Genomic DNA, 119,645 nt, shown 5'->3' with positions numbered 1-119,645 from the left:
TGCCGTCGCTCTGTTCTGCAGCCGTTGCAGCGACCTGTCCAGCCGGTCCGAAGCCAGCCATCTAACGCCTTCCTCGTCTATCCGGCCAACGACCGATCCAGGATCTCTGGGCCGCCGCTCTGTTCCTTGCAGGCTTGGGTGCCTTCGTCTATGCGGCCTACCTGGGCATTCCAAACACCATCGCTTCGCTCCAGAACCCAGGCAGCCCGACAAATACGGTGTTCACTGCAGGGGTCAGCTTCTGGCAGGTTATTCATCCCATGATCACCATGCTGGCGACTGCCCTTGGCGCGACGCTTCTTGCGGTCGGTCTGATTCAGGCGTATGTATCCCAATGTTCCCTTGGCCGTATGCATTCGCCCTGGCGCTCTGGTCGGTGCTCGGTTCTTGTGTGGATGACTGGCTCACAAACACCGGTCCGCTACTACAATCCAGGATCCCCCGGTTCATGATGAACCTCTTCTATGGCGTCTTCTGCGTCTTTATTATCCTGATTGGTGCCTATGTGATCTCTTACGGCGGCGTCAGGAACATAGTTTCCGGCTGCGTGGTGATCATCCTTGCGGGGCTGTACGTTTGGGGTTCCTTGAGCTTCTATGAAACTAGCGAAGGTGTCGCCAACTTGTGAGTACATCCAACCCCGGCTGATTGATGCATGGACCTCCAAAGCCCAGCGAGCGGGTATTCAGCTGCTTGGGTCTGGTACGCTGTGCTCTGCCTCCAGCCATGGCTTGTGCCGACCATCTCATCCCGCTTTGGTCTTGCTCATCATCGCAGCTACAAGGCCTCATCGTATATCACTCGACAGTTCCCGGCCACGATCTTTGCTTCCTTCCTCGGCATGATCATCTCCCTGTTCTTCATTGTGACATGGCTGGCCACATCGTACGGCATCACGAACATTGTTCTGAACAAATACTTCACCGTCGACCCAAGCTCTGGCCAAATCGTGCAGTCCAACAACACCATGCTGATCTCCGTGCTGGTTGGCCTTGGTAAGGCTGCGACATACTGATTTGTGCAAATGGAAGGGGTACAGACCTGCAGACACTAACATGCGGCGTACCCATCCATCACACAACCGAATCAACACTGGACAATCCACGCCATCCCCATGCCTCCCCCGCTCACGAACAGCCCTGATACTCTTCTGGACCCTCCAAGTGATCCAGAACGTTGTCTATGTGACTTGCTCGGGGCTCCTGGCTCTCGTTTTCTACCAGGGAACCCTCGATGCCTCTGGGAAAATCCACATCCCGACACAACTCCCCACCCTCAGAGCCGCCGGCCGAGCCCTAACCAGCAGCTTTGGCTCGATCTGCTTTGGCTCTCTCCTGATCTCAATCATCCAGACCCTCCGCTATCTGGCAAACATTGCACAAAACATGGGTGACGATAACGGCGACAACTTCATCCTGGCCCTGATCCGGTGTTGCCTGATATGTATTCTGGTGATTCTGCAGGATATCCTCTACTACTTCAACCACGTGAGTAGCTCCGCACGAACGACTCTCTGTCTCAGCATGTCCATCGGCATTGGAGGCAGCCGTGCATCCAACTGTCGGGCGAGCTCGTCAAGCTTTGAGCATGTCCGAACCGCCACAAAAAACAGCAAGTCGACTGACGCTTTCGCTTCCTCCCCTGCTGCACTCGTTGCAAAGTTTGCCTTTGCCCATGTGGCCGTCTACGGAGACAGCTTCTGTCAGGCTGCCAAGTCAACATGGCGTCTCCTCGAGAGCGAGGGACTTGGACCGGTGAGTCTTGCTCTGCGAACGCTCGGCGCACCAGAGCCAATGTAGTCGCAGCCACTGCCAGCGATGATGCAACCATCCGTCGCTTCGGCTACAGCGACCTTCCCTCCAGGTCTGCACTTTCCCACTGACGCTTCACGTTCCTGCTCCTTCTCTTCCATCCTTTCTGAAATACCAAACAACATTTCACTGCCAGGTCATCGTCGATAACCTGGTTGACTCTGTCGTCGTTCTCGGTGGAGTGACCGTCGGCCTCATCACGGGCCTGGCCGCGATTGCTAGCATCGAGAGCGACAAGTCCATTCCCCAGACCAACGTCCACTACATCACCTACTGCTCAATCGGCTTTGCCCTCGGCGCCTACTGCTTCTTCTCCATGATGACCTTCATGCTCTCTGCCGTCTCAACGACGATCGTGTGCTATGCGGATTCGTCGACCGCAGTCTCCAGGATTCTTCCCCGAATCTCCACCAGTTGGCTGTAGATCTCTCTCCCAAAAATGACACGATGCACCTCATGGGCGGAGGGTTTGATTTACCTTAATTATTGTATCTTATAAATATCCATTGCTTTGACCCTCCCTCCTCGGTTATTTTCCCCGGATACTGTTGTAAACTGCCATTGGATCACCATGGCCTTTGATACACGACCCCGCAGCCTTCACTTCGGAGGCTGTCGAGGTGATCAGCATTTGCTGCAGCCGGGTTTATCGGACCCACACTATCTTGCATGTTCGATGATAATTGCGCAGCATCTCATCTTGTTCTTGGAACGCTGTAAGTACGTCTTGATCTCAAAGTCACGAATACGAATGCCAGCACCGCCAAGGGCCGAACAAACTCCCTCGCCCGATCTCATACGCTCGCCGACATGCTGCACCCAGTCATTCTCCCATACGCACGGAGAGCACCCACGATCAGGCGGCTCTCATCCCTCTACCACCGTCGCCTCGTGAGCCGAGAAATCTCCCGCTGGACCTTTTGAACAGCCGGATGCAAGTCGTTATGATACAGGCGCTTGTAGATCGAATACGCCTCCCGGAAGTTGCGAAGGGCCTCGTTATGGTTGCCGCGCCTGTCGTTCAAGACAGCGATAGTTTCGACCGTCCGAGCGACCTCGTAGTGCTCCCAAGTGTCATAGACTCTGACAAAGATGTCGAGACACTCCTGTAAGCAGTCCAGGGCGTCGTCCAGGAAGCCCTGCTTCCACAGCACAGTTCCGATGCTGGCAAGCGATTTTGCAATGTCGAGGTGGTCGCGGGTTTCATGGATGGTCTCAAATATGCCAACGGCCACTCGGAAGTGCTCCAGAGCGACATCAAGGTCACCTTGTGACTTGGAAACGAGTCCGAGCGACACATGCGCTTTGGCAACGGACAGATGCTCGACCGTGCCGTTGAGCTCGGTGTGGATCGCAAGCTCCTCGCTGAAGAATCTATGTGCGTCAGCAAACTGCTCTTGGTTCCTGGCTTTGTGGCCCATGGTGGCAAGCAGACGGGCAACATCGACGTGAACCCGAGTTCCGAGCGCCTTGGCTTTCAGATCCAGTTCCTCCTGCAGCTGCTCGAGCGAGTGCCCGTCCACGCTTTGGTCGCGACCAAGCTTGCTGAGCTCGATACGGATCGATGCAACCGTCGGATGGTCGGGAGTTTCGTAGAGCTTCAGGGCCACATCGAGTGCCTGCTGGAAATAGCCATGGGCGGCGTTGTCGCGGCCTTGTCGCTTGGCAATCTTCCCCATCTTCACCAAGGTCGTGGACACCTCAGGGAGCTTGTCGGAGCCAGAGACTTTGCGAAATATGTCGACTTCCTCCTGGAAGTATTGGAGTGCGTCGTCGTGATGATCTTGGCGCTCGGCGTTGTTGCCCATAGCCATGAGGGTCCTGGCCACTTGGAGGTGCTGGCGGGTGCCAAAGAGCTTGATCTGGATCCGGAGAGCATCGGCATAGTACTTTGATGCCTCGTCAAAGCGCCGCTGTATACTCAGTAGGTTGCCGAGCCCCACCATCGAGAGCGCAACATCGGGCTGCTCGTGCGTTCCGTAGAGCTTGGTGTAGATATCAAGCTGCGCGTGGATGTGACCGTAGGCCTCGTCGATCCGGCCCTGGCTCTTGGCGACGTTGCCCAAGCCCATGAGGGCGACAGCGACATTTGGATGCTCACGGGTGCCATAGATGGACATGAAGATGTCATATGCCTCCTGGTAGTAGGCTCTGGCATCGTCCAGCTGTCGCTGGGCTCTCTTGGTTTCGCCGAGGCTGTAGAGCACATGGGCCACATCCGAGTGCATTCTGGTGCCAAAGGTTTGGATGTTGATTCGGAGTGCCTCCTGGTAGTATCGAAGAGAATCGTCCAGGCGACCCTGGCGATACGAGACAAAGCCGAGAGAAAATAGCACGGTCGCGATCTGCGGATGGTCTCGCGTTCCAAAGATTCTGGTTTTGACGGCTACGGCTTCTTCGTAGAGAGCCACGGCCTCGTCGTAGCGCCCCTGGTCTTTGGCCAGGATGCCCATCCAATAGAGGATCTCGGAGACGCTGGGGTGGTCGCGCGTGCCATATATCTTGGTGTTGATGTCGAGCGACCCCTGGTAGTACCGGCGGGCATCTTCGTATTGACCCAGCTTGGCGGCTGCAAAGCCCATGTTTTGGAGGATCATGGCAGTAAGAGGGGAAGCGTGGGCTGCGTGGTCGTTTCGGACTATTCCAAGTGCCTCTTGGTAGCGGCGGAAGGCCTCGTCAAAGCGATTTTGGGTGCTGAGGGTCGAACCGATGTGATAGATGATGTCGGCTACAACCTGGGTCTGCCGAGTCTTGCGAACCTTGGTTTCGATTTCGATGGCTTCTTCGTAATGCTGTATGGCGGCATCGAAACGGAATTCCATTTCATCGAGGGTTGCCTTCTCCAATAATATTTCCGAAACGTCAGAGTGCTCGCGGGTTCCATGGACTTTGATAGTGATGTCTAATGCTTCTTGAAGCAGCGCGTTGGCGGCATCGTATCGACTCTGGGCGCTCTCGAGATTGGCAAGCTCGACGATTGTGGCTGCAACACCGAGATCTTCTCGTGTGCCGCAGAGCCTGACCTGGATATCCAAAGCCTCTTGATGGTACTGGATTGCCTCCTCGTAGCGGCCCTGGCTCGCTGCGGTCTTACCAATGCCGCCAAGAATATGGGCGACAAAGAGTTGATCTCTAGTCCCATAGTATTGTATGGACCGCTCCAGGTTTTGCTGGTGGGTTCGCATGGCCTTGGAGTACAGGGCACGCTTTTGTGCCAGGAGGGCTATCTGAAGTTTGATGGAGCCGTGCAGCTCCTTTGTATGCACTTCCGGAATCGCCATGCAGGCATACTGCTCCAAGTGATCCGAGAGCGGGAGGGACTGCAGGTCCAGCGACTCCGTGAGCGCCAAGAGGGATTTGCCGGTGGCTTCTTCGATATCGTCAATATTGAAATCACTGCGATGCTTGATCAAATCATGAGCAACCTTCTGGATCAAGGCGTGGGTGTGGAACATATCGTTGGCACCACCTCGAAGGAAGCCGCTCTCGCAAAGGACGTGCGTCAGGGTTGACGCTGGGAGGAAAGGCTGCAGTTAGACGGGTTGTCGATAGGCAAGTACATCTCGCAGCAAGGAACGCTTCCACACTTACGGGCTGTAGAGAGCTTCATTTCCTCGGCAATGGATTTGAGAAGCTCAGAGGAAATGGCATCCGGACCCAGCAGAGTGACGGCCCCAAACATCTTGCACGCCTCGGCGCCATCTTCTCCTCGCCTCATCAGAGCCTCAATTGCAAGATGGACGACAGCGCCGAGGGAAGATCGGTTGCTGTCTTCACCATTCTTGTCCCGGAGAATGTCTTCAAAGTTCGTCTCAATGTCGTCGAGCAGACTGCCGCCACACTCGGCATAGCTGCGGAGCGCTTGAATGACCAAGGGATAGCCATCGACTTTGGCGATGAGACTCTGCAGCTTTGTTTTGGCTTCGTCAGAGTCGAGCTTTGCAGCAAGCGTGGGTGTGGTCGAGACCAGGTACTCGAGAGCCACATGGCTGGGCCATGACGAAAGCCTGAGCGGATCCTGCTGGAACTCGGGGAGGTTTGCACTCATGGCATTGAGCAAGGCGCCGTCGGGAAGAAGCGGAAGCCGAGTCGTCACGATCACATCGCCGCCGAACCCGACCGACTTGGAGTGCTCAAACACAGAATCGGCCACGCTGATGTCATCGACATTGTCGATGATGAGAAGATAGTTGCGGTTGCTGGCGAGGAACCTCGAGGCGTGTTCTTTGATGTCGCTAGATTGCATGTCTGGGAAGATACCCATGAGGCTGTCGATGGCCGTAGATTCGCTGGCACAGTTGATCCAGAAGACTTGGCTGTACTGCGGTTTGGTGCCGATGGTCTCGGCTTGGATGGCGAGAAGGTCGTCCTTGTTGCTCACATTGAGAGTACCCATCATGAAATGAACGATCTGGCTGGCCAGGACGGACTTGCCCATACCACCCATGCCGGAGATGACGGCGCGGCCAGTCAGGGTGAGCTGCTTGAGCAAGGTGTCCAAGTGAGTGGGATCGACTCGGAAGTTGGAGTCGCAGAAGACAGTGTCGAGGACCCGGCTGGTGCTATCATCCACTTGAACCGGATGGACGAGATTGAGGAGATGGTAAACTCGTTTGTGCATCTGGTCGGGACGAAAGCCATATGGCTGCAGCTGGTTCATTCTGGTGAGGGTCTGTTTGAGAGGGGCAAAGGCAGGGTCGTCGGGGAGGGACACCATGTTCGGCAAGACGGGAGTGAAGCCATCGACACCATCCTTGGTTTCCTTGGTGGCGATTCCGAGGGGAAGGACAGGCAGAGCGGGATTGGCATCCTTGAGATCGAGGGCGGTCTTGATTTCGAGGACGGCGCTGTCCTCTTGGCTTGAGAGGACCTTGTCCTTCATCAGGTCCATCGAGGCTTTGCTGAGGAGCAGGAAGACGGCCTTGCTGGTGGGGAGGGCACTGATAGAACTGGCTGGAGGGTCGTTGGGATTGTTGAGGCAGTCGACATCGTGGAAGACGGAAAGGGGTTTGCCATATCGACGAAGGGCGACTGAGGTGAGCACCTCCTTCAGAGCCTGGACAGTGTCGGCATCAGTCTGGGCTTGGTATGAGAGGAACAGGTCGTGGTCCGTACCGTGGATATGACAGGAATGAGGCTGGCTGGGTGCGGTGGAGAGCATCGGTGGCAGCCGCAGCAGCAACAAAACACTGGTTGAGCAAGGATCGATCAATGAGAGAGACCCGAGATCGAAGGGAAAGCGATCTGAATCTTGATATAATGTCTCGACAGAGGAGGACGAGGCCAGAGCGCTTGGAGCTCCGCCCAGTCGGAGTGAAGGCGCGCATGACACAACCCGCGCTGGCGGTGCATTGCGCTGGGGTGCATCGGGGATGATGCAGGCGGATGCAGTCCGCTGTGTGCCGGCGGGTCTGGGGATGGGTGGTTTGAACGAAGGTTCAAGTTTGGGATATCACGATGACAATGCGATCCACAGACTCCCGCCGCCCGTGGGTTGCGGATCACTTGGTCATGGTTTGGAGCATAGCGGATACTAGCGGCAGCCAAGATATGAGGATTGGGACACCCTGTTTCCATGAAAGTTCACCGTTTGTGAGGAATTCATCGACAAAAGCGATTATTGATGGGCTTGAGGAACCCCAGACAGCTAGTGCTGGTGGTGTATCCCATGATCTGCTGCTCATCCACTCCTGGAGCATACTTCGCGATCCAGGACCGGAGACGGAGATGGCTCGGCTGCTGCATCCATGGCTGCCGCTGTGGGTGGTTGATGGGTGAATGTGATCGGTCAGAGCGAGCAGCCAGCACCGTCCGTGGATATCTCGCAGGCAAGGCGTCGTTTGCTGACCGCTCTGGAACCTTGAGTGTGGAGTGGAGCTTCGTTGATCGTCCGTTGACGCTGTGCACTTGGAGCCGGTGGATCTCGAAGGATGGCCATCACAGATGAGAGCTGTATGTTGCCATCAGAGAGTCGCAGCCAGAAGCACACCAGGTTGCTGGTTGATTGTGTGCACAGTGTTGACGACAAGTGGATGGCGAGTGAGTCGACGGAATGGGTGGCGTTCGGGCGAGAGATGAAATGGCCTCTGTCCTCCTCTTTCCCTCCAAATCTCCTCAGCCTCCATCGCCCCAAGCGACAGGACAGCATCCTCGTCCACGATACCAGGCCGATCTCGCTCATACACCCACCCCGCGAGGCGTTATTGACATGGATCCAGGGGGCGCCTTCGACGAGTTCCTCCAGCAAAGCGACCTTGTTCGATACAAGAATGTCATCCTGGAGAACGAATACGACACGGTCGAGCTGGTGAGCAGAGGCAACATGGATGTCGCTCTGCGCCCCTGCCGATCAGCCAACTGCTCCTGACAATCGGCCATGTGTTCCAGCTTCTCGCCCTCAGTGTGGATGACATGAAGGAGATCGGAATGAAGCCAGGGGCTATCAAGAAGCTGCAAAGGGCCCAAGCGGCACATGCCTCCAACCCGCCGACTGTTGCCATCCAGCCTGACCCTCACCTTGCAGCAGCAAATACACCACCGACCATCATCATGCAGCCTCGAGACTACACTCCAGCGACTCCGACTGCAGAGTGGAAGTGCCAGTTGGAATATGACATTCACGATGTGTTCATCAGGTGGGCGAGCCATCGCATTTCTCATCGGACCCACTCGCCACCAACTGACTCCTCACACCCGTCGCAGCTATCGAGTCAGCAGTGACACCGTTAATGCCATGGCCCTGCATGGAGCCCTGTCGGCCAACAGTCGGGGCGAGACAGCAGCCCATATATATCTCGACAGCCTCTGCCTTTGTGACGGCGCTGACTGGGAGCAGGGTTTCATCAACGGGCTGTATCGATCGAATGTGATTGTCTTGTTGCTGTCGGAGGAGGGTCTGAAACGCACCTTCGAGGCCCACCTCAAGCCAGACAACCAGTTGCTCGAGGTAACGAGCGAGCCGACAGCATCGACGCTGGAGGGTGGGCCAGTCCAATCTCACTCACTCTCGCCCTCACTCCCTCCACAGATCCAGCACGCTCTCAAGAGAATGAAGGATGAGGACACCACCGGCCAGCATGTTGTCATCCAGCCAATCTTCATGTGGTCGAAGCGACATGTTGATGGCGAGGATCTATCCAAGAAATACTTTCCCAATACGAGCGTCTTTCCTCGTTATCCTCCGATCCACAACAAGAGCCCACTGGTCGACGGACTTCCGATGACCATCCAGCAGACGTTCAGCGACTTGATGAAGCTCCAGGCTCTCGATGCTGCTGATGAAAATGCTCTCAAGAGGTAACAGTCACTCGCCATGCCGACTGATCATCATATCCAAACCTGAACAACCTGAACGCTCACTCACTCACTCACTCACTCACTCACTCACTCACTCACTCACTCACTCATTCACTCACTCACTCACTCACTCATCCACTCACTCATTCACCCATCCACCAAACTCAGGCTTGTCCCCAATATCCGAAACCTGATCACCAAGACCAAGACGGCAGCAGTCCAAGGAGCAACATACCACAAGGATAGTCCCATCCAACTCACCAAAGAACAGAACTCGCTCCTGCGATCCCTCCTCGATCCCATCGACTCGACTCTGGACAGACGTGCACTCGAGGATCTGTATGTCGAGGGAACCCGCCAGTGGCTCTTCGACCAAACCACCAACTGGGTCAACCAGGACACCACCGACACTGTCCTGTGGGTCAATGCCGTTGCTGGAGTGGGCAAATCTGTCGCTGCTGCCCAGATCGCCAACATCCTCACAGCCACCAACCAGCTGGTGTCGGCGCTGTTCCTCAAATACAATGACATCCGCAAGAGCGATCCACGAGTGGTGTTGAACACCATCGCATACGGTCTGTGCAAGTGGCACTCGCCGATCGGCCGCAAGCTCCTCGATGCTGGCCACACCAAGGACGACCTCGACAAGATGAGCATCCCTGATCTGTTCAAGGCCGTGATTGCTGATCCACTCGAAGCCATCGGCGACTACAGACCCAAGGGATCGGTGATGATCCTGGTGGATGCACTCGACGAGTGCTCTCCGCGCGATCAGCTGCTCAGTCTGCTTGCCGTGCGGTTTATCGAACTGAACAAGACCCGTCCGTGGCTCAAGTTGCTGATGACATCCCGACCCGAGGAGGACATCAAGGCAGCATTCGATGGAGTCCCGACCAAGACGATCGAACCCTCGAGCGAGGAAAACATCCGTGATCTCGAGGTGTTCATCCACCACCGACTGCGAGTGTATGGCACTCTCACTGACTCGGACCGCACCGAGGCAGTCGCCATCCTGCTGGACCAGTCCAAGACATTCGTGTGGATCAACCTGATCCTCAACACCGTCGATTCAGCATCCAGAGACGGCCCAGTGACACTCGCCACGATCAAGGACATCAACGACAGCGCCGCCGATGTCGGGCAGTTGTACAACAAGACATTCGCCAAGATCCACTCGCAATCGAGCCACCCGGCCGAGCTGGTCACGGTGGTGTCGGCGATCGCCACGGCCCAGTCGATCCTGACCCCGCAGATCATCGCCGATGTGTTTGGACTCGAGATCGGCGTCGTTCGCGAGTGTCTCACGAGCCTCACTCTGGTCCTCGATCCTGGCGCCAATGGACTGGGTCCCCGAGACAGCCAGTCCACCAACACCGAGGTCAAGTTCAACCACAAGTCGGTGGCGGACTATCTCCTCGGCGATGCATCGACTGGCCATCCGTGGCATGTATCGAAAGAGTTCCACACGGTGTTTGCCAATAGATGTCTCGGTGTGATCCTCTCGCACAAGCCAGTGATCAATATTTGCGAGATCTTCGACTTTCACGACAATATCGCCGACCTCGAGGACAAGGTCGCAGCCAAGATCACACCGTCGCAGCGATACAGCGTCGCCCACTGGATCACACACTTTGTGTGGTGTGTGGAAGGAGTGGCCGAGTCGAGTCCGGTGTGGCAGTCGGTCGAGATGGTCGATGTGGCTGTGGTGCTCACTCGGTTCGTCAAAACTCATGTGTTCTTCTGGCTCGAGTGTGGGTCGCTCACACATGTGGTCAAGCCGATCATCGAGCAACTGGCTGTGCTGCGAGGAGTGATCGCCAAGGCACCCAGCACCATCGTCGACGACACCACGAAGGAACTGGTCAAGGACATGTATCGATTCATCCGCGAGTTTGCCGACCCGATCATTGCGAGTGCACCACAGGTGTACAACTCGGGGTATGCATTCACACCAAAGGAGACGGCGATCTACAAGACATATGCCGACCAGCTCGAGGACAAGATCCCGTTCCTGGTCACGGCTGGTCCAGCACCCACCTGGGATCCGTGTGAGATGACACTCACTGGTCACTCGAGCCAAGTGAACTCTGTGGCGATCTCACCCAATGGCAAGTGGTTCATATCAGGCTCGAACGACAAGACCATCAAGGTGTGGGATGCCATCACAGGCCAAGCAGTCCTCACCATCGATGGCCACAACGACGAGGTTGCGTGTGTTGCACTCTCGTCCGACGGCAAGCTGATTGCCTCTGGCTCGTGGGACAACATGATCAAGATCTGGGATGCCACCACTGGCGAGCTGAAGCGGACGATCAAAGGATACAGCGACGCTGTGCGATCGATCTCGTTCTTTCCTGACAGTGCCTCGATTGTGTCTGGATCCAACGACAAGTCAGTCCGTGTTTGGGACGTTTCCACTGGCCGACTGTGTCTGTCGATGGACAAGCACGGCGATGAAGTTCACTCTGTGGCTGTTTCAGCGGACGGGTCCACGATTGTGTCTGGTTCGAGCGACAAACGCATCATGGTCTGGGATGCCACCACGGGTCGGTTGAAGCAGACCATTGCGAGAGGCAGTGACTGCGACGATGATTTTGACGATGATTTTGACGATGACGATGAGATGGATGATGACGATGACGATGATTTTGATTATGAGGACGACGAGATGGATGACGGCGGCAACGTGGTCAACAGTGTTGCTGTGTCGGCCAATGGTCAAGTGATTGTGTCTGGCTTCGGCGATGGCTCGATCGAGATCCGGGAGTCATCCACAGGCGAGCGAATCACACTCGATGGACACAGCAGAGATGTGACCTCTGTTCAGATCTCATCCGATGGCAGGACCATTGTCTCTGGCTCGTGGGACAACACCATCAAGATCTGGGACGCAGAATCGGGCCGGCTGAAGCAGACTCTCGAGGGCCACAGCAACTGGGTGAACTGTGTGGCGATATCGGTGGATGGCGCAATGGTTGTGTCGGCCTCCAGCGACGAGTCGATCAAGCTGTGGGATGTCGACACAAGCGGCATTCTGCCAAACAAAGCCACCAGCCAAACCACCAACTCAACCACCAGCCAAACCACCAACTCAACCACCAGCCAAACCACCATCGAGCACACTGCCGATGTGAGTGCTGTGGCGGTTTCTGGTGACGGCCAGTTGATCGCATCAGGGTCCAGCGACAAGACCATCAAGATCTGGGACGGACACAGTGGCCAGTTGATCCAGACTCTCGAGGGCCATGACACCGGTGTCAAGTCGATCAACCTGTCCTTGGACGGTGACTTGCTCGAGTCCACTGACTGGCAAGACAACCGCACACTGTGGATCAGACACAACGGATGCTTTGTCCAGTCAGAAGTCTCGGGCGAGGAACTCCTGAAAGTCTCCACAGATCCACTGGCACTCTCGAGTGTGTGGGAGAAGGTTGACATCCCGCAGTGGATACGGCAAGGAGATCAGATGTGCAAGGTTCCACATGGAATGTACGAGTGGAGTTGTCGCCAAACCAGCACTCACGGGACACTGATCATGATGAATCGACGACCACTGGTGATCCAGGTGAGTCATGGCTTTGGGTCGCACTCGATTGATCACCTTGATGGCAAACTGATCGGGTCGACTCTGCACACAGACACACTTCAGTCATGGTTGCTTCCTTGAGGCTCGGGGAAACGACGGAGATCTGAGCAAGGCGCTTGAGTGTTTCAGGATCTCTGCAGATTGGGGTGAATCGGAGGCACAGATGCGGGTTGGATTGTGGTTTGAACAAGGTCGTGGGGCCGACAGCGATCAAGTTGCAGCAAGACATTGGTTCAATCGAGCAGCACAGAAGGGGCATCCCGACGGACAATTCCATCTCGGACGCTGCTTGGAGAATGGGATCGGTGGATCGATCGATCTCAGTGGAGCCGTCACTTGGTATCAGAAGGCTGTTGATCAAGGTCATGCAATCGCTGCAACGAGCTATTTCGAATTATCACAGCGACAATCTAATGCTGGAAATGTCGATGCTCAGTATCACCTTGGTCGATGTCATGAACATGGAATCGGAACATCGGTTGATACTACTCAAGCACTGAGTTGGTACCAGAAGTCTGTTGATCAAGGCCATGCAAGCGCCTCAAAGAACTATTTCGAATTATCGCAACTGCAATCCAACAAATGGGATCGTGAAGCCCAGCTCCACCTTGGTCGATGTTTTGAACATGGAATCGGAACATCGGTTGATACTACTCAAGCACTGAGTTGGTATCAGAAGTCTGCTGATCATGGTCATCCTGGTGCTCAGTATCACCTTGGTCGATGTCATGAACATGGAATCGGAACATCAGTTGATACTTCTCAAGCACTGGGTTGGTATCAGAAGTCTGTTGATCAAGGCCACGCAAGCGCCTCAAAGAACTATTTCGAATTATCGCAACTGCAATCCAACAAATGGGATCGTGAAGCCCAGTTCCACCTTGGTCGATGTTATGAACATGGAATCGGAACATCAGTTGATACTTCTCAAGCACTGGGTTGGTACCAGAAGGCTGTTGATCAAGGCCACGCAAGCGCCTCAAAGAACTATTTCGAATTATCGCAACTGCAATCCAACAAATGGGATCGTGAAGCCCAGCTCCACCTTGGTCGATGTTTTGAACATGGAATCGGAACATCGGTTGATACTACTCAAGCACTGAGTTGGTATCAGAAGTCTGCTGATCATGGTCATCCTGGTGCTCAGTATCACCTTGGTCGATGTTTTGAACATGGAATCGGAACATCAGTTGATACTTCTCAAGCACTGGGTTGGTACCAGAAGGCTGTTGATCAAGGCCATGCAAGTGCAGCAAAGAACTATTTCGAATTATTACAGCGACAATCTGACGAGAGAAATGTCGATGCTCAGTATCACCTTGGTCGGTGTTTTGAATATGCAATCGGAACACCAATTGATCCTGTGCAAGCTTTGACTTGGTATCAGAAGGCTGCCGATCGAGGTCATGCCAACGCCGCAACGAGTTATTTCGAATTATCACAGCGACAATCTAATGCTGGAAATGTCGATGCACAGCTCCACCTTGGTCGTTGTCATGAACATGGAATCGGAACATCGGTTGATACTACTCGAGCACTGGGTTGGTACCAGAAGTCTGCTGATCATGGCCATCCTGGTGCTCAATTCCACCTTGGTCGATGTCATGAACATGGAATCGGAACATCGGTTGATACTACTCGAGCACTGGGTTGGTATCAGAAGTCTGCTGATCAAGGCCATGCAAGTGCAGGGAAGAACTATTTCGAATTATCGCAACTGCAATCAAACAAAGGGGATCGTGAAGCCCAGTTCCACCTCGGTCGATGTCATGAATATGGAATCGGAACATCGATTGATACTGCTCGAGCCATGACTTACTACAAGTGGGCTGCTGACCAGGGACACGATGAATCCAGCCTCAGCCAAACATTCCTTCACGCCTGGGCTTGCTTCCTTGGTCTTGGTTTACCACAGAGTGACTCCGATGCTTTCAACTCCTGGCAAGATATCCACGACCACTCCAATGATCCAATCCACAAACCCATCGCCACTCACATGCTTGGCTGGATGTTCTATCTTGGCCGAGGTACCGAACGAGATCAGCGGAAGGGAATCCAACTCATTCGCGACAATCAGTCGAATATCTTCCCACTTGGAGAGAACAATGGTCTCGCGGTACGACGTGCTTCATTCACAACACCTTACTCTCCTGCTGTGCGGAAGTTTGCCGAGTTATGCCAACTTGGATCCACACACGATTGGCTCTGCAATCATCTGTTTGCCGTCTCCCTTGCCCAAGGCTTCGGAATCGCCAAGGATGTTTCAATGGCAGCAAGTATCTTCGAGCAACTCGCCAAAGATGGTCACAGTGACAGCCAGGTTTGGATTGGAGCGTGTTATTATTATGGCTGTGGTGTTCCCAAAAATGACCCAAAGGCTTTCGAGTGGTTCTCGAAGTCAGCCGATCAAAACAACTCATATGGACAGTGGATGATGGGTCGATGCTCTTTATGGGGATATGGAGTCCGAAGTGACCCCGCTGCAGCCATATCATGGTTCCAGAGATCGGCCGATCAAGGCAATAGATACGGACAGACATTTTTGGGACAATGCTACGAAAATTCTTTGGGTGTCACCAGGGACATTGACAAAGCCATTGAATGGTACCGCAAAGCTGCTGAGCAGGGATATCAAATTGCTCAGGGTCGGCTGGAAGTGCTCCTCAGATAGTATCGTCCCGTACCCAGCTTCAAAACCCTTCATCGCCTTGAACCCTGTTGTCCTCGAATAGGTTGCGCTGCATATCGATATTCACGTTCTCATACTAGTAACTCACTGGATCACGGCTCTATTTTGCGTTCTCTGCTGACCAGTAATGATAATATGATGGGTGCTGGTCGCTCTGCCGTGTTACACTTTGGCCAATCCAGACTCATCAAGAGATTCGATTGACTCGGATCGTCGTTGTGAGTGGTGGTGGTTGATAGTCGTCTAGTCTTGAGACGGTAGTGCTTTCCTCGTGCGTTCTTCGTTCTTGCATGAATCTATCATGGAGTAGTGACTCCAGAACGACATGCACCAGCATCATCATTTGCACTGCTGACTCGATACAATTGATTATAGAATCCGTGAACAAATGGACAGCTGGCTATCATGCAAGGCAGGAGGTAATCCATGCTTCAGAGCAGGCATCGATTTATTCTGCTCACGTTGTGAAACGGCAGCGTTGGCGGTGTCACAACAGGTATCTTGAATCGCAATACCAAGAAGCGTTACAAGCAATGAGCGCAACTGAAATTCGATGGTCGCTGATGCGGCTAAAGTATCAGTCCAGCCGACGCTGGCTACAACCCAGGAACAAAACAGGATACCAGCCCCTTCTGGCACTCAGTTCTTCCAGGCCTGTTCGATCATGCTCTCGTCGTACCAAGCTGGGACGCAGAGACGAGCAAGGCCCTGGTGCACCTGGATCAGGATTGGCGCCAGGTCGACTTCTTCGCCGCTGACATCGACGATACCCCTGCGACCATCGTTTGACTTCCATCGGCGGCGTTCCCCAGGCTCCAGCACAATTGCGCTGCATTTGCGCGAGATAAACTCCTTCTGATGGAGATACTTGCCGCTCTCGCCCTCGAGCAGGGCCGAGAGATAGGCGCTCTTGTTGCGGCTGTGGCAGATATTGACATCCAAAAGTCCGTCGCTGAGCTTGGCACGCGGACCGGCCATGAAGTCGCAGGCAATGAAGGGATAGTTGACGGCGGAGACGTTGGTGATGTCTTCGTCAATGTACTCTGTCCAGACGGTCGTGGCTTCAATCGTGACCCGGGGCCCGTGCTGGCTGTGATCCGAGAGCACCGAGGATGGAACAGGCGGGATGTTGGAGGTCCTCTTGTCGCCGTCGGGGGACAGCAGCCAGAGCTTGCATCCGGTGCTGCGGAGGTACAGCAGTCGCACGATGGCGCCGACATAGTTGCGGAGGATGCCCATCCAGCGATACTGCTCCGACTCAATATCCAGGTCTGCAAGTAGACCAAAGAGCAGCTCCAGATGACTGTAGCGGGTTTTGTTGTTTTGGGTGTACGAGATGATGTCGAGGCTTCGGATGCTGTTCTGGATGATATTGAGGGACTGGATCTCGGGGCTGTGGGCACCGATGTTGGAGCTCATCCCATTAGAGGTGCCTAGATGTCCAACAGGAGATGAGTCGATGAGACGGCAATCTGGCAAGAAGCGAGGCACAGCTCTGCAACCGGGCTGGAATTGGTGTCCCCGTCCCTCATCCGGTGATTGATGGTGTAGAACGGTTCGGGTAAACTGCAAGGCCTCATCGGCTATGGGTATGACACTCACCGGCTCCAATGTAGCCCAGGGGCAGCTTGGTGGCAACCTCCTGCCAGTCGGGGCGATCAAATAGGCCCTCCACGACCTCATGGAAGAGGCCATCGCCGCTCACAGTCACCATGGCGCGGTACTTTGTATAGTCGATCGTTCGGGCGCTGGTGGTGGCGCTTCCCTTGGCCGTGGTCGCTGGAGAAGCACAGAGACCGTCGAGCAGAGGGGAGCAAGCGAAGAGCTTGGTGAGTGAAGGGATACAGGGAACAAACCGACAAAGTAGGGTGCTGGTGATCAAGCCGGGCACACTGGCAGAGGCACACATCCTGCTCGATAGATGCGGCCGTCGGAGAGTTTGAATCAAGCAGCGAAACATGAACAGGTCTGGTACGCGAATGGACTTACTTTGGACTTCGTAAGGCACGCCGGCGAGCTGAAAGATGGGCTGGCAGCGAGCATTCCAAACAGTAAGAGCACTCTTTGTTCCTCCGAACGGGTTGATCAGAACAAAGATGGGTCTGGGGTCTGTGCAGAACCGGGTTAGAAGACATCACGGAGCGACCAAGGGCTGCAGCGAGGGCATCTCAACGCTGTCCCGTTTGCGAGAAGTAGAGGCGGCGTGGGTGTCGAGGAGCCGCGCGGGCTGCTTTCGTACCTCGAAGGATCCTTTCGTCGACGATGAGGCGCTTGAGGGTCTGGAAGGTTTCCTGGGTGTGCGCCTTGTCGGAGCTCTTCATCGACAGAGCCACATAGGAAAACGAGTCGCTGCGCTTCTGCCCATGCGGGAACAGAAAATGGATCGAGAACGAGTCGGTGGGCTCTGTGGCGATGTTCTGGAGGCTCTGGGCGATGGTCGGGTTGTGGACAGGCGGGGCCTGGTCGTAGGTGATGCCGAGGGAGCAGTTGAGCGGCAGATAGGTCACGGCCAGGGCTGCGAGTTGCGGATGGCAAAGTTCGAGATGCCAGTACGGTTACGACCCGGAGAGAGAGCGAGAGATCCAGACCGTTCGAGAGGTCAGAAGGAGAAGCATGGATGGAATGGCAGACACAGGAGCATGTTAGTTAGCGTGACCAACACGATCCGAGAGTCAAGGCCAAGGGCGATACTGAAAAAGGGAGAATGCCAGCCCGAGTTGCCGGACAACGCTGGAAGGTTCAGTGAGGCACGGCTCGAGACGCAGCACGGCGATGCTGGATGAGAGGCCCCGTATCCAACGGCACAGGACAAACGAATCGATATGCCGACACGGTGCACGATCCCCGGGCACGCAAGGAGCCAGGCAGCCGGCCGACCGGAGATGCGGAGATGCGGGATGCATACCAGCAGCCGACTCTTCGTCGCCGCCCTTGTAGACAGCGCTCAGCTCGTCGGGGTGAATGTCCTGGGCATACAGGAACGACGGAACGGCATAGAGCGGCTTGGCCAGAACCGGCGTTTGCAGCCTGAGCTGGGTGTTGTTGTGAGAAACGGACACACGGACATCCGGGACTAGCGAGCCGGCGACTTGGAGGGAGAAAGTGGCAGACATGGCGAAGCTGGGAGGGGAAAGCGGGCGGACGGGCGAGAGAGAGAGAGTCGGCAGCGGCCGATGGAAACCCGGCGAGGAGAAGCCTGGGCCGCGCGGTGATGGAAGGAGGCACGTCGGGCTGGTCCCTCGGCCGCGTGATACGGGTGGTTTGCCGAAACAAGAATATCGTGCGAGGACGGCGGGCAGATCGCCGGGAGCAATGGAGGATGCGCCTGTGGTGCGCTGGCGGGGCAGCGCGGACGCCAGCAACCAACATGGACAGGAATCCACCGCATGGGCAGCACACCGGGGTCATGAGATCGCAAACATATCATCCCATTCCATCGACGACACCCGCTTGCGATTCAAACAAGGGCCACCCACCGCGCCGGGCATGTGCCGAAACGCCTGGATGGTGTCGCAACACAGCCCCGTAAGACACTGCGCGGCGCCCCTCTCTGGCAGGATGTGGATGCGGCTCTGATACAATAATCCTCTCGTCTCAAGACAACATCCCTTTCTTTGGTTCCGCCGTGTTCCATGCATTAAATACAAAGGAAAAGAGTCGGCTTAAGCACGAACGACTTGCCAGACACGGATAAGGTTGTCAGTGTAGCCAGAGAAGAGAGTCTGGCCATCAGCAGACCAAGCAAGGGAGACACACTGGGGGATGGAGGCCTTCTTGGAGGTGGTGGTGAACTCGGGCTGGAGGTCGCAGACAACGGACTTGTTCTCGAGGTCCCAGATCTTGATGCCAGAGGCGGTAGCAGCGCAGAGCCAGTAGCGGTTGGGCGAGAAGACAAGGGCGTTGATGGTGTCTCCGGCATCGAGGGAGTAGAGGTGCTTGCCCTCGTTGAGATCCCAGAGCATGGTAACACCGTCGCGGCCACCGGAGGCGCAGAGGGAGCCATCGGGGGAGATGGTGATCTGGCTGATGTAGCCGGTGTGGCCGTAGTGGTTGGTCTTGACCTGGCACTTCTGGAGATCCCAGACCTGCGTTCGCGCATATGCGCATTCGGAAAGGGAGAAGCACATATCATCCGTTAGCAGCCGTCCTAGTGGCAGTCGATGCGGACACAGCTCCCGACATTTGGGCGGCGCGCGGGCGATTGCATCAGTGGTTTGGTGATTGTTTGTCTCATAGCACGTATGTACTCTGAAGTAGCAAATATTAATGAAGCATCATTTGAATGCCCGCGCGATTGCGTGACCGTCGCTGCGGTCGCCGTATCTCGGCCATTACCTTGACGAGCTTGTCCCAGCCAGCGGAAACGATGACGGGGTTGGCGGGGTTGGGAGAGAAGCGGACGCAAGAGACCCACTCAGAGTGGCCTTCGGTGGGGCTAAGGTTGAGCTTGCATTCACCGAGGGTGTTCCAGAGCTTGATGGTCTTGTCGCGGGAGCCAGAGACGATCTGGCGGTTGTCAGGGGAGAACGAGACGGAGAGGACATCGTTCTCGTGGCCGACGAAGCGGCGGGTGGTCTTGCCGCTGTTCAGGTCCCAGAGACGGAGGGTCTTGTCTGTGCACAGGCGGTGTCAGGGAACGGCAATTGATCTCTGCATCAGATGTCTTGTTGTGGCTTGGTTGTTGGCACGCCAGCAATCTCGGCTCGCTGTACACCAGGAGGACATCTCGAGCGAATACCTACCCCAGGAGGCAGAGAGGGCGAACTGGCCATCAGAGGAGATGACAACGTCCTGGACGAAGTGGTTGTGGCCAGTGAGGGCCTTGCGGGGGACACCGAACTGGGTCTCATCACGGGTCAGGTGCCAGACGATGATGGTCTTGTCTGCGGGGGGGAGAGAATTACGGTCGCATCAGCTCCCTGCACGGCCGCTGCGATGAACCTGGATCCGCCAGATGTGGGATGGACGGAGGGAGTGGCGGCATCGATATACGGCCGTGATGCGGTGTTGGATCGGGTAGATGGGCGGCGTCGTGCGATGTCGTAGATTGAACAGCATCGGGTGGTCGGATCGCAGGTGTGCGGGCGCACTTTGGTCGTCGCTGATAGACGTTGCTGTGTCGAACGCAAGCGTGCTCGTCGGGCGACGTGGATGTCGGCGCTCCGAATCGTCCAGATGTGTCCCGTCCATAGTCGACACCAGATTCATCCGTCCATCCATCCATCCATCCATCCGTCCATCCGTCCATCCATCCATCCATCCATCTGTGTGCCAGCGCCGGGGCTGGGGTCGAGTGGTTGTGGTGCGCGGATGACAAGCTTTCGGAATCACCCAAGGCACTTACCGCGGGAGGCGGACAGGAGCATATCGGGGGCCTCGGGGGTGGTGGCGATGGCAGTGACCCAGCCGCTGTGTCCTGTTGCGTATCGGTTGCAGTGTCGAACGTAGAGACCCGTTGCAAGAGCGTCAGTAACAATCGCTGCTCCGATATCCAACGATCGCCAAGGCGTACAACAATCCCGCCCATCGTGTCTGATGCACCCACACGCACGATGCCTTCGCCCTCGGCCAGATCGTGCGGTGCAGACATGCGGAACGGTGGCCTAACCGACGAGAGTTCCACGGTGAATGAGAGTGTCAGCCATTGTGTTCTAGCTTCTGCGAATCGGAGCAGATCCCAAAGAGATATCAAGTGCTCTTCAAAAGGGAGGAAGGAAGGAGGAAAAAGAAATGCCGCTCTCCTGCAGTTTTCGTCCTGGTGCTCGCCTGGCAGGACACAGATGGGTCACGTGTGGCTGTGGCACGCCAGCAGCGAGAGCCGGCGAGAGCGGGTGTGCGCGCGAGAGCCTGCGAGGACGCGCGGGCGAGTCTGCGAGAGCGGCCGCAGCGAGAAGCTCGGTTCTGTGCAGATGCAGCTGCCACGGAAACACATCCGCCCCGGCACTGGATCTCTTTGGCGTTCATGGCAACGCCAGCATCCCGCCTCTGCTCTTGCTGCTGGGCCAAACCAGATCAGCGTCGGTATCGCAGCCATGCATCCTCCCGAGTCTGTCGGTCTGCCGTCTGCATGATGGACCCCTGCATACTCGACCTGCCATCCCAGTAACCCCGTTCTTCCCGTTTGTCTCTCTCCGCCAGCCGTCCTGGTCTGGAATCGAATCTTGGATAGTGTCTGCACGCCATCCCCAGTGCATCGCAGCATAGAGTCATAGCCATGGCCGATTCGTTTGACCTTTTTGGCGATACCTCGCCCGACGACCAGGCCCTGCTGGCATCGAGGAGTCAGTCCCTTGGCCAGGCTCGCCAGGCAATCCTCGCCAAGCCCATTCGATCCGCCGAGGAACGTCGGCGCCGCTATGTCAATTGGGAGGGCCGCAAGACCAACTGGACAGTGCTCCCGGCTGTCTGGTCCAGTGCAGAGTGCGACCACATCCTCGAAGCCATCCAGGACATTGCCGACCGCGAAGGCTGGGAGAGCGACCGGCACTCGGCCTTCCCGACGACGGACCTGCCGCTCACGAGATTCCCAGAAGCGCTCCAGGAGTTTGTGCGGTCTTCCCTGACCGAACGTGTGCTACATACCAGCGGATCGACCCTGGGGTTTGAGCACGGCGACTTGGCCTTTGTCGACTTGTTTTTCGGTGAGTCTGGCCAACAGTGGGAATGACGGTATTGAGTCGGGCTGGTGCCGAGAGCGATGCTGAGAGCGACTCCGAGAGCGACTCCGAGGACGCGATGGTGAAAATCACCAAGAATCATATTGGTCGTGGCCGCAACAATCCGCAACGTTCTGTAACGATCTGTAACGATCTGCAACGGTGGGCATGTTCCTGAACTAACATTATGACTGCCGCGGCATCCTCCATCCTGCCAGTCCGCTACGAAGCCAGCGGCCAGAGAATGCTGTCCCCGCACACCGATGGCTGTCTGCTCTCTTTCAACGTTCTGCTCAACTCGCCGAATGAGTTCGAAGGAGGCGGCACGACAGTCTTCCCAAGCACCGCCTCGACATCGGATGCAGTCCCGCAGCCACAAACGATCCACATCCGGCGCGGCGACTGTCTCCTACACGACTCCAAGATCATGCATTCTGGCAACGAGGTCACCCACGGCCAGCGCATCATATGTGTTGGCTTTGTCGATACCCAGCGAGATGGCCATGCAAGAAAAGTGCCGGGGCAGACGCACTCTGGCCGGATGTCCGGCATGTTGGAGCATTCATCATCATCACCTGCCCGGCCAGGAACGACGGGTTGAAACCGTTTCCGTGGGTTGATATCGTATCGGCCGTGCCCGTCACAGCCATGCGAGCTCCGATCGATTCCTCCCTTCAGCCAGGCGATCGATCGACGGCATTGTCAATTTGCATGGGGGTGCTTCGATCCAAGCAGACTCTGTATCGCTGGCCGCACTGTGGCTGGCCGGGCCGATCCGGCAGCTGCGCACACACAATAGAGCGTGGCTGCAACCAGCCGCCTGGATCCAGCCACCGGATCCAGCCGAGCCACACACACACACCACATGTCTCTGGAGAGAAAATTTTCTGCATCCAACATTCGGATTGCCTCCGTCGCTCAGATCGCCACGGCGCCCACAACACCCATCGAGCGAGACCGCTTGCCGACACCATCGCCGCCGACTCCACCGCATAGCCGATCCACCACCATGAGCGCCACGTCATCAGTGATCCGCGGCCTGCTGCGAGGCAACCGAAGGAAGCCCCTGACGAGCAAGGAGGGCAACAAGAACTACTACAAAGGAAGCGGCTCCGGCAACATGGGCCGACACACCACCCAAGGTAGACCTGCCGCCAACAACAGCGGCTCGCAGGCCTGGCGGGAGGAGGCCTCGGGAGAGAGAGAGAGAGAGAGAGAGGGATAATCGCCGGTGCACCCAGACGAACTGCTCGATGCAGAGCCAAACCTCAAGCCGGTTGTCCATGGTCGGCTGGCTTCCTCGACGACTGTGAGGGTGCCGACGCCTCCTCCGTCGCAGGATCCGTCGCAGGATCCATTGCAGGATCTATGGCAGGGTCTATGGCAGGATCCATCTTAGAATGTATTGCAGGATCCGTCGCAGGATCCGCCGTGGAGCAACACTGCCCGCTTTTGGCCATTCCAGTTGACGATTGAGCCGCAATGCTGCCCAACTCCGGCTGGCACAGACCCAGTCTCGCCGCCGAATACCGCCGCTCACCAGCCTGCGTCTCTGTTTCTCTGGAAACACATCTACCAGGTGGATTCATTGTCGAGTCGTGGAAGCGCCGCACGTTCGCTGTCCCCGAGGGTCTGGCAACCAGCGAGGTAGGATCGCGCATGGGATAGGATCGATCGGATCCTCATCGGCATATGCCAGAAGCCCAGCCTTTCCATCGGCCGTCACCATCAATGTGCGATTCTCACCAGTCCCCTTGCCTCGCTGCTGTAGCTCAAGCCCTATGTCGCCCCCTCGGTAGACCGATATCCCCAGCGACGCACCCTGCGCGTCAAGGACTACTTTGACCCTGATCTGGCTCCCGAAGGCATCGACCCGGAGGTTCTCGAGCGATGCCGACAAACCGTTGCCCGGATGGACCTGTACAAGGCCAAGCGATCGCCCGAGTCGCATTCTGAATAAAGTATTTAATGATGCACTGTCGCCTCGCCCGACGCCCGACCGTCTCCAGGAGGCCTGGTCATCCAAACACCCGTCTGCAATGATGCCCCTGCCGTCTTGGTCAAGTTGCTTCCAAGGGAGTGCATATCGGCCATGGCGAGAAAGGTTGTGGGTCCAAGCGACGCTATATCGGCCAAAGCAGGCCGTTCTGGTGAGGCTTCTGTCGAGCAAGTTGTGTCCTCGGTCATCTGGTCGATCGGCCTCGGTGGCTCGCCGCCGGCACATTCGCCGACGGCGTGCAGACCTCCGAATCACAACCCCGGTCGGCAAATGTCCCGGCCGATGGAGTTCTGGCTCCAACAGAGGCCTCTCTTCCTGCATCCGACGCAAACCGACTTATCGCCGATGCCGTCTCGCGCATATCCATGCACCCTGGCTGCCCTCTGACCGATGTACTGTATCGCCGGTGCTCACCTTGGCCCGGCTCGTCTATTGCTGCGAGCGGGTGGTATTGTGTGGCTGTCCATCTGGGGCGCACTGGCCGATTCAGCTCCCACCGTGCATCGCTCCTGGTGCTCACCGGCACTAAATCGCTGTCTGTCGCCTCATCGACCGTCGATGTCAGAACACCGCCATCCCCAGCAAGACCACCGAAATAGTGCCACCATCTCAGCCGCCGCCGCCGCACTCTCTCCGGAGACCCAAGCAGAAGAACAGCCAAAAGGCCCGGTCCTACTCACTCCCAACACTCTCGTCGGTAGCGTCGGTGAAGGAAGGGCCCCTGTCGTTCACCTCCAAGTTCCCTCGCGACGTGAGCACCAACTGCTCTCTCGCCATTGCAGGTCCTCGCGTCTGGAAGCCAACGACCGACCAACCGCCTGTCTCGCCTCCGTCGCCATCGCCGTCACCACTGCCGTTGTTATCGGCAGCAGCGCTCGCGACCACATCGACACATCTACAAACACAATCGTTCCTGTCCAAGCTGTCGAACCAGGGCACTCGGCGGGATCTCGGCGCTCGGGATACCATGCGCTCCGAGTCAGAGAAGATCAAGACTTCCAAGCTGATCGCACAGGTTTCTTCGCACCACGATGCGTTCCTCGAAAAGGTGGGTCCAGCAGCATTCCCACGGTCCGACGAGAGCCATCGCTGTGAGCGAGGCCATCCACAATACCCCTGGACATCCTCGCCCGAGCCACATCGCTCATTAACTGCAGCTCGATTATCTTTCACATCTGAGCGCACCACGCACACACATCGCATCCCACCCACACTGCATCCCACCCACACTGCATCCCACCCACATCGCATCGCATCGCATCTCACATATTCACATTGCTCGTCCATGCTGAACTAATGCTCATATTGTACTACAAATCGACACCATCCAAATCGACGAAACCCTCAAATCACCGATCCCAATCGCGTCGTCTCCATTGCATGTACTCGCACCCACCCCCCACGGACTCACCCGCTGCCCGCCTCAGCTCGCCGCCAAGGTTGGAACGGTAACCAGGGACGGCAGCGTCATTCCGCTGGCCACCGTGGCCTCTCTCCCTCCCACCATAAAGCTGAAGCATCGGCTGCCGCAGTCCAACAGCATGCCCCTGATCGAATCCAACCCGGGCGCAGTTGCAGAAGCGGATCCCTCTGGGAACCTCGCCTCCGCGTCCAAGAAGAGCACTCAGCACGTTGCAGATGATCGCACCCGTGCTCCGACAAATGCGCCTGTGCTGCAGAGCAAGCCCGGGCGGCCATACATCAGCCCTCGGTACTTGGTCCTCCAGAAAATCAAGCCCCTCAGTCGCAAGCGTGCGCGCTACAAAAAGGCAAACTCGATGGGGACGCTTGCAGTCGACGCCGTGGTCGACTTCAGTCCAAATGAAGATGCCAAGAATGGCGACGGCGTCGAAGTATGTGTGCTTGAGACTGGCCATGTCGTCGATCTGGTGGATAGCGACCCCGGAGTGAGTCGGCTCAACAAAGATGCCCAGCAGCCGTCCCAGGGCGGTGTTGGACGCAAGGGCACGGACTTGGCTGTACAGGGTACTTCAGGCGTGCTCGACGTCCAGCCAAAGAAGACCAAGCAGCACGGCAAGCCCAGCCCAGCGCCAAATGGATCAACCGAGGCGCTCAACGGATCCGACGCCTGCGATCTTGCCGCCCAATCGACTAGCGAGACCGGCAGTCTTATCACGATGCAGCAACTCGATCCGGAGCTGGAGGCAGGCTTTGGTGACGGGGATCCGGATCTGGACGACTCGTTTGAGATGGGCTCGCCTTACCGCGACTCCAGCCCGGAAGCTGGGCTTGGCTCCCGGGTCAGCTCGCATCCTGTCATCCTGGCAGCCGACCCTGTATCGGAGAGGTTGCTGGACCTTGATCTGCAGCCCGACAGCTCAGCACACGATGCAGATGTTTCCGGATCAGCTCTTGACGCTGTAGACAGCGGCGACCGCGAGGACATGTCACTTGGAGCATCATCCGCCGACACCAATGGCCTTTACACCGGATCCAAGACGAGAACAGACGCCAGCGCAAGCCAAGACAATAACGGAGACAGCGACCACTCCGATGCAAGCACAAGGCTCATTGGCACGTTGGACGTAGCCTCGATGGAGACACTTGTCAACGGATCGAGCGACGACCTGCTGAAGCCATCCCCAGATGAAAGCCGTACGGGGCAAGCCGAGGAACGCAGGATGCAGGAGGATAAGCAACCGGCATCGGATCTTCCGGTCGACCTCGATACTTTGGCTCGCGGCGACGGGCCGGGCGAGGGCTTGGTTGCTGTCCAAAGTGCATCTGCGAATCCTGTCAAGATCAAGCAACTACTCTCAAACAAGAAGCGAGACGAAGTCTCGGCAGGTCTCCCGTCAGTCAGCTCGTCCCCAATATTGACCACGACACAAGTCAGTGACCGCTTCAACAAGAAGCGAGGTTTTATTCAGCCCACACTCAAGGAAATCAGCTTGGTGCAGCAGATTCAGGTCATCAAGACCTGGGACGCGCTGATCATGCGTGGGATTGCCGATACCGTCTCTACCATTCTACTAGACCGCACCTCCGCCTCGGGCACCAGGAAAAGTACCCCTGTGGTCGCCCCACCAAAGCACCTGGAGGATGCCAGCTCCAGCAGGATGGCTGCCCATTACAGCTGGGCGGACATCCTCGACCAGTCCGGCCCAGCACCGGTCGCCCCGTTTCAGCTCAGCGAGTACGATCTCGTCACGACCGACTGCTTCAGCGTTCGTTTCCCGGCTCTCACTCACCGATCCTTGGATCAGTCCAGCTGCGAAAGAACCAACCAGACGCTCGCCGCTGCGGCCGCCAAGCTACTGCAGACCACCCAGGAGCCCCAAGGTCCCGGCTTGGGATCGCTCCCCCGGTCCCACAGCAGCGCCAAGCCCAGTTACTTTGGCCCATACTCTCCGCATCTGGGCGGCGCTGCAGCCGCACAAGCAAGTATCCTCAGAAGCGGCGAGAACTGGAAGCCGCCATTCGGGCCGCTCGTGCCTCCGTCGTCGATGCACTACCCGTACATGCGAAACCTGCCTCCATCCATACCCGCCTCCAAGGCATCGATCGCCCTCGGGATACAAAAACTGCGATGCGAGCAGCAGCGCCACAGCGAAGAAGAGACTCTTCGGAAGCTCCAGCTCTACCGGTTCCAGCTCCAGCAGCTCAAGCAGCTCCAGAAGATGCAGCAGCTCCAGAAGGCCCGGGAAGGCGCATCGCAAATGCAAGACGCCCAGCAGCTCAGCAAGATCTATGCATCCATAGGACTGACCGGGCCGGCACTGGACCAGCCCCAGAACACAAGCATCTCGAACGAGATTGAGAATCTGGAGGAAAAGTACGTGGTTGAGATGCAGCGGCAGGAGATCCAGCGCCGCAAGCAACAGCAGGATACTCGCATCCAGCTCCGGGGACTACAACTCCAGCACGAGACTCCGTCAAGCGCCCATCGTCGAGATGGTGCGCCGCTCTACCAAGACCTTCAGCAGCTCCAGCAGCACTTTAGTAGCCCCGAGCTGTCGAGGATGCCACACGCCGAGTCCCTCCATCGCCGCTCCAAGCCTCGGATGGCGACCTATACCATCTCGGCCCCGTCGCTGGGTCTAGGGAGTGGCGGCGATTCCCCATCGCATTCTGGACCGATGAGGACTCACGATGGCGACCACCGCCGGCTCTTACCGCCAATCGAACTATCAGCACAGTCGCCCCATCGACAGGCTTCGCCGCCATCGATCCCAGGCAGTACGGCGGCCCAAGGATGGTCCGCCTCGGACTCGCCTCTGGACGACTCGCCAGGATACAGTCATCTGGCTGCGTCAAAGAAGATTCTGAACCTCGAGGTCAAGCTGGGCGGACTCGGGCCGGACCGTGAGAGCGACGAGTATGTGGCCAAGGTGAGTGCCGGCGCAAGAAAGCCTGGGCATGTGGTCCAAGGGACACCGCTTTACTTGAATCGCTGGGCAGGAGAGAATGTGCTTCGCTACCCAGTTTGATGATACCCACATCGAATCTCTCTCTGAATCTCGCTTTCCGCTCCCCTGGCCCAACGCACAGCTCGAAAAATGGAATCGGCAGAAGCAGTATGCCGCCTCGGTGAGAGCCCTGGCAATGTCTCAGCTGCGCAAGAACATGATCAAGCAGCACCAGCCCTTCCATCCCACCATGATCGAGCAAACACACCCGGCCCACGGATCTCCGAACGGCAGCATCGAGCTTGTCACCCAAGGAAACCAGTCTGTCGCAGAGGCCCTTGATGAGGCTGGAGAGCCAGGGCCGGGTGTGGGTCCCAAGCCGGCGATTGGGAGTGCCACACCAAAGAAGCCGCACCCGATGTATGTCGGCAAGCACCCGTCGGTGGACGAAATCGAAGGCGCCGCACAACGGCGAGAGAAGGTGGGTGCTCGGTGTCGTTGTATCTGAGGCCGAGGTCATCGGCATGATGCATGTGGATGTGGATGTGGATGTCGTGCCCGGACCACCCCGCTCTCATGTGTCTGCGCTGTCTGGATGACAGGCCTGTCGACAATACTTTGATACAATCTCTGTCCATCCTTTGATGCAATCTCTGTCCGTCCTTTGATGCAATCTCTGGCTGCTACTGATCGTCGCGCGATCGACAGATGCTTCAGTATGCGTCAACCATCAAGAAGCCTGCCATGTCGATCAACTCCTCAACCGCAACGCTGGTGGCGAACGACACCTCTCGCAGCGACAGTCGGCCCAGCCCCAAGAGTCTTGAGGCTCTCGAGCAGGAACACTTGAACGACATGCAATCGGCCGAGAGCATCCGGCGGCAGCTGAACCTGTAATGCCGTGCTTGGGTGGCGGACATCCAGCCCTGAATATATGGCAGTCAAGACGGAAAGAGGCGAGGACGGCATCTGGAAGCCCGCAACCAGCCGGAGCACTCCTGGAGGCTGTCGCAGCTGGTCCCCCTGTCGACCGAATCTTCGACGATATCCCGGTCGTGGCCGAGCAGAGGGCTCACCCGAAACTGGCTCAGCACAACTCACCCAGATGACCGCACACCCTTTCCTGTTCGAGTGAAGGGTCGCATGGGTCGTATTGGATTCGAGTGAAGGTGTCGGTGCGCCTACAGCTTTCACAAACATGCAAGAGATACAGGTGGAGGCAGAGGCAAAATACGACTGCTTGGAAGCGCACAATGGTCTGGACCGGAAGCGAGTAATCATGATGACTTGCTCCACCCTATCGCATGGTACAGAAACAGAAACACAGACATTGATGCCGGGGTCAGCGAGCAATAGAAGCCAGGAGCAGCAGGATGGAAGGCAACGCCAGAAAGCAAGCCAGCCGAGTCCAAAGCCTGCCGTCATCGTCGATCGGTCGTCCCGCTGCTGAAGGGAAGGACGGGAAAGGCGCTTGTTTAACTCGGGTCGTCAGCATAGTCAGGGCTTGCAGGCTTGGGCGGCACAACGATCCAAAAGGTATAGTATGCCGAGTAGAACGAAACACACGAAAAGATGGAAAAGAACGAAAAGATGGAGAAAACGGATGCAAACGAGCAGATGGAGAACATCGAGTAGATGGAGCAGATGGAGCCCTGCGAGACAAGCGAAAAGTAGCTAAACTGGCTCACAACAGATACCCGCGAAAACTGTGAAAAGACGGCAAAGTCGGCCATCTGGGCTGCAAACTGGAAGCTTGGGGCCGGCACCGCCGACAGGTAGACGCCGATGCTGATCGAGGTCAACAGGAAGACGGGCAGGACAATGTACTTGAGCGCCAGCTCGAGGCGGCTGGAGGTCGCTGGAGCCTCGAATCCTGACACAAACTCAGACCGGGACTCGGATAGAACCGAGGCGATGGTCTGATCGTCCGAGCCGGTTATTTTGGATTTGAGGCGGTGCGGACAAACACCCCACCGCAGCTGGTCCAGGGTGTGGTCGTTGGGGCTGTCGCAGTAGGCACAAGACTTTGGCAACAGCGCTGAGTACTGCTCACGGGTGGCCAGGTCTTGATCGGCGTCCTGCAGGGACGGAGTTGCGACCATCAAAACCTCATCGTAACTGGGCGGCAGCTGGTTGTTCATGGGTCAGGATGCTGTGTGAACTGGTGTGGATTGGGTTGGTTGATGGGTTGGTTGATGAGTCGGCACAGAATCGGCGACAGCGGGCTTTGGGCGATGCGAGGATGGGCGGACGGCCTGATGCCAGAGATGCAATCCACCAAGAGGCAGAGCGCGGCGCTGGCGGTGTGCTGGGAGCGAGGTCGTCTCGTCGGACGATGGGCGATCAAGGCGATGGGCAATCGAGACGATGGATGATCAAGGCGGTGGAAGATCAAGACCGAGAGGCATGCGCTTGGGCTTGCCAAGAGGGTGGCCGTGCAGTGGGCAGCACGAGCAATGGGGTGTATGGACCTTGGCTTGCTCGGCACGAACGGATAACGCTTTATTCGACACGACAGGATAGCATCAAGAGAATATGTATCCGATGCAGTGCATCCTAGTGCATTGCAGGGCAGGAAAGGGATACCCGATGCACGGATACATGCCCCGGATGGGGAGCGACATACAACATGTCCGAGATTCGGCAACAGGGAAGCACCGCCAAGCACAGAGACAAGCGCAACGACAAGCACAGCGACAAGCGCAACGACAAGCGCAACGGCTCTACTCCTCCTTCTTGTTGAAGCGCTTTCGCACCGACGAGATCATCTTGTAGAACCAGAACAGGTTCAGCGAGTTGAGAACCACGTTGGCGATACAGTAGAGCCCGGCGATGAAGATCGGAACCTGGCTCCAGTGGACGATGATGTCGCCTGGCGGTGGACGAGGGCCGAGAAAACGGGTTGAGCACGGCGATCTGCAGGGACATTCGGTCGATCCAACGAAGCACCATTCGGTCTATCCAGCACAGCCGAGCCGCACTGAGCCGAGCCCGGCACAGGCAGGCCAAGGCAGAATGCTTACCCCAGAACAGATACGACATGGACAGGCCAAAGACGATCCGGGCAAAGAAAAACACCGCAAGCAGGACGATGCCGTTGATCCACTGGAGCCGGCTGCCCGTGAGGCCAACCTTGTCGCAGAACCAGTGGACGTTCAGGAACGGGGTGCTGTTGGCCAGGCCATCGACACGGCCAACCCACCGACACGGCCAACCCATCGACACACCACAAGGAAGAGCGCAGGTTGTCAGTGTCGTGGTCGTCGATATCGCCGTTGTGCATATGTGCCCAGAACGTACCTCAGCTCAAACATCAAGAATACGCCGCCGTAAAAGTTGAGGACAGGTCTCTGCGTGGGGCAAGCACACCGGGATCAGCACTGGGCCGCAGCGGCAGAGCAGTCGACAAGCGTTGCCTCGGATTGCTGAATGAGACGTCGACCGAGCTGTATCGCAGCGAGCCATCATTGCAGCGAGCCATCACCGCCTGACACTCACGAACGACACTCACGAACGACACTCACGAACGACACTCACGAACGATGCTCCATAGGCAAGCAGACAGGCCACGCCGTGCACAAGCATGGCTCCTCCGGCGTTCTGGATGTTGGCCAAGATGATCAGCGAGTCCCAAAGGAAGTATCTGCGATATCAATTCCAGAGCCATGCGACGCTGGTCAGCCAAACCAATCCAATGCAATCGGAGCAAGGGGGGATGCTCGCGGACAAGTGTTGATCTTTGCTGTCTGCTCGAGTGCTCTTGGTGGCTGCGTCAACGACTGCGTCAATGACTGCAGCAATTGATCGGCCGCGCCCAATGCCTCCAAACTCACCCGCAGGCAATCGCTAGGACGGTGCCGGAATACCAGCTGTTGGCAAACACTCGGTCTTGCTGCAGCGCAGGATCGAAGAGCATCGGGAGCGCCAGACACACGATCGTGCTTGAGAACGACAGCGTCACCCAGTGGATGCACCAGTCCTTGCGCTTGTATCCTCGCAGAGTGCGGTACGCCGACGAAAAGTGGAACGAGAGCGGGAAGGCCGAGAGGTAGATCAAATGGCAGACCACGGTCGTCGTCAGGAAGGTGGCAACATGCTCGGACGCCTTCGGCAGGCCCAGGGCCTCGAAGAAGGCCGGGAAGAGCGGCGTGTGATAGATCTGGGTCCACGAGAGCGCCGACATGGCTGAATGGAGCAGAGCCGTTGGATGCGATCGCAAGCCGATTGATTGATCGACAGACGGCTTTTGAGCGTCGGCAGATGAGCAGAGCGAGGGGGGCGCTGAGCACGTGTCGGGCGCGTGGCAAACCGGGTCTGGGTCGTTTTGGGGCTGTTGTCGTGCCTGGGGTGCCTGGGATGCCCGGCTCACAGACAGGCCGATGCATCCAGCTCGCACAGATGGCGATCGCCAGAGCGCAGATGGCTGCCTCGCTCTATCGGGGTGCAGTGTATAGATATTGTGCAGAGAGACAAATGGCTGTGCAGGGGCTGGCCGTTCAGTCCCACACGCCCTCCCATTCGATGTTGTCAAAGACGCCCTCATACCAGGAGAAATCCGGTGCTGGATTAGAATCCGCTCCTTCCGTCCCCCGCGTCTGAGATGCGAGCAGCCGGACTTGCTCGTTCGTGCTGAAGTACGGCCCTGTGGCACCGGTCACGGCCCAGATCCGGGCCTGAAGCCAGCTCGCAATGACAGCACGGCAGCCAAAAGCTGTTAGAGTCTCCAGGGTCGAGCAGAAGCCTTGGGCGATCTGGATGAGTCCGTCGGGTCCAATGTCGTTGCGATCGAGGCCGAGCTCCTTCAGCGGCCATGGGGACAGCGCCCGGCCGGAGTCGCTGGTGGGATAGGGCCGTCCTCGCGCATGCAAAATAGCCAGTGCTGGATCTGTGAGGCTGCAGTCCCGCAGAATCAGCCTGCGGATGCTGTTGAACCGCTGCACGATCATCTGGACAACATGGCCGTCAATGCAGTTTTGCTGCGAGAGATCGAGGTCACTGAGGGTATCGCAGCATTCCGAGTGTTGAAAGAGATCCAGGTATCCCGCCGCGGTGAACATCCGGCATCCGGCGAACGACAGCGTTGCCAGCTGCGAGAAGTGAGGGACCAAGTGCCGCAGCGACACATCCGAGAGTGTGCTGCAGTACTCGAGCACAAAACCCTCGAGATTCATTGCAGAGGGCTGCCTGCTCCAATGCTGGCCCGTCGATAGCGATGGCCCAGGCGAAGGGCTGGGCGGCTGGGACTGGCGGAGCGACGAGGCAGACTTTCCCGGATTCGAGTCGTCCCGATGGCTATGCGATTGCTCGGGCTCGAGAAGAAAGGCGCCGTCGAGCAGGCCGTTGACTCGATCGAGAGACAGCAGCCTTAATGTCGTCCGGCACTTTGTCATGAAGCTCCGGACCAGGGCGAGGCTCTCCTCCTCAGAGCTTGCTCGGACCCCGCGCAGATCCAGCTGCTCCAGCGGCCAGCAGAGCGCCTCGACAAAGTCTTCCAGAAACTGGCTGTCGAGCGTGCCGCAGTGATAGAGCGAAAGGGATCGCAGGCGATGACAGCTGCGAGCAAGGCCGGGCAAGAATGTGCCGGAGAGTCCGGGGATGCCGCTGAGGTCGAGGGTAGTCAAGTTCGGGCAGCGAGCCAACTGGCCCAGATGGGCATCGGTGATCTGGGGCGATTTGGATGCGTCGGGGTAAGTACCAGCCGCAGATAAGCAGCAGTCAGAGATCGGAGGCAGGTGCAGTTTAGGCAGACTCACCATGAGACTGTGTCGAAAGTCGGCTGTGCTCAGGTTCGGCAGAGGGACAGTCTGCAGCAGCGCCATGATTGCGTTGGATGCCTGGATATTTCGCCCATGGACAGTATACGATATAAGTATGCAGGCACAATGTGCCATATTCAAGGTGTTGGGTGAGTTTCCGGGGGGCCATCCAGGCAATGTGCAGTGCGGGCAGTGGTATGGAGAGGCCGGCATAGAGCATATTGCTCGCCCACCTCATTTGCGGGCCTGAATCGCTCAAAGGCCAGGAACCGGACATGCACCAGGGGCCCGCTGCGGGACGGCCGTGTTGAGTCGTCTGCGGACTCGCCATAGGTCTCGACCAGCAACTGGAGCAGTTCGACCGAGGTTGGGACAAAGCGGTGCCAGAGCCGAGGGCTGATCTGGTGGTAGAGCCTTTGGCATGTTTGAGCGAGCCGGGACTGCGAGCGAGGAGAGAGGCCGCCGATGATCAGGGCCAGAAGCTCGGGTGGAAGGCCGCCGAGGAGCAACTGGCTGGTCTCGGGCCCGTCGGCCGCCAGCACCGACGATGGATTGCAGTGGACAGTCATGTCTGCACGGATATTGATGGGGGTGAGAGTACACCAACCCAAGATTTGCGAAGGCGAATCGCCTTTTGAGCTGCGCCTCGCTTTTTGGGTATGAGACGGATCCCAAGTACACTTTATTCAGAAAAAAACGGGACAATATAGCCGTTTCCATGAACATGTAGTATGTGCTGTGCTTGCGTCAAGCAAAGCCACAAGGAATAAAACAGATCACTTTGGCAGCCTCCGAGTGAAGACCGCCGGTCGCTCTCCGATCTCCACAATCGACCTGCACACTGCGATCATGTTGCGCGCCGCATTGACGTCGCGATTCCACACTGTCCGGCAGCTGGGATTCTTGCAGCTCCTGACAAAGTGGGAATTCGCAACGCTGGGCGCATCGAGTCCTTCCAACCGAACTGGCTCCAGGCACCTGGAGCACACTTGCGAGGTGTTGAACTCGTTCGTTGAGGCCACCTTGACGCTTCCATGATGGTGATTGGGACGGCGTCGGTGGTGCTCGAATTGCTCAAAGTACTGAGCAAACCGCTGCCTCCGAGGGCTGGATGCATAGCCCTTGCCTTGACGCCATGACGCATTGCCAAAGGCGATCACCACATCGGTCCGTATCGGGGCGTGCTTCAGGACGGCCTTGCACATCCTGTCGACGGCCACTTGGCGCCTCTTGTGGCCCGTGAAGCGATGGTGACGGGCCTTCTTGCCAAGGTGGAAGTCGAGCTGCACTCGCAGCTCCGGTCGCAGGACATGGGTGAGATGGACCTTGAAAGCCTCCGAGGACGACACCTTGGGCGAGGGGGTGGTCGACATCCAGGTCTCGATGCTGAGTCGATACTTCATGGTGTTGTGCCACTTGGTGTTGGACGTATGGCCACACATGTGCTGGTAGTGGGCATTGGAGAACGAGACTACCTCGTCTTGGTGGCCCGGTGCTTGGATGACCGCCGTGAAGATGGAGCCGACTCCAGGATCGATGCCAATCCAAGTGGTGCCACCGGGGTCTGGGTCACCGATGTGGGCCTGGATACGCTGCTCGGCAGTCGGAGGAGACTCGGAGGTCTCGGTGCGATCGGTTCGAGGCACAAACTTGACGAGACCGATGGTGCATCCAATGCCATCGGTGCTGATCTCGTAGTTGAACAGCTTCTTGTCCCTGACCCGCTCTTGGAAGAGGGAATTACGCAGCTTGAAGCAACTGCGCCAGAGACGATCCTGGTTGTTGATGCCGTCATCACCTTCTTCCTTGAGCTTGTCCCGGGTGAGTCTAAGACGATGTTCGGTGTCAAGGAGATTCCAAAGAGTGACCGTGTCGATCTTGACATACTTGGCCCTTGCAGTGCATAGAGGAACTATCGTGCACACGGCCGGAGGAGTGTCGAGAGCGAGCTGCTTGAGGCACCACTTGATCCTGGCGGCCAGCTTGTTGATCTTGGCCTTGGTGGTGCCGAGCTCAGACTTGGCCGTGGTGAATCGCTTGTCGTCGGAGGGAATGCCTTGGGTAGTGAGCTCGTCCAGCTTGGCCTGGCGCTGCAGCTCGGTGACTCGGAGGGCGGGCATGTCACAGTCGATCCACTTGTGGACATTGTCGACCATCTTGTCTCGGGCGAGGATTCTCACATGGTGTGAGAGGCGATGGAGGGCCCGGAAGCGGTCCTGGTCGTTGCTGTACCGAAACTCGTCCAGGACGTGGCCAAAGTCTGGATAGAGGAACTCGAGATCGGCCTTGGGTGGAGTCGGCCCTGGTTTCTCGAAGAGCTCGAGACAAGCCTCGATGGCTTCGTGCTTGTGCTTGTTGGCTGGGAAGACGGCAGCGCAGAAGCGGCGAAGGAGTCGCCAGTAGGCCAGGTTGAGGTGGGTGGTGCAGTTGGTGGCATAGGCATTGACAGACAGGGTGAGAAGCTGACTGTGAGCACCATCAGGCAGACGAGGGGCCGGAGGCAGGTCTGCGTGCCGAGTGGTCTGATAGTCGCGAAAGGAAGCGACCAGATGCTCGTTGTATTTCTCATTGTCCCCGGTCGGGGAGAGGGCACCGTCCTGGACGATCTTGAAGCATTGGCGGATGAAAGCAGGGGTGGACTTGGAGATGACGGGGACGGGAAGATCCTGCTCGATGCACCGGAGGATATGGAGGTTGAGCAGCCTGGATGCCTCGAACTGGATCTGGGTCATGGCCTCGACGGTGGCCTGGATCTTGTCGCGGAGAGCGGGATTGAGACAACAGCCATCATCGTCTGCTTGAAGCAGCTGAACTGAGGGGCGGATGACCTTCCATCCACGAGTGGGACGACAGAACTCTTGAGGGGCCGGTATTTGGGACACCTGTTGGTGTTGCTTCGCTGATGATCGGTGCCATCGCACTTGGGACATCGCTTGACAGGACCAGATGAGGGACCAGGCTCGGTGGGATCGACATCCATTGGATCTGCAGAAGCAGTGGTGGTGAGCGACGGAGCAACAGACGACCAAGCATGCGTGGGGTCAGAATACGAACCAGAGACAGGCTCCGACTGTGACTTGGCTTTCTTGGGCCTGGGTGGCCGAGGCTGGCCATCACCGGCACCCTTGCGCTTCGGAGGCATGGGGGCAGAGGATGCTGGATGCCTGCCAGTGGCACTGGTCAGAACAGAGACTTTTTTTATCGTACAATAGCGCGATGATCCGATCAAGGCGAGATGAGGGAAGAAAGCAGCAGGACGAAGGTGTGGCATTTATACCCGAGAGCAGGAGCCCGTCTTTGCGGGCTGGTTGGGAAGCGACCCTGTTCAAAAATCGCCGAGAGGTTCAAGACAGGGATGTGAACGTGAGAACGGCGGCGTGATTGGAGGGAACTCAACCCCAAATCGGTGGGGACTCAACCCCAAAGAAGTTCTCGATGGGATTGAAGTCGGGCGAGGCAGGTGGGGTGAAGATCACTGACCATCCTCGGCGATCGATGCAGCACACCAGAGTGGTTGATGGCAAATGCAGCCGAGACGGACTTGTGTTTCATGTGATTGCGCTGGCGAAGCGGAGCACCCTTCGGTGAGTATCCGTAAAGAGGGAAAATGGATCTCCTGATCCCTGTCTCATCGACAAAAACGAATCGTCGTGGGTCGATGGAGCGGACCTGGTCCCTGAACTGTGCCACTCGCTCATCCAGTCGCTTGGACTTGTAGAGGTGTGTTGCCCTCTTGTGTGAGAGACCTGCTCGGTGGATGGCAGTGTGGCAGAGTGAGAGTGATACTTTCCTCTGGAGGATGGACTCGAGCTTGCATCGCAACACAGGACCAGTCTGGAACGGGTCCTGTTCAATCAGGGTGCGAATGACTGGACATGCCTGCTCAAAGAAAGTGGATCTGCGAGCTGGGACTCGGGATGGGTCATCCAGCTTGCATCCTCGGTGCCATCGATGGATGGTGCTCTTGGATACACTGAATATGGAGGCGACCTTACGCAGGCTATGGATGAGGGCGTAGCATCGCAATGCGGCGGTGCGAAAGTCGGATGTGTGGCGAATGGTCATGGCCAGCGCGCGATAACATTGGGTAACAAAATATTCGATGAATGGTCAAAAACCCGGGTGTCCCGTTTTTTATTGGATTGCCTGTAACCCCATTGCTCCCTCAACCCGAAGGAGATCTATATTGTTGCCCTGTCCAGCTTATTATATGCATCCGAATGCCAGTAGATGATTGACAGCGCTTGCTTGAGAGGCAGCGGGACTGGCCAACATGAGCTGTGCGTTGGACCGCCGACACGAAGTGCTGCTGTGGCGAACTGGTAGACTGCGAGCCGCTTGGCGATGGGCGAGATGAGACAACCGCTATATTCCAAAATGCATCTAGTTACGGTGGGCTGCAGTCATTGAGAGGCAAAGTGGGTGCCTTTGGCTGCTTCACTGGCGAGACGATCGGCGCTGCCATTGGGCTTTGGAGAAGAGGCAGTCCCGGCCTCGTCGTTTGGAGCCGACATTTCGTGGCCAGACCGGGAGCGTCTCCGCGGCGAGAGAGAGCGACGATCTGCATGGCTGCCGGAATGGTCCGACGGGCTTGCTCTGCTGTGGCTGGGAGCGACACTGGCATGGGGGTGAGTGGTTGGAGAGGTGGGCCCTTCGGCATCTTCGCCCTGCTTCTTGTCGAGCTTGTTCGACGCTCGCTTGGTGGTCCGGTCGCTCGGCGGCTTGCCGGGATATCCGTATCGACATCTGTGGCTCCGGTAGGTCCCCTCCCGCTGCAGCATGTATCCGTCGGGATGTTCAGAGCACCGAAAGCACCGGCAGATCCGATATCCTGGCGGGATAATGCCTTGAGTGAGCAGCGATTGTGCCTGCCGCCAGAGCAGATCTGGATCCGCTATCGGCGCGGCCTCAGCAGGCGGGTGCTGGGCGATTACTGGCGGAGGAGGGTCCGAGAATTGGACGGGAGAACATGAGCCGGTGTCCTGTGGCATCACGAACGGCATTGGATGCTGGAACGTGGGTTGGATGGGTTGGACGTGGATGGGGTGCGGGTTGGCCGCAATGACCGGCGAGACCAGAAACGGAAGTGGGTACGGGATGGCGAGGGACATGGGCGAGTGCTGGAGCGGCTGGATGGGCTGGAAGAAATGCGGCTGGTATATGCTTGTGGGCGGAATGTAGTTTGCAGACGACTCTGGTGGTTGGTCGTCGGCTGGGGCCAGCGGCGACGGGAGGTTGGCCGGCAAGCTGTTCATGACAGCAGGCGACGGTCCAGGGCAATCGATTTGCGGTGATGCTGGCCAGGACGACGGCTTTCGGCCCGAGGGTGGTCCAGAGCGACGGCTTCGGGGGGGGGCAGATGACAGTACAGACGGTGCAGACGACAGTGCAGACGACAGTGCAACCGATGGTGCACTGGCCAAAGCGATCGACTCCATGAAGGAAAAGAGAAATGCGGTGAGGGCGCTTCTCGGCGAGAGCAGGCGGCAGCGAGACGCGCCTCCAGGCCGGCCTCGGTGCGCTCTCGCTGCCGAGCGAGACCGCCATCACCCAGAGCCAAACCCAGAGCCAAACCCAGACTCGAGCAGCACCGCACCCAGACCCCATCTCCCCTCGCTCCTCCGTCGCAACCATGGCCCAGACCCCGTCCTGGTTCATCCCCGAAGCCAACATCACCAACTGGTCGGCCGGCCCTTTCTCAGCCGGCGGCTTCGGCGAGGTCTTCAAGGCAGACTACTTTGGCTCCCCCGTCGCAGTCAAGCAGCTCTATCGCAGCTTCAGCCAGAGCGAGCTCCTCGACTTTCGGCGCGAAATCAGCATCTGGTATGGCCTGAACCACCAGCACATCCTACCCCTGTTCGGAGCCTGTGACCGAGGCACCACAGGCGGCGCCATCCGGCCCTTCATGGTCTCGCCTTTCATGAGGAACGGAAGCCTTCACGCCTATGTCGCCAGCACGTCTCAGCCCCCCAGCTCGCTTGACTCGAGGCTTGCACTCCTCTTCCAAGTCGCCTCCGGAATGGCATATCTCCACGACAAAAACATCGTCCACGGCGACCTCAAGCCTCAGAATATCCTCCTCGACCACGGCATGCAGGCCGTAGTTGCCGACTTTGGCATGTCTCGGACAAGGCGCAGCTCCATGAGTGCTGGTCGAGGCCAGCCAAGCGGCGGCACCCTGGACTACATGGCACCCGAGATGTTGGATGACGAAAACCCGGCCGACTCGAGCAAGCATACCGACGTCTATGCCTTTGGTACCACCATGTACGAAGTCCTCAACAGCGGCAAGCCCATCTGGACCACCCAGAGCGGCCAGCCGATGAGGGATATTGTCATCGTTCTGCAAGTCACCAGTGGAAATCGACCCAGGCGGCTGCCCGACATTCCCGACAACGTCTGGTCTCTGATCGAGCGGTGCTGGCATCAAGACCCAGCGCAGAGACCGACTCTCCCAGAGATCCTTGCGTCGCTGGCGGCATACCGGGACGTGCCCGTCCCTGCCCCCGCCAGGACCTTGCCGTTGGAGTCTGAGCCGCCGAATGGTACCGCTGGTATCAGCGCGAACACAAACGGTATCAACGGCGGCACTTATGAAGCCAGCACCAGCAGCAACAGCAACGACCGCAGCAGCATACACGACACCAGGAACCACATCCCAGAGTCAAACAGACAACCTCCGTCGACGGGCAGCAGCGAGCCAACGATCCAGACCGGTCCCGCGCCGCCGCCGTTCGAGCTGAGCGCTGAGCTGTTCCCTGACGTCCCTCACGATATCCTTCAGCGGGTCCAGAGAGGCGATGCCGCTGCGGGTATACAGGCGGCCAAGTGCATTTCCGAGGGCAAGGCAGCTTCCGACCCGGCTTGGACTCAGGCCGCCCGGTTCTTCCAGTGGGCAGCCGAAGCGGGCAGTCTGGAGGCGGCATATTATCTTGGGTGGCTGTCGCTGACGGGCATCGGCATCCAACAGAGCCTTGCCGATGCGAGTGCCAACTGGAGCAAGGTCCGAGCCCAGTCGACCGACCCTATCCACAAGCCGATTGCGACACATATGCTGGGCTGGCTCCACTACCTTGGCCTTGACGTGGCCCAGGACACCAGGCGAGGGCTTGAGCTCATCCGCGAGAGCCGAACCGACGACTTTAGGCTCGGCGAACACGAATGCTTCTATCCAGTGCTGGAATCGTGCAGCAGCCAAGCCGCCGTCGAGTTCTTCAACCAGTGCCGACTTGGATCGGAGCGTTTCTGGCTCTGCAAGCATCTCGTCGCGTTCTGTTATTCGGGCGGCACCGGCACTGCCAAGGACAACCGCACGGCCGCGAAGCTCTTGGAGCCGCTCGCCCGCAGCGGCCACAGCGTCAGCCAGAACCTGCTGGGCGAGTACTTCCGCGCTGGATATGGCGTCGGCGCGAACGACGCGACGGCCGCCCGATGGTTCCGGCTGGCGGCCGACCAAGGAGATTCGTACGGACAGTGGATGCTTGGGTTCTGTTGCCTGAACGGCTACGGCGTGCCCAAGGATAGTTCGGCGGCCGTGGCACTGTTCCGCAAATCTGCCGAACAGGGCAACAGCTACGGGCAGCTCTATCTGGCCAATCGCTACTCGGACGGCAACGGAGTGGCCCGGAACACCGAGACAGCCGTCGAATGGCTTCGCAAATCAGCCAACCTGGGCAACGACTTTGCGAGGCAGAGGCTGGAAGCACTTGCGAATCTGAATGGCTGCAGATAGCAGGAAGGATGTGTACTCAACCAGCCGGAAGCTAACAGCGTTTCCATAATGAAACGGGACACCCCGTTTTGAGCCATGACAGGGTTTTTTCTGTGACCTGAATACACCCACCCACTCATTGCAATCATGGCCAAACACAGCACCCTCGATTTTCGCATCGCTGCACTGCGACCGGTGGTCTTCACTCGGAGGTTGCCAAAGTGATCTGTTCTATTTCTTATGGCATAGTTGGACGCATGCCATCGCATACCACGCTGACAAATGGGTTGCAGAGTCTACACCCCCTCAGTCTGCTTATGAAGTGATTGGTGGATCTGCAGACAGCAGCGCCATCCCGACCAGATATACACGTTCACTCTTTGCAAGCAGGACCATGAGCCTGTATCCACTCAGGGCCACTCCAAGAACAGTCCTGAAGATGGTCTCAGTCGTGAATGTACTTCATTGCCTTCGACAGCCATCGATGCGCAACATCACATATCGCACATTTGTGGCTCTGCATCATGCTTGGTCAAATACAGGGTGGCCGGTAGGGAGCCACAGCGTGTTTTATATTATCTTGAGATGGAAGAGAGATTCTGCCTTCAGCAACGAAAAGGAACAAGCGAGCGATAGGGTGAGAGAAAGAGAGAAAGAGAGAAAGAGAGAAAGAGAGAAAGAGAGAAAGAGAGAAAGAGAGCGTGCGCGACCAAGTGAAAGATGAAAAGCAGGAGGGGTGCAAAACTGCGCCGTGGCCATCGCAAGATTGTTCCACATACCAGAACAAGGACGGAAGAGTGAGATCTCAAATATGGGAGAAAGAGGAAGAACAACATGAAAAATGAAATGAAATGAAAATGGAAAAAAAAAGGGGAGGGAGCAAAAGGTTGGAAGGCATCGGTGAGAAGGTGAGTGGCTGTGGAGAAAGTGAATGAGGGGGAGGGGAGGAGTTTGTCCAGTCAGATGAAACCTCGAAGACGAGTGCAGGATTTCCGACACAGGACATGATCGGGGGGCGGGATAATGAGGGGGAGAGGCGGGGGACGACAGCATTGGCATCAGCAAAGCAAACAAAGCGCCTTCACAACAGGGCTCGCAGAAGGAGGCCTCAAACATCTACAGGGACATCTACGACATGACATTGAGTGGCAGGAGCCAGCACCGACAGTGCGGTGCCCGGCATCGAGAGCCAACGGGAAGTTCATCCAAACAGCGGCAGCAATAACAGGAACCCTCCTCAAAACCACCACCACCACCACCAGCAGCAACATTGGCGCGCCATCAGGGATCGTGCCAGAGCAAACTGGATGCTTGTGCACGACACGATCGCTGCTCCGTTCAGTGGTCGCTCTTGAGGCTCGACAGACTCGATATGCTGGCTCGGCGAGACTGCAGCACGCCTAGCGGGACGTCGTCCTCGTCCTCATCATCATCGTTGGCCGAGGATATCGGCAGCATGTTTCCCACCGGCGGCGCCGCCACTGCCATTGGCGAATAAGGATCTCCGCGGTTGGACGGATAGGGATGCTGGACGTATCCGGGTCCTGAGCGTCCGCTGTGCTGCCAGGCCATGTTGACGGCACCAGCGGCACCAGTGCTTGGTGACACTGGCGGCTGCTCAGTGGCGCTGGATGACGACGAGGGCGACTGGAACAAGAACTGGTGCATGGCAGAGTGGTCCGGGGAGCTACGTCCAGGCGTGCGGTGGCCAGGAGCCCCCGATGCGCCGTTGGCGGCGGAGGCGCCATTGCCGATGTTTGGGGACGACAACGATGATGGCGATGCCGATGCCGATGATGCCAGCTGCTGGTGGTTGAACGGCCCCATGCCCATCGAGAATTTGCTGTGCTTGGAGGACTGCAGCACCATCGACTCGTTGGCATAGTTGGCAGGCATCTGGATAGGAGGTGGCGGCGGCGCGCCGATGTGCACAGAGCCGGGGTGCATCGGTGACAGCGACGATGACAGCGACGGCGCCGATAAGGAAGAGGGGCCGCCTCGGTCGCCGACATTATTGGGGTTCATGGACGACTTGCGCGGCTGCCCTCTGGTCTTCTTGCCCTTCTTGCGAGCGCGCGGGCCACGGGGATCGCGGCTGAGGGTGACATCGGCATGGACGGCCAGGATGTACAGCATGAAGTTGGTGATGAGGACCTGGTGGACGAGCGGGCGACGCAGCTGCGCTAGTTTGCTGTGGGACATGCGGTAAATGTACTTTTCGACGTGTGGGGCGAACCGCGGCTTGCCATCGATGATGATGCCCTCGGGATCGATGTTCTCGACATTGACCCACTGCGAATCCTGCGGGTATGGGTTGTAGTCCGAGTCGGTTGGCGCACCCGAGGCAGCGACATGAGTCTCGGGCTTGGCCTTGGACTTGGCCTTGGACTTTTTGCCAGACTGCTTCCGGCTCTTGGTTTTCTTGCCTTCCTTGGAGTCCTTGGAGTCCTTGGACTCTTTGACGTCCTTGCTCTTGGAGCCCAGGATGCCGCTCAGCCACGTCCACTTGGGCTTGGCCTCTGGGGATGGCGTGGGTGCCGACGAAAGCCGCGGCGGCGCAACCACCAAGGGACTGGTGGGCTGGGTGCGACCCTCCATCAGCAGGGTGACTTTTTGCGAGGTCGAATCGGATGGACCCGGTCCGTGGAGCGACGACGATGACGATGATGACGACGATGACGATGACGCCGCCGGCGACTCGACAGTCGAGAGACTGTCTTCGTAGTAGGCAGAGTCCTCGAGCAGACTGTTGATGACGCTGAGCGAGTCCTCCTCGGGCTCCACAGACACAGTCTCGAAGGAAGGAGACGAGGGGCTGTCGGAGGGACTATCGGCAAGCATCTCAGATTTCGAGCTGATGGAGATAAAGCTGGAGGCGTCGGACTCGGGCACCCTGTCCGACTCGACGGCAACGGCGATGGTTGTGGCCACATCAGCCCTGTCGCTATCAACGGCAGGGACGGTGGAGATCGCTGTGATGCCACCGAGCTCGTCAGGCTTGGGGCTGGAAGCGACCTGGGCGGCTGCCTCGTCCGAAGATTCCATGATGACCTCGATGCTGATAACCTCATCGGCGGGCTTGGGTCGATTGAGCGACTTGCGCACCCGTTTGCCGGTCTTGCTACGGGACAGTCCGGATGACTCGGAGGAACCGTCGCCCTCGGCGGACGGCTTGCTGGCAGAGGACTTTTTCTTCTGGGAAAGCTTGCTGCGGCGAAGTGGAGCCATACCCTTGAAAGCCGGGCGGGCGGCACTGGTGGAGGACACGGTGGTGCCCTCGACGGTCTTGGCACGATGTACCTTGGGGTTCCGGGGCGACTTGGACTCTGGAACGCCGGCGGCCAGAGATGCAGCGGCATCCGGATCGGACTCGGGCGACTTTGCCCTGTCGTCGGTATCGGGGATCTCGTGGGCGTTCTCTGGGGTGATCGAGATGTGCCGCTCGACAAACGATTTTGCTCGGCGGACAGGGCCGCGGTTCTTGCTCTTGCGCAGAACAAGCGGGCCTTCGCCGACCTGGTTAGCGAGCCACGACTGGATCGCCGGGTCCTCGAGCAGCGAGTCGGAGCCCGCAAAGGGACTGGCCCCGGCCTCGGTGTTGAGGTGGCCGGGGACCCAGAGGACGTTCAGGGACGAATCAGCCTCGATCGTGCGGCTGGATCCGGAGAGCGAGAGGACGGTCTTGGTCTCGGGAGAGAGCAGCGGACTCACTCCCGCAGGAGCATCTTTGCTCTGCAGCCCCGCAGCCTCGGGAGGCGGCAGGATCAGACTCGGCAGGAAAACGTCGACGCTGGCCGACAGCTGGGCCTTGGCCCTCGAGCGGGTGGAGACTCTGCGGAGAGATGTGCCGGATCCTGACGTGGGCGACGATGACTCTGGCTTGGGGTCGTCTGCCGTCTTGCTCTGGGCTGTACTGCCCTCGGGGGTATCGACGAGCTCGGTGGGAGTGGTTTCGGACTCGCCCTCGGCTTCCTGGATGGGCGAAAGCAGCACGCTGCCGACGCTCAGATCTCCGGAAGACCGAGACGGGTGCATGCCGAGCGAGGACAGGCCCAGCTGGGTCTGGATTGGGGCGAGGCTGGGTCGGTTTCGGTGGTGCTGGTCCGAGTCGGCAAAGGTCGGGGACGAGCTGAGGCGGCGGAGGTTGGACGAGATTCTCGGGGGCTCAGCCAGAGCGGGATCAAGAGATTCTGTCAAAGGCGGGAGGTGGTTTGGGATGCAGTGTTCGTTCGAGGACGGAGGCTTCTTGTGGGAGGTGGAGAGGCGAGAGGACCGCCGCACGGGCTCGTCGAAGGCGTTGTCGGCGTTCTTGTAGCCATCGGAGACATGGGCCAGGTCATCCGGCGAGGCTGAGGTCTGGGTCGAAGCCGATGGACTGGCGCCAGGGACTTGGACCGAGGAGGTCTGCGAGCTCGGCGGATAGGGGTGGTGAGCGCCCGAAGGAGCGTGGCTGACCATCATGCGCATCTCACTTCCGGGCTCCCACGAGTAGGCCATCTGCGACGAGTCGGAGGAGCTGCCCGAGTAGACGCCGGAAAAGTCCTTCCGGTCCGAGGGCCTGAAGTGCATATGGGTGGGCGAGATGTCGATCGGGGCGGACGGCGGCGCACTGGTAGAGGCGATAGCGGGGGTCGAGGACGAAGCAGCATGAGCAGCCGACGGGTCGTGGTGCTGGGCGGCATACCCCCACTGATGAGGGTGAGACGTGGGCAGGTCCGTGCTGTCGCTCGGCGACTCGATGATGTAGTTGTTGAGGGTCGATTCGGAGACGGAACGCTTGGCGGGGTCTTTGTGGGTATAGCCGTCGGAGTGGTCCGCGAAGACGGGCTCTTGGACATGGGACGTTTTCCGGTTGAGTCCCCGAAAGGCTCGAGCCAGGCCGCTCTCGGGGCCCCACAGCTTGTCGGAGATGGTCCGGATGGAGGAAGTGGACTGTTTGGAGACGGTGGAGCCGATACTGCTCGCATCCGAGTCGCGCTTTGACCGTTTGAAGCCCAGGAACTTTCTGTCAGCCATGTCGATGGAGGCGACGGCGATGAATGAAATGAATGGGTGGATGGATTGCGTGTGATTCTGTATGAACGATTCGGATCAGTTCAGATCGGGTCGGACCCGGTTGGGGCGAGGCAGGAACGATCGGGGACGATCGGGAAAGGGTGGATGGACAGAAAAGTCAGAAATAATTGACAGGAGGTGACAGTCGCTTTGGGAGACGTGTGGACAGGGACGAGCCAGAGGAGGAGTCGGCCCAGCAGAGCGTTGGAGTGGGAGGCGTCTGGCCGTGTGGCTTTACAACAGGATACCGATGGCAGGAGGACGAGACGGCCCATCCGGGAAGAGCGAGACAAACTGACACTCACCGAGATATAAATATCGATCCGCAGTTGATCAGAGCCGAGTTGGATCTACAACTGGATGTACCAGAAGCGGGAAACTGATGGGGAAAGACGAGGAAGACACAACCGAACAGAGTGAGCGAGTGGGGGACAATCGGCCAGAGGAGCCAAGGAGCGACGGACCGGTGCCGGTGCCGGTGCCGGTGCGGATGACCCGATGAGCGAGACCAGAGGTTGGTGGCCAGGAGTGATGAAGAGGCGACATATGAGATGGCAAAGAGACGACGGGTGGCGAGCCGAGTGGCGAACCAAGTGGCGACCGACAAGCCAGTCTAACCAAGACTCTCCAGACTGGCGACGCTATCGGGAATGGCCGGCAAAGCCAGGTTGGCCAAACGGAGCAGCGACGATGGTCAAGCAAACGCACCTTGCACGATATGAAGCCTTTCTGTTGAGGACCGGAGGGGAGGAGCGAATGCAGCAATGCCGAGCCGAATAGAAAGAAGACGATGGAGGCGGCTACGGCCAAGACGACTGCATGGACCAAGAGGATGAAGACGAAGGCGGGAGGGAGATGGCGGCGACGGAGGAGAGCCAGACCAAGAGGATGGCGAGACCGATAGTCAGACCAAAGAGTCAGTGAGGGGACGAGATGAGGAAGGGAAGAGAAATAGAAGAGACCAACAGGGTGAGGAAGTTTGATCCCGAGACCGAGGCTGGACAGCAGCAACAGCAAAGACGATGAGGCAAGAGGAGGGGAGAAGAAGAGCAGCCGACGCAGCACACAGCCCGGGTGGTCGATGGGAGAGAGAGATTGCGAACGAGGGACTGGCAGACGAGCCCGTCGAGATCGGCGAAACGACGGAATGTGCACCGTTGGTGGGCACAGACGCAAAAACAAAAAACACCGTCGACCGCCCTTCAGACCGAGCACAGGCCCTTACTTTGCTCGAGGCGAGCGGGTATCGTGAACGGGAGAGCAATGGGATGGCCTGGGAGCTTGTCCAGATGCGCTTGCTTGCAGGACGAGCGATTGCCTGCAGGCCGGGTGATTGCTCGATTTGCTTGCTTGATTTGCTTGCTTGATTTGCTTGCTTGATTTGCTTTGCTTTGGCTGCTTGTCGAGCGATTGCTTGCCGAAGTGTGTGTCGGGTGATGTCGGCTGTTGTTTGGGCGTTCCCGTGGGTGGATGGGCCTGTGGGGGCCGAAACTGGCGTGCTATTTTGGTCGCACCGAGGAGCGAGGAGCGTAGCGAGGGCCGGCACAGTGTGGCGGCAGAGGCAGCGAGAGCGTTCTCGGCGAGGAGCAGATGCTGCTATTTTGGGAATGGCGCCGGTGCGGTGCAAGTTGGGATCAGAGCGAGCGAGCGATCAAGCCAGCAAGCAAGCAAGCGCTGGCGGGAATGCGGAGACCGGCGACAGATCGATCGAGCAGGGCGGGGGGCGGTGTGGCTGGAGTGAGATGGCCGTGGCGATCAGCGACAAGAGCGACGATGGAGCCTGAAAACAGCAGCAGCAGCGGTGGTGGTGGGTCGTCCTTTTGGCTGGTCGCTTTGGCTGCTCGCTTTGGCTGGTCGATCCGGGCTGGTGAACTGCCACAGCCCGCTCGGTGGCGGCGCACAGCGCCACAGCTCAGGTGTGGCTGTGGCTGTACCTGCATCGCCCCACGGTCGCGCCTCGATCCCAGATCTGTCGTTGTGGTTCGCATCGACTCTCCTCCGCGACGCCTGGCAGCATCTGGCAGAGCGCCTTGTGTTTCCCGCCTGGAATGCCGCCGCACTGCCTGGCCGTCCATCGGCCGCACTGAAGCGCCCTCGCTCTGCCGTCTCCCAGCGCCGCTCCTTGGCGCTCACCCAGGCGTCCGAGGGCACCCGCCGAAACTTGGGCTCAGGGATTTGACTTTCTTCCGCATCACACTCTCTCCTGCACACGATCGCGCCACTCCCTCTCCGCAGCGCTGCAGCAGATCGTCGAGTCGAGTCTCGGGTCTCGTGAGCTGGAGATGCGAGGTGCATCTTTATGGAGCAAATGGATCTGGGGGCTTTCGTCTCTGTTGTGCGACTTGATTTCCCGCAACAATCCGAAACTATATTCAACCCTTTGTACAGCAAGTTCACTCTACAAAACGAGGACGTCGAGAGCTTACTCCTTGACAACGTTGCCCTGCGGTGGAGGGTGGCGAGTGTGTTTGGATGAGCTCAACGATGCATTTGCCGCCACCGATGCCCCTCTCTCACCAAGCAGTGCACTGGCACAACATCATGGCCGTCCAGACGATGACCATGCTTCGTCGACACTCGCCGCGTCAGTCGCCTGCATGATCGAGTCGCGCTTCCGCAACACCAGCAGCTTGGCTCACATCATCCTTACCTTCTCAGAGACGTAGAGACCGTCCAGGAACTTACGGATATCCTTGTTCTTGACGAGAACGGAGGTGTGGATATCGGCGGCTGCACAGCATAAAGGATACATCCGTGTGGTCAGCAAAGCCCCTATTCACTCGACCAAACTACATACCAGATCATTTGGGAACGGGTTCCCCGACTGAGCCTGGCTGCGAGCCATCACACCCGCCCCGAGCCAGCCATCGACCCCTCGCTCGCTACTCACCAGACTGGGAGACGTTCTGGATGTCGTTTCCGACGAGGACGATCTCATCCTTCTGGGCGGTGGACAGAGTGACGGTAACACCATCACGCATGGCGATGCGGCGGACAATCTTCTCGCCCAGGAAGTTGCGGATCTCAACAGTCTTGCTGCTGTCAGCAATGTTGACGTTGATGGGGAAATGGGCATAGACGAAGCGCATCTTGTACTCGAAGCCCTGTGCCATTCACCCGAGGCAAAGTCAGCATCAGCAGTCTGCAGCGCAACAACCACTCTTGCTAGCTCCCTCGCAGTGTCGGCCGACTGCCACTGGCCGTGCTCCGTATCAATCCTACCTTGGTGACACCAGTGATCATGTTCTCGATGTGAGAGCAGATAGTGCGGATGCAGGCAACGTGCTTGCGGGCACCGTGCCAGACCTTGACGTTGATGGTGTTGGCGGTGGGGCGGGTGATCTCCATGTTCACGTGCTTGAACTCCTTCTGGAGAGCGCCGCGGGGGCCCTTAACGCGGACGGCGCGAGCCTTGACGTCGAGCTTAACTGTTGGGAGTGGAGCGTCGAAAGCGGCAGTTAGTTTCGTCGATGGTCGGTGGATCAATCGGCTGCGGCACAGGTCGAAGCGAGCGACGCCGGATACTGACCACCCTCGGGGATGGTGATGTCCTGTTCTTGAGAAATGAACTTCATTTTGAACTACTAGGGTTTCCAGCCTGCACGCAAGAGCACACGCATTCCAACGTTAGCCACATTGAACACGGCTGCGTGTGATACGATCGTCGCTCGAGCGGCGACCGCTGTTGCAGGAAAGCAGGCTCGATCCAGCAGGTTCGGGCAGACAGGCAGGATTCGCAGACGACGGATCGGAGGGTGTCGAGACAGAGCCGAACGATGGCCGACGAGATGTGGATTTGTTGCGGTGGAGCCTTCCGGTGACGGACAGCATGGATCGCTCATCGTAACGGAATCCGGTCGCTGCAGAGCCGATCGAGATGGAGCGATGAATACTGTCTGTGCCGGAGGATGTTGTCGACCAACTCGACTCGACTCGATCGCTGGGGATGGGGCCACAAGCCACGGCGCTGCATGTCCAATGGCGCGAAAGATTCCCCGCCGGTGGTGTCGTCAAAGGCTTCGGCGGTGACGGCCCGGAGGAGAAGTGCCGGCATTCGCTCTTGATAGGGGGACCACAAGTCCATTCCGAGAGGTCGGTCGAGTCCGTATCATCCATCCATCCATCCGTCCATCGGTTCGTTCATCCATCCATCCATCCATCCATCCATCCATCCATCCATCCATCCATCCATCTGTCATATCCTGCCTGTCTTGCGCCGTATATGTTCCGTCGTCGTATCGCGGTCTCTGGGTGCGTTTCGTCCACACAGCAGCGCCCACTAACCAATAATGCTTGTCGGCCACAGGAAAAGTCAAGAGGGAAGAAAGCAAATGGCTGCTGGCTGTGGCCTCTCTTAGTGTACGTTGTTGCTGCCCCTGTGTGGCTGCTGACACAGAACGCCACGTGACTGCGCGTCGCAAGAAAAACCAGCCTACTCGCGGACAGCCACACTGCGGCCGGCCCTGGCCACGATGTGGCTGGAACTGGCCAGAATGTGGCTGCTACTGGCCAGCTGGAGGCCAGCCAAGAGTCGAAACTGGGATCTGGAGATCGCAGAGCAGCTTTTCAATGTCGACTGCCGGGTCCAGCGTGTGTCGTGGATGCAGCAGATGCAGTGGACGCAGTGGACGCAGTGCATTTGCCTATTCATGAGCCTGCACTGCAGTCGTGGGTGACAGACGCTGGGCGATTCATGGTCGGGCCAAAGCCGATATGCGGCCGTGCCGGACAGCAGCTCAAGCACAACCACAAGCAAATGCCCATCTGTCCACAGCCATCGCACGCGAGACTCGGCTTTCAGGGGACACGGCGCGTTACAAACTTGAAGTAACATGTATTTCGATGCTGGAAGAAGCCTCGCAACAAAGAGAAAGCCAGTCCGGGCCTTCCGAGCAACCTGCTGAACGATCTCCTGCATTCACGACATAAACCAAGCCTTTCTTCTGCATCCGCGCTCCACCCGCCGCCGGATTACCACCACTCCTCCTCGGTCCGAACCAGCACATTGACGCACATGGTCTTGACAACACCAGTGGCTCCTGCTTCCGTAAATCGATGAGCGGCAATCTCCCTCAGACATACATCACAACCGTCCCCGGCATCGACATTGGCGGGGGAGTCGGGTCGACACGCCAGTCCATGTCTGGCCAGACCTGCTTCAGGGTCGCAAAGAGCTCCGGCTGCATGGCCTCGAGGGTCTGCGGGTCCTCGGCAATGCAGACCAGGGTGGCACTGGATCCGCTGCTCAAGACCATCGTCACGGAGTTGTAGCTGTAGATGCAGGTGACGACCCCGAGCGCCACGCACAGGCCAACGGCTGCAGGTGTGTTGGCAAGGCTGGGACTGACTTTGCCAATGATGTATCCCGCCGCACCTCCGAGCAGCGCCATGAAGAAGCCGCCCATGCTCATCGTCATGTCGACCAAGCAGTCGTTGATAAGCTGGGCGGTGGCAGAGGAAGAATGCGATGTCGTTGGGTGCGATGTCGTCGGATGCGATTAGATACGGCAACAGGCCCGCACAGTCAGCATCTGGGACTGTGCCTCTCGCTCCTGGGTCCTCGCTCGCCGGAACTGGACGAGGTGTTGTCAAGCCCGATCGACTACTGGCACTCACCACTTCGAGTCCACGCTGCTTGAAGAGCTGCCAGGTTGACTTTCCTGCTTCAAGATAGCTCTTGCCGTAGATGGCGATCTCGGTGAAGGCATACTGCTGTATCGTGAGCGACTGTGCGATGCACTCAACATGTCCATCGAACCATAGCCCTTCACCCGTAGCGAGACCCCCACCACGGCATCCCAGTTAGCGACTACTCACGCGGTTAAAGTAGTTCATGAGATCCTCCATGACCTTCAGGATGCAGTCCAGGCAGCACAGTATGAACCAAGCGCCAACCCCGGCATCCGACCGACTGACCGCATCCTTGGCATTGTTGATCATATATCGCAGCAACTGCATGAGCGCAATCAAGAGCGACCCAAAGCAGATCGACCCAAAGCTCGTGGTCATGGCCCGCTTGGCGGCCTTCCAAGTTGGGTTGGGCACGGCCAGGACAATGTTGGAAACTCCGGGGGCAGCCACGCCCATAAAATACACCGTGGCAAAGAGCCCGGCGCAGGTTACATGCACCACGTTGTTGATGACCTGGGAGGTCCAGTAGTAGATGAACACTAGATCGAGCGTGGAAATTCGCAAAGATCAGCAGCAGCAGCAGCAGCAGCAGCATACGCAATAGCAGCCACGGCCGAAGCAGCCTGGTGCAAAGTACTGAAGCCAAGCACAGCGTCGGTGGAAATAGCAGTGGCATCCCCAGATGCTTTCGCAAATTGCCAAACACAAAGTCGGATGAACGGGCGGCCATGTCCGCATTCGCGCAAGTCCCGGAAGAAGTCTCATCGCGTTTCTCTCGCCCAGCCTTGATCTTACCCAGGAGCAGCACCAGCAGCGAAAAGTAGGTGTTTCGAGCGCTGGCGGAGAGGGCTGCATTGTCTTCGATCATTGTCACAAATCCAGCCATGGTCAGCACCCAGACGACGCCAAAGGCCAAGGCCACTGCAGTGCCGACGATTGACACAGCGACCACGCTGGGGAACTGCTTGACGATCCTGGTGCTCGACTTGAGACTGTCGCAAGGGTTGGATATGGCAGCCACACCAAGGCAATGGAAAAATTAGTCACGGCCGTCGATAATAGGGTTACGCAGTCATGGAAACACACAATCAGCCAACTGTCCGGCACCTGTCGTCCACCAGTACCACTCCAATGCCGGGGCTTACATGGCAGCCGTGACAGGGATTTTGTTTCCCCGCAGTGCGAAAAAGACCCAGATCACCATGATGCCGTCCAGAACCACCAAGGTAATGGCGAGGCCGCCCAGCCCGGGTTGATGAGAAAGGAACAGAGCCAGCGCCATAAGCGCCATCATCGCCACGGGGAACCAAAAGGCCGCCTTGATCATCTGGATGGTGTATCTGGGACGACGGCATCGAGAGGATCAGCCACCGGCACCACATCACTCACCGGCAGCGATGCAAGCGGGCCATCTTGACTCCGCTGTACAATCAAATTCACAGTTCAACCTCCTGGGCACGGGCCCAAGAGAGCAGCGAACCCACCTATTGACCAACCAGAGCCAGAAGATTGTAAAGACAATGCTGATGGCGAGCAGCACCACAAAGGCGATGGCGATGGCAGCCAGATCAATTGGTGGGCTGGGATCGCTGGTGGTATTGAAGGAGGCATGGCGAACGTTGGAAGGAATAGAAACGGCTGCCATGACAACAAAGCCGGCGAAGGTTACGGCGTAAACCACCGCCGCCCAGACATCCTGCAGGGTGGAGTGTCGAGCGGTGTTAGCGGAGCATCTGGACCAGCCGATTCCCACACTTCGCTCTCTCTTTCTCTCACCGCCCGTTTCAGGCCCCTGAGCCGTCGTGGGAGCCACTCGGCCATCTCGGGAGCGATCGGTTCTGCAAATCATTCAAAGTATATGGGGAATCACCTGGTACTTTGGACTGGTGTTGATGACGGGCACTCGACTTGCCGCTGCCGTACCGTCCGGTAGCCCTCCACCACCACCGGCGATCCCAGGCCCGCCTTGACCGACATAGCCGAATGGCGACTCGTCCTTGAGCTTGTGGAACGACATTTGTCTGTGACGGTTGTGCTCTGGTTGATGAAGATACCGTTTCGAGTCGATGGCTTGGATAGCAAAGATCCGGTGCGCACTCCCAAGCGGATGAAGCTCTCCTGTCCACCGCCCAGCTTGACCTCGGCCTCGCTTTTTGAGGGACTGGGCCGGCCGCAGTTCCGAGTTACTCTGTATTGCAGGTACAGCTTTTGTCGGATCCTGCCGCCGACGAAACACGCAAATGTGTGTTTTCTAGACATTCCAGCGACCTATGACTGGTCGGCTACTTTGCTGTGCTTGATCAGAGTGTCCGAGGGCATACTCGAAGGGCCGGCACTCGCCGAGTCACTTTGACAACAGAAACTCGCTTGACATATCGTATTGGAGGCGAGCGAGTGATTGGATGATGCACATGTGCATCTGCTGCCCCATTCTCATTGTCTTGTCTCCATGCTTGGAGAGCCGATGTGCATGGAACTGATTTGGAGCCAGATGACTGCACTCCGTCAGCCAAGGCCTCAGTCAGTTGGCCACTCAGTAGTTCGCTTCGTCTACACCCTGCAACTAGCTCCATCGGAAGCCGGCGGAGTGCTGTCTCGACCGGATCAGATACGGTCGATTGCTGCGCGAGCAACTGATGACGGCAGGTCGGCTTTGGGTATGAGTCAGGCTACAGCCTTCTCAGAGATGAAACTCAGGGAAGCAACGGCGCTACGGGTGGTGCGCTCTGCTTCAAGATAGAATGCTTTCAAGCGATGGTTGCCGATGCCTTGCATTTCGGTGCATTCTGCTATTCTGTAGTACTCAAGACCACGCCGGATAATGACATGCCATCTTTTCTAGTTCCGAATGCACATCCATCAATCTCCATAAACGACCAACGATCGAACGCACAGCAAGTGAATCGCTCAACCAGAATAGCTGGCTGGCGAGAAAGCACGGAGCCGTCCAAATGGTCTGCTCTATCACATGACGGTGCTCACAATCAGCAACAGGCAGTGGCTACCACGCAAAGGAACGCAAACGAGCATTGTCCTGTTCCGCTGTATTGCTTTACCAAAGAATGCCAACAACACGAATGCACCATAGCCTGAAAACAGAGGCCTGGTGGAGGAAGAGGTTGAACTAGAAAGAGAAGCGAAACTGGAAATCGAGTCGAGTCCAGTCCACAAAACACACATTGCTGCTCGATCGACAAACTCCAGCAGATACCCAACACACACCCACAAACCAAGTGCCACTTCCACAGCAGACACATGAACCACTCGCCCTCTATCCATTGTATCGATGAAATCCTCACAAACTGTGGGATACCGCCAAAGCAAACATCTCATTGGACCCTGATCTCGCTCGTATCCTCGACCTCGGTCCTATGCACGGCCCTGACCTTGAGCTTATCCTTGTCCTTGCCCTTGGTCGCCAACTCTGCTGTCCCAATGTGCCAGCTTGCCCTCGTTCACATCGAAACAGGCTGATGAATGCCCCAGTTGATGCCGGGCCACGACTCTGCCATGCGCTCGAACAGTTCAGGCTTCAGGCGCTGCATCGTGCCCGGATCCTCGGCAATACACACAAAGGTGGTGGCTACACCCGAGATGATCACGCTCATCATCACGTAGAAGCAGTTGATGTTGACGACGAAACCAAGGACGCAGTACGTTGCGATCGTGGAGCTGTTGTAGGCAAAGTCGTTGCCGTCCAAGTAGATGATCAAGAAGCCCAGGGCAGCGCCGATGAGGCCGACGATGACGCCGCCGATGGTGATGACGTTGTGAATCAGGTTGTCGTTGATGACCTGAGCCCGCGGGTGGAGAATACAATCGCCCGTGAGGATCGCCAGAGTCAGCACCATGCAGCAATACCAAGTCCAATTGATGCAGGTGATGGTAAAATGCAATCTAGTATCACCGACTGACTCTCTGTCGCTGCTCTGGTCACTCACCGCCTGGAGTCCGCGGTCCTTGATCAAAGCCATCGTCGACTTTCCAGCATCGCAGTAGTCCTTGCCATACATGGCGACTTGGGTAAAGGCGTACTGTGAATGGCATCGTTAGTCGCTCGGCCAGCTGGAAGAAAACCCTGTCGAGCCGTCAAATTCCATCGGCCCAGTCCAAGCTCATGCTGCCCAATCTAGTTCCACTCTACTTCGTCGTGTTGCATCCGAAGCAAGCGCACTGAGCCCGAATCAAAAAAAATCGCTGCAACTCGCCACACTCCTTACTCCCTCTATCCACAACATGTGCACGCACGCAAGGAGCGGGGATACACGTGTCACTTACCAAGTTGAAATACTCCAGAATGTCTCGAATGCAGGTGAGCAGACACTCAAGACAGCAGCAGATCAGCATCAGCATAAAGTTGCCGTCCCGTGCGGCGCCGCTCTTCGAAGATCGTGCGAGATAGCGGAGTAGATCCAGGATGGCAATCAGGAGCGAGCCGAAGCAAATGGATCCGAAACTGGTGGTCAGGGCTCGACGAGCAGCCTTGGCCGTGGGGTTGGTGACGGGAACGATGAAGCGAAGCGAGTCGCCCTCTTGAGTGCCGGTGAAGTACACCGTTGCGTAGAGGCCAGCACAGGTGACATGAATAGTGTTTTTGATGATCTCGTGCGTCCAGAAGAGCATAAACACTGTCGATGTTTGGGGGAGAGGACAAAATCGAGCAGAATGGCGGAGTGAGCGATCTCTGTTGCGACTTGAGAGCGTTGGTGCGGCTGTACTTACAAAGCGTGACAAAGGAAGCGATCATATAGCCTGTGGCATGTGGGTTCATGACTTGGGTTCCGTCAGGCTGGTTGATGGGAGGGTAGTTCTGGAGAATGAGGATGATCAGCCCATAGAGGGTGATGAACCACACGATTTGGTAGATGATGCTGATGATCATGCCAACAAAGCCAGAGAAGATCATGGCTGGGAACTGTCGTGTGATACTGGCGGCCAGTTCCAGCCTTCGGGTTGGCGCAACGGAAGGAGCAGCAGCAGCATCAGTGTCAGTGGCCATGACGTCAGTATCGCTGCAGACTCATCCGTCCGTTCAGCGGACGGTGCGCTGGTCTCGACCGAATCAAAGCAGGAATGCAGGCAACCTCGTCCAGACTCGGTGCAGCCATCAATCCCGACCCATCCAGCGCGCAAGAAACAAGTATGCCTGGCAGGCAGCCTGCCCTCTCTGACCCGCAGTGCAAAACGTACATGACCGAGGCAAACGGGATCTTGGATCGAATCGCCACGTATGCCCAGGCATACAGGAGACCAAACACGATAAAGATAACGCCGGGGGCAATCGAGCCGCCAATCAGGAACAAGACCCCGGCCACGATTGCCAAGCCACACCAGGACCAGTACGAGAGCTTGATCATTTGGCGCGGGTAACTTGGACGGACGCATCGCGAAGAAAGTGTCGTGGGGAACAAGAGTCAGCGACGGTGGGCGAAAGTGCAGCGACATCGAGGTGGACTACCAGATAGCCAATGGTGCGAGAACGCGGCGGAGCGAGTACCGAGCTCCTCGAGTGTCGGCGGCCATATCAGGCCGTGTCCTAACCCAACATATCATGCTGAATCCAAGAATCCAATACATCACGCTTGGATCCGAGGATCCAATACATCATGCTAGGGCCCAGACGACAAAAGCTGCGCGCAGTACCTTTGCATCAACAGGAACCACAAAAGCCCCAGCAGGGTCGACGAGGCAATGAACACGAGGATTGGATAGATGGCCGCGATCAAGGTTGCCGGACCCGAGTTGTTGCTGTAGAAGTTGCTTGGCGCAAACGAGTTGTTTGACAAGAATGCTGGAAAGCCTCTGTAAATGGCGTAGATGTAGGCAAGAGAGCAGATGACGTAGAGGACGGTGGCCCAAACATCCTGCGGATATCGGGTCAGCATGGCGCAGCGTAGGCACAACAGGGGGTGAGCAGTTCTGCTTTTGAGGGCGATGCGGCCAATCTTGGCTTCCATCGAGCACCTCTGCGCGTCAGGGGGGGGGGAAGATGCTGGGAAGCCATTCGGTTCACGCAGCCCTGGTGCCCTCACCACAAAACCCGACGCGACTCGTCATCTTGGACCCTCTCGGCTGCGTTGCGTGTTGGGGGAGGAAACGCCTGCTCGGCATCTGCTTCGTCTTCCCCCCCCCTCTGGCCGCTCTGTATCCGCTCCATGAAGACCGCGCGCGTACCTTATATTCCGGAGTCGCGTTCATCTGGGGCGGCTTGGCCGGCGGCAGGATGTACTTGACGGGCTCGGGCGAGTTGAGAGCCGCGTTGGACGAATCGATGGCCATGGCCGGGGACGAGACCGCACCTGGATTCGACATCGGGTTGAGGTCTGCGGGCTGGTACATGGGAGGTGGAGGCTCGGGACCACCCATGGGTGCTTGATACGGGTTGTATCCAGTTGCGCCCCCATACTGCTGGTATCCAGCCTTCTCAGACCCGGGCTGCGCTACGGGAGGTGGAGCCGAGTAGGGGGTAGTGTACGAGTAGGTCGCCGGGGAGGGCGATGCCTGGGAGTAAGGCGCGCCATAGGGTGCCTGCGGGGGTCCTTGAGGCTGCGGGAAAGGGACGGGAGCGTTTCCGGCAGGATAGGGAGGCTGTTGGTACTGCTGCTGGTACTGCGGATGCGACGAATAAGCGGGCTGCGCGTAAGCCGACTGAGGATACTGAGGCTGGCCGCCGGCACCATACGGATCTGGGTACTGGCTGGGCGGAGGCCTGTTTGGCTGGTAGTTTTGGTTGTTGGAGTACATGGTGGCTGGCTCGCACGCACGCGCTGAAGCGAATAGCACGAAGCGATGGATGACAGCAAAGAAGGAGCAGGGGCGACGGGAAATGGGCTCGCCGGCGAGGACTGGCAGACAGGGCGGGGGCGATCCAAACTGGGCGCGATGGCGGGTTGACAGCAAGGGGCAAAATGCTCCGATCAGGGGGAGGGAACCGGATACAGTGATTGCAAGGGGGCGACCGGATCCGGCTGAAGAAAGGGAACCCTAATCGGCTATGTTTCTGAAACAACTATATTCTCAAACATGTTTTGGGGTTACTCGAAAAGAAAAAAGGTACACTTGGAGGCGTCGAGGGTGACGGTTGGCTCGCTCACACGCGCTGGATGGGCCAGGAAATGTCGGGCCAGGTGGCTCTCAGTCTCTCAAAGAGCTCGGGCTTGAGCTTCTCCATCGTCGCGGGCTCGTCGGCAATGCACACAAAGGTGGCCGAGACACCCGAGGTGACGACACTCATCATGGAGTAGAAGCACGAGGCGCCGAGGAGGAAGCCAACGACGCAGTAGGCGATGTAGTAGCCGGTGGTCTGGGGAATGGTCTTGTCAATGTCGACGATGAAGAAGGCAACGAGGGCGCTCAGGACGCCGACACAGAGGCCGCCGAGGCTAATGACGTTGTCCACCAGGTTGTCGTTGATGATCTGCAAGAGGACACAAGACCGGTCGCATAAGAACCCGCAGTCAAACAAGGCGGCAGCCAGCCATATTGTGGAATGGGAGAGAGGAGATTCAGATGCAAAACTGGCAAAGCGACACTCACCGCCTCGAAGCCACGCTCCACAAACAGGTTCCAAGTGGATTTGGCAGCTTCGCAGTAGTTCTTTCCGTAGATAGCAACTTGGGTGAACGCGTACTGAGGAAGATCAAGAAAGTAGGTGAGCGGCGAGCGGTTGCTAAACGCTGGAGGATGGACACGGCTGAGCAGACGGGCCAATGCCCGTGTTGTTGCTGGCGCTCCAGCATCAGAAACGAATGCAGCTACAAGGGAGAGGCAAACACATACGTGGTTGAAGTAGTTGAGGATGTCCTCCAGACAAGCCAGGATGCACTGGATGCAGCACATCAAAAGGCAGAGAATCCAGTTGCCGTCCTGGGCAGCGTCGCGCTCGGCCATGCGAGCAAGGTATCGGAGCGTCTGGATGATGGCAATCAGCAGCGAGCCGTAGCAGACCGAGCCAAAGCTGGTGGTGAGCGCATAGCCGGCCGCCCTCATGGTGGGATGCGGAACAGGGACGTGGATCTTCTTGGATCCGGGAATCTCGGTGCCGGTAAAGTAGACGGTTGCAAAGAGGCCCGAGCAGGTGACGTGGACGGTGTTCTGGACGACCTGGAGAGTCCAGTAGAGCATGAACACTGGACAGGGCAGAGAGCGGCGGGTAGGTCGGAGTTGTGTAAGCGCGGAGAATCGAGGGCAGATGAAATATGCGTAGAGCCCAGCCGAGTCTGGCGAACCAGCACTCCATGGCGACCTAGATGCGCCGCATATTTGGCGCAGCCTAGCAATCAGCGATCAACCTACCGAACACAATGCCGATGCCGGCGTAGGTGGCGATGCCGCCGGTGTTGACTTGGCCCGTGGATGTAGTGACGGTCGAGTTGGAGTTGGACAGAATCAAGTTGATGCCATAGACGGTGATGAACCAGACAATCATAAAGCCAATGGTGATGACCATGCCGATGAAGCCTGCCAGAATTGTGGCCGGGAACTGGCGAGAGATCGAAGTGGTGGTCTCAAGCCTGGGTGGGCGGACCAAACAAAGGACGGGTGAGCCGAGCGGCTACAGCAGCGACAGACAGATACACAAGAGCCGCACCAAGAGGAAGGACGCAGGTTGTGTCTCTCTGCTCGTCAGGTTCTGCCCGACAAGTTGCTGCATGCGATCGCTTACATGATCGAGGCGAACGGAATCTTGTATCGGATGACCACGTACGACCAGGCATACAAGGCCGCAACCAAGAGGATCACGACGCCAATGACGATGTTGGTTGTTCCGCCAAGGATGATGACGTAGACACCGGTGGCGACGAGCATCAAGCACGAGGCCCAGTACGAGATCTTGATCATCTGGCGGGGGAATCTGAAGGCAGAGAGAGAACGATTGAGGATGCAGCATCAAGAAACCAGGGGGGTGGGCTGGTGTGTTGCCATGGGGGCGAGGTTGATGGATGGATGTGGATGTGGATGTGGATGTGGATGTGGATGTGGATGTGGATGTGGATGTGGATGTGGATGTGGATGTGGATGTGGATGTGGATGTGGATGTGGATGTGGATGTGGATGTGGATGTGGATGTGGATGTGGATGTGGATGTGGATGTGGATGTGGGCCCCACAGAGTACAAAGCAACTCTGCATGGGCTGTATGGATCATGACGTTCGCCGATGCATCCGGCCACTGCGGCTGGCACAGCCGCAGTGGTGACTACCCCTCTGTCCAGCCAGCCAGTCGCTGCACAGCCACCCTCTCCAAAGGAAAGAGGCTGGATACTTACGCCTGGATCAGGATGAACCACAGGAAGGTGAGGACAACCGAAACGGCCAGCAGAATGGCGATGGGATAGGCGATTTGAGAGGCGGTGAGGGCCAGCGTGAAGCCCCGCGCCGAGGTGACTTGGCCGGGTTGGAACGACGCCAGCGTCTTGGGGACGCCCAGGTAGGCGGCATAGGCAAAGGCGGCCAGACAGAGAATGAACAGCAGGGCGGCCCACAGGTCCTACAGAGGCACACAGCAACGCAGAGGCAGACGAATCAGTCGAGAACGCAGAGCCATGGCCTGCTTGGGACAGACAAAGCCCCGGGCCGGCGACGACGCATATGCGAGCGGGATCACATACATTCCATCGGCGGGTCTCGACGATTTTGGAGGGCAACGGCGATCCGGCGGTGGTGTATTTGGGGTTGATGAGAGGTGCATGGGTGGACTCGTAGCCCGAGTGATAGACGGGCGGTGCATTCGAGCCCGGGGAGTAGCTCTGCTGCGGGGGGTATCCCTGGTTTGAGTATCCCTGGTTGGAGTATCCCTGGTTGGGGTATCCCTGGTTGGGATAGCCCTGGTTGGGCTGCTGCGAGTTGTAAAAGTTGGACATGGCGATCGGCCGTGGAGGAGCAAACAGCAGCAGCGAAGGGGCAGGCGGGCAGGCGGGCTTTTTGTAGCGCCAAGAAGACATGCGGCTGACGTGTCCGCGCAACGCCCTTTGCGCCGCCACCGAAACTCTGCGCGGCTGTCCACGTGCTGGTGGTGGTGCGGGCGCGTCTGGCCGTGTTCTGGCTGTGTTCTGGCTGTGTTCTGGCTGTGTTCAGGCCGACGAGGGGCAAATGCTGTCGGATGAATGGGGTTCGCACTGTCGGATGAATGGGGTTCGCACTGTCGGATGAATGGGGTTCGTGCGGGTTCTTGGCGGATGGAAAGAGAGAGGGGGGAGAATATCAAGCAATCCGGTGATGCCGCCTCTCTGCGACTGTCGTCTGGAACATGCTGGACCACGACCCGCATTGGACCGCAGCGCGGAAAGACGGACATTCGGAGCGAGGACAGAGTATCCGCCAACGGACATTCGTACGGATGAGATGGTGCGTGTTTGCCGACGACGTTGCCCGGCAAGGACAGCAGGGGACGGACACAGCAAGAAGAGCAAAAGAACCAAAGTCGGCCGAGGGAGTAATGAGGCCAGAATAGACCACTTATGCAATGCGAACACGGTCGATGCAACGGGGTCAGCGCAGCAGGACCAACGGACGCAGCGTTTACAACTTGGCTTGCTCGCCCATGCGCTGCTTCATGGCCTGGGCGACCGAGAATGCCATGCTGTAGACCGTGATCATCGGGCTGGAGAGAGACGAGTCGGGCTCCGTTAATCGCGGCTGATTCCGCATATGCACCCAACACACTTGAATGCACCTGGTCCACTGGATACATCATCCATACCACCATCACCCGCAGGCGGGTACTTACTTGACCCCGCTGGCCGTAGGGAACAGGCTCGTGTCGCCGACCCAGAGGTTCTGCACCTCCCAGGTCTCACCCGTCGGCTGCACAGCTCCGAGGTCTGGCCGGCCCGCCATGACACAGCTGCCCATTTGGTGGGCACTCAGCAGCGAGCCATTCAGGTTGCGGAAGCCCCTGGCATGCACCTGTCGAGTCCAGGCACGGAACCGCTCGCTACCAATCTCCGCCTGGACATCGATCGGCCCGTCGCCCTCAACCCGATACGGCGAGGTGCCAGTCTGGTCGATGAGGATCTCGCGCGCCCCGGCCGCAAGCAGGACCTCGGCCGAGGTCTGCACGCCCATTGCCAGGGTGTCCGAGTCGAAGCGGCCCAGGCGGTAGCGGATCACCGGGTTGCCATCGGTGTCGAGCGAGACACTGCCCTGCGAGTCCTTGTCGCGAGCAAGCACAATCATGCTGCTCATGTTGGGGAACCTGAGCATCCCGAGCTTCGAGTCCAGAGGCCCGTTCCAAGGACAGCCCAACGAGGCAATGCTGGTGTGCGAGGCTGGCACCTCCAGCTTGGCGCCGTAGTGCTTCCCGTCTCGGTCTGCAATCTGATTCGACAGCGCCGTCATGATCGACCCTTCGAACATCTTGACCGGCTCGGGGAACACTCCCACGACCGCGTGGACGGGATGCAGATGAAGCTTGGACCCAATGTGCCGGTTCTTGAGTCCCGACCGCAGCAGCAGCGCCGGGGTGTGGATGCTGCCGCAGGAAGAGACGACATGCTTGGCCTTGACCCGAAGCTGCGTCTGGCCCGAGTGAAGCCATCCCGAGACGCCGACCGCCTTTCCGTTCTCAATCAGTACTCGTTCGACAAAGCACGACTGTACAAAGCGGGCTCCATGGCGCTCGGCATCCCGCAGCCAACTGGCGTCGCTACTCTGCTTGGTCTCGGAGGGACAGCCAAAGAAGCACGACCCGCACGAGTGCGGCTTGTGGCCTGTGTTTTGCGGGATCGAGTCACAGTGGTATCCCAGGCGGCGGCAGCCATCGAGCAGGATTTGGTTCCCTGAGTTGTGTTGGATGGAGTCGATTCCCACGCCCATCCGCTCGAGCACAGTGTCGATGCCTTGCTGAAACTCGTTCGTGAGCAAGTGGGGTAGATGGAATCGTTCGCTCCACTCCTCGAGCAGATGCTTGGGTGGAACGAGAGAAGCCGACCTGGAACAGGAATCTGTCAGCATTGAAAGGTCTATTGCCCGATCGCCTCCCCAGATCAGATCAGGGCAGCAAGTTATTCAACGAGCAGGCTCTCTCACATACTCGACTCGACTCGACATTGCTCGTACGCTCAACCCTCCGATGCAGGCACAAATCCTCTCCCTCCTCTGGCTACTGCCTACCGCCAGCCTTGACTGCACTCACCAGTTGATCCGGCTCCCGCCGCCCCAGGTCGACCCGGCGACGATGGTGATGCTCCCGTCTTCGCTCTGGCAGAGCACCGCATTCTCGCAGAACTGCTGGAGAGATTCGCCCTCGACCAGGGACAGCTTGGTTGGGTGCACGTAGCTTCCCTTCTCGAGAACAACGACCCTGTGACCGGCCTGGGCGAGCTGAGCGGCTGTCGAGCGTGCGAGTGCCGCGATGAGCAGGATGAAGATGATGGAGGAGAACGTCAGGTGCTGCACGGACCTCGATGTGAATCTTGGATATCACATCTGCAGATCGACGGCGGCAATGGCGGAAGATCCAGCCCCGCGCTCTAACACCCTGTCGACTAACGATGCAGTAAACCAGACAAGATGCCAGAGAGGATGCGGCCAGGCTTGCTCACCGATAATGCCTCCGCCGCAACCGCTGCCGACGATCACCACGTCCGCCTCGAGCTCGACAAGGTTTTCAGGATTGCCCACATCAAACTCCAAGAACCGCGTCGGCGGCTGGAACGTGCTGGCGTCCAGCGGACGGTCAGGAATGTTGGGGCCAGGGTACCCGAGCAAGTCCCAGGTGGGGTTCCAGGCCGCAAACTGGGCCAGGCCCGAGCTGACGCCGGGATGAGGGCATGCATAGAACGGAACCATCGCGAGCTTCTTGAAGACATGAAAGATCTTGCGGGTGAGGGGCAAGACTGAGTGCTTCATTCGGAGCAGGCCCTGGGCACGTTGCGCCGACGACCACTCCGGGAAGCTGAAGAGGCACGTCCGCGGATCGGACCAGCCCATGAGGATGCCGGTGCCGGCGCTGGTGGAGAGAAGGTCCAGGGCCAGCAGCAATTCGTTGTAGACCGAGTGGGTGAGGCCCTCCTGGACCCAACGGACGACATTGTCGGTCAGGGCCGGAGTGAAGGTGAGCTGGGCAAACTGGACCAGGGCCGGAATCTGGGCATCGAACGGCACAGAGTCGGCCGGGGCGTGGGCGACGCTGGGTGCATCTGTGGGTGCATCTGTGGGTGCATCTGTGGGTGCATCTGCGGACAGTCGGGCGCGGTGTAAACGTTCGAGATCTGCCCGGTATTGCTCGATGAGCCGCTGGGTGTCCTGCTCCGACAAGGTCGCCGCAAAGGTGCCGAGGAGGGCGGAGAGAACACGGAACTGGCGCTCAGAGAGAGGCTTCTTGGGCTGGAATGTTTTTGACATGGTCGCGGGTTTCGTCGGATGGGAGTGCAAGATGGGGGGGGAGGGAGGGCTTGGGCCAAGACGGCAGGTTTCCAAGGCCTGGTCATGGGACGACACCGCACGGTGCACCAGAGCGCCAGAACGGGATTTCAGCTGATCGGAGCCACCCAAGCGAGAGTCGGCGGCTTGGGGATGGCAATGCCTGGATGGACTCGTCACCCGATGGATGCGAGTGGCTCAATGATAAAAGTGCTCAATGGAGTGGAGATATCAATTATATTGTGTCGCTGCCGGGCCGCCGACCACAACCGTGTCAGGGTCCGGGCAGATGTGTATCCAAAAAGTGAAGGTCGGCGGTGCAAGTGCTGCTGCTGCTGGTGGTGGTGGTGGTGGTGGTGGTGTGGGCGACCAGCCAACGAGGATGCTTCATTGGCTGGAGCTGTGTCGCTGTCGTCCAGAGATCGACGGGGACAATGTGTCCAGCGGGCCAGAGGAGCTTGGAGATGTTGCCTGGTTGCTGCGTCCGCACGAGCTTCGCGAGAATGAAATATGTACATGAAGTGAAGTCTGGGTGCGAGCGATCGCTGGCGATTGTACTTGGGCCTTGCTTGGACCTGCGGGGTGTCGTCAAGACCCGATCAGGATGCTGCGTGTGCCGGCTGCCTCGAGGACCCGCATGGCCCGGACCACCGTCAGCGGAGAGAGGCACGGAGGAGGCGATACGAGGATGGTCGAGAGGGCCGGCGCCGAGAGGGAGGTGTGGAGGGCGTGGATGATTCCGTCGGTCCACATCGCCAGGTCCAGGCTGCTGCCGTCGTCGGGCAGCCCGTTGCTGGGTCGCCCTTCACCGGCTGCCGCAAAGACCAGCGACAGAACCGACACCCAGATCTGCACCATCGACACCATGAGGTGCCACGGCGAGACCGAGGCTGCCAAAGACAGGGTCGCTGCTGCTGATGTTGTCGATGTTGCTGATGTCGCTGTCGGTGTTGTTGGTGTTGTTGCTGATGTTGTTGATGAGAAGGGTGCTGAGGAGGTTGTTGTTGGGAACGCTGCGGAGAGCGTCGTCGAGAGTGGTGTTGAAGGTGTTGTTGAGGATGTGGCCGAGGACGGCAAGGGTGTGGTCGCTGGCTGGGAATAGAGCCGACGACAGGAACGGGATGCCGTCACAGGCCGGGGTGCTGTCGAGTCCCCGGCCAGAGTCAACGACCGACCCACCAGCGCCGCCAAGAGCGACCCCAACGTCGCCGCCGTCCACAAGTGGAGGCGAGAGGCTGGAGGGGCACCAGGCCAGCTGCCCGGGGGCGATCGAGACATCCACGCCAGCATTGCCTCGGCGGGAGAGCAGGGTGGACTCCGCGGCAGGGACACCCCGTCAGAGCCACGACCGTCGACGCTGTGGTCGTCGTCGTCGTCGTCGTGATTGTCGTCAGTGTGGGTATCGGCGTCCGTGACATCTGCGTGCGCCGCGCCGTCGCTCAACATGCATCCATCGCCATGGACAACCACACTGGCCCTGCTCGTTCCGATGGCGCCGAGTCGGTCGCTGATACGGGCGATGCGGCCCCGGGAGGCGGCACGGCCAATACGAGCAACGTCAGCGAGACCATCGGCCCCGCACCGCCGACACTGACACAGGCGACCACATCCCTGCGCGCAGTGGCCTGCGGGACAGAGATGCGCCGCCACAACATCCACGACCGTGGTCAGTTGCTGTGAAGTCGGCGGCCGGGGCGGCACGGACCGGCGCGGTGAGCGAGGAGCTTGCGACGGACGCGGCGGACACGCAGACGGCGGACGCTGACGACACATGGACGGCCATGGCAGAGACTCGGGTGTTGGGAGCGCTGTCGGCTCGCCAAGTCCACCTGTGAGAGGAGAGAGGGGAGAGAGTGAGTGGGTCACAGCCAGAGCGGCTGTCGAGAGGGTTGTCTGTGGAGGCGTGGAGAGTGTGGCGGGCGGTTGCGGTGAGAATGAGAACGGTGCGTAGGTTGGTGCTGCAAGCGGCAGTGCTGCAAATGGCAGTGTCGTGGACGACGGGTGCGAGAACGAAGAGAACGGAGTGCACGGCAGCAAGGCGGCCGGCGACCCCGGAGTGAGCACGTCTGGGGGAGGAGTGAGCAGGTCCAGCAGTGGGCTGAAGGTCGGCGTGGTTGCGGGAGGAGTGACTGTCGATGAGAACGGCGACAGGGCCAAGCCCGAGGCCAACAGCCCCTGGGTCGGGACAGGGAGACCCGTGGGACCGAGTGCAAGTGTCGATGGCAGACGGTCGGTGCTTGCGATGGCGGTGGTGGTGCTGGTGGAGGCATGCTGGTGGGTGGGCGGGAACAGAGCGGCGGCGCTTGGCGGCGACAGCGAGGCGAGAAAGTCGGCCCCGTCAGTACTCAGGTTGTCGAGCGACAGGAACTCGGATGCAATGCTTCCGTCACTTGGCGACGACAGGTCGGCCGGGTGGAACAGATCGACCGACCACAGCGCGTGGCTCGACGGAGGAACGGAATCGTACGAGCTCGGTCCGACCGACAAGGGATGGTCCAGATCACCCAGATGCATCGGGAACAGATCGCTGGGACAGGAGCCCGCGAGCAGCGACGGAGGGACGTCCTGTGAGAACAGCGGGACATCCTGGCTGTCGGAAAGACCAAACATGTCCTGGAACTCCACGGAGGCATGTGAGGTGGCGTGGGGCGGCGTGGCCAATTCGGCATCGGCAGATGACAGAATGTCGGGGTCGTTGGTTGTGTGGTTGGTGGTTGTGGTGTGGTTGGTGGTGGTGTGGTTGGTGGTGGTGTGGTTGGTGGTGGTGTGGTTGGTGGTGGTGTCGCTGCATTCCATGCTGCTGTTGGTGGTGCTGGGGGCCGGACCTGCCTGCATCGCCGACGCCAATGCGCTGAGCTGGTCCTGCAGCGCACGGACCTGGCTGGACATGGCGCTCAGCTGGTCGTGCAGCTGCGAGTTCTGGTCCTCGAGGAGCTTGACCCGCTTGCAGACGGCCCTGTTCTCCTCGACAAGCAGCGAGTTCTGCGACTCGAGATCCTCGACGTGCTTGCGCTTCTTCTCGCGCGAGTTGTGGGCCGAGATGCGGTTGCGCTCCATGCGAGCCTTGAGGATCTCGGAGCGATCGACGGCGGAGCGGGAGCGGCTGGCCAGAACCGGGTTGGTGGGCGGATTCGTTGGTGGGTTCGCAGCTGGACGAGAGGGGCCGTGAGCCGACAGGGCATTGAGCGGCAGGGCTGGAAGGAGGTCTTGGTGCGTCGGTGGGCACGAGACCGACTGAGTGTGTGGGCTGTCGGGAAGCTCGAGGTCGGCGCTTGGAGATGAGTTGGAGCTGGATCGAGACGGCGATGAGGCTGGCGAGGCTGGCGAGTCCGAGGCCGCTGCCGTCGATGGAGACGGCGAGAGCATTGGAGGATCAAAGAGCATGAAGTCGTGCGACGACAGGAGCGACTGGACCCACGGGCCAAAGCCCGGGTGCGCTGACGGGTCGGCAGTGCCAGTTGGCGTTGGTGTTGGTGTTGGCGGCATCGCGGATGGATGACTCTGCTGTTGCGCTGGCGGTTTCGCACAGCAGCGGAAGTGTATGGGCGTGATCTAGCGTTCTGGTGAGTATATCGGGGCTCTGGATGATGCCCTCGTTGCTGCCCTCGTTGCTGGTCTCGCTGGTGAGGCAGCTCGTTGAAGCGGTGCGCTGTCGCTGCTGCCGAGATCAGGGTGAAGTCGGCACCAGAAACAGCGGAGAGCGGCCGTATTTCAGATGGGGAAGGACGTGCGCAGCTCCAACTGGAGGCCGGCGATTGGCTGGCGGATGCGCAGCACAATGCCAAGCCCTCGCTCGGCGGCGTCTCGGCGACACCTCGCTGGGCTGCGCCTCTCTCGGCTGCGCGGATGGTGGCGGGTCGTTGCAGCCACACTCGAATCACTTCGAATTGCTTCGATGCTCAACCAACAACAGCCGCAATGATATTCATACAGAATGATGGCAGTAACATTTGCACAAAATACAAGAACAATCCAATGGCAGTCCTACGGCAATCTCAACGGCAGTCCCGATGGCAGTTCCAACGGCAATCCCAATGGAAATTGCACTTTCAGCACCATCATCGGCGCTGCTCAGTCCCAGTCCGGGTCCCACCCGTGCCCCGCCACCGCCATGCCCCGCGACCGCCACCATGGACTTCCATAGGACACCACAAGCTCATCTCCGGCCCGCACCGGTTCGCCAAGCACCCAGCAGCCCATCCGCAGGTTGCCCGAGGCAGTGTCGCGATAGGCGTCGAAACATACATTGGGCCGGCACGCGATCCCGCGAAAGTCGTTGATGAATCGGGCCTCGTTGCCGGCGTCCTTGGCGTCGATCGAGTACATTCCAAACAGATGCAGATCGTAGTCCGAGTGTGGTCGGGCTGCTGCACCGCCGTCGTTGTCGCTGTCGTCGTCTTCCTCGACGTAGAGTTCTCCGACATAGTCCATCACGAAGCTGTGTGGCGGCAGATCGTGGGCCGCAAACAGTCCATATCCGTTCTGCGCATGGATTGGATGGCCAGCGTCGTCGATCTTGCGGATCTCGACTCTGGGATGGGGCCCATCCATGTCCTCGCCGGCGTACTTGATGAGCTCGCCTTCTTCTTTGGCATCGAATCCGGGCGGATCACTTTGGCCGTCGACAGATGCTGAGTAGCAGAATGGCCAGCCGGTCTTGAGGAACCCGGGGACGCTTGGGCTCCAACGCGAGCGGGCGATGAACTGGGCCCCGGCGGGCCATCCTCTGGGCACGGTGAGTCCATCAGCCGGCCCGCCTCGGCGCCGATTGCCGAAGGAAGCCATGTCGGTCTTGGCGTGTCGCTGCGATCGCAAGTGTCTGATTGCTGTCGGCGCTGCGTTTGTGCCGGGGGCGGCGATCGGAGCAGATGTCCGGTTGTGGGCCTTCCAGCCGAGAGCGGGGCTTGGCGGGTGGCGACGCGGCGGATGTGCTCCGAGTATTTGAAGCCATCGGGCCGAACATTCTCCAGACTTCATCGCCATCTCGATCTCGTCCCCTGCACCACATCGCCATCTCGATCTCCAAACACCGCTGCGACCCGCTCTCCAAGCCTCGGCCAACCACCATGAATCCATCGCCCGAATATCCCGTCAGCGACTCGCCCGACCCCTCGTCCATCACCGAAGAGGCCTCGACCAGCGCTTCCCCGAACGGCAAGCAGCTTAGCCGCGCTGCCCTGCGGATGGTCATGATCAACATCATCGCACCGATTGTCATCTATGCCGTCGCTGTCCTGTACCTCTCCGTTATCGTTTCGCTCATTCTCTCGGGCCTGCCTCCGCTGCTCGAGTCGCTCTACCACGTCATCCGGGAGCGCCAGATTGATCTGATCGCCGTCAACATGGTCCTCTCCATTGTCATCTCGGTCGTCGTTGTCGTCGTAACCTCGGACCCACGCCTGCTTCTCGTCAAGGACTCGATCAACACCGTCCTGCTGGGCATCCTCTTTGGCGCCTCCGTCTTGTTCAAGCAGAACCTGATCTGGCGCTACAACGTCCAGTGGAACAGCCACAACCCCAAGGAGCTCGAGCGGCTCAATACAATCTGGGAGACCAAGCCTGCTGTCCGCAGGGTCACCAACATCATGTCGCTGGTGTACGGCGTCAGCTTCTGCATCGAAGCCGGCATCCGCGTCGTCTTGATCTATACGATCCCGCTGAACATCATGGTCTATGTCTCCCCACTGTTGTTGCTCCTGTGCTTTGCCCTGGTCGGCCTTTGGTCGTACTTTTTCGTTCGCTGGGCTCGCGCAAAGAACCAGTCGCAGTCGGCCGAGGCTCAGCCCCTGGATCCCGGATTGAAGTGAGCTGCTCGCATCACTTCACAGCCAGGACGAGGTTTCGCGGCTGGATCCAAAAGGGTTTCCCTCCTCCGGTCCGATGTCTCATCCGATCCCCGGATTTTGGTTCTTGCTCCCCCGGTTCTTGCGACACCCCTCCGCCTCCAGAGCTCCAATGCACTGTTCATCACGCCGCAGTCCCATCATACCTTCTCCCTCCCACTACAGCTTTCGCGCTTGCTTCATTAGTGGCCTACCCATGCTCTTACCGCTGAGTTAGAGAGATGAGACACTACTCGCCTACACGAATATCCGCTCACATCTTGTCCTTGTCGATTTTGGAATCGGGGCTGGACTTTGGTGGCTTGCAATATAGTTTCTGAACTGAACCAGGTGCTGGGGTGCTCGGATGGTGTGATGGGAGCTCCCGGCCATGTTCCCTGTGGGTACGATCCTCTGGGAAGCTCCTTCTGGTACGAATCGTGGACTCTGGGACTTTGACGGTGCAGAGGCATGCACACCAAGTTCGCGAGTGAGACGGCATTCGCATCGCAAGGTGTTCTGCGTTGCAGATCTGAGTCCATCCGAGGCAGAGTGCACGAGCCATCCCCAGGACTCGAGCAGCGAACTCACTCGTCCGTATCCCATCGGCCAGCTGGTCCGGCCTCGGCACTCTCGGGTCCTCGTGCAATCCCACGAGCTCTTCATGGGCCCACCAGCACAAGGCAGGCTATGAACGAAGTATCTCACCAGACCTCCCCATCTTGCCTCTTGCCCACAGCTGCCATCGACGCCCTTTCGCCTTTTTTGCTCCTTTCGCCGCCGAGACTGCCGTCAACCACAACAGCAAACCGTCTGGTCCACATTGAACTGAGCCTCTCAGCTGCACTTGACCTGTCCGGTCTGCCCTCACCTCAAGAGACAGCACATCTTGGGCGCTCACCTCGTCCTTGTATCTGTCCCTCGTGAAAGCCAGATGGCCCCATAGCACCGGCGGCGCTCTGTACTCTGTTTTCAGCGACCGGACAGGAAGTGAGCTCCTCACAACCATTCGCTCGCCCCGGATGACAGAGGCATGACGCTGACAACCGCTTCCCGTCACCATGTGGTCATGGATTGTTTGTGACCGCAACTTGTGGGTGGTAATCTGTCGCAGACATGCGCTGTGTGGACTGGTGTTCGTCGTGAGCAGGCCCACTCCAGCTCTGGAGCATGAGAACGGACGGAGGCGTGCGGAGAAGGAGAAACTGGGCTGTGCTGTCGCCAGGAGGCGGCGAGGACAGAGCGAAATTGTCTTGACGACGTCGCTGGCAGTACTTCCGTCAGCGAAAATGGATGAGCGTGCTCGAGGACGACCTCGGGGATATATAAATGGGGTGTTGGGTCGACCCTCCAGCCAAGAGTCACATCCAGGCGAGCAGTCTCCCAGACAACAACAGCCAACCTCGACCCACTGCTCTCATCCACTCTCCACTTCAATCCCCGTGCCATGAGAATCTTTGCCAAGGTCTTTGCCTTCCTCCTTTCGGCTGGCTTCGTCTTCGGTGCCCCGATGGGAGCCAGCTCTGGCGGTATCCTCGACCTCATCCTGGACAACACCCTCGGCCCTCTGATTGCCCCCATCACGGGTCTGGAGTGTGGCATCCAGGCCATCACGGCGGTTGCCACTGTCTGCGAGGTGAGCAATCAAGCGCGCCTCGGATTCATTCGTTAGATCACCAGGGCCCAGCTTGCTAACTCGCCTCCTGTCCTGTCCCACGGCCCACCATCTACTCTGATTTGGTCCAATCTATAGCAATGCAAGTTCAACCCCTTCGACGTTGCTGGTGTGATCATCCAGGTCGTCACCACCCTGGACTTTTCCGAAGACAGCATCAAGAGCATTGAAGGCAAGATCAACAAGATCATCCTCGGCTTCACCAACGAGCTGTGTGCTGACCCCAACTGCTACAAGACTCTCGAGGCCCAAGCCCTCGCTGTCTATGACAAGGTAATAACCTCGCCCCCCCCCCATGAATCCGAAGGGCTCGAGATCATGACCTGAGAAGGCGCTTGGCTCAAGAAGTACTTGAACAGGGTCGCATGCTATCTGGCTCTGCTGATTCAGCCTTGCATGGCGGCTTCAGTCGGACCAGGATGCTCTCGTGCAATCCTTCATTCAATACTGACTCTGTCTTTGTGCTGAAACGACTACCATAAACCTCCAGTGCTCCAAGCTGGTCGAGGAGTTTGTCCCCGAGATTGTCGGTATCGATGACGCTGTCTTCAAGTCCCTCCTGCCCACTCTCTTGCTGCCCGATCACAACCCCCTCTGCATCAAGGATCCCTCCACCAACTGCTATTGCGGCATCGAAATCCTCGAGAACTTTGAAAAGGTCATGCTGCCTTCCTACTGGCAGGGCACCTTTGACCCCAACCAGCTCTCGATCTGCTCTAGGTGGGTGTCGAGACTCGATTTAGTGGTTCTGCGCCCCCTACTGTTGCTGGTGGTGGTTTTGATTTGCGAAGAGTGTGCAGGCTGAGCGACGAATCATCTTGTTGACACTTGCCTGTACCATCCAACTCCTCCAGCTGCTTCGACTCTGCCATCCTCTCGCTCGGCAACAGCACCCTCACCCAAAACTTCAACAACAAGTGCCCCAACGTCGTCCCCATCCCTATCTAAGCGGCAGAGCGTCCTCGTATCCTTCAATGTCTATCTGGATCTATATCGCTCGACCATCGACTCCCTCCATAGATATGGCCCGTCTCCAACCTTCCCGAATTTCTATGTGAACCCACCCCACTCGTCGTGTTGCAAAACCAAAGAACAGCCCGCTATGACTTTGTACGTGCCCTATGATTGAATCTAAAATGAATATACATCGTTCTCGAAGTGAAATCAGCAGGCCCTATTTGAACCACCCTCTCTGGATGGATGGATGGATGGATCAATGAATGGATGGATGGGATTCACACATCCATAATCCATAATCCATAATCCATAATCCATAATCCATAATCCATAATCCATAATCCATAATCCATAATCCATAATCCATAACCGCCCTCCATCATATCCTCGTTTTCTGCGGCAGCCACATGTCCCAAGACACGTTTCTGGTGATTCCTTGTGCCCCAATCCGATTTGGCGACCAGCGGCGTGGCACAGACCGGCCGCACGTCCTCCCTTGGCTTGCCCTGGCTGCTCGCGGACCACGTTCGCAATCAGGAGCCGGTGTGCAATCAACCATGCGGGCGGCGGCCGAGGGCATGCAGGGTCCAGAAACGACCAATCGTTTCCGAAAGCAGCGTCCGCTTGCGTTTTTGGATTGAATGCCCCTCAAAACCAAGGCCGCCCTCCTCGCTTCGTTCTGCGAACATTCCGTTTTCTCCGCGCTCTTGGCCTCTTGCTGAACTCCGTCGAACCACCCACCATCGCTCCCAAACCCTCCGGACCCGCGTCGTCCCAGCAATCCACCATGAGTACCGCATCGAACCAGCAGGCGGCCCTGTTTGGCAGCTCCAGCGCCGACAACGATCCCGAGAATCGCCAAAAGATGCGACGGGCCATCATCCAGCTCGTCGGCATCAACATCATCGCCCCCGTCGTCATCAACTTGGTCGTCATGCGCTTTGCTCCACCCATCGTGTCCATGGCGCTCTCGGGTGTGCCTTCGCTCCTGGCGGCGCTATACCGCATTGTGATCCACCGGCAGCTGGATATTATCGCTGCTTTTGTGGTCGTATCCATCGCCATCTCGATCACCGTCGTTGCGCTCAACACCGACCCGCGCTGGCTCCTCCTGAAGGACTCGATCGAGCACTTTGTCCTTGGCCTCGTCTTCATCGTCTCGATTTGGTTCAAGCAAAACCTGCTCTGGCGCTATAACGTTCAATGGCGCGGCACCGACCCGGCTGCACTCGAGCGGCTCAAGACCATGTGGGAGACCCGTCCGGCCATCCGCAAGGTCACGAACGTCATGTCGCTGGTCTATGGCATCGGGTTCTGCGTCGAGGCCGCCATCCGAGTCGGGCTCATCTTTGTTCTCCCCACAAACGTCATGTCGATTGTTTCGCCTCTCCTTGGACTGGGCTTTTTGATCCTGGCCGCTGTCTGGACCCGTCACTTCATTCGCCGGCTGAGGGAAAAGTACCACAACGGACAATTGGCTGCTCCAACCCAGGCCCAGCCCGTCGCTGCCGCTGCGGCTGTCGTTGTTCCAAGCCAGCAGCAGCCCCCAGCCGCCGGCGTTGAGGTAGCCCCGTCCCAAGGAGCTTGAGCACTCGACAAGCGGTCGCCGAGAAGCGAACTGGCTGGCAAGCCGGTGGCCCGGTGGAAATAGACCTCGATACTCTCATCATTTTGCGCCGTATGCCTGGATCTGTACCCAGCAAGGTCGATCCCAGCTATGAGCCGGGCGACTCAGACCCGCCAGTCCGAGAGAAAGTGCACAGATCTCGCTCTTCCACACCGCATCGCCGCTGGGATTGTGGCATCGCAGTGCGTCTCCAGAACCCGGAAAGGTGCCACGCAGGACCCCATGGCCAGGGTGTCTGCTTCGTTTTGGCCGTTTCATTGTCCAGGCGCCGACCTGCCAGCCAGTCCCTGCCCGGCCCCTCGATCATTCCATTGCTCCATCTCGTGGCTGCCGATCCGTTCTATCGGCCGATCTGCTCTGCCCCTGCGAGTCTGACACTGCAGCCATCTCTCTTCCCGGCACCATCCATTGGCTTTGGCGACCGCTTGTCGAGTCCACCGCGCACGATTCACTGCCATGGAGACTCTATCTGCTCTGCTCGGCCCGATCTACTCGGCTCCGCTCTGGCCCGACTTTTTCAGCTCGATCGGCCTCCCTCGGCTCGCATACCATTTCACCACGCTGCTCACAAGCGCCATCTGCTGCCATGCCATCTTCCTGGTGTCGTTTCCGATCTCCCGGACCTTCTTTGCTTCCTATCGCGCTTTGAGGGGATACTCGGTCATCAACTGGCCGATCCACTGCGTCTCGATGGCCTTTTCGACCACCATCCTGATGCTGGCGGCGCCGATGCTCCTGGACCAGGAGCTCCGCCATGATCGAGTCTTTGGCAACAACTCCTATTCGGGAACAGTCCTGGCGATAGCCTGCGGGTACAGCTCCGTCTCTGTTCTCCTCGGACATCCTCGCCGCTGCTTGGTCGCTCTTGGCTGAAGAATGCCGTGCAATTGGTCGACCGAAGTGATCAAGCTGGCGATGAATTAACAGGCCCACGGCTCCCTGCCCTTCCCTCTGGCAGATACTTTCTCTGGGACTCGCTCATCGTGCTGTCGTACGTCCACGAGGCCGGCGTCGGCTTTGTCATCCACGGCTTTTCCTGCCTTCTCACCTACGTGACGTCCTTTGTAAGTCCAGGACCATTTGCCAGCCCAGACGATCGGTTTGCTGATGCTGATGCTGATGCTGATGCTGATGCTGATGCTGATGCTGATGCTGATGCTGATGCTGATGCTGATGCTGATGCTGATGCTGATGCTGATCAAATCGCACGCTGGGGCTGTTGCTGGCATCGGGCGGATGGATGCGAGCAAGAGCCAAGATCGCGTCCGAATCCACCAAGACGCAACTGGGAGGCTCTCACCGGTGCGGGGAAGGGAGCTGTGCGCGCTGACCGATCTGTTCTCTGGTTTGCAGAGACCCGTTTTGAATTTTTACGGTGCCGTCTTTCTGATGTTTGAACTGAGGTACAATCTCTGAAGCCGGGGAGAGGCGCCTGTGCAAGCTGTGGTTGCAAATGCACCATCGGGGGCCCATGGTTCTGGCTTGATGGCAGGATTGGCAGTCAAGATCGACAGAGCGCAAGACCTCGCCATGTCTTCTGGTCAACCGATCCGCTGCTATGCTGTCCGGACGATCATCATCTGACCTCATCTGGCCTCATCTGGCCTCGCCTTGTCCCTCCTCAGCACCCCGTTCCTGAATGTGCACTGGTTCTGCGACAAGATGAACCTCAGCGGAAGCCGCATCCAGTGGATCAACGGCATCGTTCTGCTGCTGACCTTCTTTGGCGGCCGCATCGTCTTTGGCCTCACCATGTCGTACTGTTTCTGGGGTAGGTCGTTCTTCAAGCTCAGCACCGATGCATGCATGTGGGAAACGTGTGGAGAGTACTCAATATCAAGCGGCGAGGCCGCTGGGCGGCATTTACTGCAACAAAGACGGTCCTCGGGGCCGGAGACATGGTGATGGTTGTGTATCAGGATGGGTATCAGGATGGGTATCAGGATGGGTATCAGGATGGGTATCAGGATGGGTATCAGGATGTGCGCTTCGCCCGTTGTCGCTCACAATCCCCTCGTGTTCCAATCGACCGCCGGGTCTGCATTATCCACGGGCCTGCGTCATCCACGGGCCAGTCGACATGCTCGCCGAGTGGGATCGCGTGCCCTTGGTTGTCTCGGGAATCTACTGCGTCTCCAACATTGTCCTCAACATCCTGAACATCTTCTGGTTCCACAAGATGATATCTGCTGTCCGCAAGCGGTTCATCGACGACAAGCCCCACAAGGAATAGAGGACCGGGCGCCATCAAACGCGAATGGGCAGCATACTGCCGCACAAATCGGCGGCCGTGATGATGCATGGATGATGGAGGGATGGGCATGGCTTGAGCGCGAGCGACATGAACCGAGGCGCTCTGTTTGGTTCGCTCGAGAGCCTTCTTCTGGATCGTCAATGAACAGAATGCGTTTCCAAGTATGTGCAAGAACACCACTTGTCTGCCGGGTTTACCTGTCCAGTGAGTGTGGCTGTGGCATCACAGCATCGAACAGCAACGAATGGCAGCTGTGTCCTGGAATCTCCACGGACAGCAAGCATCCGGAGGAGCTGCCACGCAATTCAGAGCGATATTCAGAGCGATTCAGGACAATTGAGGGCTTGGAACGACGATCCGATTGCCCGGCATGGCAATAAGCAAGCTCATATCCAGCGACTGGCCATCCGATCATATATTGGAACAAGACGTGGGGTGTCGCTCTTGCGGCGTACTAGAAGCCCCAAGAAGCACTGTTCCGTGCTTGCATGCACAAAACTGTGGCCAATAGTCAGCGTGGGATGGACAGGAAGAGTAGATAGTCCCGACGGATGGGAAGGTGAGGGAGGGAGAGATGTGACTGCCACTGGGAGCTCAGGCCAGCCCAGTTTAGGTCAGGTCAGGTCAGGTCAGGTCAGGTCAGGTCAGGTCAGGTCAGGTCAGGTCGGTTCCGTTCAGCCAGGGTCAGCAGCTTCGACGGAAGGTATGCAGTCCCAGAGAGCCAGCTGTGCCCGGCGTGATGGTGCCCCAGTTGGACGAGATGATGAAGGGTAGATACGGATGCCAGCTGACGTCGCGCGTGCAGATGTTTGGGTCGCTGGTGGGATCGAACGATGAGTACGGGTCGTGGTGGGGCTCATGCAGCCGCCGGAATCGCTTTGGTATCGCCGAGAACACATGCACCGGCTTCGAGGTGCTGGTATCATGAGAGTCAAAGATGTGGATTCTGCCGTTGGACGAGCCCGTGTAGATGAACCTGTGGTCGCCATCGTTGGTGCCGTCGAGTTGCAGGAAGAGGCAGTGGACCGAGAGGCACCAGAGCCGACAAATCACCGACATGCAAATCGGCAGTGCATCGAGCACACCAAACCATGCATGGGTTAGTTAGTGCAAGCGGCGTCCCACTTCGGCAGGCCATCAGAAAATGCGGTCTGGCGATACCGAGTCAACAAACGCGAGTGATATTCAGCCTGAGACTACTGCTTTAGAATGAGTGCGTCGGTCCTTCACGAGCCACGGAACAACAGACAACAGTGACTGACCTTTGTCCTGTGGTGTGAAGAGGCGAAAAGTAGCACCGAATCAAGGTGTGGAGGACACGGTGGCCCATGTATGTTGCAACGGAGCAATCCATGGGATGCTTGCGGCTTCCTGGAACAAAGCGGTATCCATGCCAGCGATAGTCAAACCCGGATCTGATGGAAGGGATAGTACACGAAGTAAAATGATGGTGTCATTGAAGTGTGAGCATGCCCCCCTCCCCCCGGAAATCGACAGACATGGTCTGCGGCGACCGTCAGTCGGGGCGACTCGAATTGGTCGTATTGCTTGCCGCAGGCGATCTTACCTGGTTTCGATCTTGCAAGCTCTCACTGCAGATTCGCCTGTGTGCATTTTCCTGGAGAAGCCGTCGACAACATAGTGTTAGCTGGCGATTGGGAAATGGCGCATACCATCAGCCTATTGCTGCATTCTTCCGTTCTGGGTCGAAGACGATGGCGACTTTCAAGCAGATATACCGAATGTCCCACAGTCGGAGGGTCTAACGAGCCAATAGGCGATCGGTTAGCCGAAATCCGGATCGCAGTTGCTGAGGGGAGGGGGGATTGTGCATACGAACACCAGCCAAGACGCTCGAGACGACAGAGTGAACGTACTTGGTCCTTGCCGTTGGAGATGCAGTTACGGCCATCATTTTTGGAGGAAACGAAGGTGATGCCTTCAGAGTGTCCAGACAGAACACCACATGTATCCGACGAGAACATGCGACGGTCCCTGCACGTAGGCCAGCGGCGGGGGGGGGAGCAGTTATAGACCGGTGAAGCCAGGCCCAGCGCCACTGTGGTAAACTGGCGTCGACAGATTTAAGCATGCTGCATGAAAGGGACCTACCAAACTTTGACAAAGGTGTCGTCCGAGCCGGAGAAGATGACATTCGGCGCCGTCGCATCTGCGAAGCAAACTGGGGTGGTGGCGGCGGTGTTGCCGGAGCACGTGAGCTGTCGCAACATAACCCAGCAGAGCTTTGGCGTTATGGGCATCCGGGCCCGTGCCTCTTTACAGAAACATACCCGAATTGATATCCGAACTGTGTGCCATGTACTCGTTGACCTTCCTCTGGGACTGGAGATCGTAAACTGTTCCATGCCGATGTGCGCCGATTTTGGACAAGCATTGAGTATCCGCCTCGCCGCCTGAGCTACATCAATCGCTGGAGCGGATGCGTGCATGAGCCGAGGAGTCAACTCACCGATGATGGTGCCGGAGTTGGTGCCCACGACAATCTCTCGGCTGTCGTGCGAGAAGCGAACGGACCAGATCTATTGAACCACAGGATCGAAAAGGAAGTCAGCCAGACGACCGCAGTTCCAAGCCCAGCCCAGCACAGTCCAGCCACGATACCGATCCATTCGAGAGCACCGGCTGGGGGGCTGGGAATCCGCTGCGAGTCGAGCGGAGATGGGTTGTCTTGGGACTGCGCCGCATCGACTGGTGGAGAACACAAGACTCACACCCAGCCCAAAGTCTTCGCTGAGCTTGATTGGAATGCTCTGCTGTTCGGATCCGTCGACATGAGCCAGATAGATGACTGGGGTGATGGAGGAGTGCGCCAGAAACCGGTTGTCGGTGGTCATGGCGCAGTCTGGAAAGCGAGCACAGTTTCAGCGGAGCGGAAGGAGAGCATGTTTTGGCTTGGCCGTGTCACGAGTCGATGAGCCCCTAGTTCATGAAGGCGTACCAGTGATGGTCCAGCGAAATTGACCGCCGCGAATTGCCTTGTGTTTGGTAAAGCCCATGTTGCCATCCACTTTGTAGATATGAACCATGTTGTTGTGGGTGGCAGAGTAGAACAGCGAGCCGTCATCTGGAATGGAGAGGTGGCGCGAGGAAGGATCAGGAACACGGACGACAGGCAAGTTTGCCGATGCGGCAAGGGCAGAGTCGATGGCGATGCTGGGGCGAGTCCAAGAGCCGACGGTGCCCAGCGATGCAGGCCTAGGCCGATCAAGGCAGACAGGCGTGTGGGGCGTAATCCATGCACGCGCACGACGCTGCCAGGATTTCAAATGCAACAAGCCCGGCGGAAAAAGGGGGAGGCCAGCCGCCGGAATTGCAGAGATGCCGTACCGGAAAACTGCCCAGAGTAGACTCGGGAGCTGGACTCTTGGAGCGGACCGAGCGAGCTGGTGGGAATCAGTCTCTGTGCAGACAGCAGTTGCGGCGGTTGGTACGGGGAGGAGCAAAGGTCAGGAAAGTCCACCGAGGCAAGAATAAAGCAGCCGGTGCATGGGCAGCGGAACGGCTTTTGAGCCACGAACCTGCCCGATGGCGCTCGTCCTTGCGACGCCCAGGAGCTCACGCTGCTTGAGCAGCGACGTGAGCGAGAGCGACAGCGACTCGGAGAGGTCCAGAGTGAGAGGCCGCAGAGGGGCATCGTTGGCACGGCTGTGGTTGAGAGTGTCTTCTTCGGGCGGCTCGCCGGACAGCGGGGCGGACTGGATGCCGAGCCGCAGTCTCAGCTCGTAGAGCGCCTCCATGGTCGTCAGCCCATCCTCGACTTCGGATCCATCATCATCATCATCGTCATCGTCGCTGTCGTCGTCGTCGTCATCATCATCATATTCGCCGTCGTCGTCGTCGTCGTCGTCGTCGTCGTCGTCGTTGTCGTCGCCATCGTTGTCATCGCCATCACCATCGTTGTCGACATAAATGTCAATATACTCGATCTCGCCGACGCCATCCTCATCGAGCTCTTCTTCGTCAATGCCGTCTACGTCAATATCATCGTCGTCAACATCATCCTCGTCGATGTCCTCAACCCCATCGAACCAGTCGCCATCGTCGTCGTCATCGCTGTCGTGGGCTGGCTCGGCGCGCTCGTCGATGTGTCTGGAGTGGGCAGGAGATGATGCCGTGCTGGCCTCGCCGTTATCTGGATCGGCATCTTCACTGCCCGCATCGCTGGAGCTTCTGTTGTAGAGGACAGCTATTGGTCTGCGTTGGCTATGGGCGAGGGCTTGGGCATGGTGGCTGAGCGCCGTTAGCTGCTGCTGCTCGTCGGCGTGGAGGGACTCGGACTGAGGAGCCTGGATCTGCGCGCTCCTGAACCCAGTCGCCGCGGAATGGCCAGATCCGCTCGATCTGCAAGGGGCGATGGGCGGATCGCTGGTGGAGCCCTCTGACAGTGGGTCTTGCAGCGCATGGCCCGCGGACTCGTTGGGCGGCGTGCGGTGGTCCTTGGACATGGCGGTTGCGATGAGGGTGCCCTGTGGCAAGGCGAGCTGTGCAGCCCAGAGCGGAGGAAAGCCGGCGGGGCGGCACATGAGAGCGGCGGCTCGATCCGCACTGGAGCCGCACTGGACTCGCCCTGGATCCGCCCTGGATTGGAGAGCTGCTGCGCACGGGCCAGTGGGCCCAATGCGCGGTTGCTGTGCGCAAAAGGCGGCGCGGGACGCGATTGGGCGGGCACCGACAACGCCCTTTGCGAGCGACGGCGGCTTTCTTTTGGGCGAGGGCACGGCCGCAATGTCCTTTTGAAGAAGGCATGGGGGCCTTGCCTGCATGGGCCGTCCCGGTGTGCGACCATGGCCTCGTCGGCCTCGGATGTGATTGGGATTGCGTCGCTGCGCTGGCCGTCCCGGCCGGATCCGGTGTCTCTCGATCCCGATGCTGCGGGGGAGGGGAATCGCCGTTGTGGTCGTCCGTGTTGCCTTTAAAGGTCGGTGCATCTCGCACCGGCGACCGACGCTTGCCAGAAAACCAACCCTCCCGCACCAGCGACCGACACTTGCCAGAAAACCAACCCTCCCGCACCAGCGACCGACACTTGCCAGAAAACCAACCCTCCCGCACCAGCGACCGACACTTGCCAGAAACCCAAGCATCTCGCATCGCAAACCAACCCTCGTCTCGCTCCTCCCCGGTCGCTGGATCCTCACCCCGTCCGAGCCCCCTGCCAGCCTTCTCTGGACACAAACGCAAGCCCAGCCGCTCGTCTCCTTCTCCCGCAAGCCCCCGGCTCCCTCAACTTTCACCAACAGCATCTGGCCGTCTGCTCCCTACCGCTATGAGCTGGAGACTCGTTTCGTTCCTGCGTCCCCGCATGGTGTCCGGCCCCTCGCAGTGGCTCCTGCACTCTGCGCGGCCGCTCGCCCGCATCGGCACCACATCGCTCTCCCGAATGTCGTTCGTAACCAGCACCGGCGCTGCTGTCGGTGCCGGCGCTGTTTCCTCGTCAGCCACCCAGCCAAGCACCAGCGCCGTATCCCCATCGGGAGAGGAGGCCGAGGTCGTTCAGCACGCTGTCGTCAGTACCTTTGATCTGTTTTCGATTGGCATCGGGCCGTCGTCCTCACACACCGGTAAGCACAGGGGAGGCAGTGCCGCTGCACCGAGCAGGCGGCATCGCAGCGCTGTGTTCCAAGCGGATATGTTGTGTCAAGATCATCTGGCAATGTCCGTTGCTCGCCATATTGACCTCTCAGCCACTGTCGTTTCCGTTCAATATTTCGCAAACCATTCGATACCCAGTCGGTCCAATGAGAGCCGCCAAGATGTTTGTCGACGATCTGTCGCACTGCAGTGAGTATCGCATACGAGCCCCAGGATGCATCGCTCGGCCGATTGTCCAGACCGACGGGCGGCATCCTGATCCGGGGCTGCTCTCTTGGTGATCCAGATGCCCTGGAAACCGTCACCAAGATCAGAGTGGATCTGTACGGATCGCTGGCGCTCACCGGGGTTGGCCATGGAACCCCGCTGGCTATCTTGGTAAGCCTCGAGTGCCGACGTCTTCCACGATATGCACAGCTGGTTTTGTTGCGCCATGGTTTCTGACTCTGCGGAACCGCTCTGGGACAACTAGATGGGCTTGGAGGGCGAATCGCCGGACATGGTCGACGCCAAGTCCATCACTCGTCGGGTCAAGAACATCTACAACAAAAACACCCTGCACCTTGGCGGAACCCACCGGGTCGCCTTCCACCCGCACCAAGAGCTCGTGTTCCGTATGTGATCGATCGCCCGACAGCACTTTCATGAGTCCGAGGAAGGAAAGGAGCGTTTGTCCACCGGGCAAAGCTCACAACCAGCGAGCCACGATATCATTGCAGAGGGAAAGCAGATCTGCCGTCCAGCCGTTCTGGCAACCTGACTGTCATTCTCGCTGGATATGCACAGATTATCGTGAATCGCTGCCCCAGCATCCGAACGGCATGCGCTTCACGGCCTTTGACAAGAACGGCGACATGGTAGGGCCAAGTCGTGTGGGATTCGGGTGGCGGTTTTGCCTTGAATCCGAGTGCTGAGCTGCTGTAGCACGTATGCAGGCATTCCGAGTCTGTTGCTCCTTCATCCTGTTGACTGTGCTGATTGCGCCGATCCGATTCGGATAGGTTGCCACGAACGAGTTCTTCTCGATCGGTGGAGGCTTTGTCGTCAACGAGCGCACAAAGATTGCCGCCAACTTCTTCTACAAGGACATGAACGGCGAGGAGCACTACGCCGAAACATCGGGATCCGAGAACTCGTCGGTGCTGAGCCGAGTCCAGTCCAAGCACGTCGTCGCTGCCTTGCCCTTCCACAATGCCGAGAGCCTGCTCAAGATTTGCGAGGCTCAGAATCTCACCATCGCCCAAGTGGTCTACAAGAACGAACTCCAGGTGAGCACGATGAGACGGAGAGAGGGATGCATACGATCCGGGGGGGAGGCGGAATGTGGAGCCACACAGATTATCCTCAGTGTGCTCGGCACTGCAAGCTGGAGTGCTGACGAGACCTGCGTGTCGATCAGTGGCGCTCGTCCGAAGAAATCCAGAAGCAGACCCTGGAGATCTGGAACGTCATGAACCAGAGCATCAACAACGGTATTCTTGCTCCGGAAGAGACCCTGCCCAACCAACTCAATGTCCGCAGACGAGCTCCTGCGCTCCATCAGAAGCTCATGCGAGGGTGAGTAGTGCGAGCCTCCTCTGCCGCTCGACATTAGCGACCCGCAGAGAGCAGTTCGTAATTTGGACGTGATGGCGAGATGCAGCCCTTATTCGTGCGCTTTACCAACTCTGTTTGATCGCGTTGCTGCAGCTTTGCCGAGTATGTCGGCGTCAACAGTTCGGCCGTTCCCACCGGCAACGGCACACTTGGCTCCGCGGCTGTCGAAAACATCAGCAACCAAGTTCGCCCACGAGGACAAAACACCTTCAAGAGAAGCCTGCCGGCACTCGATTGGATCTCGCTTTACGCCATTGCTGTGAATGAAGGTTTGTGCACAATGCCGAACAGGGTCGCTGACCTCATGGACTCGGGCGTTTTGCGTGATGGCGCAGTCACTTGAATGGAGTTTTACTGACGAGAGACCTCAATTGCCGACTGACTGTCTTGCTCTGCCAACTTGCTTGATTTACTTGGCGCGACCAACTTGCCTGGTTTACTTGGCTCAACCAACCTGCTCAACCAACCTGCTCAACCAACCTGCTCAACCAACCTGCTCAACCAACCTGCTCGGTCACTTGACTCGATCGTCGATCAGAAAACGCTGCTGGCGGTGCGTATTTGTGCCTCGCTGGTGGCTTGCGAGCTCGTTACAGCCTTGGCGACTCCAGCCTCGCCGATGCATTGGAGGCAGCCCTGCATTTCATGCGTTCTCAGTCACTCACCTGCCATGATCTCTGCGATTGTCTCTGGCAGGACGAGTTGTCACCGCCCCCACCAACGGAGCCGCAGGCACCATTCCGGCGGTGCTCAAATACTACCTCGAGTTCATCTGCCCATCTCCTGCCCAGGCCGAGAAGGACATTATTGAGTTTCTCCTGACGGCTGCGGCGATCGGTATGCTCTATAAGCGCGGAGCCTCCATCTCGGCCGCGGAGATGGGATGCCAAGGAGAAGTTGGCGTTGCATGCTCGATGGCTGCCGCCGCCTTCACAGCCGTGATGGGTGGAACTGCACAGCAGGTCGAGAACGCGGCTGAAATCGGCATGGAGGTATGGGCAAAGCTGGCTGAAACGTCACGAACGACGGGTGGAGTCTGCGCCAGCGTCGTTTGAGAGAGGGCGGAGGCAAGTCTGGGGTTACAATGGGCAGCCGAGTCTCAGACAAGCGAGGTCGTGAGGCGAGCATGACAGGGCACCATCTTGTCGCAACCGGCCAGAGCCAGATATCTCGCGGTGTTGTGTTGTAGTGCCCGACACATGGGAAGCGCTGGACTAACGACGATCTCGTTCAACACGCCAGCACAACCTCGGTCTCACCTGCGACCCGCCCCAGGGACTCGTCGTCATTCCCTGCATTGAGCGCAACGCACTCGCCGCTGTCAAGGCTGTCACTGCCGCGCAGCTGGCGCTCAACGGCGACGGCCACCACCGAGTCACTCTCGACCAAGTTATCGCAACGATGCGGGAAACCGGACACGACATGATGAGCAAGTACAAGGAGACCAGTGAAGGTGGTCTTGCGGTAAGCCGACTTTGAGCTGCAGCCGTGGTCGACACCGTCACGGTGACGATACTTCTTCTAGCACCCAATGGCGCCGAACTTGGAGGAGGATCCTGCATTCAATTGCAGCATGAGGCGATAGACTGCCTCCGCTGCTTGCTGGGACTGCGCTAACGATGGACGGTGGCGTTGCAGGTCAATGTGCCCGTATGCTGAGGGCCGCAAGCAGACACCGCGGCAAGGATCGCCGCATGACCTCGTATCCCAACGACTGGGCCGTGCTTCATCTCGAGTACGTTCAAAGAGCCTCGATAGCAAGCCGGTGTGGGGCCGCCGGTCTTGCATTGGTACAGGAGCCTTGAGGCGACCACAACCGACAAGGAAGGCGCAGAGCATGCCATGTCGACGGCGACGGGCGACACCAACGACATCCACAGAGACAGGAGGCCCTGAGGCTGAATAAATGGCGCGTCTATATATGCTGGCTCCGTTGCGTTGGACAGGGACTGTTGGCAGATGGATGTGCTGGTCCAATTCCATCGCAGTCGCCGTGGCTTCGATGGTGCGAGCGGAGATGGCGGATCGGAATGCTGTGTCGGAGATGGAATCTGGCTCGATCCAGGCTGCCACGTGCTTTGCATGTGACTGCGCCGCATGGGCCTGCCGGAACGGGACTGCGCGGATGCGGCGTGGGTGTCTGGGGAACCAGCCCCTTGCTGGGCGGAGCACGCGCTGGGCGGCGTGCTGCACAGCGCGGCACTGGGACTGTGTGGCGGGGTGCTGTCTGTGCTGCGTGGCGGCACAAGCCACACAGCCGCGTGCGCAGCGGGGGGCGGGTCCCGTGGCGGGCATTGTTTGTGTTCTGTGTCTGTTGCCATCGACCCCGGCTGTGTCACCGCGGTCTCGCTCGCGCCTCTCGCCTGTCTCTCGCCCGCTCTCGCCCGCCTCTCGCCCCTCGCCTGCTTTTCTTCTCATTTGAAATCGCCTTTGCCGTCCGCCCGTCTGGCCCCGCCGTCCTTCTCTCCATCGCCGCTGCCCTCTCTTTTTGCCTCTGCTCGGCCTCGGACTGCTTTCCACCCCCGTCTCCATCTCTATCTCCATCACTTACCGATTCTCCTTTCCTCAATCTCCACGATCTCTCCACAATCTCTCCACACGCTGCCACAGCGCCCATCGCCCATCGCCAGGAATATAACAAGCTCGCAAGAGGAACTCGCTCGTCGCTCTTCGGTTTTGTTCACTTCCTCTCCCTACCGCGAATAAAAAAAAAACGCCGCTCAAGCGCTATTCACTGGTTCTCCGTCTTGCTGTGAAGTCGGTATCCAAACGAGCTGCTGGTCTTTGGTTTTGGAAAGGCGTTGTCGGTGTGGACGTATCGTTGGCTTCCACAATCACTCCTTCAAGGGCACCGCTCTCTCTCTCCTCGGCAACCCTGCCATCTGCTCTTCTGGCCCCCCCCCCATCTTTGAACGACTTCAAGCCTCCATTTCCATCGCCCTTTTGCCTGGGTCTGCCATTTTCACCCCGCCTCCTCTGTCTGCTTGTCGGCTCGTGCTGATCAGGTTTTCTATTGACCCGGCGGCCCTCCCCTTCGTTTTTTCTGCCTATTGATTCCCCGCTCGTTCACAAAACCTCGTTCCTCAGATCGCCCGCTTGGGTCTTGCTCCCCCCCATTTTCTGCTCAACCAGAACCTCGCACCGGTGCTTGCGACCGCTCTCACACCCACATACCTTCCAGCAACCACACTCGCTCACCACGCACAACCGCCATGAACGACACAATCGAACAAATCCGCCAAGAGTACCGAGCCTCGCTCGCCGACCTGACCATCAACTCCCGGCCCATCATCACCCATCTGACCATCATTGCTCGCGAAAATGCCCATGCTGCGCCTGGCATCGTCCAAGCGATCGAGGCTCAAATCCAGAATGTAAGTACTGGCTGAAGGGCTCAGCAGCAGCACGGTGACTCGTCATCGTCGCACTCGATGCCATTTAGGCTTGTACTCGATGTCATTCAGCTCTGCTCTGCTCTGCCTTGCGCCCCTCTGATCATATCGCTGTCTGCGCCAAACCTCCGCTCCCTCCTTCTCGCCACCCTATAGGCTCGACCAAGGTTCAAGCTGCCGGCGCTGTACCTGATGGACTCAATCTGCAAGAACCATCCTGAGCGCTATGCCGAGCTGTTCTCCCACAATCTCGCTCGGTCATTCATCTCATCCTACGAGGTCATGGATCTTGCCGACCGCGAGAAGATGCGTCGGCTCTTCAGCACCTGGCGCCAGCCTGCAAAGCCCATCTTCCCCCTCAACGTGCTTGCCCAGATCGACAACTACCTGCGGCACAGCAGCTCAAACGGCATGCCGCGCGGCCCTCAGCCGCCCCAAGATCCCCGCATGGTACGTGACTCAGCCGGTACCAGATTCCAGCCGCAAGGCATCCACGTCAATCCGCACTACATGGTAGGGAGCTGCTGTCACGCAGAACAAACCGAGCGGATAGAGTGTTCTGTGTCTGTGTCGGTGGACATCCCCTCTGGGTCAGCAATTAACTGCGTATATCGTCCAACCAGCCCGGACGACACGACAACGCCCCTCCCTCCCGTCACCGGTATGTATCCCGATGCTCGTTCGGAAGCAGTCGTCACACCGTGGCCGTCACCAGAGCCAAGTCCTAATCCAGAAACTCGCTATTGCTCTGTATGCAGCGATGCACGCCCGGCTCCGTACCCGAACCCTGGATTCGACGCTAGACCCAACCCGGTAAGTGGCCATCTTTGTTGTCCTTTCCTTTCTTCCCCGGTCCGGTGTGCGCCGGGTACTCCCCTTGGAGTCCCTTTCCCCCCCTTGCTATCCCGTAAATCAATAAACGACGAGAAGCAATAATTCACGAAAGGAAGAGCCTCATAAACGGGCTTGCTCTGAGTCTCGCCGATCAAAGGCAGTGCGGGTGCTCGTTGCCGATACCCATGGTTTAACTCGAATCAGACTGTATATCGTGCAATGACACCCTGCGCATACCTCTTGGACTCGAACGACCTCGCCGGCTTCGTGCCAGCCTGTTGCCGTTTTGTTTTGTTTTGACTGCTTAGCCTTCTATACTCTCAATCTTTGCCTTGACATTGATGCTTGCTTGAGTGCCTGTTTCATCTCCTTGCGCTCGTACCGCATTTGATATTGCGTTGGCCCTTCTCAGCACTTGAGCTCTCTGTGTTGGGGCAATTTCTCCTTGATCTTTGAATCACATCCCGCTTTGAGGTGTCGGTTGCTCCTGATCGGCTCCATCCGTGCCCTTCAAATGCCCCGATCGCCCATCCCCTGATTGTCTTTGAATGAGAATGCCGTCGTTATCTCAGTGTCTCCCCTGCTGCAGCCCTGCTTTGCGGCAGCTAACTGTATCACATCAAGATATTCATCATGCATCTCTGTCTTTCCGTTCACCATCCGTGTCTACTTGTCCGCGTGTCTGTCTCCCGATACACTGTCTCTCGGTCCGGGCTCGATTCGCTCGATTCGCTCGATCGGCGTTTCGCTGGTTCTTGCATCGGCATTGCGGACGGCCGAACGCACTCGCTTGCAAAAACGAATCTGCTCGATGTTCCCGGAATGAATCCTGGACTCTGCCACAAACACCAACCGGATCCGTCCAAACGGCACGCAATTCGACACCTGCCCCTCCAACCCCAACCCTGCACAAACAACTACTCCCAACTTGCAAACAGAATCCCCGCGGTGCCCCGCCAATGCCCATGCCCATGCCCGTGCCCGTGCCCTCGCCCCAGAACGGCCCCGTTGATCCCATGCAAATGGCATGGTTGCCGGGCCAAGGAGCCCTGCTCCAGGATATCAGTCGACTGCTGGAGACCAAGCAGCAGTATGCCCTCATGAATCCCATGGATTCACTGAATAATACACAGATTCAGCTTCTGACCGAGGTAGGCTATGCGTTTGCCTCCCTGGTGGATGCTCCAAGTGAACGGGCGTCCTCACACCCGACACATCCGTGGGAACCCGGACCTCAATCACTTTGCGCGGTGTCCTCCCACGATGCTCGGTCTTCTGGAGAAAGCAGAACTTTGGATTTCTTTCAACCTAGAACCCAGCACTACCCGTTTGCTTGGCGATCTCAAGTGTGGGAAAGAAAGAGCACATGTAGTAGTCTAACTGCTGTCCGTCCTGGTCCCGACTCCCTTCCCTTCCCTCCCGACAATTTAGCTTCTGCGATACGTCGAGTCTGCGCCGCTTTCGCCAATGGCAGTCGCAGACATTGCCGAGAGGCTGCGGCAACTCAACCTGATGGATGTACGGCCAGGCGCAAGCACCATGGTCCCGGCGCCCGACTCGATGCCTGTGCCGATTCCTGGCCCTGGCCCCGTTCCTGTTCCAGCCCCTGCGCCAATGCCCATACCCATGCCCGTCCCTGCCCCCGTTCCTGTCGCCATTCCCGCTCCAACTCCATCATGGGCGCCCAACTCGGCTAGAAATCGACCTGTTCTCACGTCCGACCAGCTACCGAAACTAGATCTGAGAAGCGAAGTAATCGCCCAGTAAGCGTCGCGGCATGAGTCAACGATGGTGATTGAGGGTTGATCGTCGTATCATCGCCGGTCGCATGCCGGTGGTGTACCCTCTGCCCTGTGCTCTTGTCCTGAATACTGACGGTATCTCTCACCACTCCTCCCCCACCGATCTTGCCATTCCCGAAGACGCATCCCAGGTGCCGCGGACATCATTTACGATGCACTGGAGCTTCAATGCAAGCAGTGTGGACTTCGATACCCACGCAATCCGGCCTCGAAAGAGAAAATGGATCTCCACCTCGACTGGCATTTCAGACAAAACCGCCGTGCCAAAGAAAAGGGCAAGAAGTCTGTCTCGCGGGACTGGTACCTCGGTGAACAGGACTGGCTGGACGAGCGAGATGTACCCATCAAAACCAATGGTATGACTCGACCAAGGAGCCGCGTGCGAGGGCCGAGACGGCAAAGGCAGTGGCGATGGGAGACCCGTGGCGCTTCATGATTGTCGTCCGCCGCCAGGCTTCTGGCAGCTGCAGACGAGCGGCTGCCCAATGTACTCACATTCCGTCGTTCACCGGGTTTGTTTCTTTCATCCGGCTCAATACTACAGTCCAGTCCTTCTTCTTCCCGACGGAGAAGCAGGAAGACGTCAAACCCGAAGAGATCGTCAACATCCCTGCGCTCGGCGACGACGAGTTCTGCACTGTGTGCAAAGAGAAGCTCGAAAAAGTCTGGGACGACGAGCAGGAACTGTGGATGCTCAAGGATGCCATGCGCAAGGACGACAAGGTCGGTATCGGCGGCGCTTTGTTTGTTTTTTTCGGTTGCTCTGGAGATGGGGAGCGATACGATCTGCCGAATGAGAGCGATATGATCTGCCGACTGGGAGCGATATGATCTGCTGAATGAGAGCGACTTCAGCCAACTTGACCCGTCAGCCGGCTCACACAATCTGTGTTCAACATCCATCTCCCTGTGATTCGCGGCCATCAACAGGTCTACCATCCCTCGTGTTTCCATGAGGCAGCTTCGTCATCAGGGTCCCGAACACCCCCTCCGGAACCCATAGCGACAGGAGCCTCAAGCACCACCGCCAATGCGGCCGACATCGGTCCCGCCAAGAAGCGCAAGCTCGAGGACGAGGCAGATCCGTCATCTCGCAAATCGCCGATGCTGGGCCAAGCGCCTGGTGGCGCAGCGTCCTTTTCGGGGGCCGAAAGCACGCCCCTGGTGCCAAATCTGGCGGGCCTGTCATCGCTGCTTGCTGGCCTGGAGCCCTCAAGCGCGCCAGCATCGACAGCTGTGATGACCAGCATCACAACGGACCAATGAGATTGTCCCGCATGCTCTCTCCCTCCGCACCAATCATGAGTCCCCACGTGTTTGTTTGCCCCCATGCATGAGCACGCGCCGTTGCCACCCGCGTCTACTGGTTTCCTGCCTCCCCCACCGCTCGGCACATGTCCCCGGGCTGTGCCAAGCCTCTCTCGCTTGCACACCAGCCACTCTCGCACCCCCTTCTCGCTTCTCTGTGATGCTCCACCCTTCTCGCCCACTTTTGCCCCTCGACCTTCTCCCGGTCTATAAATAGCCCTGCATGTCTGAGCCTATGTTGAACACCAGTTCGAACAAAACTTGTTCTTTGGTGTTCGGGGCTAAAAGCTAATAAAGCTCATACCAAGCACTTGGTCTTCGTCCTTGCGCTTGTTCACTCCTCACACTTTGTTCGAACTCTCTTCTACTGATACCACCTGCTTGGTATCTTCCGCTCCTAGCCCCGCCCCTTTCCTAGTCCTGTCCGAACCTCAAGCACACTTGTGTCTGAGCCCTCTTCGCTCTCCTGTTCTTGAACCTCCTCGCTTTTTTTTTTCCCAGTCCCAGTCCCAGTCCCGCCATGGATCCTGCCCTCGTGGACCGCCTCCGTGCCTTGGAGGCCGAGCTCGCCGAGCTCCGGACAGCTCGCGATGCTCCTGCCGCTGGGTACAGCGTGCAGATGCCGGACCGTTACGACGGTAACCGGCAAGGGTTCCGGGCATTCGTAAATCAGTGCAAACTGTATATACGAATGCAGCCCCACCGGTTCCCTGCTGACCCGATTAAGGTCGGATTCGTCATTAGTCTGCTCACTGGACCGGCTCTCCAGTGGGCGACTCCGATGCTTGAGATGGGTGATCCCCGACTCAACTCTTTTGGCGATTTCCTAGAACGCTTTTCCAAAGTGTTTGACGACCCTGATCGGGCCAGGACTGCCGAGTCAGTGATCACCACACTGTCTCAGGGCAACCGCCCGTGCGCAGTCTATGCATCCGAGTTCCTTCGTATTGCCGCCGATACGACTTGGAACGACGGTGCAAAGATCTCGTTCTTCCGACTTGGCTTGTCGGATGATGTCAGAGACGAACTTTCGCGAGTTCGCCCTCTGCCACGAGATCTGGAGGAGTACATCGAGCTTTGTAACGAGCTCGATGCACGAATCCGCGAGCGCCGTCAAGAGCGCCGAAGCACGCCTGCCCGCTACCGGTCTTCCCAGTTCGCCTTTGGTTCCGCCTCCGCTGCCGTTCCCGCCATCGCTCCCGCGCCCGTCCTCGCTCCGCCGCACCCCTCCTACATTGTTTCCGAGCCCATGCAAGTGGACTCTGCCGTCTCTGGACCCCTGACCGCCGAGGAGAAACAACGCCGCCGCCGCTTTGGACTCTGCCTGTACTGTGGCAAGAAGGGCCACTTGGTACGAAACTGCCCCGTCAAGTTTGGATCTACCAGAGCTACCGGACCGCCCCCTGGACCTCCCGGCCCGAGGATCATCCGCACCATCGTTTACGAGGATGGAGAAGTGCAAGACTTCAGTTCGGGAAACGACCAGGCCCGGTTCTAAGTGAAGGCCTTGAACCGGAGCCGTGCCCACCGCCTTCCGAAAGTGAAGACATTGGTAAGGTGCCTTTGGTAAGTACTGGGGAAGCAGTGATGTGCGGACAGCTTCGCCTTGCCTCTGGACCGGCGGACACTCTCAGCTCTGGCATAGTACCCGTGGCACCTCTGGTGTCACTGGGAACTGCACCTCATCCACAGGTGCAAATACCTGAGCTGTCCTGCCAACCCTCGGCAAAGTTAACTGTCTGTGCTAGCCGCAACCCTGGTGCCGAAGCTGGTACCGAACCAAAGTCTTGTGTTTCGTCTGTTCGTCGTTGCTCGTTGGTTGTTCCCGTCGCTGTTCGTCTTCCTTCTGGTGATTCTCTGTCGTGCGAAGGACTTGTCGATTCTGGTGCCTCTGGCAACTTTATCGACGAGGACTTTGTTGCTCGACACTCTGTCCCCACCTGCTCCAAGGCTTCGCCCTTGGCAGTGGAAGGCGTGGATGGTAAGCCGCTGTCGTCTGGCCCCATCCTCCGCGAGACTGCTCCACTCGAGGTGATTCTCGGGGACGTCTCGCAACGCCTTCGGTTCGATGTGATCAGGTCTCCACATCAACCACTTATCCTTGGCTTTCCTTGGTTGCGCACCGCCGAGCCCAAGATTGTCTGGTCTCGCGGTCTTCTTTGTCTCCCTCCTTCTGTTGATTCCGACCCCTCTCCATGCACCTCTTCCCTTTCGTCTTGTAAAATTCCTTCCAATGTCACTCCCCTTCTTGATGATTCCACTCCTTTGATTGATCTAAGCTCCTCTCCTACGCTCCCACCTTCGTCTTCCCCTTCTTGTCTTGTTCCTCCCGAACCCCTTCGCTCTTCCCAAACCCCTTCTCCTGCTGTCAGTTCTCTTTCCCTCCTTGATGTACCTCCTCCTGTTGTTTGTTCTTCGGACATTGTTCAGAATAAAGTAACCGTCGAACATTATTCTGACCTTGTCCACGCCCCTCCTCTCAGCTCGGACGCTCCTCTCCGCGTCTGCAGCATTGATTACCGCTCGATGCGCGAGTCTCTGGATGCATGCAGGCATGGAACGCAACCCCTGACCATCTTTCAGGTCCATGTCCTGCCCACTGACGAGCCGAGCACTGCGACTGTCGAAGTGCCTGCGGAGTACAAGGACTTCCTGTCTGTTTTCTCTAAACAGGAAGCTGACTCCTTGCCTCCGCATCGCCCTTACGACTGCCCCATTGACTTGGAGCCGGGCAAGTCGCCAAAGTTCGGGCCTCTGTACTCACTGTCCGAGCCCGAACTTCACGCTCTGCGTGACTATCTCGACGAGAATCTTGCCAAGGGATTCGTTCGTCCTTCGTCGTCCCCAGCAGGCTCGCCAATCCTCTTCGTCAAGAAGAAGGACGGCTCACTTCGTCTTTGCGTTGACTACCGCGCACTGAACGGTATCACGGTAAAGAACCGTTACCCTTTACCGCTGATCGGCGAGCTGCTGGACCGACTTCGAGGCGCGAAGGTGTTCACTAAGCTGGACCTTCGTGGAGCCTACAATCTGCTGCGCATCCGCTCCGGGGACGAGTGGAAGACAGCTTTCCGTACTCGATATGGGCACTTCGAGTACTTGGTGATGCCCTTTGGGCTCACCAACGCGCCAGCGACGTTCCAGCACTTCATCAACGACGTCCTGCGCACCGAGTTGGACCAGTTCGCAATTGCGTATCTTGACGATATCTTGATCTACAGTGCTGACCCGTCGCAGCATGTAGAGCACGTCAAGCAGGTCCTCTCGAAGCTCCGAGCTGCAAAGCTGTATTGCAAGCTGGAGAAGTGCGAGTTCTCCAAAACCTCGGTCTCGTTCCTTGGTTTCATGGTCTCGCCCGAGGGCATCGGTATGGAGCGATCCAAGCTCTCTGCGATCTTGGATTGGCCCATACCGCGCAACATCTCGGATCTTCGATCCTTTGTCGGGTTTGCGAACTTCTATCGACGCTTCATCGATGGATACGCAAAGATCGCGGGGCCCATGACTCGGCTCTTCCGGAAGACGCATGGCTTCCAGTGGTCCCGCGAAGCCGATAAAGCATTCAGATCCTTGAAGGATGCCTTCGTTTCGGAGCCCGTTCTGGTGCATCCGGACCCATCCAAGCCGTTCGTCTGTGAGGACCACGACAAGCAACGACACTGGACGACCAGGTGCTTGGCGAACAACGATAAGCTATATTACGACTTATCAGATAACAACAAGTGTTGTTCGAACTGCAGATACAAAATGGGTGCAAGAAAGGAGGGGCTTTATAGCCAAGAGGGAAACCGAAGGGCGAAAGTGGGCGAGAGGGGTGGAGCGACAAACGAGGGACGAGATGGGGGTGCGAGGGAGGCGGAGCTGCTAGAGAGAGGGGCGAAGCACAGCGCAGTCGGAGGCGAAGTAAGAGTCATCGGCGCCAGCCAATCAGGGAATACACGCCAAGACAAACAAACATGACTCACGGTGCATCACGCGCAGCAGTCCACACGTGTTCCCAACGTGCATGATCATCACATCATCCCCTCCCCAAACTACGGCCACTCCTGCGAACAATAAGTCCAGGCTTGTCGGGGTACCGGCGGTGGAAGTCGGCTATCTTGTCGGGAGCGTTAACGTAGTTGGCGGGCTCCCAGCTGCGATGATCAGTCGAGTAGCCCTTCCAATCAACGAAATAGCTCAACTTACCGCGGACCAGCTTGGAGTCGAGGATCTCCTGGACTTCATACTCCAAGTGGTCGTCGACGCGGACTGGCGGAGGAGGGTCTTGGATGCGGCCGGGGAGGGTGTTCGACTTGTGGGGCTCAAGGAGGGAGACATGGAACACCGGATGGATCTTGAGATCCTTGGGAAGGTCGAGGCGGAAGGCGAGGGAACCGATGGCTTCGACGATCTTGTAGGGTCCGATGCGCTGGTAGTCCAACTTCTTGCTTGGACGGGTGGTCTTGATGTTGCGTGTTAGGACCCAGACTTGATCGCCAGGAGCGAACTTGGGAGCGTCGGACTTGTGGGCATCCGCAAAGCGCTTGTAGTCCGCCTTGGCCTTCTCGAGGTTCTCCTTCAGCAACGCCAAGTTGTGCTGAAGGTGTTCGACTCGGTCGGTCGCGGAGGGGACATCGAGGCTGGAAGGAAGGACCGGAGACTCGAATCGAGGGTTGAAGCCGTAAGTCGCCAGGAACGGGGAGGCCTTGGTCGAGGTGTGCTCGAGGTTGTTGTATGAGAACTCGGCGAGCGGGAGCAGCATCGCCCAGTCATCCTGCTGGTACGAGGTGTAGCAGCGGAGATGCTGGTTGATGACTTGGTTGACCCGCTCAGTCTGTCCATCGGTTTGGGGGTGGAACGCCGTGGACAGACTGGTCTTGATGCCGAGTTCTGAGCACAGGGCCTGCCAGAACCGCGAGGTGAACTGGCTTCCTCGGTCCGAGACGATGTTGTCCGGGAGACCGTGGAGACGGAAGATGTTGTCGAGGAACAGCGACGCTGTTTCCTCGGCACTTGGGAGGGACCGACAGGGAAGGAAGTGGGCCATCTTGGTCAGGCTATCGACGACGACAAAGATGCAAGTCTTGCCGTTGGACTCGGGGAGGTCGGTGATAAAGTCCATCGTCACCAGAGACCAGGGTCGCGATGCCGTCGGGAGGGGCTGCAAGTATCCAAACGGCTTATGTCGAGGGACTTTCGAGCGTGCACAAGTGTCGCACGTCGAGACATAAGCCTGGACATCCTTGCGGATTGAGGGCCACCAGAACTGCCTCGAGATCAGTGCCCGAGTCCGCCGAATGCCAGGATGTCCAACAGCGACAGGATCGTGGCATGACTTGAGGACGGGGACTCGACACGACTCGGGCACAACGATCTTGTCCATGAAGGTGAGGAGACCATCCTTCAGGACATACTTGGGATCGTTGCGGAGCTGGTCCAGGGACGGGTCCTTGGGTTGCTCCTCGGCAATGAGCTTGAGCAAGTCCACAGGGCGAGTGGAACTTGCATCCGAGGAGCGACGGACGGCACAGGCGAACGACGAAGGTGGCAGCAACGGGGGAGGCTCCTTGGACACAGGTGCGGACGGAGGGACGTAGTCCGGGCGGCGGGAGAGAGCGTCGGCCTTGCCGTTCTTTGGACCGGGGAGGTACTGGATCCGGAGGTCGAACCGAGACAGGAACTGCGACCACCGGGCGTGTCGCTGGTTGAGGATGCGGGCCGACGCCAGGTATTCCAAGTTCTTGTGGTCGGTAAGGACTTGGACTGGGTGTTGGGCACCTTCGAGGTAGTGTCGCCAGACCTCGAAAGCCTCCTTGATGGCCAAGAGCTCCTTCTCATAGATGCTGTAGTTGCGTTCAGCATCCATGAGCGTGCGGGAGTGGAAGGAGCACGGGTGCAGGTGGCCATCGGAGCCGCGCTGGGACAGGACGCATCCGATCGCAAAGTCTGAGGCATCAGACTCCACGACAAAGGGCTTGGATGGGTCGGGGTGCGCAAGGACGGGCTCGGAGACGAAGGCTTCCTTGAGGGACTGGAAAGCCTTGTGGGCGTCGGGGGACCAGCGGAAGACCTGGGACTTCTTGAACAGGAGCGTGAGCGGACCGGCGATCTTGGCATATCCGTCAATGAAGCGACGGTAAAAGTTCGAGAACCCAATGAAGGAGCGAAGGTCGGAGACATTGCGGGGGACGGGCCAGTCGACAATGGCGGAGAGCTTTGCTCGTTCCATCTCGATACCCTTGGGCGAGATGACGTAGCCGAGGAATGAGACCTTGTCCTTGGAGAACTCGCACTTCTCCAGCTTGCAGTACAACTTTGCAGCCTGGAGCTTGGCCAGGACCTGCTTGACGTGATTTGCATGCTGAGTGGGGTCAGCGCTGTAAATCAAAATGTCGTCAAGGTAGGCAATCGCAAAGTTGTCCAGTTCATCACGAAGGACATCGTTGATGAAGTGCTGGAAGGTGGCCGGAGCATTGGTGAGTCCAAAGGGCATCACCAAGTACTCGAACTGGCCGTAACGAGTGCGAAAGGCCGTCTTCCACTCGTCGCCTGCGCGGATACGCAGCAGGTTGTAGGCCCCGCGGAGGTCCAGCTTCGTGAACACCTTCGCGTCCCGGACTCGGTCCAGCATCTCATTGATCAACGGTAAGGGGTAACGATTCTTGACCGTGATCGTGTTCAATGCGCGATAGTCCACGCAGAGACGCAGAGAGCCGTCCTTCTTCTTGACGAAAAGGATCGGAGAACCGGCGGGAGAGGACGAAGGACGGATGAACCCTTTGACGAGGTTGTCGTCGAGGTATTCACGAAGGGCCTTGAGTTCGGGCTCTGACAGGGAGTAGAGCGGTCCGAACTTGGGGGTCTTGCCGGGCTCCAGGTCGATCGGGCAGTCGTACGTCCGGTGCGGGGGCAACGAATCGGCTTCCTGCTTCGAGAAGACTGAGCCAAACGACTTGTACTCCTCGGGGATCGACGTCGAGAGGGGCGTCGGATCCGGATCGGTGGCAGGAAGGACGAGGACTTGGAACACAGTCAGGGGGTCGGGGCTAGACTGTGTGTCGAGGACGGACTGCTCCAACGACTTGTACCTGATCGCTTGGACACGGACAGGAGCGGGGCTGGGAGCAACGGGACCGGGGAGACCAGGACGGACGGAGACGAGACCGGAGGGACCAGGACGAGCAGCACAGGAACAGGGCACCTCACTCGGAACACAATCAGAATAACGTTGAGCGATCACTTTATTCTGATCATCTTCGCGAGTACAAACGGTGCGAGGCGAAGAAGCGAGCACCACAGTGGTGTCGGTAGAGGCACGAGGGAAAACATTGGGTGTGTCGCCAACAAGAGGAAGGGGAGAAGGAGAAACGGAAGAAACGGAAGGGAGGGAAGAGGCATCCACAACCTTGAGGATGTGGTTTGCAGGACGGGGAAGGCAAAGGAGTCCACGAGCCCAGTGGAACCTAGGTTCGATGGACTGCAGCCAGGGATAGCCAAGGATAACAGGTTGGTGGGGAGACTTAATGACATCAAAGGAAAGGTGTTGAGTGTAGTCCCCAAGAACAATCTTGAGGGGTTCCGTCTCAAAAGTGATGGGGCCGGAAGAAAGTGGCTGGCCATCGACACCTTGGACAGGGAGGGGAGTGGATTTGGAAACGAGGGGGACCGAGAAGCGGTCAACAAAGCTCTCGTCGATGAAGTTGCCGGAGGCACCAGAATCGACGAGAAGTTGGCAAGAGAGGGAGCGACCAGAAGGGAGAACAAGAGAAGCGGAGAAAACGGGAGAAGACGAAGAATTCGACGAGACGCACGAAGAAGGCTCGGAGCAGAGATCAGTGTCGGCAGCATGGTTCGAGCAGATGACCAAGTTCGCAGGTGGTGTGGAGATCGGGAGCTCTGTCAAAGACATCTGGGAGCCAGATGTGCCCTTAGAAGAGGCGGGTTTGACAGAGTGCGATCCACCACCGACTACATTGATCATTCCACACATAGCCATGCGTTCGACACTTACCTCATGCTCCTTACCATCGACGCTTGCTTCTGGAGGAAGGGGAGACGGCTCCAGATCTAAGCCTCCACTTAGATCTGGGCCTGGTCGTTTCCCGACTCGAAGTGTTCCTCCTCACCATCATCGTAGACGATGGTTCGGACAACCTTCGAACGGGGACGGGAGCCGGGAGCCTGAGGACGGGAGCCGGGGAAGCGGGAACCAGAGGCGGGAGCACGGGAGCCGGACTTGAGGGGGCAGGACTTGGCGACGTGGCCGGGCTTGCCACAGCGGAAGCAGAGGCGCTCCTGGAAGCGGCGGTTCTTCTCCTCGGGGGTCAGGCGGCTGACGACGGCGGCGTCGATCTGCATCGGCTCGGAGTAGAGAACCGGAGGCTCCTGGGCGGGCGGCTGGAAGGACGGGGTGCGGGAGTTGAAGGCCTGGGTGCCGAAGGAAACAGGGCCAGTGTTTCGGAGCTCGTTGTTGAGCTCGATGATGCGTGCATCGATCTTGAGGCAACGCTCGACGAACGGGACCAAGCGGAGAGGGAGAGGGTCGATGAAGGAGAGGCGCTGCTTGATCTCCCTCGACAGGCCACGGCGGAAGGCGGAGATCTTGGCTTCGTCGTTCCAGGGAAGGTCGGCGGCAACGCGGAGGAACTCTGAGGCATAATCCATGCACGAGCGGTTGCCCTGTGCCATGGAGGAAAGGAGCAGCTCGGCAGTGTGGGTGCGGTCGGGATCGTCAAACGCTTGGCGAAAGCGTTCCATGAACGAGTCGAACGAGTGCAGGATTTGATCGTTCGACTCGATCAAGGGAGTCGCCCACTGGAGGGCCGGACCAGTGAGCAAACTCAAGACGTAACCCACCTTGACTTGCTCGGACGGGAACCTGGATGCCTGGAGCATCATGAGCAGGCGGCACTGGTTGACGAAGGGGCGGAACTTTGACCTGGTGCCGTCGAACTTGTCCGGGGTCGGCATGTGCGGGAGCTGTGGGGCGGCGGAAGAATGTGTGGTCCGGAGGAGAACCAGTTCCTCCTGGAGGGCAACGATTTGGGCCTGGAGTTGGTCCATGTGGGCTTTGAAAGTGGGGAGCGAGGATGCAGGGAAGACAACAGAGAATAGAAGGATGAGGGCAGCAACGAAGCCTCAGCCAAGCAGGTGGTCAGACAGAGAGAGGGAGTTCGAACAATATGTGAGGACCACGACAAGCAACGACACTGGACGACCAGGTGCTTGGCGAACAACGATAAGCTATATTACGACTTATCAGATAACAACAAGTGTTGTTCGAACTGCAGATACAAAATGGGTGCAAGAAAGGAGGGGCTTTATAGCCAAGAGGGAAACCGAAGGGCGAAAGTGGGCGAGAGGGGTGGAGCGACAAACGAGGGACGAGATGGGGGTGCGAGGGAGGCGGAGCTGCTAGAGAGAGGGGCGAAGCACAGCGCAGTCGGAGGCGAAGTAAGAGTCATCGGCGCCAGCCAATCAGGGAATACACGCCAAGACAAACAAACATGACTCACGGTGCATCACGCGCAGCAGTCCACACGTGTTCCCAACGTGCATGATCATCACATCGTCGTAGAGTCAGATGCGTCGGACTTTGCGCTTGGATGCGTGCTCTCCCAGCGGGGTGCTGATGATCGCCTTCATCCTTGCTCGTTCCATTCGCGGACACTCTCGAATGCTGAACGTAACTACAGCATATACGAGAAAGAGCTGTTGGCGATCAAGGAGGCTTTCGAGGCGTGGCGACACTACCTCGAAGGCGCCCAGCATCCCGTTGCCGTTCTGACCGACCACAAGAACTTGGAGTACCTGGCGACGGCTCGCATCCTAAACCAGCGCCATGCACGGTGGTCCCAGTTCTTGTCTCGGTTCGACATCCGCATCCAGTACCGTCCTGGTGCGAGGAACGGCAAGGCCGATGCCCTGTCTCGTCGCTCGGACTACATCCCTTCGTCGGCCTCCGTGTCGAGGGATCCGCCTCTGCTTCTCGATCCTGCCGCGGTGATACGCGTGCTCCGAAGCAGAGACGCCCGCTCTTCGGTTGCAAGTCGCAGTGACCCTGTGGACTTGCTGCAGCTCATAGCCGAAGAGCAGGCTCGGGATCCCGGTCTAGACAAATACCGTCGTGACCCGAAGTTCGTCTGGAATGGCCAGTACCTCACCTTCCAGAACAGGATTGTGGTCCCAGAGTCGTGCCGAGTTCCGGCGCTCAAGTCGTGCCATGACCCAGTCGCTGTGGGTCATCCAGGCATCCGACGGACTCTGGCTCTGGTATCGCGACAGTTTTGGTGGCAAACCTATCGGAAAGATGTCAAAGAGTACGTCTCGACGTGCGACACCTGTGCACGCTCGAAAGCTCCGCGACACAAGCCGTTTGGGTTCCTGTTGCCACTCCAGACAGCCGATCGACCCTGGGGGACACTGACCATGGACTTTATCACTGATCTGCCAAAGTCCAAGGGTCACACCTGCATCTTTGTGGTGGTATGCAGCCTCACAAAGATGGCACACTTTATGTCCTGGCGTTCACTGCCGTCGGCGGAGGAGACTGCGTCACTGTTCCTCGACAATGTCTTTCGTCTCCATGGCCTCCCCGACACAGTGGTTTCAGACCGAGGAAGTCAGTTCACCTCTCGGTTCTGGAAGGCACTCTGCACGCAGCTCGGGATCCAAACCAGTCTGTCCACGGCCTTCCATCCCCAGACCGATGGACAGACTGAGAGGGTCAACCAGGTCATCAACCAATACCTGCGCTGTTACACGTCGTATCAGCAAGATGACTGGGCCGAGCTGCTGCCGTTGGCCGAGTTCTCTTACAATAACCTCGAGAACTCGTCAACACATGCCTCGCCATTCTTGGCAACCTATGGGTTCCACCCAAGGTTCGAAGTCCCCGTTATCGCTGGCGGCCCTGATGTTCCCTCTGCCACGGAGAGGGTTGAACATCTCCAGCGGAACCTGGCACTGTTGAAGGAGAATCTTGAGAAGGCAAAGTCTGACTACAAGCACTTCTCAGATCTCCGGAGGTCCCAGGCTCCCGACTTGCGTCCGGGCGATCAAGTCTGGGTGCTGACTCGTAACATCAGCACCACTCGCCCAAGCAAGAAGCTGGATTACCAGAGGATTGGACCATTCACCATCCTCGAGGCCGTCGGGACATTGGCTTTCCGCCTGGACTTGCCAAAGGACATAAAGGTGCACCCGGTGTTCCATGTGTCTCTTCTTGAGCCCTACAAGAAGAACTCGCTTCCGGGTCGGGTGCAAGCGCCGCCCCCTGCGGTGGTCATCGATGGGAACTTGGAGTGGGAGGTCGAAGAGATCTTAGACTCCAAGTTCGTGCGCGGAAAGCTGCACTATCTCATCGATTGGAAAGGCTACCCGGTCACCGATCGAAGTTGGGAGCCCGCCGACATTGTCTTTGCCCCAACGGTGGCCGCGGAGTACCACCGACGCTACCCAGACAAGCCTGGCCCCAGGAGAACTCAAGATGGAACACGCCGTAGTTTAAGGAGGAGATAGTGTGATGACCAGCATCACAACGGACCAATGAGATTGTCCCGCATGCTCTCTCCCTCCGCACCAATCATGAGTCCCCACGTGTTTGTTTGCCCCCATGCATGAGCACGCGCCGTTGCCACCCGCGTCTACTGGTTTCCTGCCTCCCCCACCGCTCGGCACATGTCCCCGGGCTGTGCCAAGCCTCTCTCGCTTGCACACCAGCCACTCTCGCACCCCCTTCTCGCTTCTCTGTGATGCTCCACCCTTCTCGCCCACTTTTGCCCCTCGACCTTCTCCCGGTCTATAAATAGCCCTGCATGTCTGAGCCTATGTTGAACACCAGTTCGAACAAAACTTGTTCTTTGGTGTTCGGGGCTAAAAGCTAATAAAGCTCATACCAAGCACTTGGTCTTCGTCCTTGCGCTTGTTCACTCCTCACAACAGCACCGACACCCCTTGCAGCGCTTGGGGCACTCGGGGCGCTCGGTGCAGGACTGGGCGTGTCTGGCCTGGGTGCGTCAGGCTTCGGCGTTGCTGGCCTCCCGCCGCTCGGGCTAACAGGAAATGCTATGGGCCTCAATGGAACCGCGACCGGCCTGACCGGCCTGACCGGCTCGCAGATTGGGGCTCTGGCCGAAGCTCTCAAGACATCGGGAACGCCATCGCTGCCTCTGGCACTGGGCCTCAATCCAGCGTTCTTTGGCGGCGGCAGCGATGCCAACCCAAAACCATCCAACCCGATGCTGTTCAACCCGTGACGGATGCGGATGCGAGTGCTGGTGCTGGTGCTGGTGCTGGTGCTGGTGCTGGTGCTGGTGCTGGTGCTGGTGCTGGTGCTGGTGCTGGTGCTGGTGGCCCCAGTGAATTGATCGGCTCTGGTCCAGGGATCGGCGGTTGATTGCCGATCCAGCCACGATGCCGGCGGATCGGTGCAATCGGCTGTGATTGTTGGCATGCCAATCTGTTCCGATGAGAGCGCACCCCATCATCGCTCCAAGGCACAGCCCGCAGATGGCCGCCACAGCATCGAGACGCACACATGGCATATGCACGACCGACAATGCGAGCAACCAACAGCAATACATTGACATGAACAACACCAAATGGGTGTGGGTGACTGGGTGACTGGGTGACTGGGTGACTGGGTGACTGGGTGACTGGGTGACTGGGTGACTGGGTGACTGGGTGATTGATCTTGCATCAACATCCTGGACAGTGTTGCCGGGAGCGATCAGAGCACAGCGTGATACAAACCCGCTGAAACAGCGGCACGGCGAGACATAGCATGTATAGCCAGGCGGATGGGAGACTCGATTGTCAGTGAAATACCTGACAAATTATAAAATTGGAACGATACAGAGAAGATTAGCATGGCTCCCTGCGCAAGGATGACAAGCATATCTTGAGTGGATTGTCTCTTCGGAGACGAATTTTTTTGTCGATGTGCGCACTGCCTGACACAATGCCTGTGCTGTGCTGTGCTGGCTGGTGATGTCGCTGGTGATACTCCCTCAGGATGAGCCCGCAGATGATTGTGTGCATTCCCCTGCGATAGCCCGAAGGTTCTCTGGAACGCGGGAATGAAACGCAGATCCAGAAGAGTGCCTCGGCTGCTGCATCTCGAGTCACGACAGATCCTAGAGCTGGATCTCTTCGTGCCGCGCCGATCTGGTTGTCTGTTGGAACCAGTGCGCAAGTCCGTCGATGTTGAGCAGAATCTGCCACTTGCCATCCGCGCTGTTGAGGAACAGGAGGTTTGTCGCTTACTTCCTCTTCCAGGTGAAGTTCGTAGTTGCCAAGCCGTAGTGTCACTCGATAATTCTCTCAGCCAATTACCACTGGCGATTCGATCGGTACAACGCCACTAAATACTGAATATAGCGAGTGTATTGAACGCCAAATACAACAAAAACAAGCCCTTGCTGGCATCATCGAGGTTAGACTTCATGTCCGTTCTTAGGAACCCCGGTGCTTGTTGCTCTACTTTCCAGCCCATGCCGTCGCTCAAGCGCACTGTTGTTGCTTCAATGCGCCCAAGCCAAAATCCGTGCCCAAGCCTCAAATTGCAGCAGCAGACTGGGTGGGGGGGGGCAGCAAACTACACTCATTGGTCCCAGTAACGGCCACGATTAAATGAAGCCATGGGGCACCGCCTAGAGTGGAGGGTTTCCCGTTCTATTTCATGAATATAAGGCAAGTGCGAATAGAAATATGCTGTCGACCGCATCTTCAGACCAAAAGGGTGTTGAACACAATGTCCCAGAGCTTGGAAGAAATGCCAAAGCCGAGGTGAGCGTTCTTTTGGATGGGCATGAGATGGTATACGTCATGGGTCAGCGACTCGAACGAAACAGAGGGCCCCATGCACCGATGCGGCGATATTCTGGCGCCACTGCCTTGCGCGCTTACCTTGTAGTGGTGGTCCAAGTGGTAACTCTTCATCTCCTTGAGGTAGTCGCCATAAGGCTTGCCGTGATGGAGATAGTCTGCGCGGGCAAATATGCGATGAGTGCTACGGCCGCGGATACAGGCGGATACGGACTCATCTTACGCAGCATTCGGCCGAGACTTACAGTGCATCATATCGTAGAGCACAAATCCAGTGTAGGAGCCTGCGATGGCACCGGCGCCAATGTAAGGCGTGAGCACGACATGGTACAGATACCAGATGGGAAGAGAGAGCGCCAGGCCGAGCGCAGGCGGCATCACGAGCCGAAGTCTGTAGGATAGGCAGAGCACGAATATGCGGATTAACGAACCGCCGCGGCAGGCAGCGATATGCTGGCGGGAAAGCAAGTGGTTCGGCACTACCACGTAGTCCTGTTCAAAGCAAGGTTGCACTGGACTGCATCGAACGAGAAGCAGCAAACGGCAAGCAGTGGGTCCACACGGTCGATCGAGCAAGCGACTTGGTACAGCATGCAGGCCATGGCCGATTTGAGCGGCATCAGGCTGATCGCACTCAGGTGGCCAGCGGATGTACATGATCGAGGCTGCATTCAATCGAGGAGAGCCGTTACCTGTCCATGGGAAGGTAGTGGTGGATGCCGTGGAGCAGAAAGTGGAGGGTGATGGCAACGCGGTTGTCGGGGAGGAGCTCGTCGATGTGGAAGATGAAGCGGTGGAGCGAGTACTCGATGAAGGTCCACAGGAAGAGGCCAAGGGCGAACAGGGCCGCGACTTCGACCGGGCTGTACTTGAAGGAGCAGTACCAGATGTTGTAGAGGATGACGGGTGCCCAGAAGACGGGGATGACATACCAAGGTGTCTTGGAGAAGATCTCGAGATATGGCGAAGCAAAGAGAGGAGCCGAGCCGGAGCAGTGTCGCGGGATGTGGACCTGCTGGACATAAAGCTCTTTCGAGAAGTTGCCGTTCCAGACCTGGGTGAGCATGGGCTTGGTGATGTCGATGAACTTGACTTTTTCCTTCGAGGAGATGTGCAGGGGTGTCGACGCCTGTTGGGTGGCGACGGGACGGGCGGAGGCAGGTTTCTTGGTCTGGCTGCGATCGACGGACCCGATATGGTACTGCTCCAGGAGGGTGTAGGCAGCATCGGAATGCAGATGCAGGATCTTGTCTTTCATGACCTCGGTGACGTCCTGGCCGCCATACTGCAAGAGGTACTCCTCACCGCCGGGGTGATCGAAGAGGAACTCGGTGAGGTCGTAGACTATCGAGGAGCGCGGCAAAGTATCAGTCAGAACAGCGCCAGGATGGGCGGGAAAACACAAACCAGACAAGTTTACTGGGCAGAGGTTCGCGGCCGAGGAGTGGAAGCAGCCACGACACGGCAGGGATCTCGATGACCGAAGGACGGCAGTATCGGCATCGGCGGATCCTCGCCGGCCGTCTCCGATGCCAAGGATCGAAGGCACGGATACGCAGGCAGCGTGGATGCGATGTGGGAGCAGGCAATGGGGACAGTGGATCGCGATGGAGCCAGGCAGGGATCGCGATGGAGCCAGGCAGGGGATCGCGATGGACTCGGGCAGCCACGGGACTAACCTTGATCGTCAATGATCAGCCAGAGCGACTTGGCGGTGTGGTGCTCCTGGACTTCGTCGAGCGAATACGTGGCTTTTCCACCCATCATGATGCGGGGCAGAGATCGAGGCGAGAATCGGCGAGTGGCTGAGGGGAAGAGGGAGAGCCAAGAACGGAGTCACACTTGAGCAGCTGGATGACGGAGTAGCCGAACGACGCAGCAGCCGGACAATGGAACAGCCAGATGACGGAGTAGCCGAGCGACGCAGCAGCCGGACGATGGAGGAGCCGGATGATGGAGCAGCGAGGGGCCAAGACGGAAACGGGCGACAGGTTGGCCTTTTGAGGCGGTGGAACCGTGAGTCACACCACCGCGGCCGCATTCGGCAAGACGGACAAATCGGCGCGTCGGCCACAAGCGCGGGTCGAGCCGGCTCGAGCCAGCCCTCGGTCTCTCGCTCGGCGATGCCATGCGATGCCAAGCGAGGTCGGGTACTTGATTTGCCATCCATCGTCCCGCACCTGTTCATCTGCATCGACTCGTCCGTCTATCAGCGCAGACTTGCGATCGTGTCCACAGACGCAGACCCACAGGCGCAGACTCAGCACGCCCTGTCTGTCCGCAGGAGGATCAGCCGCAGTTTGTGCCCTTTGCCAGTGTCCTTTGCCAGTGCCCGTCATGGGCAGTCACAGCACGCCACCCTGCGTGTTGTCACCATGCGTCCCAGGCCCGATTTGTCCATGCCCGCAATGACTGGCCAGCGCCTCCTGCATCCACCCGCTGCATCAGACCGACCCGAATCTGTCTGTATTCGGGGTGCTGCCTGGGCGCCGTGGGTGGCTGTTGTCGTTGTCCTCCGTGGCCACAGCGTTGCCCTGCTCGGTGGCAGGCTGGTGGCTAGCCAAACATGGACTTGCCGGGCGATGCCGACTTTTGCGATGCATTGATCGACTTGATCACTCCTGCAATGTGTCGCTTCCTGGCGGCTTCGTGAGCCGACACTTTCGAGAAGACGCCAACATCTGGTCCTTTGAGTCTGTCAACCAAGGGGTGCAGGATCGGTAGAGACAGCTGTGAGTCTTGCATCTCCTGCAACCTTGGATCCACCCAAAATACAGTCGTCGCTCTCTCGGAACCGCAGCCGCCGTACATGTACTCACTTTTCCAGCAGAACGACTGCGTTCGAAACCTTGATGCGATTGTACTTGGCACTGCGGACGGCCGCATCAAGAAAGTCCTCGTACCGCTCCGAAAGCAGATACTCGATAGTCTACAGGCGCGAGCACAGCCAGAGGCGCCATTGAGTCAGGTCAGAGCCATGCTGTATCCCAGTCACCGGTGCTCCGCCCGCTTCGAGCCTGACTTCGGTTTGCACGCCATTCAGAATCCCGGACCTGATCCAGTTCCACGAACGCATCGCCGATCTCAATGTCACCCAGACCCTTGACAAAGGTCTTGAGGAACAGCACGTCGATTTTGAATGTCCTGACAAAGCCAAGGCTGATGATCTTGACGGATGGGTTCAGCCATAGACCCTGCATTCACATGGCAACGCACATCAGTCGTCATCACCATACAACATGCATGCCAATTTGTTATCCTGATGGAAATCTACTCATGAAGATGTTGAGCTCAGGCGCTGTACAGGCGACTCCTGAACTGCCGTGTCGCATATGGACCTTTCAGGACCCCCCCGCCTCTGGACAACCACGAAACCAAAACTCACATTCAGTGCCCGGCCCAGATGACCAAACGAGTCAAAGTAGAGGTACGATTTGAGACTCGGCGTCAGGTTCGACAGTGTTGACGTGATCACACTGGTCAGGTAGTTGACCAACTCTGAGAGAGACTGCGGTTAGCCAGCAGATGGAATCGATCCTGGCGCTTGATGTCGTCGCTGTTCGATGTTCGATGCTCGATGCTCACTTACCGAGTAAATACGGGCTGGGTGAATCATTAGACTCTACTGCCTCCCTATGAAGCGAAAACACCATGTCAGGCTAGCTTCGTGTCGCCGAGGGTTGATTGAATGAAGGCCAGCATCGACACATGCCATCCACAGAAGCCATTCACAGACACCTTCATAGACGCCATTCATGGACACATCCTCACCACTCATAGTCAGCGAGCTCCAAGAAATCGTCAATCTTGGTGTTGAGGAGCTCGAATATCCGCTTCTCGGCCACATTGATTGTCTCCTGGAACGTTTTTGTTGCCTGGAGTGTGACTGTACCGGGTTTGCTGTTTGAGCTGGGATACGATATCGGGGCAGTCGCAGAATCGGACAATGTGTCAAGTCAAATCATTTGGCGAGAGAGCCAGAATGCAAAAAACAATGGACACATCGCTTCAGCCATCCAGACACAGCCCTCCAGTCATCCGGATCCCGCTCCATTGTCATCCAGGCACAGCTTTTCTGGCTGCCACCTTCTCGGACGTCGGTCGCTGGATATTCCACACCGCCATTGCCACGATAACTACTCCACCCGGTCCCAAGCTTCATAGTGCCTTGCATTACTTTTTCTCGATCATCTCCTCAAATTCCTTGCATGCCTGGCATATGAATCCGATGTTCACTATGATCTGGACCACCTGCGACAGATTGCTGATCATAATTTGATCCAGGATCGCCGAGTTGAGTTGTCTTTGGAGAAGCTCGTCCAAAGCCTACCGTCAACAGCAAATCCGAATATCGAAGGGAATGCATAAGCATCAACATGGAATATGCCAACACCATGGAGAACTCTCGCGACCGGCTGCCACGGATTGCGCTTCAAAATTCACAGTGATCATGGGATACCTTCTTGATGACGTCGTCCATGGCCGTGTGTTGCTTTGAGAAGCTCTCAGCAAACCGATAGAACACATCGATAAACTCCTTGATGTTGCTGCAGCACAGGATGAATCCCTTGGAAAACGGCAGCGAGCGCGGGAATCTGCGGTAGGAAATGAGTAATCCATTGCGCACACCTGCCCGAGCAAGACGCTCTCGGCAAAGCCTGGCTGCTGAATACCACATACAGACCTGGTGGTCGCAATCTTGGAGGTCTCAGTGTACTTGAATGCCGCGTTGACGTCTTTGAGCTCTTCAGGTGTTTGAACGACGAGAGGCGCATATTCATCATCTTCGATGATCTGCAAAGCGAATGTGCCCCACCGCGTGGCATCGTGCAGAGAGCGACCGGAATGTGGACGGTGAGCTCTATGCGATTCGTCAAGGATTGGCACTGACACAGCCTGGCAATTCCAAACCTTGATAATGGTTTCGCAGCAGCTCAACTTCATCAACTCGGCGTATCGATCAAACAGCGAGACGATCAGATCCGTCAGCTTGTTGACGGCGTATCCATATCCCTAGATTGTAGTCCGCTTGTGAGCCGACGATCTCAATCGAGCGAGCCTCATTCATCTGTATCTGTCGTTCCTACCCTCTGTCCAGATGTGACAGATCTGCTGACAACAGTCGTATCTGACCGCGACAGTGCATATGCGCGCTCGTCAAACGAGGAGGGCCTACCTCGATGGTTCGTATGAACACCCCCACCATGACTTTGATGTTGAGGAACAGCTTTGGATTCTGGCAGTCATGCAGGCTCTCTGTGATGACCAGATTGATCTTCTCGACAGCCATTTTCCAGAGGCCCTCAATCTGAGTTTTCACACAGTTCTGATGAGCCCGAGAGTAGGTGGGGCAGCTCGGTTGCTGCCATGGTTGGTGCCATCAAATGCTGCACATGCCCCGCGTGCTGTCCACCGGGCAATGAGTTATATGCAGTCGTACGCCCTCCAACTCGCTCGATACCGACGTTTCCGCGGGAGCGAAAGTTTTGGGTTGTGTTTAGGATCATTGCCTCGATGATGAAGAACCCAACAATGTCGTTCAGATAGGTCGAGAAATTTTCGAGTTTCTCGTCAAAGACAAGCTTGGTGTCAAGTACGAGCTGGGCTTGATGCTGGTGGAGCCATCGACAAAGCGGACAGTGACGATTGCATTAGAAATGGTGCTGGAATCCAAGTAGAGTCGACAATCTGATGAAGCGATGGAATGCCGAGCGCGCCATCTAATCGTGCGAGGATTGATCGCAGAGCCTATTCGCAGGCAATGTGCTTTGCAACTCACATGCCGATTCTCCTCGTACGACTTTTTGAATTCTTCCCTCCTTTCCAGCACCTCGTGAATATGCAAGCATTGGTAGAGTGGCTTAAAGTCCAGCTGAACGTCGTCAATGTCAAATTCGTCTGCGCGGTGTTGAGCAATCGACAAGCGCGAGTGTCAGCGCTCACCCGCTCAAGGCCCACGATGAATTGCTCTAACGAGACGACCCAACCCCTTTCTTGTGCCACTTTCGGAGCAACCGTCCGACTTATAACGCATCAACTGCATCCTGTGCAGCCCGCGGTAACTTGTAGCGGTTCTGGGTGACTTACAGGTGTTTGTCGAGTCTTCCGTCATGAGCAGATCCAACTTGCTGGAGCTCGTTCCCATCAATGCCCGCTGTCTCTGCAACCGTGCTTGCTGGGCAGTTGTCCGCTCGATCGCCAACTTTCCCACAAGCCTGGTCTTTTCCCTGATCCTGGTGCCGATGGTGCAGACGAGGCTCATAGTGATCAGTTGATGTCTCGCAGGTAATCGTCTCCGATGGCGGCTTGGTTGTGACTCCGATGCGCACAATCGGTCAGTTAACGCCACAACCACCACGTTCCAATAGTTGTGTGTCACGAATGCATCGTACAAAGGTATAAACGTGCATACAGACATAAAATAGATACAAAGATCGATATGGCAAACTGTTACTTGTTCCGTGGGCAAACAACGACCACATATTTGTAAGGAGTGAACAAGCGCAAGGACGAAGACCAAGTGCTTGGTATGAGCTTTATTAGCTTTTAGCCCCGAACACCAAAGAACAAGTTTTGTTCGAACTGGTGTTCAACATAGGCTCAGACATGCAGGGCTATTTATAGACCGGGAGAAGGTCGAGGGGCAAAAGTGGGCGAGAAGGGTGGAGCATCACAGAGAAGCGAGAAGGGGGTGCGAGAGTGGCTGGTGTGCAAGCGAGAGAGGCTTGGCACAGCCCGGGGACATGTGCCGAGCGGTGGGGGAGGCAGGAAACCAGTAGACGCGGGTGGCAACGGCGCGTGCTCATGCATGGGGGCAAACAAACACGTGGGGACTCATGATTGGTGCGGAGGGCGAGAGCATGCGGGACAATCTCATTGGTCCGTTGTGATGCTGGTCATCACACTATCTCCTCCTTAAACTACGGCGTGTTCCATCTTGAGTTCTCCTGGGGCCAGGCTTGTCTGGGTAGCGTCGGTGGTACTCCGCGGCCACCGTTGGGGCAAAGACAATGTCGGCGGGCTCCCAACTTCGATCGGTGACCGGGTAGCCTTTCCAATCGATGAGATAGTGCAGCTTTCCGCGCACGAACTTGGAGTCTAAGATCTCTTCGACCTCCCACTCCAAGTTCCCATCGATGACCACCGCAGGGGGCGGCGCTTGCACCCGACCCGGAAGCGAGTTCTTCTTGTAGGGCTCAAGAAGAGACACATGGAACACCGGGTGCACCTTTATGTCCTTTGGCAAGTCCAGGCGGAAAGCCAATGTCCCGACGGCCTCGAGGATGGTGAATGGTCCAATCCTCTGGTAATCCAGCTTCTTGCTTGGGCGAGTGGTGCTGATGTTACGAGTCAGCACCCAGACTTGATCGCCCGGACGCAAGTCGGGAGCCTGGGACCTCCGGAGATCTGAGAAGTGCTTGTAGTCAGACTTTGCCTTCTCAAGATTCTCCTTCAACAGTGCCAGGTTCCGCTGGAGATGTTCAACCCTCTCCGTGGCAGAGGGAACATCAGGGCCGCCAGCGACAACGGGGACTTCGAACCTTGGGTGGAACCCATAGGTTGCCAAGAATGGCGAGGCATGTGTTGACGAGTTCTCGAGGTTATTGTAAGAGAACTCGGCCAACGGCAGCAGCTCGGCCCAGTCATCTTGCTGATACGACGTGTAACAGCGCAGGTATTGGTTGATGACCTGGTTGACCCTCTCAGTCTGTCCATCGGTCTGGGGATGGAAGGCCGTGGACAGACTGGTTTGGATCCCGAGCTGCGTGCAGAGTGCCTTCCAGAACCGAGAGGTGAACTGACTTCCTCGGTCTGAAACCACTGTGTCGGGGAGGCCATGGAGACGAAAGACATTGTCGAGGAACAGTGACGCAGTCTCCTCCGCCGACGGCAGTGAACGCCAGGACATAAAGTGTGCCATCTTTGTGAGGCTGCATACCACCACAAAGATGCAGGTGTGACCCTTGGACTTTGGCAGATCAGTGATAAAGTCCATGGTCAGTGTCCCCCAGGGTCGATCGGCTGTCTGGAGTGGCAACAGGAACCCAAACGGCTTGTGTCGCGGAGCTTTCGAGCGTGCACAGGTGTCGCACGTCGAGACGTACTCTTTGACATCTTTCCGATAGGTTTGCCACCAAAACTGTCGCGATACCAGAGCCAGAGTCCGTCGGATGCCTGGATGACCCACAGCGACTGGGTCATGGCACGACTTGAGCGCCGGAACTCGGCACGACTCTGGGACCACAATCCTGTTCTGGAAGGTGAGGTACTGGCCATTCCAGACGAACTTCGGGTCACGACGGTATTTGTCTAGACCGGGATCCCGAGCCTGCTCTTCGGCTATGAGCTGCAGCAAATCCACAGGGTCACTGCGACTTGCAACCGAAGAGCGGGCGTCTCTGCTTCGGAGCACGCGTATCACCGCGGCAGGATCGAGAAGCAGAGGCGGATCCCTCGACACGGAGGCCGACGAAGGGATGTAGTCCGAGCGACGAGACAGGGCATCGGTGTGATGATCATGCACGTTGGGAACACGTGTGGACTGCTGCGCGTGATGCACCGTGAGTCATGTTTGTTTGTCTTGGCGTGTATTCCCTGATTGGCTGGCGCCGATGACTCTTACTTCGCCTCCGACTGCGCTGTGCTTCGCCCCTCTCGCTGGATGCTCCGCCTCCCTCGCACCCCCTTCTCGTCCCTCGTTTGTCGCTCCACCCTTCTCGCCCACTTTCGCCCTTCGGTTTCCCTCTTGGCTATAAAGCCCCTCCTTTCTTGCACCCATTTTGTATCTTCAGTTCGAACAACACTTGTTGTTATCTGATAAGTCGTAATATAGCTTATCGTTGTTCGCCAAGCACCTGGTCGTCCAGTGTCGTTGCTTGTCGTGGTCCTCACATATTGTTCGAACTCCCTCTCTCTGTCTGACCACCTGCTTGGCTGAGGCTTCGTTGCTGCCCTCATCCTTCTATTCTCTGTTGTCTTCTCTGCACTCTCCCCCCCGCCCCCATATCCCACATGGACCAACTCCAGGCCCAAATCGTTGCCCTCCAGGAGGAACTGGTCCTCCTCCGGACCACACACTCTTCCGCCGCCCCGCAGCTCCCCCACATGCCGACCCCGGACAAGTTCGACGGCACCAGGTCAAAGTTCCGCCCCTTCGTCAACCAGTGCCGCCTGCTCATGATGCTTCAGGCATCCAGGTTCCCGTCCGAGCAAGTCAAGGTGGGTTACGTCTTGAGTTTGCTCACTGGTCCGGCCCTCCAGTGGGCGACTCCCTTGATCGAGTCGAACGATCAAATCCTGCACTCGTTCGACTCGTTCATGGAACGCTTTCGCCAAGCGTTTGACGATCCCGACCGCACCCATACTGCCGAGCTGCTCCTTTCCTCCATGGCACAGGGCAACCGATCGTGCATGGACTACGCTTCCGAGTTCCTCCGCGTTGCCGCCGACCTTCCCTGGAACGACGAAGCCAAGATATCCGCCTTCCGCCGTGGCCTGTCGAGGGAGATCAAGCAGCGTCTCTCCTTCATCGACCCTCTCCCTCTCCGCTTGGTCCCGTTCGTCGAGCGTTGCCTCAAGATCGACGCACGCATCATCGAGCTCAACAACGAGCTCCGAAACACCGGCCCTGTTTCCTTCGGCACCCAGGCCTTCCACTCCCGCACCCCGTCCTTCCAGCCGCCCGCCCAGGAGCCTCCGGTCCTCTACTCCGAGCCGATGCAGATCGACGCCGCCGTCGTCAGCCGCCTGACCCCCGAGGAGAAGAATCGCCGCTTCCAGGAGCGCCTCTGCTTCCGTTGTGGCAAGCCCGGCCACGTCGCCAAGTCCTGCCCCCTCAAGTCCGGCTCCCGTGCTCCCGCCTCTGGTTCCCGCTTCCCTGGCTCCCGTCCTCAGGCTCCCGGCTCCCGTCCCCGTTCGAAGGTTGTCCGAACCATCGTCTACGATGATGGTGAGGAGGAACACTTCGAGTCGGGAAACGACCAGGCCCAGATCTAAGTGGAGGCTTAGATCTGGAGCCGTCCCCCCTTCCTCCAGAAGCAAGCGTCGATGGTAAGGAGCATGAGGTAAGTGTCGAACGCATGGCTATGTGTGGAATGATCAATGTAGTCGGTGGTGGATCGCACTCTGTCAATACCGCCTCTTCTAAGGGCACATCTGGCTCCCAGATGTCTTTGACAGAGCTCCCGATCTCCACACCACCTGCGAACTTGGTCATCTGCTCGAACCATGCTGCCGACACTGATCTCTGCTCCGAGCCTTCTTCGTGCGTTTCTTCGATTTCTTCGTCTTCTCCCGTTTTCTCCGCTTCTCTTGTTCTCCCTTCTGGTCGCTCCCTCTCTTGCCAACTTCTCGTCGATTCTGGTGCCTCCGGGAACTTCATCGACGAGAGCTTTGTTGACCGCTTCTCGGTCCCCCTCGTTTCCAAATCCACTCCTCTCCCTGTCCAAGGTGTCGATGGCCAGCCACTTTCTTCCGGCCCCATCACTTTTGAGACGGAACCCCTCAAGATTGTTCTTGGGGACTACACTCAACACCTTTCCTTTGATGTCATTAAGTCTCCCCACCAACCCGTTATCCTTGGCTATCCCTGGCTGCAGTCCATCGAACCCAGGCTTCACTGGGCTCGTGGACTCCTTTGCCTTCCCCGTCCTGCAAGCCACATCCTCAAGGTTGTGGATGCCTCTTCCCTCCCTTCCGTTTCTTCCGTTTCTCCTTCTCCCCTTCCTCTTGTTGGCGACACACCCAATGTTTTCCCTCGTGCCTCTACCGACACCACTGTGGTGCTCGCTTCTTCGCCTCGCACCGTTTGTACTCGCGAAGATGATCAGAATAAAGTGATCGCTCAACGTTATTCTGATTGTGTTCCGAGTGAGGTGCCCTGTTCCTGTGCTGCTCGTCCTGGTCCCTCCGGTCTCGTCTCCGTCCGTCCTGGTCTCCCCGGTCCCGTTGCTCCCAGCCCCGCTCCTGTCCGTGTCCAAGCGATCAGGTACAAGTCGTTGGAGCAGTCCGTCCTCGACACACAGTCTAGCCCCGACCCCCTGACTGTGTTCCAAGTCCTCGTCCTTCCTGCCACCGATCCGGATCCGACGCCCCTCTCGACGTCGATCCCCGAGGAGTACAAGTCGTTTGGCTCAGTCTTCTCGAAGCAGGAAGCCGACTCGTTGCCCCCGCACCGGACGTACGACTGCCCGATCGACCTGGAGCCCGGCAAGACCCCCAAGTTCGGACCACTCTACTCCCTGTCAGAGCCCGAACTCAAGGCCCTTCGTGAATACCTCGACGACAACCTCGTCAAAGGGTTCATCCGTCCTTCGTCCTCTCCCGCCGGTTCCCCGATCCTCTTCGTCAAGAAGAAGGACGGCTCTCTGCGTCTCTGCGTGGACTATCGCGCATTGAACACGATCACGGTCAAGAATCGTTATCCCTTACCGTTGATCAACGAGATGCTGGACCGAGTCCGGGACGCGAAGGTGTTCACGAAGCTGGACCTCCGCGGGGCCTACAACCTGCTGCGTATCCGCGCAGGCGACGAGTGGAAGACGGCCTTCCGCACTCGTTACGGCCAGTTCGAGTACTTGGTGATGCCCTTTGGACTCACCAATGCTCCGGCCACCTTCCAGCACTTCATCAACGATGTCCTTCGTGAGGAGCTGGACAACTTTGCGATTGCCTACCTTGACGACATCTTGATTTACAGCGCTGACCCCACTCAGCATGCAAATCACGTCAAGCAGGTCCTGGCCAAGCTCCAGGCTGCAAAGTTGTACTGCAAGCTGGAGAAGTGCGAGTTCTCCAAGGACAAGGTCTCGTTCCTCGGCTACGTCATCTCGCCCAAGGGTATCGAGATGGAACGAGCAAAGCTCTCCGCCATTGTCGACTGGCCCGTCCCCCGCAATGTCTCCGACCTTCGCTCCTTCATTGGGTTCTCGAACTTTTACCGTCGCTTCATTGACGGATATGCCAAGATCGCCGGTCCGCTCACGCTCCTGTTCAAGAAGTCCCAGGTCTTCCGCTGGTCCCCCGACGCCCACAAGGCTTTCCAGTCCCTCAAGGAAGCCTTCGTCTCCGAGCCCGTCCTTGCGCACCCCGACCCATCCAAGCCCTTTGTCGTGGAGTCTGATGCCTCAGACTTTGCGATCGGATGCGTCCTGTCCCAGCGCGGCTCCGATGGCCACCTGCACCCGTGCTCCTTTCACTCCCGCACGCTCATGGATGCTGAACGCAACTACAGCATCTATGAGAAGGAGCTCTTGGCCATCAAGGAGGCATTCGAGGTCTGGCGACACTACCTCGAAGGCGCCCAACACCCAGTCCAAGTCCTTACCGACCACAAGAACTTGGAATACCTGGCGTCGGCCCGCATCCTCAACCAGCGACACGCCCGGTGGTCGCAGTTCCTGTCTCGGTTCGACCTCCGGATTCAATACCTCCCCGGTCCAAAGAACGGCAAGGCCGACGCTCTCTCCCGCCGCCCGGACTACGTCCCTCCGTCCGCACCTGTGTCCAAGGAGCCTCCCCCGTTGCTGCCACCTTCGGCGTTCGCCTGTGCCGTCCGTCGCTCCTCGGATGCAAGTTCCACTCGCCCTGTGGACTTGCTCAAGCTCATTGCCGAGGAGCAACCAAAGGACCCGTCCCTGGACCAGCTCCGCAACGATCCCAAGTATGTCCTGAAGGATGATCTCCTCACCTTCATGGACAAGATCGTTGTGCCAGAGTCGTGTCGAGTCCCCGTCCTCAAGTCATGCCACGACCCTGTCGCTGTTGGACATCCTGGCATTCGGCGGACCCGAGCACTGATCTCGAGGCAGTTCTGGTGGCCCTCGATCCGCAAGGATGTCCAGGCTTATGTCTCGACGTGCGACACTTGTGCACGCTCGAAAGTCCCTCGACATAAGCCGTTTGGATACTTGCAGCCCCTCCCGACGGCATCGCGACCCTGGTCTCTGGTGACGATGGACTTTATCACCGACCTCCCCGAGTCCAACGGCAAGACTTGCATCTTTGTCGTCGTCGATAGCCTGACCAAGATGG

The 119,645-nt window shown here is 58.0% G+C and overlaps 33 protein-coding genes across 33 annotated transcripts in view; 12 read left to right on the top strand and 21 right to left on the bottom strand.

Moving 5' to 3' along the window:
- Nucleotides 1-2,235, top strand: part of BJ171DRAFT_625894 (plasma-membrane choline transporter-domain-containing protein) — a gene marked incomplete at both ends in the record, with an annotated part of 2,369 nt that extends 134 nt beyond the window's left edge. Inside the window, 6 exons of the mRNA XM_053115516.1 lie at nt 102-322; nt 436-624; nt 778-995; nt 1,138-1,487; nt 1,662-1,754; nt 1,948-2,235. Of these exons, the coding sequence (XP_052964922.1) occupies nt 102-322; nt 436-624; nt 778-995; nt 1,138-1,487; nt 1,662-1,754; nt 1,948-2,235 (1,359 nt within the window). The remainder of the gene's footprint in view (nt 1-101; nt 323-435; nt 625-777; nt 996-1,137; nt 1,488-1,661; nt 1,755-1,947) is intronic.
- Nucleotides 2,236-2,273: 38 nt separating this feature from the next.
- BJ171DRAFT_512295 (uncharacterized protein) lies at nt 2,274-6,184 on the bottom strand. The gene is made up of 2 exons (XM_053111647.1): nt 5,403-6,184; nt 2,274-5,325 (listed from the first exon to the last, which is right to left on the bottom strand). The coding sequence occupies exons 1-2, from the start codon at nt 6,073-6,075 to the stop codon at nt 2,687-2,689; spliced, it is 3,312 nt and encodes a 1,103-aa protein (XP_052964921.1). The 5' UTR covers nt 6,076-6,184; the 3' UTR covers nt 2,274-2,686.
- Nucleotides 6,185-12,742: 6,558 nt separating this feature from the next.
- On the top strand, nt 12,743-15,750 carry BJ171DRAFT_162423 (uncharacterized protein). Its single transcript, XM_053105881.1, has one exon. It carries the CDS (start codon nt 12,857-12,859, stop codon nt 15,362-15,364), a length of 2,508 nt encoding a protein of 835 aa, XP_052964920.1. The 5' UTR covers nt 12,743-12,856; the 3' UTR covers nt 15,365-15,750.
- Nucleotide 15,751: 1 nt separating this feature from the next.
- Nucleotides 15,752-17,900, bottom strand: BJ171DRAFT_162298 (ATP-NAD kinase-like domain-containing protein). Its single transcript, XM_053105880.1, has 4 exons — nt 17,622-17,900; nt 17,372-17,491; nt 16,985-17,161; nt 15,752-16,815 (listed from the first exon to the last, which is right to left on the bottom strand). The coding sequence occupies exons 1-4, from the start codon at nt 17,701-17,703 to the stop codon at nt 16,022-16,024; spliced, it is 1,173 nt and encodes a 390-aa protein (XP_052964919.1). The 5' UTR covers nt 17,704-17,900; the 3' UTR covers nt 15,752-16,021.
- A 929-nt stretch (nt 17,901-18,829) lies between these two features.
- BJ171DRAFT_512219 (WD40-repeat-containing domain protein) lies at nt 18,830-21,169 on the bottom strand. Its single transcript, XM_053111646.1, has 5 exons — nt 20,991-21,169; nt 20,727-20,798; nt 20,125-20,265; nt 19,718-19,995; nt 18,830-19,467 (listed from the first exon to the last, which is right to left on the bottom strand). The coding sequence occupies exons 1-5, from the start codon at nt 21,025-21,027 to the stop codon at nt 19,045-19,047; spliced, it is 951 nt and encodes a 316-aa protein (XP_052964918.1). The 5' UTR covers nt 21,028-21,169; the 3' UTR covers nt 18,830-19,044.
- A 427-nt stretch (nt 21,170-21,596) lies between these two features.
- BJ171DRAFT_426007 (uncharacterized protein) lies at nt 21,597-22,639 on the top strand (the record flags this gene model as incomplete). The annotated part of the gene is made up of 2 exons (XM_053107749.1): nt 21,597-22,023; nt 22,257-22,639. The coding sequence occupies 2 exons, from the start codon at nt 21,597-21,599 to the stop codon at nt 22,637-22,639; spliced, it is 810 nt and encodes a 269-aa protein (XP_052964917.1).
- Nucleotides 22,640-22,771: 132 nt separating this feature from the next.
- Nucleotides 22,772-23,392, top strand: BJ171DRAFT_162254 (uncharacterized protein). Its single transcript, XM_053105879.1, has one exon. The coding sequence runs from the start codon at nt 22,904-22,906 to the stop codon at nt 23,261-23,263; it is 360 nt and encodes a 119-aa protein (XP_052964916.1). The 5' UTR covers nt 22,772-22,903; the 3' UTR covers nt 23,264-23,392.
- A 4,355-nt stretch (nt 23,393-27,747) lies between these two features.
- BJ171DRAFT_512213 (uncharacterized protein) lies at nt 27,748-29,487 on the top strand. Its single transcript, XM_053111645.1, has 3 exons — nt 27,748-28,389; nt 28,550-28,888; nt 29,116-29,487. The coding sequence occupies exons 1-3, from the start codon at nt 27,847-27,849 to the stop codon at nt 29,302-29,304; spliced, it is 1,071 nt and encodes a 356-aa protein (XP_052964915.1). The 5' UTR covers nt 27,748-27,846; the 3' UTR covers nt 29,305-29,487.
- On the bottom strand, nt 29,488-30,801 carry BJ171DRAFT_512211 (uncharacterized protein). Its single transcript, XM_053111644.1, has one exon. The coding sequence runs from the start codon at nt 30,546-30,548 to the stop codon at nt 29,883-29,885; it is 666 nt and encodes a 221-aa protein (XP_052964914.1). The 5' UTR covers nt 30,549-30,801; the 3' UTR covers nt 29,488-29,882.
- An 83-nt stretch (nt 30,802-30,884) lies between these two features.
- Nucleotides 30,885-32,622, bottom strand: BJ171DRAFT_600566 (TLC domain-containing protein). The gene is made up of 5 exons (XM_053115026.1): nt 32,241-32,622; nt 31,945-32,050; nt 31,708-31,757; nt 31,431-31,576; nt 30,885-31,279 (listed from the first exon to the last, which is right to left on the bottom strand). Exons 1-5 carry the CDS (start codon nt 32,588-32,590, stop codon nt 31,131-31,133), a joined length of 801 nt encoding a protein of 266 aa, XP_052964913.1. The 5' UTR covers nt 32,591-32,622; the 3' UTR covers nt 30,885-31,130.
- Nucleotides 32,623-34,748, bottom strand: BJ171DRAFT_600565 (uncharacterized protein). The gene is made up of 3 exons (XM_053115025.1): nt 34,397-34,748; nt 34,161-34,241; nt 32,623-34,070 (listed from the first exon to the last, which is right to left on the bottom strand). The coding sequence occupies exons 1-3, from the start codon at nt 34,730-34,732 to the stop codon at nt 32,904-32,906; spliced, it is 1,584 nt and encodes a 527-aa protein (XP_052964912.1). The 5' UTR covers nt 34,733-34,748; the 3' UTR covers nt 32,623-32,903.
- Nucleotides 34,749-38,272: 3,524 nt separating this feature from the next.
- Nucleotides 38,273-39,592, bottom strand: BJ171DRAFT_512173 (uncharacterized protein). The gene has a single exon (XM_053111643.1). The coding sequence runs from the start codon at nt 39,416-39,418 to the stop codon at nt 38,567-38,569; it is 852 nt and encodes a 283-aa protein (XP_052964911.1). The 5' UTR covers nt 39,419-39,592; the 3' UTR covers nt 38,273-38,566.
- Nucleotides 39,593-39,765: 173 nt separating this feature from the next.
- Nucleotides 39,766-42,027, top strand: BJ171DRAFT_512172 (kinase-like domain-containing protein). The gene has a single exon (XM_053111642.1). The coding sequence runs from the start codon at nt 39,796-39,798 to the stop codon at nt 41,893-41,895; it is 2,100 nt and encodes a 699-aa protein (XP_052964910.1). The 5' UTR covers nt 39,766-39,795; the 3' UTR covers nt 41,896-42,027.
- Nucleotides 42,028-42,169: 142 nt separating this feature from the next.
- BJ171DRAFT_162197 (uncharacterized protein) lies at nt 42,170-43,101 on the bottom strand. Its single transcript, XM_053105878.1, has one exon. The coding sequence runs from the start codon at nt 42,988-42,990 to the stop codon at nt 42,445-42,447; it is 546 nt and encodes a 181-aa protein (XP_052964909.1). The 5' UTR covers nt 42,991-43,101; the 3' UTR covers nt 42,170-42,444.
- A 111-nt stretch (nt 43,102-43,212) lies between these two features.
- Nucleotides 43,213-46,890, bottom strand: BJ171DRAFT_476323 (uncharacterized protein; the record flags this gene model as incomplete). Its single annotated transcript, XM_053108826.1, has 1 exon — nt 43,213-46,890. The coding sequence occupies one exon, from the start codon at nt 46,888-46,890 to the stop codon at nt 43,213-43,215; it is 3,678 nt and encodes a 1,225-aa protein (XP_052964908.1).
- A 2,674-nt stretch (nt 46,891-49,564) lies between these two features.
- On the bottom strand, nt 49,565-50,504 carry BJ171DRAFT_426015 (ribosomal protein L6, alpha-beta domain-containing protein; the record flags this gene model as incomplete). Its single annotated transcript, XM_053107751.1, has 4 exons — nt 49,565-49,659; nt 49,820-50,033; nt 50,152-50,357; nt 50,459-50,504. 4 exons carry the CDS (start codon nt 50,502-50,504, stop codon nt 49,565-49,567), a joined length of 561 nt encoding a protein of 186 aa, XP_052964907.1.
- Nucleotides 50,505-51,630: 1,126 nt separating this feature from the next.
- BJ171DRAFT_600560 (plasma-membrane choline transporter-domain-containing protein) lies at nt 51,631-54,577 on the bottom strand (the record flags this gene model as incomplete). The annotated part of the gene is made up of 7 exons (XM_053115024.1): nt 51,631-52,370; nt 52,546-52,638; nt 52,747-53,099; nt 53,356-53,552; nt 53,706-53,900; nt 54,045-54,256; nt 54,431-54,577. The coding sequence occupies 7 exons, from the start codon at nt 54,575-54,577 to the stop codon at nt 52,002-52,004; spliced, it is 1,566 nt and encodes a 521-aa protein (XP_052964906.1). The 3' UTR covers nt 51,631-52,001.
- A 1,014-nt stretch (nt 54,578-55,591) lies between these two features.
- On the bottom strand, nt 55,592-58,788 carry BJ171DRAFT_444005 (plasma-membrane choline transporter-domain-containing protein). Its single transcript, XM_053108129.1, has 7 exons — nt 58,735-58,788; nt 58,204-58,424; nt 57,751-57,930; nt 57,283-57,506; nt 56,839-57,188; nt 56,502-56,594; nt 55,592-56,354 (listed from the first exon to the last, which is right to left on the bottom strand). The coding sequence occupies exons 1-7, from the start codon at nt 58,756-58,758 to the stop codon at nt 56,016-56,018; spliced, it is 1,431 nt and encodes a 476-aa protein (XP_052964905.1). The 5' UTR covers nt 58,759-58,788; the 3' UTR covers nt 55,592-56,015.
- A 765-nt stretch (nt 58,789-59,553) lies between these two features.
- BJ171DRAFT_600558 (plasma-membrane choline transporter-domain-containing protein) lies at nt 59,554-62,440 on the bottom strand. The gene is made up of 7 exons (XM_053115023.1): nt 62,171-62,440; nt 61,829-62,049; nt 61,226-61,414; nt 60,856-61,073; nt 60,340-60,689; nt 60,097-60,189; nt 59,554-59,977 (listed from the first exon to the last, which is right to left on the bottom strand). Exons 1-7 carry the CDS (start codon nt 62,420-62,422, stop codon nt 59,651-59,653), a joined length of 1,650 nt encoding a protein of 549 aa, XP_052964904.1. The 5' UTR covers nt 62,423-62,440; the 3' UTR covers nt 59,554-59,650.
- A 458-nt stretch (nt 62,441-62,898) lies between these two features.
- On the bottom strand, nt 62,899-65,443 carry BJ171DRAFT_460915 (GMC oxidoreductase-domain-containing protein). Its single transcript, XM_053108457.1, has 4 exons — nt 65,105-65,443; nt 64,696-64,891; nt 63,289-64,491; nt 62,899-63,162 (listed from the first exon to the last, which is right to left on the bottom strand). Exons 1-4 carry the CDS (start codon nt 65,409-65,411, stop codon nt 63,081-63,083), a joined length of 1,788 nt encoding a protein of 595 aa, XP_052964903.1. The 5' UTR covers nt 65,412-65,443; the 3' UTR covers nt 62,899-63,080.
- A 746-nt stretch (nt 65,444-66,189) lies between these two features.
- Nucleotides 66,190-68,664, bottom strand: BJ171DRAFT_512161 (uncharacterized protein; the record flags this gene model as incomplete). Its single annotated transcript, XM_053111641.1, has 1 exon — nt 66,190-68,664. A coding segment is annotated over exon 1 (2,011 nt), but the record flags the coding sequence as incomplete, so codon positions are not given.
- Nucleotides 68,665-68,818: 154 nt separating this feature from the next.
- On the bottom strand, nt 68,819-69,304 carry BJ171DRAFT_512160 (uncharacterized protein; the record flags this gene model as incomplete). The annotated part of the gene is made up of 1 exon (XM_053111640.1): nt 68,819-69,304. A coding segment is annotated over one exon (486 nt), but the record flags the coding sequence as incomplete, so codon positions are not given.
- Nucleotides 69,305-69,995: 691 nt separating this feature from the next.
- Nucleotides 69,996-70,709, bottom strand: BJ171DRAFT_583635 (uncharacterized protein; the record flags this gene model as incomplete). The annotated part of the gene is made up of 1 exon (XM_053114263.1): nt 69,996-70,709. The coding sequence occupies one exon, from the start codon at nt 70,707-70,709 to the stop codon at nt 69,996-69,998; it is 714 nt and encodes a 237-aa protein (XP_052964900.1).
- Nucleotides 70,710-70,990: 281 nt separating this feature from the next.
- BJ171DRAFT_625859 (uncharacterized protein) lies at nt 70,991-72,093 on the top strand (the record flags this gene model as incomplete). Its single annotated transcript, XM_053115515.1, has 1 exon — nt 70,991-72,093. One exon carries the CDS (start codon nt 70,991-70,993, stop codon nt 71,729-71,731), a length of 741 nt encoding a protein of 246 aa, XP_052964899.1. The 3' UTR covers nt 71,732-72,093.
- Nucleotides 72,094-73,193: 1,100 nt separating this feature from the next.
- On the top strand, nt 73,194-74,369 carry BJ171DRAFT_583633 (uncharacterized protein; the record flags this gene model as incomplete). The annotated part of the gene is made up of 4 exons (XM_053114262.1): nt 73,194-73,382; nt 73,500-73,694; nt 73,912-74,141; nt 74,276-74,369. The coding sequence occupies 4 exons, from the start codon at nt 73,194-73,196 to the stop codon at nt 74,367-74,369; spliced, it is 708 nt and encodes a 235-aa protein (XP_052964898.1).
- A 774-nt stretch (nt 74,370-75,143) lies between these two features.
- On the top strand, nt 75,144-75,966 carry BJ171DRAFT_625855 (uncharacterized protein; the record flags this gene model as incomplete). The annotated part of the gene is made up of 1 exon (XM_053115514.1): nt 75,144-75,966. Exon 1 carries the CDS (start codon nt 75,166-75,168, stop codon nt 75,964-75,966), a length of 801 nt encoding a protein of 266 aa, XP_052964897.1. The 5' UTR covers nt 75,144-75,165.
- A 336-nt stretch (nt 75,967-76,302) lies between these two features.
- Nucleotides 76,303-78,476, top strand: BJ171DRAFT_512157 (TLC domain-containing protein). Its single transcript, XM_053111639.1, has 5 exons — nt 76,303-76,817; nt 76,964-77,069; nt 77,359-77,408; nt 77,631-77,776; nt 78,081-78,476. Exons 1-5 carry the CDS (start codon nt 76,462-76,464, stop codon nt 78,236-78,238), a joined length of 816 nt encoding a protein of 271 aa, XP_052964896.1. The 5' UTR covers nt 76,303-76,461; the 3' UTR covers nt 78,239-78,476.
- Nucleotides 78,477-78,614: 138 nt separating this feature from the next.
- On the bottom strand, nt 78,615-82,099 carry BJ171DRAFT_512155 (putative LEC14B protein). Its single transcript, XM_053111638.1, has 12 exons — nt 81,799-82,099; nt 81,608-81,680; nt 81,219-81,344; nt 80,992-81,122; nt 80,730-80,799; nt 80,551-80,616; nt 80,372-80,441; nt 80,137-80,254; nt 79,999-80,021; nt 79,827-79,877; nt 79,522-79,674; nt 78,615-79,235 (listed from the first exon to the last, which is right to left on the bottom strand). Exons 1-12 carry the CDS (start codon nt 82,015-82,017, stop codon nt 78,944-78,946), a joined length of 1,392 nt encoding a protein of 463 aa, XP_052964895.1. The 5' UTR covers nt 82,018-82,099; the 3' UTR covers nt 78,615-78,943.
- Nucleotides 82,100-83,546: 1,447 nt separating this feature from the next.
- On the top strand, nt 83,547-87,384 carry BJ171DRAFT_562370 (serine dehydratase alpha chain-domain-containing protein; the record flags this gene model as incomplete). The annotated part of the gene is made up of 13 exons (XM_053113266.1): nt 83,547-83,741; nt 83,778-83,841; nt 84,011-84,061; nt 84,159-84,250; nt 84,345-84,486; nt 84,659-84,729; nt 84,874-85,140; nt 85,272-85,429; nt 85,562-85,737; nt 86,007-86,021; nt 86,165-86,460; nt 86,711-86,932; nt 87,107-87,384. The coding sequence occupies 13 exons, from the start codon at nt 83,547-83,549 to the stop codon at nt 87,125-87,127; spliced, it is 1,770 nt and encodes a 589-aa protein (XP_052964894.1). The 3' UTR covers nt 87,128-87,384.
- Nucleotides 87,385-88,680: 1,296 nt separating this feature from the next.
- On the top strand, nt 88,681-92,762 carry BJ171DRAFT_583628 (uncharacterized protein; the record flags this gene model as incomplete). The annotated part of the gene is made up of 9 exons (XM_053114261.1): nt 88,681-88,842; nt 89,017-89,373; nt 89,484-89,521; nt 89,619-89,673; nt 90,633-90,845; nt 91,126-91,457; nt 91,617-91,852; nt 92,041-92,219; nt 92,427-92,762. The coding sequence occupies 9 exons, from the start codon at nt 88,681-88,683 to the stop codon at nt 92,760-92,762; spliced, it is 1,908 nt and encodes a 635-aa protein (XP_052964893.1).
- Nucleotides 92,763-104,639: 11,877 nt separating this feature from the next.
- BJ171DRAFT_512117 (uncharacterized protein) lies at nt 104,640-105,384 on the bottom strand. The gene is made up of 2 exons (XM_053111637.1): nt 105,200-105,384; nt 104,640-105,158 (listed from the first exon to the last, which is right to left on the bottom strand). Exons 1-2 carry the CDS (start codon nt 105,324-105,326, stop codon nt 104,668-104,670), a joined length of 618 nt encoding a protein of 205 aa, XP_052964892.1. The 5' UTR covers nt 105,327-105,384; the 3' UTR covers nt 104,640-104,667.
- Nucleotides 105,385-106,172: 788 nt separating this feature from the next.
- Nucleotides 106,173-108,572, bottom strand: BJ171DRAFT_512113 (uncharacterized protein). The gene is made up of 5 exons (XM_053111636.1): nt 108,293-108,572; nt 107,306-107,957; nt 106,859-107,004; nt 106,695-106,771; nt 106,173-106,583 (listed from the first exon to the last, which is right to left on the bottom strand). The coding sequence occupies exons 1-5, from the start codon at nt 108,378-108,380 to the stop codon at nt 106,515-106,517; spliced, it is 1,032 nt and encodes a 343-aa protein (XP_052964891.1). The 5' UTR covers nt 108,381-108,572; the 3' UTR covers nt 106,173-106,514.
- A 374-nt stretch (nt 108,573-108,946) lies between these two features.
- On the bottom strand, nt 108,947-112,875 carry BJ171DRAFT_600546 (exocyst complex subunit Sec15-like-domain-containing protein; the record flags this gene model as incomplete). Its single annotated transcript, XM_053115022.1, has 14 exons — nt 108,947-109,308; nt 109,433-109,542; nt 109,667-109,807; nt 109,999-110,111; nt 110,203-110,246; nt 110,385-110,522; nt 110,791-110,939; nt 111,073-111,208; nt 111,298-111,407; nt 111,525-111,626; nt 111,790-111,921; nt 112,079-112,225; nt 112,393-112,511; nt 112,701-112,875. The coding sequence occupies 14 exons, from the start codon at nt 112,873-112,875 to the stop codon at nt 109,170-109,172; spliced, it is 1,755 nt and encodes a 584-aa protein (XP_052964890.1). The 3' UTR covers nt 108,947-109,169.
- Between the last annotated feature and the right edge of the window lie 6,770 nt (nt 112,876-119,645).

Source organism: Polychytrium aggregatum (assembly GCF_025602895.1).
Source record: "Polychytrium aggregatum strain JEL109 chromosome Unknown BJ171scaffold_28, whole genome shotgun sequence".
NCBI classification, from domain to species: Eukaryota; Fungi; Chytridiomycota; class Chytridiomycetes; order Polychytriales; genus Polychytrium; species Polychytrium aggregatum.
The sequence above is the reverse complement of the archived record's forward strand: the minus strand, read 5'-3'. Positions and strand labels throughout refer to the sequence as shown.

Excerpts from the sequence above, each read along its gene's own strand:
- BJ171DRAFT_512295 (XM_053111647.1), bottom strand. The coding sequence starts at position 6,075 with ATGGGTATCTTCCCAGACATGCAATCTAGCGACATCAAAGAACACGCC. Across the intron at positions 5,326-5,402 it reads AATGAAGCTCTCTACAGCCC|CGTCAACCCTGACGCACGTC; the intron begins GTAAGTGTGGAA and ends CTTTCCTCCCAG.
- BJ171DRAFT_162423 (XM_053105881.1), top strand. The coding sequence starts at position 12,857 with ATGCGGGTTGGATTGTGGTTTGAACAAGGTCGTGGGGCCGACAGCGAT.
- BJ171DRAFT_162298 (XM_053105880.1), bottom strand. The coding sequence starts at position 17,703 with ATGAAGAGCTCCGACAAGGCGCACACCCAGGAAACCTTCCAGACCCTC. Across the intron at positions 17,492-17,621 it reads CGACGAAAGGATCCTTCGAG|ACCCCAGACCCATCTTTGTT; the intron begins GTACGAAAGCAG and ends GGTTCTGCACAG. Across the intron at positions 17,162-17,371 it reads CGTGCCTTACGAAGTCCAAA|CGACCACGGCCAAGGGAAGC; the intron begins GTAAGTCCATTC and ends GTGCTTCTCCAG.
- BJ171DRAFT_512219 (XM_053111646.1), bottom strand. The coding sequence starts at position 21,027 with ATGGCTGACACTCTCATTCACCGTGGAACTCTCGTCG. Across the intron at positions 20,799-20,990 it reads TCACCGTGGAACTCTCGTCG|GACACAGCGGCTGGGTCACT; the intron begins GTTAGGCCACCG and ends GATACGCAACAG. Across the intron at positions 20,266-20,726 it reads GCTCCTGTCCGCCTCCCGCG|ACAAGACCATCATCGTCTGG; the intron begins GTAAGTGCCTTG and ends TCCCCCCCGCAG.
- BJ171DRAFT_162254 (XM_053105879.1), top strand. The coding sequence starts at position 22,904 with ATGTCTCTGGAGAGAAAATTTTCTGCATCCAACATTCGGATTGCCTCC.
- BJ171DRAFT_512213 (XM_053111645.1), top strand. The coding sequence starts at position 27,847 with ATGCAGCGGCAGGAGATCCAGCGCCGCAAGCAACAGCAGGATACTCGC. Across the intron at positions 28,390-28,549 it reads GCGACGAGTATGTGGCCAAG|CTCGAAAAATGGAATCGGCA; the intron begins GTGAGTGCCGGC and ends CCCAACGCACAG. Across the intron at positions 28,889-29,115 it reads CCGCACAACGGCGAGAGAAG|ATGCTTCAGTATGCGTCAAC; the intron begins GTGGGTGCTCGG and ends CGCGATCGACAG.
- BJ171DRAFT_512211 (XM_053111644.1), bottom strand. The coding sequence starts at position 30,548 with ATGAACAACCAGCTGCCGCCCAGTTACGATGAGGTTTTGATGGTCGCA.
- BJ171DRAFT_600566 (XM_053115026.1), bottom strand. The coding sequence starts at position 32,590 with ATGTCGGCGCTCTCGTGGACCCAGATCTATCACACGCCGCTCTTCCCG. Across the intron at positions 31,577-31,707 it reads TTCTTGATGTTTGAGCTGAG|CACCCCGTTCCTGAACGTCC; the intron begins GTACGTTCTGGG and ends CCTGGCCAACAG. Across the intron at positions 31,280-31,430 it reads CATGTCGTATCTGTTCTGGG|GCGACATCATCGTCCACTGG; the intron begins GTAAGCATTCTG and ends GTCCACCGCCAG.
- BJ171DRAFT_600565 (XM_053115025.1), bottom strand. The coding sequence starts at position 34,732 with ATGACTGTCCACTGCAATCCATCGTCGGTGCTGGCGGCCGACGGGCCC. Across the intron at positions 34,242-34,396 it reads GATTCAGGCCCGCAAATGAG|GCATCCAACGCAATCATGGC; the intron begins GTGGGCGAGCAA and ends CGAAATATCCAG. Across the intron at positions 34,071-34,160 it reads ACTTTCGACACAGTCTCATG|ATCACCGATGCCCATCTGGG; the intron begins GTGAGTCTGCCT and ends AAATCGCCCCAG.
- BJ171DRAFT_512173 (XM_053111643.1), bottom strand. The coding sequence starts at position 39,418 with ATGAACAGCTTGCCGGCCAACCTCCCGTCGCCGCTGGCCCCAGCCGAC.
- BJ171DRAFT_512172 (XM_053111642.1), top strand. The coding sequence starts at position 39,796 with ATGGCCCAGACCCCGTCCTGGTTCATCCCCGAAGCCAACATCACCAAC.
- BJ171DRAFT_162197 (XM_053105878.1), bottom strand. The coding sequence starts at position 42,990 with ATGTTTGAGGCCTCCTTCTGCGAGCCCTGTTGTGAAGGCGCTTTGTTT.
- BJ171DRAFT_444005 (XM_053108129.1), bottom strand. The coding sequence starts at position 58,758 with ATGAACGCGACTCCGGAATATAAG. Across the intron at positions 58,425-58,734 it reads ACGCGACTCCGGAATATAAG|GATGTTTGGGCCACCGTCCT; the intron begins GTACGCGCGCGG and ends CGATATCCGCAG. Across the intron at positions 57,189-57,282 it reads CGCTTCCTTTGTCACGCTTT|TGTTTATGCTCTTCTGGACG; the intron begins GTAAGTACAGCC and ends AAACATCGACAG.
- BJ171DRAFT_600558 (XM_053115023.1), bottom strand. The coding sequence starts at position 62,422 with ATGTCCAACTTTTACAACTCGCAGCAGCCCAACCAGGGCTATCCCAAC. Across the intron at positions 61,074-61,225 it reads ATTCCGTTCGCCTCGATCAT|GCTTGAGACCACCACTTCGA; the intron begins GTAAGCGATCGC and ends CCGCCCACCCAG. Across the intron at positions 59,978-60,096 it reads TGGAGCGTGGCTTCGAGGCG|ATCATCAACGACAACCTGGT; the intron begins GTGAGTGTCGCT and ends GTCCTCTTGCAG.
- BJ171DRAFT_460915 (XM_053108457.1), bottom strand. The coding sequence starts at position 65,411 with ATGAAGCACTCAGTCTTGCCCCTCACCCGCAAGATCTTTCATGTCTTC. Across the intron at positions 64,892-65,104 it reads TTGCGGCGGAGGCATTATCG|CCGCTCAGCTCGCCCAGGCC; the intron begins GTGAGCAAGCCT and ends CACGCTCGACAG. Across the intron at positions 63,163-63,288 it reads CCTACGGCCAGCGGGGTCAA|CCCGATGATCACGGTCTACA; the intron begins GTAAGTACCCGC and ends GTCTCTCTCCAG.
- BJ171DRAFT_512157 (XM_053111639.1), top strand. The coding sequence starts at position 76,462 with ATGGAGACTCTATCTGCTCTGCTCGGCCCGATCTACTCGGCTCCGCTC. Across the intron at positions 77,070-77,358 it reads TCACCTACGTGACGTCCTTT|AGACCCGTTTTGAATTTTTA; the intron begins GTAAGTCCAGGA and ends TCTGGTTTGCAG. Across the intron at positions 77,409-77,630 it reads TTTCTGATGTTTGAACTGAG|CACCCCGTTCCTGAATGTGC; the intron begins GTACAATCTCTG and ends GTCCCTCCTCAG.
- BJ171DRAFT_512155 (XM_053111638.1), bottom strand. The coding sequence starts at position 82,017 with ATGGAGGCGCTCTACGAGCTGAGACTGCGGCTCGGCATCCAGTCCGCC. Across the intron at positions 80,617-80,729 it reads CAACTCCGGCACCATCATCG|TTTACGATCTCCAGTCCCAG; the intron begins GTGAGTTGACTC and ends GGCATGGAACAG. Across the intron at positions 79,878-79,998 it reads CTCCGACTGTGGGACATTCG|GAAAATGCACACAGGCGAAT; the intron begins GTATATCTGCTT and ends CGGCTTCTCCAG.
- BJ171DRAFT_512117 (XM_053111637.1), bottom strand. The coding sequence starts at position 105,326 with ATGTGTGCGTCTCGATGCTGTGGCGGCCATCTGCGGGCTGTGCCTTGG. Across the intron at positions 105,159-105,199 it reads TGCACCGATCCGCCGGCATC|CCGATCAATTCACTGGGGCC; the intron begins GTGGCTGGATCG and ends CCTGGACCAGAG.
- BJ171DRAFT_512113 (XM_053111636.1), bottom strand. The coding sequence starts at position 108,380 with ATGATGGGTGGAAAAGCCACGTATTCGCTCGACGAAGTCCAGGAGCAC. Across the intron at positions 107,005-107,305 it reads CACTACCTTCCCATGGACAG|ACTTCGGCTCGTGATGCCGC; the intron begins GTAACGGCTCTC and ends CCTATCCTACAG. Across the intron at positions 106,772-106,858 it reads GCTCTACGATATGATGCACT|ACTATCTCCATCACGGCAAG; the intron begins GTAAGTCTCGGC and ends TTGCCCGCGCAG.